The sequence below is a fragment of the Phascolarctos cinereus genome, unplaced genomic scaffold (assembly GCF_003287225.1).
Source record: "Phascolarctos cinereus isolate Bilbo 61053 unplaced genomic scaffold, phaCin_HiC Scaffold_5;HRSCAF=322, whole genome shotgun sequence".
NCBI classification, from domain to species: Eukaryota; Metazoa; Chordata; class Mammalia; order Diprotodontia; family Phascolarctidae; genus Phascolarctos; species Phascolarctos cinereus.
Window position 1 is genome coordinate 254,451,676 of NW_027555958.1, and position 121,896 is coordinate 254,573,571.

General features: G+C 39.9%; 3 protein-coding genes across 6 annotated transcripts; all 3 read right to left on the minus strand.

The window, feature by feature from the left end:
• Positions 1 to 23,500: 23,500 nt before the first annotated feature.
• LOC110194337 (uncharacterized) lies at positions 23,501 to 38,684 on the minus strand. Of its 2 annotated transcripts, none has more exons than XM_020966579.2 (4): positions 38,604 to 38,684; positions 37,744 to 37,910; positions 36,055 to 36,184; positions 23,501 to 27,659 (listed from the first exon to the last, which is right to left on the minus strand). In XM_020966579.2, the coding sequence occupies exons 2-4, from the start codon at positions 37,816 to 37,818 to the stop codon at positions 25,714 to 25,716; spliced, it is 2,151 nt and encodes a 716-aa protein (XP_020822238.1). In that variant the 5' UTR covers positions 37,819 to 37,910; positions 38,604 to 38,684; the 3' UTR covers positions 23,501 to 25,713. The 2 variants fall into 2 exon arrangements, with proteins under 2 accessions (XP_020822238.1, XP_020822239.1); XM_020966580.2 differs by lacking the exon at positions 38,604 to 38,684 and adding an exon at positions 38,104 to 38,504.
• A 25,152-nt stretch (positions 38,685 to 63,836) lies between these two features.
• LOC110194344 (uncharacterized) lies at positions 63,837 to 119,294 on the minus strand. The gene is given in 10 exon segments (XM_078155696.1): positions 63,837 to 64,856; positions 69,641 to 69,779; positions 70,590 to 71,077; positions 73,850 to 73,961; positions 98,524 to 98,829; positions 110,400 to 110,418; positions 111,721 to 111,746; positions 111,748 to 112,853; positions 117,388 to 117,535; positions 118,101 to 119,294. Coding segments are annotated over 10 exon segments (3,669 nt in total). The 5' UTR covers positions 118,518 to 119,294; the 3' UTR covers positions 63,837 to 63,948.
• On the minus strand, positions 84,052 to 99,023 carry SCAND3 (SCAN domain containing 3). Of its 3 annotated transcripts, none has more exons than XM_020966582.2 (4): positions 98,433 to 98,492; positions 97,355 to 97,869; positions 89,498 to 89,645; positions 84,052 to 87,063 (listed from the first exon to the last, which is right to left on the minus strand). In XM_020966582.2, exons 2-4 carry the CDS (start codon positions 97,772 to 97,774, stop codon positions 85,568 to 85,570), a joined length of 2,064 nt encoding a protein of 687 aa, XP_020822241.1. In that variant the 5' UTR covers positions 97,775 to 97,869; positions 98,433 to 98,492; the 3' UTR covers positions 84,052 to 85,567. The 3 variants fall into 3 exon arrangements, with proteins under 3 accessions (XP_020822241.1, XP_020822240.1, XP_020822242.1); XM_020966581.2 differs by lacking the exon at positions 98,433 to 98,492 and adding an exon at positions 98,745 to 99,023 and having other exon boundaries at positions 84,053 to 87,063; XM_020966583.2 differs by lacking the exon at positions 98,433 to 98,492 and adding an exon at positions 98,673 to 98,755 and having other exon boundaries at positions 84,053 to 87,063.
• Positions 119,295 to 121,896: the final 2,602 nt, after the last annotated feature.

Sequence of the window (121,896 nt, forward strand, 5' to 3'; positions counted from 1 at the left end):
GTCTTTATTCACAGACTGCAACACTAGAGACTTGAAGGAGTTTTCCTCTGGGTGAGATCTAGGACTTTCTATTTCTTTTTTTCTCTCTCTCTTTTTTTTTAGGCAGTTGGGGTTAAATGACTTGCCCAGGGTCACACAGCCAGTAAGTGTCAAGTGTTTGGTCTGAGGCCGGATTTGAATTCAGGTCCTCCTGACTTCAGGGCCGGTGCTCTATCCACTGCGCCACCTAGCTGCCCCTAGGACTTTCTATTTCTTGATTGAGCTGAGTTACCTCGCTCCCAATGGGAGAGCTCCTTCACTCTGTACTCTCTGGTATATAGTCTCATATGCATACTTTCTCTGATTTCTGTTTTGCTATCAACTTGGGTAAATAGATTTCTTTGCTACTTACTTTGGGTGATCACTGTGAAACTGGTATTTGGTGGGAAGGGAATCAAATCTTAGATATAAAGTTTAGGTCCTCCTTTCCCCATTAATAAACAGAAATCAAAAGTTTAGCATGAACCTGAAAACCATAACCCCTAGACAAATGATATTTAAGGATGCAGACGGGGCAGCTAGATGGCGCAGTGGATAGAGCACTGGCCCTGAAGTCAGAAGGACGTGAGTTCAAATCTGGCCTCAGACCAAACACTTGACGCTTACTAGCTGTGTGACCCTGGGCGAGTCACTTAACTCCAATTGCCAAAAAGCAAAACAAAACCAAAAAACAAACCAAAAAAAAGGTTACAGACAGATATAATTCTAGCCTGAAATCTCCTCTGTCTGAGGAAAATACAGTAGCTAAGCATTTGACCCCTAAGTCTGGTTTCCCTCCCTGGCAGGAATTAAAGCATCCCTTGGAAAAGGAGCCTAAAGATGTCTATTATGCCTCCCTTCCAGCTACAAAATGACATACCCATGCTACACGTGAGGGATAGCCTTGCTACACGTGAGACCTTGTCTAGGATAAAAATTGGGCCCTTTGCTTTTGTGGAGACCTCTGGAGAAATTCTCTGCCTGGAACTTTAGATTCTAGATATTCTAGATCTAGAGAGCCTAGAGAAATTTGGCAAATAAAATAAAAATTTAGGCTGTAAATGAATATCAATATTTACCCAGGATTCAAAAATAAAGAACATATCAGTGTATCAAACTTCATCCAGAATTCAAGAATACGAAAAGCATCTGTATTTAAACAGTCAAGCAATCAACAAATGAATATTTTGCAAAATCACATTACTAGAACTGACTTGTGAGGTGTTCAATTAATTATCTGAAATAAAAAGATTCTGAGGCACAACATTTCTGAATATAATAATTTAATTAGCAAAGCCAGCATTTGCTGGCTTTAAATCAGTTATTATTGATTACTTTGATTTATTTTTATTCTGATGAAAGGATTAAGTTCTCTTCTTTAGGAAAGCTAGCCCTAACAACTAAGCTAAGCCAACATAGACATTTCCTTTAGCCTGAATAATAGCTATAGATTTAGGGAATAGATAGTTTGATAAGACTTTAGCATTTAGTAGCAGATAATTTAATACTCATAAAACTTTTTTAAAGGTTAAGCTCCCTTTTCTGGCAGCTGGAGAAAGGAGGGTTGACTAAAGGTGAAGTTCCTCTTTCTAGTCTTAGTAGATGAGCTTCCCTTTTTTTTCTTGAACTAGAGGTTAAGCATAAGGTGAGTAGTGTGATCTTCTAAGGTTGGATTTCCCTTTCTGGTATCTGGAGAATGGGGGGTTACTGCTAACTTACCAACTAAACCACAAATTCCTCTTTCCTAGTCTTCGTTCCCCCTGTACCTAAACTCTCTGAAGTACAGGCCCCTCTAAAGTAACACTTTTTAAATTGTAAAACGCTACAACTATAGGACAGAGATTCCTAAAGCAATCTCTTTTTTAAAATATTTATTTTTAGTTTTAACATTCACTTCCATAAGATTTTGAGTTAAATTTTCTCCCTCTCCCTCAACTCCCTCCTCAAGATGGCATACAATCTGATATAGGCTCTACTTATACATTCATATTAAGCATATTTTCCCATTAGTCATGATGTAAAGAAGAATTAGAATTGTTGGGAGGAGCCACGAGAATGAAGCAATATAACAAAACAACAAAAGAAAAGGAGAGCAAATAATATGCTTCCATATGCATTCAGACTTCATCGTTCTTTCTCTGCATATGAATAGCATTTTCCATCATAAGTTCTTTTGAAGCTGTCTTAGATCCTTGCATTGCTGAGAAGAGCCAAGTCTATCAAAGTCAGTCATCGCACAGTGTGGCTATTACAGTGTACAATGTTCTCCTGGTTCTGCTCATTTTGCTCAGCATCAGTTCATCTAAGTCTTTCCAGGTCTAAGTCCACCTGCCCATCATTTCTTATATCACAACAGTATTCCATTACATTCATATACCACAACTTGCTCAGCCATTCCCCAACTGATGGGCATCCCCTCAATTTCCAGTTCTTTGCCACCACAAAAAGAGCTGCTATGAATATTTTTGTACATGTGGGTCCTTTTCTTGTTTTTATGATCTCTTTGGGATACAGAGCTAGAAGTGGTATTGCCGGGTCAAAGAGCAATCTCATTTTGACGGACAGGTTGATAGACACAGGCCTTAATCTAATAGAATATTAGATTTAACAGTTTCCCCACCCTAGAAACTCCCTGTTATGTTGCCAACATACCCGACAGCCAAATATTGCAAATCATCCTGTTCTTGTTATACTTCCCTATTTCTGTCAATCTTATGCCTCTTTCCTGTTTTTGTTACAAAAAAAAATCTGTAAAACACTCTTTTGTATCTCACTGTCAGATGACCTGGTTTGATTTGCAAATGCTGGCTTTGCTAATTAAATTATTATATTCAGAAATGTTGTGCCTCAGAATCTTTTTATTTCAGATAATTAATTGAACACCTCACAAGTCAGTTCTAGTAATGGCATTTTGCAAAATATTCATTTGTTAATTGCTTGACTGTTTAAATACAGATGCTTTTTGTATCCTTGAATTCTGGATGAAGTTTGATACACTGATATGTTCTTTATTTTTGAATCCTGGGTAAATATTGATATTAAGTTAATGTGAGAAATCTAGAATCACTAGCCCTGTCTAGTAGAAATGTTCATATTGCTCTTTTTGCATTTAAACAGATCTTTATTGCTTAGCTTTTGTGAAAGCAAAATGCCCTACAACCTTGTAGAGTGAGAATTTCTGTGCCTAAAATCCACAAGTAGCTAATATTAACTACATCTCTAAGCCTACATGTCCTCTTGTCCTGGTGGGTGAGTTTGTAATTCCATTTGGCTTACTCTGGCAGAAGCAAGCATCCATGGAAGAATTTTGGGTACTCTTTTTTTTTTTAAAGGCAGTTGGGGTTAAGTGACTTGCCCAGAGTCCCACAGCTAGTAAGTGTCAAGTGTTTGGTCTGAGGCCACATTTGAACTCAGGTCCTCCTGACTTCAGGGCCAGTGCTCTATCTACTATACCACCTAGCAGTCCTTGGGTACTCTTTAGAATAAGGGGCCCAGAGGAAATTGCCTAGACCTCTATGGGGGGTCACCTATGCTACAGGGACTCTTAGAGAATTTTAGTGTGCCCTATTGTAGAAAGGGACATTTTTTTGTGCACAGCTCAGTTAGACGGCCTTATGTACCGAGGGAATAATTGGAAGTTGCTACCTGGGATGGTTTTTCTCATTCGAGAAAGGGGCAACACCAAGTTGATCCCATGTCCCAAATCCCTATAAAGCGAGCTTTATGTAGCTTGGAAAGCTCAGTGTGGACCAGGTTTCTGTTCAAAGCAGAAGCCAATTTTCTGTCTTTTCTCTTTCTTTTGCTTGTGGATTGAGAAAGGCCCTATAAGGCTAATAAGGCTAAACAAACCAAAAGAGTTTGTCAAATTGGTAAAAATGCTGCTTATTTTGTTGGCTTACCTCCCTGATCATGGTACTCTTCAAGAACAAAGCAAGTTGGAGATCTTAGTGAAATGTTCCTTTTCTGTGAATCCATAAAGCTTTGTATTTAGAGATAATTGTGATTTTCATCTGTGCATGTGGGATTGCATATAATTTTGAGACTTTACTGTTGGACGTAAAGGAAGCAAGTGAAAGGACATGGCTTATGCCTCCCCAGAGACCACAGAAAACTGAACTGAATTTGGGATGAGGACTGTGCTTAAAAAAAAAACCACCTGCCTAGGACAGCAAATTTCAGTGGGGGGAGGTGAGGCTGGGCATGCCCAGGACTGACAACATGAAGGGGCCTTTGGAGCATGTACAAGATGGATAACAAGGAGGCTTCTTAGTTCTTAGTCACCTACCAAGCGGGGGGATACAGCCCCTGTTGATTAGCTACCGGCATCTTTAAAACTGGTGAGACTGAGGAGGTTGAGCTCTCTTCTGCCACATTCTTTTTCTGCTGCTCTTTCCTGCTTTGTTCAGATGCTGAAGCTCTCAGTTCATTCACAGTGCACCCATCGTGAACTGAACTGCTAAGAAGGGAAGGACCTCCTTTCCCTGCTGTCCCCCTTTTACTTAGAGAAGTGGGCCTGGGGATATCTGTTTTTATTTTGTGTTTATTTGTCTTCCTTAGTTTTAAGTATCTGAGGTGATCCCCAAGGGACCTGGAAGTTCAAGCCTGGACTTTGGAGGAAGGATGGGGCTGACCCCAGCCTGCCAGGCTTGGAAGCCCAGAGAATCCAGGGTGCCCGGGACTTGAGCCTGAGGGGACTTTTGCACTTGGAAATGGGACTCTGCCATATAGGAACTGAGCTAAACTATGAACCTAATCCACTTCCACTACCTTGAGACTAAGGTAGTACTAGGGGAGAGAAAAATTAAGCCTCATGGGTTGGATTACACCTTCCAAAGTAAATATTCCTTTGTTAAGGGAAACCCAACTTTTAGTGGCTAAATGGAACTTGGGTGCAATAAAGCAGCCCCCTACAACCAAGCGAACAACATAGTGGGGGCTGGAGCCATTGGCAGAGAGAGAACCTTGGGGAAAGATCAAAATCAGACCTAAATGGCCTTCTAGAGAGGAGGACCACCATAGTCAAAGACAGTGTTGCACTGTGTGTGTGTGTGTGTGTGTGTGTGTGTGTGTGTGTTTCCTTCCTCTCCAGAACCCAGTCTCCAGAAAAATGGCTGACCTTTAGTCAAGGAGAGACCCTCTTGGTACTTTCAGTTCTTGTTATTTAGTCGTTTTCAGTCATGTCTAGCTCTTTGTGATCCCTTTTGGAATTATCTTGGCAAAGATACTGGAGTAGTTCACCATTCCCTTCTCCAGCTCATTTTACAGATGAAGAAACTGAGACAAACAGGGTTAAGTGAACTAGCTATTAAGTGTCTAAGGTTGGATTTGAACTCAGGTTTTCCTAACTCCAGGCCTGGCACTCAATCCATCACTCCACCTAGCTGCCTTACAGTACTTCTGATGGAGTGATGGGACCTGGATCCCTAAAGGAAAAGACCATATCTCTGGAAGCAACCCAGTTATATACAGGCCTAACCCTGTAATTCCTCAGATAAAAGGTATCAGTGTAGGCACAGGGCACCAGGCAAACCTTTGTATAAACAGAACTATCTAGTCCCTTTAACAAAGCTATCTCTGTTGACTCCCTAAATTTTCCCATACATCCCAGCAGCCCAGATTACTGGTGCCTCCTCCAAAGGCACCTGACCCACCCCAGACTACCTGCATATACTGACTGACTCCTTAAACCCAGATCACCTACTCAATTAGCCTACTTGATATTACTTTCACTGTCCCTTTTGCATATAAGTGTCATCCTCATCCTCATTAGTTTGCAGGTTCCTATATGTATTGGATATCAGACCTTTATCAAGAAAATACTACAAAGATTTTTCTTGTTTGTTTCCCTTCTCATTTTAACTGCACTGATGTCATCTGTGTTAGTATTTTTCTTGACTATACTTATTTGTTATACAGGAGATTTAAAAAAAAAATCTGGAGAGGGAGAGGGAGCAATAAGATGCCAAAAAAAAAAAAGGAAGAGAAAGAAAATAAAATAATTGTAGCATTTTAAAGAGATGCAGAAAAGAGAACAAAAGAAGGCTGAGAGGGAGACACAGATGATCAGGACAGTTTTGAAACTAACGTGTTGAATTATATTCCTTTTAAAAAATGAGAGCTGGGACTAGTAGGCCAAGATAGCAGAGTAAAGGCAGGGAGTAAAGGCCTGAGCTCTCCCCCTGACCCCTCCAAATACCTTTTAAAAAATGACTCTAAACAAATTCTAGAGCAGCAGAATTTACAAAGAGATGGAGTGAAACAAATTTCCAGCCCAAGACAACTAGGAGGGTTGGCAGGAAAGGTGTGTTCAGGATGAGAGACGAGTACAGTCTAGCACAGACCAGGCCCCAGCAAAGCTGGAGCAGCCCTGGGGCAACTGAAACACTGGTAGCAGTGGTGGTTTCCAGACTTGTCATCCCACAGATGCCAGAGACAACTTAGAAGGTCAGAAGGAAGGGTCTGTCTCTCCTGGGTGAGAGGGAAGTGCAGTATAATGCAGGCAGTACCAGCACAGCCCCAGCCCTAAGAAATAAGGAGCAGGCCTTGGGAGTGACTGAATCAGCAGTGGCACTGGCTGCATCCAGGCTCTCAGCCCACAGATGGTAAGGGGGTTGAACAACTGATCAGAAGGAGATTACAGGGGGTCTCTTTGCTGGCACTGAGGCAGGACCCTGTTGCTTGGCCCATACTCAAATCCAGGTCACAGTCCTGGGTGGTAGTCCCTGGGTGAGAAGGAGCACTAGCACAGCAGAGCTTACAGCCATAGTGGAGGGGTGACCTTCCTCACAGTTCCAGGGCAGAAAAAAGTACTTGTGGTCCCTCACAGACCAGCGCACAGGCCATGAGAGTAGTAAACACCTCTCCTTAGATCATAACACCTTGGAACAACTGAAAACTAAAACTCCTGAAGTTTGGGATAGTGCACCCTCCACCCTAGAAGCACAGCCTTTACTTTACTTTAACAGTTAAAAGTCAAGTAGTAGGCTGGGAAAAGGAGCAATCAATGGAAAAAATTCTCTAGAAAGTTATTATGGTGACAAGGAAGATCAAAATATACCCTCAGAAGAAGATGGCAAGTCAAAGATCCTATATCCAAAGCCTCCAAAGAAAACATAAATTGATCTCAGGCCATGGAAGAGCTCAAAAAGGATTTTGAAAATCAAGTAAGAGAGGCAGAGGAAAAATTGGGAAAAGAAATAACAGTGATGCAAGAAAATCATGAGATATGAGTCAACAGCTTGGTAAAGGAGACAAAAAGATACTGAAGAAAATAACATCTTAAAAAGCAGAATTGGCCAAATGGAAAAGGAGGTCCAAAAGCTCAATGAAGAAAATAATTCCTTAAAAATCAGAATGGAGCAAATGGAAGCTAATGACTCATGACAAATCAAGAAGCAATAAAACAAAATCAAAAGAATGAAAAAAAAAGAAGACAATGTGAAACATTTCATTGGATAAACAACTGACCTGGAAAACAGATCCAGAAGAGATCATTTTAAAATTATTGGACTGCCTGAAAGACAAGATCAAAAAGAGCCTAGACACAATCTTTCAAGAAATTATCAAGGAAAACTGCCCTGATATTCTAGAACCTGAGAGTAAAATAGAAACTGAGAGAATCCACTAATCACGTCCTGAGATCCCAAAATGAAAATTGCCAGGAATATTATAGCCAAATTCCAGAGTTCCCAGGTCAAGGAGAAAATATTGCAAGCAGCCAGAAAGAAACAATTCAAGTATCATGGAGCTACAGTCAGGATAATAGAAGACCTAGTAGCTTCTACATTAATGGATCAGAGAGCTTGGAATAGGATATTCTGGGAGTCACACGAGCTAGGATTAAAACCAAGAATCACCTACTTAGCAAAGCTGAATATAATCCTTCAGGGGAAAAAATGAACATTCAGTGAGAGGGAGGACTTTCAAGCATTCTCAATGAAAAAACCAGAGGTGAATAGAAAATTTGACTTTCAAACACAAGACTCAAGAGAAGCATAAAAAGGTAAACAGGAAAGGGAAATCATAAGGGACTTAGTAAGGTCAAACTGTTTACATTCATACATGAGAAGATGATATTTATAACTCATAAGACCTTTCTCATTGTTAGGGTAGTTAGAAGGAATATATATAGACAGAGGGCATAGATGTGAGTTGAATATGAAGGGATGATATCTGAAAAATAAAATTAAGGGGTGAGAGAGGAATGTACTGGGGAAAAGAGAAAGGGAGAGGCAGAAGGGGGGTAAATCATCTCACATAAAAGAGGCAATAAAAAGCTTTTACAGTGCAGAGGAGGAGGGGGGAAATGAGGAGTGAGTGAACCTTACTGTCATCAGAACTGGCTCAAAGAGGAAATAATACACATTCAATGGGGTTTAGAAATCTATCTTACTGGGGCAGCTAGGTGGTGCAGTGGATAGAGCACCAGCCCTGGAGTCAGGAGGACCTGAGTTCAAATCCGGCCTTAGACATATGACACTTACTAGCTATGTGACCCTGGACAAGTCACTTAACCCAGATTGCCTCACCAAAAAGCAAAATAAAAATAAAAAAAGAGGATAAAAGAAGGGGTTGGTAGTGACAGAAGAGAGGGATGATTAGGGGAGGGGGTAGTCAGAAGCAAAACACTTTTGAGGAGGGACAGGGTGAATGGAGAGAGAGAAGAGAATAAACAGGAGGGGGATTAGGATGGCAGGAAATAGAGTTAGTCTTTCACAACATGACTATTACAGAAGTGTTTTGCATGACTACACATGTATAACCTATATAGAATTTCTTGCCTTCTCAATGAAGCATGGCATGGGGAGGGAGGAAGGGACAGAATTTGGAACTCAAAGTTTTAAAAACATATGTTAAAAATGGTTTTTACATGTAACTGGGGAAAAATAAAATACTAAATAAATACAGAAGGAAAAAAAATGAAAGCTGTATGTAACAGGGATTCATAGTACTGTGGACAATCTTTTTCTATCCTGTGTATATGAAATTTCTTATATTTGATGGTGTTTGTCAAGTACAGAATAACAAAAAAAATTAAATAATAAAATGATATAAAATATGAATGATATTTTTCTTTTAAAAAAAATAGCGGGGCAGCTAGGTGGTACAGTGGATAGAGGACTGGCCCTGAAGTCAGGAGGATCTGAGTTCAAATCTGGCCTCAGACCAAACACTTGACACTTAACTAGCTATGTGACCCTGGGCAAGTCACTTAACCCCAATTGCCTAAAAATTTTAAAAGTTTTTTTTAAAATAGCAAAGGTAGGGAAAGCATTACATACAGGGTGTTCACCAACTTAAAATAGAAATATAAAGGAAGAAGCAAATTCAAGCAACAACAACAAAAAAAAGATAAATGCATGAGTGTGGCTGGTCCTGTAAAAAATACTATTAACAATGCTAAAGCTTAAAATGAACAGAGGCTTTTGAGTGAATCTAAGTACAACAAAAAGGAGTCCTTTGTAAGCTATATCTGTAGAAAAAGAATGATCAAAGAAGGGATAGGATCTTTGATTGGGATTGAAAATAGGGACAAGGCAATGATGCTCAATCATTATTTTGCTTCAGTCTTCTCTGTCAAGGAGAATGACTTTGCACTGGAAATCAGAGACCAAAAATGACTAACAGAGAATTTACACCAAAGATAGATAATGAGAGCATCTAGTTACCTCTGATGAAGTGAAGCACCTGGTACAGTGGAAAGAGCACACTGGCTCTGAATTCAGAGGATGTGCATTTAAATTCTACCTTTAATACTTCTTACCTGTGTGACCTTGGTCAAGTCTCCTGACCTCTCAGGGCCTCAGTTTCTTCACCTAAAATGAGGTCACTTCCAGCTCTAGATCCAGGATCCTATAACCTGACCCAGATGAACCACAATCTTGAGGACTGAAAGAATGGGCAGATGTAATATCACTCATTGGTGAGCCACTGCCAGTACTATTTGAAAGATTATGGAAAAGAGGAGAGGTACCACAAAACTGCAGAAGGGAAAATGTCATTCCCAATTCCAAAAAATAAACAAATGAACAGATGAAAAATAACCAAGTATAAGAAATTAACAAACTGAATAGAAGAGAATATGCAAACACTAAACCAATGAGTTTGACATCAATTCCTGGGATAATTCTAGAATGAATCATTAAGAAAATAATTAGAAAAATGATTATAAAAAGCCAGAATGACTTTATCAAGAACAGATCACCTCAGATTAACTTTATTTCTTTTTGATAAAATTATTAAAACTGTAGATGAGAATACTGTAAATCAGACATTCTTAACCTTATTTGTATCATGTCTTGAGAAGACGCAGTACAGATACGATTCCCAGAATAATTTTTTTTTAATTTTAGATTTATAATTGAAGGAAATGATAAATTTCATTTAGAGATTAGTGAAAATAAAGTTGCTTCCCAACCAAGTTCATAGAGCTCCTGAAATCTATCCATGGACTGCTTGGGGACCTATGGACTCCAGGTTAAGAACCCCTGCTATAGACATAGTTTCTTTAGGTTTCTTTTAAAGTGTTTGATAAAGTGTCTCACACTTGTGTGGTTTGTCCTTTATTCTTGAAGAGGATTGTGACATCAGGGAGATGATGTCATGACTTGCAGTTGAATTGGATTTGAGTGAGGGAGGGCTGTGCAAAGTCACCAGTCTCACTTTCTCCTGCAGAGCCACCTGGGTCCAGCAACCAAATACAGATCAAGACGATTGGAAATGGTCTAGGATGCAGTGGGAGAGAGAGACCTTGGCCTTTTTAAACTAAGGTCTTTTCCAAGACCTCACTTTCAGTGAGCCCATTCAGTGAATAGGCTCCTTTGAGAAAAAAAAAAATCAAACCGGGATGGGGAGATTCTCAGGATTTCTGCCAAAGGAGATTTTCAATCTGAGCTGCTAACAGTAGAAGCATGATAGTCAATAAAGGCCCTGCAAGCACCAAAGAATATTTGAGCCTAAGGAGCAATGTATAGGGGTTGAGTGGCCGCTGCAGTTGCCTGTTTATTGGAGAGCTGGTACACAGCAATGGGTATGGATGCTCACCAGGGACTCCTGGGAGAGGAGGAAGTGATGAAGGACACCACAGACAGGATTTTTAACATTACTATGAACTCTTAAGAAAGTATAAGGTAACAGGAAAGGTAGTCACACACTAATATTTTTTAAAATTTTCTTTATTATAAAGTTAATAAACACAAAAACAGTTCAATATGCAAAAAACAGAAAGGAGAATTACATATGACACTTTAATTACAAGTTTAAATGCATATTAAATATATATGTGTGTATATATGGATACACACATACATATACATATTTAACAAACTACCCTGCTTATGTGCCCTCCTGAACTTCCTTCTGCTCCTCTTCCAGGTGTTTTAAAATGTTTCACTAATACTCTTTTTTTTTCTTTTGCATCATTATCTCTGCTTACCAACTCTCCACATACAACTCCTCTTTCCCAAATAGAAGCCCTCCCTTATAAAGCAAAAAGAATCCATACATTGGACAAGTCTGAAAATGCATGTCTCACTCCGCACCTCTCTGGTAAGAGAGGAAGGATATGTCATCATGAGTCTTCTGAAGTGATGGTTGGTTACTTCTGAAGTAAACAACTTTGAAAGAAAGTTGTTTTCCTTTATATTATTTTAGCTGTTGGTTCTACTCATGTTACCATTTATAACAGTTTTTATCTTGTGTGAACTACTTAAAACCCTAGTTCTTTCCCAAATTCCTAAAGTGATACCTGGAAAAATGCATGAACAAGTCACAGTCCAACAGAGAGAAAGTGGGGTATGTAAGAGGTTCCCAGGGAGTAAGGCACCCTTCTCAATTCCAAAAAGAGGAACGGGCCCTGAGGTTACATCACTTGAATGTTTATGGGCACTAGACAACTGCATCACTGAGTACAGAGGACATCCATTCAAAGTTCTTAACTGCACCCCAAGGAGATGGAGACAAAGGTGCCAGTCCTGTATGGTGGTTGTAGAGGTTGTTGCAGAAAGCAAAGATCAAGAGTGCAGTAGTTAAAGCAAGCATGAACAGCATAAAACTGACCTGGGCAATCGGGGAGACTATAAATGCACCATGCTAGGATTGCACCTATGGCTGTAAAGAGCAAAAGTCCTTACCTATTTAGAAGTGATCTGGTCAATCAGGGAGGTAGACAGAATATACAGATGGTGAGAGTATACAGAGGCAACAAAAGAGTCTTGTACGACCCTAGACAATCCACTCAGTTATGGGTCACCAAGACCAAAGCAGTCAGTCAGGCTAAACGCTAGGAATACAAATACAATCAAGCAAGACAGTCCCTGACCTTCAGGAGCTTACATTCTAAACAGGAAGACAACATATAAAAGGAAACTGAAAAGGGGGTGGGTGATTGATGGAGAAGTCACCCTCCTCAAATGCAGGTTCTGGGAGGAACCTCCCACCCCTCAATCAGAGGGAGGACCCCCAAGGGCAAAGTGTCCCTCTGAGGTGTGGATTCTCCATGATGAAGAGATCTCTGGGGCAGAGGCCATCCCCACACCATTCAGGCAGACCATACCTAAGAGGTTCAACCTGGGCTTGCTGGGACATAGGCTACTCCTCAGAGCAACAAACAAGAAGTTTGTGACCACAGGTCCAGACTGCCCACTTCGGGAATGACATCAAGAGTGCAACCAAAGAGAACAAAAAATATTTTAATACTGCTAGGAATAAAACAGGCACATGATTGCTAGATGCATTTGAAAGGGGGAATCCAGCACCTGGAAATAAACAAGAGCTGGGGACAGGATCCTCAAGAAGTTAATCTTTGCCTCACAAACCTTTCCTGGATTCTTACCACATGGACTTAATAGGACTGTGTAATAGTAACAACGAAGACAGAAGATGCAGAGACTCTGGATCGGTCACAGTCTGGATCCCAAGAGACAGTTATAATCTAATATTACGAAAAATTCTGGAGGTAGTTAGGTAGCTCAGTGGACAGAATGCTGAGCCTGCAGTCAGGATGAACCGAGTTCAAATCCAGCCTCAGAAACTTCCTTGCTGTGTGACCTTGGGCAAGTCACTGTTTGCCAGTGGAGAAGGAAATGGCAAACTACTCCTTTTGCCAAGAAAACTATATGGACAGAGGTCCATGGGGTCATGAAGAATTGGACACAACTGAACAACAATATCCCATGGGTCTCTGTGAACTGAATGACAGACTGTCTGTATCTGGGCTATATCACAGTATGTTTTGGGAGTCACAGAAAAGGCCGACGCCATAGCCATGTTACGTCCAAACCCAGCAAACATTTCTAGAGTACCGATATTAATTTGGGCTCAACTCAAGTGGCAGTAGCAATATTATCTACCAGTGTTACTGCCATGAAGGCTGAGCTAGTTTTTCCTGAGAACTTGCCCCCTGCACAATAGGCTAGTTTGCTTTTTTTTTTTTAAGGTACTGAAATTATCCTTTAGATTTGATTGGCTCAAGAGACTAAGGCTCAGGTCACTACATAGCTTCCTGGTCACCAAAAGGCACAAAAGAAGCCCACTCATGTTCAGTCAGGTTTGACTGGGAGTCACTACACCTGCCCTGAAAACCAAAGGGAAGCCTTGTCTATTTAGATAACCAGTATGTCCTTGTTGAGTATGCTTTCTATGATATGGCTAAATAAACCTTGTCTTGTTAATTGTTTACAAGTATCTTACTTCATTTTAATTGTGAACCCGAATACTATTATGTCCTATTAATTTATAGTACTGTAATAGAACCAAGACATCAAGTTGGTATTCAGCATCTGAATACCTCAACAATCTATGCATTATTCCTGTGCAGAAGCTTTGAAGATGACAGACCAAGAATCCTGGAAAAAACTGAAGCCTCAAGGTTGAGGGTAGATCCAGAAAAGTTCTAATCTGGTGACTCTCTGGTGCCCTAGACATGGAAGAAACTCAGCTCAAGGTCAAAGTTGTTTTCATCACAAAAATGCCCACGTTATGACACAAATGACCTACCTTCATGACTCCTACGTTTTTAAAAGGTCCCACAAAACTCTCAGAAATTGAGGAACTCAGGAACCACCTAAAGGAGATGTTATTTGATGGCGTCATTATAGAGTCCATATGTTTCACCCACACTAGTGCTATGAAAAGACTGGGGAGATTAGAATATTTGTGGACTTGGATAAAATTACTGTGGATCATCAGTACACTATGTCCTGGATTTCAAGAAGCCCTGCACTAACTGGAAGGCAGAAAGTTCTAGTGTTCAATCTCAGCAGTGAATGTCAACCATAACAGAGGATAACAGAAATACAGCTTTCATCTGACCAGCGGAATTCTATTGACTTGAGAACATAGTTTAGAGGACTGAAGTGGCTCCTGTCTCTTTTTAATGGCTCATACTTGGTGTTCATCTAGGAAGTAATTTACCTGATTTGCTCATCATACTTTAGAAGACAACGGAAGAGCATGAAGAAAGATTACTGACTTTGCCCACTTAAGGCCCTTCCTAAAGCTCTACTGGGTTATTCTTCTTATAGTAGACAAATCTACATGGCTTCCTAATGATGGGTGCATGTTAACACATGTGGCCATAACAAAGCCAAGTTTCTTTTCTTTCCTATAAGATGTGTTACTGAAGCATATGGCTGTAAGACGTTAACTTCAGAGAAACTTACTTTAAAAGATTATCTTGGGGCAGCTAGGCAGCGCAGTGGATAGAGTTCTAGCCTTGGAGTCAGGAGGACCTGAGTTCAAATCCAGCCTCAGACATTTGATACTTACTAGCTGTGTGACCCTGGGCAAGTCACTTAACCCCAATTGCCTTACCAAAAAAACAAAAACAAAAAGATTGTCTCAAACTCTTGCTAGAACAGAAACTGACAAAGATGCCCTGTAAATATGTAATCTACATCAGGGAGGAAATAAATACAATTGCCATTGATAGGGAAAAAAGATGACTAAATATGAGATGAACTATAAGCTGCTACTTATCTAAAGCTGTCAACTGAAAATGCGAGGTCTACTGAGCCTCCACCAGATACATGGTTCATATGGCATCTCATCATAAACACCAAACCTAAAGAATGTAGAAGCCCTCCTTGCCTGGTCAAGGCAGAGGGCTGCTCCAATGAATTGTAGCTACATTGGGACTTAAAGGCATCTACATAAGAGACAAGAACATCAGAAATGAAAAAACAGTAAGTAGGTCTTTATTATGAGCATTTTAACTCACACAAAGACAAAGAATGAGTCACATGAGAGACTTGGGCTTGATAGAAGCAAATGAGGTTTATTAGGGATGTTGCCAGAATCTCAGATAATATGATCTTGCAGAAACAGCTGGAGGAAAAAGGGAGTCACAATGGTCCTGCAAGAGGCCACCCTCTTGGTTATTATACTAAGCTCTCCCCATTCTTCCTTGCCTGATGGGATGTTTAAGTACCCATTCTCCTTATGCTTTGCACATGAGGGCAGCTTAGTGAAAGAGATAAGGGCCAGGGGATTTATAGGGAGGAGTAAAGTTTTGCTCAGACATGTCTGATTGGTTTTTCATTTCTCCTGATTTTTTTTTTATTGGTTTTTCATTTCTTACATCACAGACATGGAAGTGCCAAGGACTGGCAATCAAGGTCTAGTTGAGTACATCATGGGACTTTTAAGTTTCCAGCATGAAAGATTCCAAGATACGAGTGTTATAGCATTTTAAAAAGGGGTGGGAGGAGTAGGAAAGAGTAGGGAATTTATCTAAAATGGAAGCAGGCTACTTGAGGAAACTATCTCTTTCATACACACACACACACACACACATATACACATATGTGTGTTTTGTGTATGTGTGTGTTAAAGAGTTGAAGATGTTTCTGGGGCTTGATGAATACTATCACAGATGTCAACAATCTATCCATAGACACAATGCTGAGAACCAGAAGCATTAAGGCAAAAAGTAACACTCTAGTAGGCAGGATTCCAGGCATCTTTGGAAGTTACTGGGATGAGAATTGTAAGAAGGCCTTTAAGACCTTAGATTGCATCATATATGTAAAATTATTGGCCTTTGCTGATCCCAGCAAGCCCTCTGTTACACAGAGATGGCTTGGAGGCAGTTTTGTGTCAGAACAATGGCGACTAAAAACCCAGAGAATCATCTCTGATGGTGATGCCTATCATCCCATCCATAAGTGGAAAATAAAATTCAATTCAACAGAGCATTTACAAAGCATTTATTATATAAAGGCACTGTGTGCTAAGTGCTGGGAATATAAACGAAAATGCATGGACAGAAGAGAGACAATATTGACAACAGAGGGCTAACTACTGTATAATTTGAAAAGAAACCAAATGCTAACCACTGGGGGATTAGAATACTAAACACTAGGGGTTTCCTGGTCAAGGTGGCAACTCAATTAAATCTTAGAGGATTTGAAGAGCATCGGTGAAGAGGGAATCCACTTCAGGAACTCTAAACAGGTTATGCAAAAAGCATGGAGAAAGGAGATGAAATACTGAGTTCAGCTAAGAGCAGATAGGCTACCTAAGACTGGAAAGTGGGGTGTGAGAAGTTAAGGTGAAGTTCTATCTGGAATATAAGGTAGGCTACAGTCAGTCAGTTACTCATTAAACATTTAAGTGCATACTATGTGCTAGGTACTGGGGATACACATAAGAAAAAGAACAGCAACGGTTCACTTTAAAACACCAGACTGATATCAGTCATGATATCCCTGAGAAGGAGAACGACATTGATTGTCAACCTTATTAAGAAGAAGGCTTTGTCAGCTATAAGGAGAACAGATCAGACAAAGGAGAGACCAGATGCAGGTAGACGAGAATAAAGAGATTAAGGGCCTGAACTAGGATGATGTCTGTACGTTGAGTGAAAGGGATGAATATAAGTGATGTGGTTATAGAACTGATTGAAACAGGCAAGTGACTGAGTATGGGGGGGTGAGAAAGAGTGAGAAGTTGAGGATGACTTCAATGCTGGGAACTTACCTGAGTGACTGAAAGGATAGTGATACCCCTCAAAAGAAACAGGGAAATTAAAAGCAAGAGTGGATTTAAGAAAAAAGTTAACATGTTCTATTTAGGATAGACTGATTTTGAGGTGCCTATGGGACATCCAAGTGAAGATGCAGTGGGGTTGCAGGCATTTAAGGGACAGATTATAATGGGTTGGAGATATGTATGTGTGTGTGTGTGTGTGTGTGCGCGCGCGCATGCGCGCACATGTCCTCATTTGTGTGATACATATCCTCATTTGTGCATTGTATATTTGTAAATTTGTAAATTCACCTGTATTTATAATCCCAAGATCAATATTTGCAGTAATTTCACGGTCATTCACAAAAATGCCCAGAGTGGCAAAAAAGACTTGAGTCACTGATGCACTCGTTCCCAGCTGAGGTCAAACAAGAGGTTCTGACTTGTTTCAGTTCTCCTGCCGTAAACAAGTATCCTGTTTGCCATCTATTTAATGGCATGTTTTTCAAACTTTCGTGCTTCTTAATGGTGATCCTGCTGTTTAAAATGGCCCCCAAAAGGAATGCTGCAGTGTTATCTAGTGTTCTTTAGCACAAAAATGTTGTGATGTGCCTTACTGAGAAAATATGTGTGCTAGATAAGCTTCATTCTGGCGTGAGTTATAGGACTATGTGATGTGGATACAGCAAACAGTACCCCAGGAGTTAAAAAAAAAACAGCAAGGGTTATTTTTCCAGTACTTTACAAGGCCCCTCCTGGGAGAGGGCTCATTAGGTAGCTCATCCTGTAACTTGAGAGCATCCTGAAGTCCTTTCCCCCTTATTTTGAAATACCATAAAACTTCTCCTTAACGTGTACAAAAAGAATTGCTTCTGTCTCCCTTATCCTGCGTCCCCTCTGGCCTCCTTATCCTGTCCTTAATCTTTAATCACCAGAAAATCCTAAAAACCCTTATCCAGAACCATAAAGAATTGCCTTTGTCTCCCCCATCCTGTATCATAAAATTCCTTATCTTTAACCACCATAAAAAAAACTCTAAAACTACATCATCATCCTAAACATCTACAGGCTGTACAGATTTGTCCATATAAGCCTAGTTCCCCCAAATACCAGCACCTTTTACTCAGACCCATTGCTACAGTAAAGGTCCATGTGCTTTCATGTTAATAAACTCCCAATGGCTAAAAGAGAATATCTAAGTGAATTCTTTCACACTCAAACCACTCTCCCAATTCTGACCTCAATACTATTGGCTTTGAGGTCAATGTTAGTGAAGCAACAATATAGTACATCCAGAAAAAAGAAGAGGAAATTCACCAATTTGGAGCTATACATGAGGTTGCTCCAGAAAGTGTTAAAATAAATGTGACTAGTGGCTCACAGGAACCTAACCCTCTATCTTCCCTTGGAGCAACTGTTCAGTCTTCACTAATTCAGAATTCACAGTGACTTTATAAAACATAACTACCAGAAGAGATAAGAATCAACTGTAAATACCATAATATTCCTCCTCACAGTTCTGATATCATTGAGAAAGGGTGTGGAGAGAGAAAAGGAGAAGATGGGCTTAATGAGTACCCAGCAAATGAATGATGATCCAAAAAAAAAAAAAGCCTGAAATGTAGTCAGAAAGTAAGAGAACCAAGAGTAATGTCATGAAAGCCAAGGGTGGAGAAAATACACTGGAGGGTGTGGTCAGTAGTGTGAAAAGCTGCGGAGGTTCAAGGTTGAATGAAAAAAGATATAGTATTCACCAGTTAAGAGATCATTAGTCAAGCAGCTAGGTGGTGCAGTGAATAGAGCACTGGCCCTGGATGCAGGAGGACCTGAGTTCAAATCTGGTCTCAGACATATCACACTTATTAGCTGTGTGACCCTGGGCAAATCACTTCACCCCACTGCCTAGCCCCCCCCAAAAAAGGGAGAGAGATTATCAGTAACCTTTGTTGGAAATAGATATTGCAAAGTGTTGAGAAGTGATAGATATGAAGAAGTAAAGATAACAAACTTAAATGGCCTTTATTAGGAGTTTGGACATGAAAGGAAGGAAAGGTAAAGGACCATATCTTAAGGGTTTTTAAGGACAGAGTGGACCTGGGCATATTGGTAGGTAGAAGGGAATGAAGTCAGTACATTTCTACAACAGGTAGAAGTTGCAAAGAGGCAAATTTAAGCTTGATGTCAGAAATAATTTCCTTACAACTAGCAGTCCAGAAGTGGAATGGGCCACCAGGAGAGGTGATGGGTTCCCCTTCCTTTGAGGTCTTCGAGCAAAGACTGGATGGCCACTTGTCAATTATGAAATTCCTTTCATAAGGGGGTGGACTAAACAACTGCTGGGACCCTTTCCAAACCTCAAATTCTGTGACAGACTGAAAAGGAAAGATAGTTGGGATAGGACAGGGGGAGGGTGATGATGGAAGGCACAAGCTCCCAGAGGAGATGGGAGGGCATGGAAGTCAAGTACAAGTAGAGTAACTGGCCTGGGAAAGAAAAAGAATTGCACCCCTTCATCAGGGACTGAAGCAAAGGAAAAGAATGGTGGGTGCCATATAGTAGACTGAAGGTACAGAATAGAGGAGAAAAGAGAAACTGGTGACTTTCTCAGGAGTAGTAGCAAAGTCCTATACTGACAGAAAGCAAGAGCTGGTGTAGAAGGCTTGAGGAAAGAAGAGGGTCTGAAACATTTGTGGTGTGATTTTCAATCAGGAAGCATGAAAGGACAACCATGCAGTATGAGAGGTTCAGGTGGGATCAGACACATTTGTAGTGAACTCAGTACAGCGATGTGACTTGTGTTCAATGACTTCAGTTATGTACTACTCAGTGTTAAGCTATATCTGAATAGAAGTGGAAAATGAAGATAGTGAGAATAACCCAAAGTGGTGGTTAGCAAAATATCAACAGCAAAAGGAGCAAAAAGAAAACATTCTATGTTGTTTGAACATATACTGTTATACCAAGAAATGAGCGAGTTGACCACCCAAGCTAATTTTAAATTGTGGACTTTATTAGTGCGCGGCTGCCCGGGATATTCACATCCAAATCAAGCAGCACCCATCAGGGGTCGAGCTAGGGTTTATATAGGGAGTATACAGGACAGGGAGGGGGATGGATCTTTGAAGTCTGGCAAGAGGAAGAGGTTTTTTGGGGAGCTGGTCAAGGACACCCTTCTCCCTCTGTGTAGATATGATAATGCTCTGCAAACTTTCTCACAATGGAGGCTTCCAGAGATATGATCTGAGGGCTGTGGCCTAAGCAGCTAGATAAGGGTCTTGCTAAGGAATTTGGAGGTTTCCAGAGATATGATCTGAGGGCTGGAGCCTGAGCAGCCAGATAAGGGTCTTGCAAAGGAATTTGGAGTTTTCCATGGCCTAAAGGGTTCTACTACCTAAATGGTAAAATAATGTTCTGCATTACAATACTAGACATGCTAGTTATCTGGAGGGTTGCAAAAGGACAGAGTTGAGAGCAGGGATGTCAGAGTAGGAAAGCTTCGAAGTATAGAAGCTGGAAGTTTCAGTGAGGATGAAGCATAGATTTAGGAGTATAAGAAGAAATCAAAACCTAGAACAGGGGTGGGAAACCTGCTGCCTCAAGGCCACATGTGGCCCTCTAGGTCCCCAAGTACAGCCCTTGGACTGAATCTAAACTTCAAAGAACAAATCTCCTTAAAAGTATTTGTTCTGTAAAACTTGTGACTCAGTCAAAAGGCTGCACCAAAGGATCTAGAGGGCTACATGTGGCCTTGAGGCCGAAGGCTCCCACCCTTGGCCTAGAAGGTTGAAATTTGAGAGGAATTCCATAGTTCTGGATTGCAGAGATAAAAAAATTTGTTGGAATGGTGAGATCAAGGGTATGGACCTTTGCCCCTTGCCCCAAAAACAATCTGGGTCCCATTTGTCTACAGGCCCCAGAAAACTCTTAACTTCACTCTGGTCTCAAACAGTTACCTGAGGCAATATTCCACTTTTCCTTGTAGACTCTCCCTATCTCCCTTTGAAAACCTAATGAAGCTCTAGTATATTTCCCACCTTTGATCTTATCCAGACCCCATTCAAACCTCTTCCTTCCAGTTCCCTTCATTATCTATTCCTATTGTCTGTTCAACCTCCCAAACACTGAATTCTTGACTCACCCCAGCTTCATTATCTATTCCCATTGTCTATTCCCAGACATTTCAATTGGAATTCTCACTAAACTCACCCCAGCTTCTGGATCTTTCTCCCAGCCCCTCTTCCAAACACTCAAAATTATTTGAATGTATATAAGAGCCACCCTAGCCCTCATTTAAATCCTGAGATTTCCTCTTGCTGGTTGGTCTTCATGGGCGTCACTAATGTTCAGATTCCTTAAGAGTCTGGCCTGTATGATTTATTTCTAATAAACTCTTTCTCTGGCTGAACCAAGATTTGGGTAGAATTCTTTCGGACAGGACTCGCCACTTGTCAGTGTAATGCAGAACATTATTTTACCATTTAGGTAGTAGAACCCTTTAGGCCATGGAAAACTCCAAATTCCTTAGCAAGACCCTTATCTGGTTGCTCAGGCCACAGCCCTCAGATCATATCTCTGGAAACCTCCAAACTCCTTAGCCAGACCCTTATCTGGTTGCTCAGGCCACAGCCCTCAGTCATATCTCTGGAAGCCTCCATTATGCGAAAGTTTGCAGAGCATTATCATATCTAGATAGGGAGAGGGGTGTCCTTGACCAGCTCAAAAAAAAAAAACTCTTTCTCTTGCCTGACTTCTAGGATCCATCCCCCTCCCTGTCCTGTATACTCCCTATATAAACCCTGGCTCGACCCCTGATGGGGGCTGCTTGATTTGGATGTGAATATTCCTGGCAGCCGTGCGCTAATATAATAAAGTCCACAATTTAAAATTAGTCTGGGTGGTCAACTCGCTAATTTCTCGGTATAACATCAGGATCTCAGGGTTCCGGCACCCCTAAACCTTTAGACCTCATCAGTTATCCCCTGTGTATAGCTGGGATGGAACAAAGTTGTAGATCATGGGAATTCAGGTTGATAAAATTTAGCAGGCTGGGTGTTTTTGAGGATGTCTACTTGCCGAAGTTTCCCAAATCTGAGAGTGAAGGTTACAGAAGAGTAGAAGATTTTAAGGTACAGAACTTCTTCAGAAAGAAGGGGATTAACTACAACCAAGATTTGGATAGGATGCTATACACGGATGGAGTCCACTTCAAAAGAGAAATGGTTACTGAGTGATAATGAAAGAGAAAAGGTCTCGAAGTGGTAATAAGGAATAAGATGGACCAAGATTCTGGTCCAGTGTGTTGGAGGCTATAAGAGATGCCCCTAGTACTTGATGGGTGATTCAATGTCTTCTAGGGAAAGCCAGACTTTTACTACTACTAAAAGATAGAAGAAAGGAAGAAGAGGTCTAAGACAAAGGAAAGTTTAACAAGAGGACTTAAGTTCCAGAGGGCTCAATTTAAGACGACCAAGAAGGATAAGTGGGAACTAGGGTTCTCACAGTACATCAATGTCAAACGAATTCTTATAAGGAAACAATCAGTGTGGGCTAAGAAAGTTTCATGATAGAGAAGAGAGGTAAGATTTGACTAAGACAGAATAAAGGCATTGAAGGGAAAGAAGGTATAAAGCAAGTACATGAAAACAAGAAAAGCAAAACATATGTTCAGATGTGATAAAGTAGATCAACATGCCTTGAATAAAAAGCTAGAAATGCCTCACATGAGTTAAGCCCACAAAAGGACAATACAGCCAAATTTTCAAATATACAATAAAGCCTGGCTGAGGAGTTTAGACTTCATCTTCTAGGTAATGGGATAATAAAATCTGATCTGGAAAGTACTTCAGAAGTAATAAAATCCTATTCATATGTGAAGCAGAACTATCCTATATAGAATTCCCAAAAAGTGGTCATTCCTCAAAGACCTCTAGAGATGTAGAGCTATCTCTTGAGGCAGCTCATTCCAACTTTTGGATAACTATATTTTTGATTAAGTTTTTCCTTATATCGAACCAAAATCTGGCTCTGTTACTTATCACCAATTGGACCTGTTGCGGAACGTGAGGCCAAGTGCAACCCTCATCCTAACCCTCTTCTATGTAATGGCCATTTAAGTATTTGAAGATTAGTATCCTACACTTAAGTTGGGGGTCTGTGAGATTTTGGTTTGTCTTTTAATGTTTATATCTATTTCAATATAATTGGTTTCCACTGTAATCATACGTATTTTATAATTTTTAAAATATTATTCCAAAGGATCCATAGACTTCACCAGATTGCCAAAGGGGTCCACAACACATAAAAGATTAAGAACCCCTATCCTTAGTATTTTCTCCATGATAAACACTCCCAGTTTCTTGAAATGATCATCATATGGCATGTTTTCCAGAACTCTCACCATCTAGATCATATTTCTCTATATGAACTTGTTTTCCAACACCCTTCCCAAACTCTGGCAACCAGAAATGAATATGGTAGAGTCTAACCAGTGAAGAGAACAGTATAATAAATAACTTCCTCATTCTAGATGCCATACTTTTATTATGTGAATGCCATACACTTATTAAGATTACATTAGCTTTTTTGTCTGTTATATTGTTCATTCATATTGATTTTGCAGTCCATCAAAAGGTGCACAGATAGTACTCTCCATGTTGAGGGTCTTTTTTTACATGCACTTTTCTAAGAATGCATAATCTATTCCTTGGTGGTTGAATTTTTCAACCCAAGTGAAAGATTTTACATTTGCCCCTACTATACTTCACCCTATTAGATTTATTTTGACCTACTGTTCATATCTGTAGTCTTTTGAATCCCAGTTCCCCGTTCAAAAATAAACCAAAGACGGTCGGCAAAGGCTAGATGTTTGTGTAACTTTCACCCTACATATGACCTGGTACTCTAACAGCCTCCAAAGGTGAGTCACTTCCCCTCTGTGGATCCCAGTTTTCTCATCTGTAAAATGAAGGGGCCACATTAGATTCCTTTTAGAGCTCTAAGATTCTATGAAAAAGTGGGCAGGAAGTTGGAGCTACTGAATCCCAGGGTGCCACTTATATCACTTCTAAATAGGGATCTTCTTGCCTGCTCTTTGGTTAGTATTTATGTTTCTGGCTTAGAGGTCATAGAGAAAAATTATTAACAAAAACCGGGATGGAAGCCAATACTTATGATTTCCCTTCATCCTCATCTCTTTCCACTGTGAACATTCAGAACTGTGTGAAAAGTATTGGACTCTCCTTACTCTCAACAGTCCCAGAAGCATTTGCTGATTCTTCTTGAAAAGGGGGTACCCATCCATAGGTTTGTGTTCTTGCTCCACAGACCTAGGAAAGAGTCACTGGTGACATTACAATTTGAGATCTTATGTCAGTCCTACTTTTCTTTGGAGTTATTTCCTTTGTACAGTGAAGAAACCCTCCTGACAAGGGGAGGAGAATAACTAACAAATGGTGGAAAATTCCTACATCATTCAGCATCAAAAAAAACCCAAAAAACCAAACCTGGCTTGATATTCAATCTCTATTTCCTCTCCTTGAATTCTATCTGCTTTTTTGACAACTGTTCTCTTCAAAGATACTGAGGCAGTATCTCTTGTATGACAGTTTTTTTATTAAGCTATATACTACTCCAAGTACCATTACTTCCACTATCCTACATTAATATAATAACTTCTATTAAATAACTTCAGACTACTTGGCATAAAAAAAACAATGGAGTAAAATGCTTTCCAGGAAGGATAGCCTACTCTACAGCTTACTTCTAATTTGAGTATACTTTTTCCTTCACTGACAAAGCTTACAGTTGGCCCAATTCAATTCAATTCAACAAATATTCATCAAGTGCCTAGTATGTGCAAAATATGCCAGGCACTAGGGAAACAAACAGAAAAATAAAACAGTTTCAGCCCTCAAGGAACTTACATTGTTCTGGGAGTGATGACACATACAAAGACAGTAAATACAATTTATAAACAAAGTAAATACCAACCAATTTCAAGAGGGAGAGAACACTAACTGGGGGAGAATAGAAAAGGCCTTGTCTTCTAAAGAACCTAAATTGAGCCTTGAAGGAAACTAGAAAATCTAAGAGGCAAGAGATGAAGAGGAATCATGGTAGGGATTTAGGGGACCTGCAAAAAGGCAAGGAAAGAGACAAAATGTCATGCATAAGAAGCAGCCAGTAGCTGGCTTGACAGTAACAGAGAGTACGTGAGGGGAGTAATTTGAAATAAGACTAGAAAGACTAGTCAGATTATGTTGGACTTTAAATGCTGAGCAAATAATTTTCTATTTTATTCTACAGGCAATAGGGAAGATTTTTGAATAGAAGAATGAAATAGTCAGATATGTATTTTAGGAATATCAATCTGGCAGAAATGTTGAGGTCAGATTTGAAAGAGAAGAGAGACTAGAAGCAGGAAGCCCAATTAAAAGCCACCACAATAGTTTAGACAAGAAGCAACGAGGGACTGACCTTTAAGGATACAGTTCCCTATCTTTGAGTCTATGGAGATGAGTGACACTATCCAATCAATACCTTTTTTAATATGAAATATTGCTTGAGACAGGACTGAAATTTCCATTTCTTAAAATAACTGTTTCGTATCACGTAAATCACGTGAGCTCCTATTGAAGGCTTTCTCCACATTCATTTTTTTTTCCAGGTAGAAATTCTTCAATATTCAACAAAGTATGGTATTAAACTAAAAGCTTTCCCATATTAATTACGTTAATCTAGTTTCTCTTTAGTATGAATTTTCTGGTGCTTAATAAAGACTGAGCTTCGACTAAAAGATTTCCCACATTCATTACACTCATAAGGTTTTTCTTTAGTATGAGTTCGTTGATGTTCAATAAGGTGAAAGATCCGATTGAAAGATTTCCCACATTCATTACATTTACAGGGTTTATCTCCAGTGTGTGTTTTCTGATGGTCATGAAATGTTGACTTGTGCCTGAAGGCCTTCCCACATTCATTGCATTTGAAAGGTTTCTCTTCAGTATGGATTCTCTGATGTTGAACAAGATGTTTTCTCAGACTAAATGCTTTGCCACATTGATCACATATATAGGGTTTCTCTTTGGTATGAATTATCTGATGTTTAATAAAAAGTGCACTTCGACTAAAAGCTTTCCCACATTCACTACATTCATAGGGTTTCTCTCCAGTATGAATTCTCTGATGTTCAACAAGACGGAAACGTCGACTGTACGATTTCCCACATTCATTACATTTGTAGGGTTTCTCTTTAGAGTGAATTACCTGATGTCCAGTGAGGTATGATTTCTTACAGAAAGCTTTCCCACATTCATTACATTTGTAAGGTTTCTCTGTAGTATGTATTCTCTCATGCTCAATGAGGCATGAGCTATTGCTAAATGCTTTCCCACACTGATTACATTCATATGGTTTTTCTCCAGTGTGTATTTTCTGGTGACGTAAAAGGCCTGAATTTCTAGTAAAGGATTTTCCACACTGATTACATTCATAGTGCTTTTCCCCAGTGTGAGTTCTCATGTGTTCAAGAAGTTGTGAACGGTGACTAAAACTCTTCATACATTTGTCACATTCATATGGTTTTTCTCCAGTATGAATTCTTTGATGGTCAATAAGGCGTGATTTGCGCCTGAAAGTCATACCACATTCATTACAGTCAAAAGGTTTCCCTCCACTATGGATTCTTTGATGATGAAAAAGACTAGAGCTATTCTTGAAAGCTTTTCCACACTCATTACACCTATAGGATTTCTCTGAGTTATGACTTCTCTGATGCTCAGTAAGGTTCCAGGACCTCCTGAAAGCTTTCCCACATTCTTTACACACATATGGTCTCTCTCCAGTATGAATTCTTTTATGTTCAACAAGGTATGAATTACATATAAAACCTTTCCCACAATCATTACATTTATATGGTTTCTCTCCAGTATGAATTTTCAAATGCTGAAAAAAGCTCAAACTGTTACTCAAAGTTTTCCCACATTCCTCACATTTATAGAGTTTTCCTCCTTTGTGAATGTTATGATGTCGAAGGAGACTTGAGCTATTTATGAAAGCTTTTCCACATTCATCACATTTGTAGGGCTTTTCTCCAGTATGTGCAATCTGATGCTGAAGAAGGCTTGAACTATTACTGAAAGCCTTTTCACATTCATTACATTTGTAGGGTTTCTCAATGGTGTGAATCTTCTGATGTTCAATTAGGCCAGTGTTCTGTCGGAAGGCTCTTCCACATTTGTTACATCTATAAGGTTTCTCTCCAGTATGAATATTCTGGTGTTCAATAAGTGTTGATTTTCGCTTAAAGGTTTTCCCACATTCATTACAGGAAAATGGTCTCTCTCCAGTATGAATAACTTGATGTCGAATCAGATCATAACTCCGGTTAAACCTTTTCCCACATTCATAACATTCATAGCGACCTGGTCCAGTGTGAAGGTTCTGGTGTTGAGTAAGATGTGTCATAGAAATAAAGCTTTCTCCACACTTCTGACAATCATAAGCTTCTTCTTTAGTTTGGAATACTTTAAGTCCAACTATGGCTGAGTTCTGACTGAAAGAATTCCCATATTCATTAAATAAGGGTGATTGTTCTTCTGTGTGTAATAATTGATAATTATTATCTAAAATTTCCTGCTTCAAAGTTGTCTCTTCATATGTGGTCCTGGTCTCACCACCTGACATAATAAACAGAAAATGCAAATGTCACCTAATTCTTGTGCTAAAGTGAAGGAAACTAAAGAAGGATCAAGAGTACAATTCACATATAAATGTGAATAGGACCCAAACCAATTCATAATTTGTATGGATAGCCAAAGATGTCTTTTCAATCTTAACCTTGATCCAGTTCTACTTCAATATATTAGTTTGTCCATCAGTGGTCACAGAAGTCATAGCTTTCACCTTCATAGCAGCCACATATAAACAAGGCTACTTAAAGTAGCTATAATCACACCCATCATCCAAAATTTCTTCAAGATCCCTATAGAACTTCCCACACCACCTTCCCAATCTACTTTTCCATGCTACCACTGGCTCTATCAAATACAAAATAATAGATGTATAATTAGAAGGTCTTTAGAGGTCATCTAGCCCACCCTCATTATTTTATAGAAGAAGAAACTAAGGTCCAGAGATATTAAATGCCTTTCCCAAAACTATACAGGGAAAAAGTGGCAGAGTCAAGATTAAAGACAGCTATACTCCCCTACCTCTTCTCCAGGCTAAACACCCCAAGTTTCTTCAACTCATCTCCAGTCTTCACCAACCTGGTTGGCTTCCTCTGGACAGCTTGCCAACATTCTCCCTAAAATATGGTGCCAGAACTGAATAATATAATAAATATGCCTTCCTGTATAGATCTTTGTTTCAGGTAGAAGAATACCTGAGGACAAAGGATGGTAATGGTAATCTATCTGAGTCTAAGGAATATGCTGTGTTCCAATTCAACAAAAGATAAAGGAACCCCAAGCATCTTGATGGGTAGCAGAGAATAGTGAGTAAAAGGGGAAAGTGAGTTAGTTGAAACACTTCTCTAGGAGTTGGGGACAAAGTTAGACCTGCTGCTCAGAAACTCAGAACAAAACTGGTAGTAAGAGCTAAAGAACCAGATGAGAGCTCCTGCTTCCTCATGGACCTGAAAATGTTAGAAAAAATTTAGTTTGAATTGGGGCATAAGCAAAGGGACACTAGAAAGAGAAGATAAACACTTCTAGGAATAGTAGGGGAAAGGCTGTAGTCCAGGAATATGCTGAATTCATGTAGACGGATTATGATATTGTTAAAACTTCCTCAACTGGACAAAGCTCTACTCTATTTACTCCATATGCTTATGACTGCCAACCTGTATGTAGCTGCAATACTTAAATGTCTCTGATCAGCTGGCAATGACTAAAATTATTCCTTCCTCTCCCTCCTTACTCAGTTCACTAAAACTAGGCCTACTTCTCCATCTACAATCCAAGCACTGGACCGTCTAGTATTCTTTCACAGTTCCAACAGGGAAGGGGGATAAGGGAGTGTTATGGAGGAGCAAAGGTGGAAGAGATCAATGACAGTACATCGAAAATATCATAAAAGAAACTAAAAATGTGAGAAAGAAGGTAAAATGCAAAGAATTTAGAAATCACATAAAAATGAAAGTGAAAAGACAACATTTTGAGGTACAAATAAATGAACTAGTGGGAAACTGTTCTAATAAATGAACTGGTTGAAAGAAAGCCTAAATCTTAATATCTTCCATTCCCCATTGAGAATTTTAGAAGCCTGAGAGAGAGAAATATGACATAGACAACTGGCTTGGAAATCATCCAGGTAAGATGTCAAAATCTACTGGTAGATACCGATCTAGTAGTTTAGGAGTTCTCCTTTGTACTGGCAGTATCTGATCAGAAGCAATTTGTATGCTAAGTAGGACAGGAGAGAAAAAAGCTCAGCTGAGCTATGACTCATCACTTGTACTTCAAACCCTATATCAAAAACATGAATTACCCATCCCCCCAAAACCCACTTAAACCTCCAAAAATTCCACTGAAGTTAAACATATACATATTTAGAAAAGTCAAGGAAAAAGGGGGGGGTGGAGGAAGACGAATAGTATTTACCTGACATCTCCCTCTCTCCTCATTTCATGATTCAAAGCATTTTTAAAATATGATAAACCACTAGCCCCAGCACTGTAGAGCAAAACATGTACAGCAAAGCACACATGAGAAACCCCAGCATTTTGGATTCTGATGCAAGAGACTTCCACAGCAAATGGTCCAACTGATTCTGCAAATTCTATAAATCAATATTAAATTATGCCCAAAAGTCAAAATCTCCTCATTCCTACCAACTTATCTCATTATGAGGCATAAACCCCCAGTCAAATGACAGAAAGGTCTTCCTTGTTTATGTGTATATGTTTATACCTAAACCATACACACATACATGCACACCCACACACACATACTCATATCCACAAACCACACACACAGCATTCATAATAGCACTACTACAAAGCGCTATAAAAGCTACTATAAAGTTAAACCTGGAAACAAAACAGGTATCCATCACCTGGGAAATGGCTTAACAAATTGTGGTACATGAATATGTGGTAAATTGTGCAATGAGAAATAAAAAAAGTCCAGAATTACAGGAAGACTTGTATGAAGTAATGGGACAAAGTGAAGAGAGCAGAACCAAAGAGACACAGTGATGACAAAAAAGTACATGATGACCCTCCAAAGCAGTCAAACACTGATGAATTTTAAAGAACAGTATCAGTCCTCAGAGAAAGGAAAAGGCAACACTTCCCTGCTTCCAATAAACAACTTGGGACTACAGATATGGGATGCAGTACATACAGTCAGATGAAGTCATTATGGCTTTGCTTAGATGCTTTTCTTTGTTACTTTTACTACCCAGCCTTACTACTCACCCCAGTCAAAGTGAGCCCTGTTAAAGACCTTAGCTTAAAAAGGCCAAGGTCTCCCACTGCATCCAAGGCCATTCCTGTCGTCCAGATCTATATCTGGCCACTGGACCCAGATGGCTCTGGAAGAGAAAGTGAGGCTGGTGACTTTGCACAGCCCCCCTCACTTAAATCCAATTCACTTGCAGTCATGGCATCACCTCTCTGATGACATTGTCCTCTTCCAGAACAATAACTTTCAGGGTTACAAGGAAGGATTTAATGGAGGGAGGAGGTTTAAAGGGGAGATAACTGTGGTAAAAGTCCAAAAATAATCAGTTAGGGTCCTAGAATAGGGATAATGCAATATATCTCCTCCCTCAAGGCAAGACACATAAGGAACCTGTAGGGCATGTATTGTACAATACCTGTATTGTATGCAATGTAGGACACTGTCTTTGTATTAGATGTTTTTATTTAACCATTCTTGTTGCAAGCAAGGGTTTAATGAGTGTAAATCAAAAAACAAAACCTGAATCAACAAAACCTTTTTAACGCAACAATAAAAGTTATTTTAGGGGCAGCTAGGTGCAGTGAATACAGCAAGGCCCTGGAGTCAGGAGGACCTGAGTTCAAATCTGACCTTAGACACTCACTGCTAAGCTGTGTGACTCCGGGCAAGTCACTTAACCCCAACTGCCTCACCAAAAAAAAAAAAAAGCTATTTTAATAGTGTAGATGGGTGGTAAAGAAGACTAAGGAATGAGGGGAGGGGAAAGAACAGATATCAGAGAATATATAATGCTAAAGACAGTAGGCTTTGATAACTGATAACTGGGGAAGAAGAGAAGGAATTTCAGGTTTCAGACACATCCTAGGACACTAACTGTTTTTAGATTTACAGTCAAATATAAAAACACATGCAGAATTCATAAGAAAAAAAAAAAGAAATATTCACAGGGCAAGGTCAATTGACTGAAATTGACTGTAGTTCTCCCAGGGTTCCAGTGGGCAAGGTCTTTAGGGCAAACAATGCTGCTGAAGGGATGTCATCAGCAGAGGAAACTAACAGTGTGAGAACCTTTCCACTTAACAGAGAGCAACCGTTTTAAGACTTAGTATAAGTCCTAAGGAATTACCCAGGCACAAAGAGTAACTTGTACAGGGTCACACAAGTAGCAAATTTCACAGCACAGGTTTAAACCCAGTTCTCCCTGACTCAAAGCCCAGAATTCACTGCACAATGCCGCTGTGTTGTAGACAAAACTGACCATTCCATTCTGCTGCCTTTTTAAAAGATATTGTGCATGAAGGTAGCTAAAGTACAGAGATGCAGTCACATCTAAGGACCTGGTTATATGATTGATTGACCATCCTTTGGGACTAGAATCAGAGGAGCTGCAGTATCTTCTATGTCTGTCTGTGCTTATACTATCCGGAAGGGTTGTTTGTCTTTCATTCTCAACGAGGACTGCTGCATCAGAAAGGTGACACCATGATTTGCAAGTGAATTAGATTTAAGTGAGAGGAGGACTGTGCAAAGTCAACAGCCTATCAGTGGGAACTCTCATATTATATTTTTTAAAAGTCACTACCTATGGGATACTCTAGAACCCAGGGTAGCACCTATCTTCATGGGACCCAAATGAAAACTGAGGAAGTCAGGTTGCAGGGAGCAGACTGGTACCTCATCAACATTACAATTCCTGCCTCTCTGAAACACTACTAGAATACCTTCCCTTTTCATCAGGACTACATTACATATATTTTTATTTTTAAAACCTTATTGTATTTGCTTACGTTAATATTAAAACAAGCTTGTTTTCTAGCTAGGAGAATCACTAGGTGTGTGATTAATCCCTCAGCCTCTCAGAATCTCAGCACCCCAAGGTAAGCACACTAGTGAAACCCAAGGAAGTTGAGCCTGAACTACCACTGCAGGGCCAGGAGCCAAACATTGCCCAAGGAGCCCCCAGTACTTAACCAGTGAAAATGAACAGCTAGAGGTCCACTTAACAGAATGGATTTGGAAGCCTGGCCTCACTTCCCCTTCTTCCCTGGTACTTGACAGAAAACTGACACCACTCTATCATCACAGGTCCCTTGAAGGTGGGACCCCCAAATAGTACAATTTCTCTGTTCTCTGGCTAGCAAACTCTATTTTCCTTCTCTATGAACAGCAGTGATTCAAAGTCACCAACTGCCTATGGAAAAAACACCCTCATTTTCTACTATCACTTTTTTCTTTCTCATCTCCATCCTTGGCACCCTCCTGTCACCATCCTATCCTCCTGGATAGGATCTTCATTCTGCTCTGCCCTTCCTTTCTGTTTACCTCTGGAATCCCCATTCTATTGTTAAATTTCCATTTCTTCAACCTCAATGACTCTGACCCACAGCCAAACAGACTAACCATAATTTTGATCTTACCATCCCCCATGAGATATCTACCTCCACAATCCAGAACACTGGAATTCCACTCTCACGTTAGTTTCCTATCCTTCTATCACTCTCTGTCTCACTCTTCCTAAACCTGTTTTCATTTCATTAAAAGGGATTTAATCAAAACAGGATAGCAAGGTATATCACAGACATTTAATTAAGCTGCTACACTCTTGGAACCCATACCACATAGAGACAGACAGACAGAGACAGACAGACATACACACACAGACACACACACACTACCACCACCACCACCACCACAGCCTCCATTACCTCATTTCCTATCACATTAAAAATTCACTCGTGTATGCCAAAACAATTATTAAGAGCCTACTATGTGCAAGCACTGAGGTTACAAAGATGAAAAACAATTCAATCCAAAACAGACAGTGGTTTCTATTTAAAGACAATATTGCTTGAGGTATTATTTCCTACTCTAAAATTACTTTTTTCTGTTATTTCCCAATGATACTTCCCAATAACAGAAGATCCCTCCCTTGCAAACAATAGTTAAGCAAAATAAATCAATCGATATATGCTTTATTCCACATCTCTATACAACCACCTCTCTGGTAAGAGGCAATAGGTAAATTTCACTGACAGCTGTCTGAAGTCATGATTGGTCAGTGCATTGATCACAGATCTGAAGTCTTTCACCATTGTTTTCCTTTATATTAGTGTTGCCACTCATTTCTCAATCCCTTTCAGTCTGGTTTCTGACTCTTACCACTTGACTGAAACTGTTTTCTCCAAAATTACCAGCAACCTCTTTTAACTGCTAAGTTTGAGGGCCTTTGCTTTGTCTTCAGGCAGCTAAGTGGCATAGTCCATAGAGCACTGGGCCTGACGTCGAGAAGACCTGAGTTCAAATCTAGCTATAGACACTTAGCAGCTGTGTGACCCTGGGCAAGTCACTTAATCTGTCTGCCTCAGTTTTCTTAACTGTAAAATGGGGATAACAATAGCACCTACCTCCCAGGGAGAGGTGAGAATCAAATGCAATAAAATTTGTATAACATTTAGCAGAATTCTTGGCAAATGGTAGGCATTTAATAAATGCTTATTTCTTTCCTTTTTCCTTTGGTCTTTCTCCTTTTTTTTTTGTCCTTATCCTTAAGCATTGTGAAGTGGAGGGCAAGAAGTCTCATTGAAATGGTACTAGTTTTCTCTGCAGCTTTTGACCCTTTTGATCATTCCTAAATACTCTTTCTTTCAAGGGTCTTTTTCTAGTTCTCTTCCTACCTGTCTATGACTAGCCCTCAGGATATTTTGCTGTCAACTAGATGCATCCCTACCCATCAAGGTTCCATCCTGAGACTACTTCTCTCGATCACACCATCTCAGCAATCTCATCCATTCCCAAAGGTCCAATTATTATCTCTATGTAGATGTTTCCTCAAAACTGAATGAGCTCCAGTCACCACCAATGAACTTCTGGACATCTCCATCTGGATGCCTTGTGGGTATCTCAAATCCAACATGTTTTCTTCCCCCCTCTAAACTCTCCCTGCTTCCAAAGCTCTATTTTTGTTGAAAAACACCACCATCCTTCCAGTCACCCATGTTTGAAACCTAGGAGTCATCTTTGACTCTTTCCTATCCTGATTACCCACTTCCAATAGCTAATCAACTGTAAAATCTTGTTGATTCTAACTCCACAACATCTCTTACTTCCATCTCCTCCTTTCCACTCACCAAGCTACCATCCATTTTGGGCCTTCATCACCTCTTGCCTGGACTACTGAAATAGCCTCCTTATTGGTCTCTATACCTCTAGCCTCTCCCCTTTCTAATCCACCCTCCACAGAGCTGCCAAAATCATCTTCTTAAAGCACAAGTATGACCATATCATTCCCTGCTCAAGAATCTCCAATGGCTCTCTATTGCCTCTAGAATAAAACAACAGTTTGGCATTCAAAGCTCTTCACAATCTGTCTCCAGTCTAACTTTTCATACGTATATTTCATATAATTCCCTTGCTCACGTGCTACATTATAGACAAACTGGCCTATTTGCCAGTTTGCTCCTAAGTCCATCTCCTACTTCTACAGCTTTGCACAGGCTATTCCACATGCGTGTCCTCTTTCCCTTTCTTATTCTTTGCCTCTCAGGAAGCTTGAGCATTGTTCAATAATAACAATAACTGACACTTATGCAGTGTTTTAAAGTGTGCAAAGCACATTACAAAGATTTCATCTGAGCCTCTAAACACCACTGTTATCACCCCCATTTTATAGATTAGAAAACTGAAACTCAGATGCTAAGTGACTCACCCATGGTCATACAGATGAAAAAAATTCAGCGTCAGGATTTGAGGCCCTTTTCCTGATCTTCCTGACCCCTTCTCCAGGACTTTAAGCTCCCACTGCCTCACCTCCTCTATGAAGCCTTTCCCAATTCCCCACATTGTTAGAATTCTCTCCTCCTGTACTGATCAATCTGTGTACTTATTGTATCTTTGTATCCCCATCACCTAGCACAATGCTTGCACACACAAGCCACTTAATAAATGCTTGATGAATTAATATGTAAAAAAAAGAATACTATTTTTTTCACAGCTTTCTTGAGAAGAAAGCAATCTGTAAACTCTAAACTGCTATATAAATGTGAGCTATTATTTCTAAATAACATACTGGCTGGAAAGTGGAGTGGAATGATCCAGAATTTAAAACCATGTAAGAACATTAATTTTAGTTTAAATTGTAAACTTTCACCCAAGAATTTATGGTTTAGTTGGCCTTGGTGGAGGCATGCATACCCTACACAAAACCTTTGATTTCACCAGTACAGGGAGCTGCCAGTGAGGAAATTCTCTCTACAAATACATGTCAGCAAATGTTTTGAAATGTATAGTCTACAAGAGTTGCCTGGGACACTGAGAAACTAAATGCTTTGCCCAAAGTCACAAAGCCAGTATGTATCAGAGGCAACATTATAAAGGCCAGGTCTCTACTCACTACCCAGGCAGCCTCTCCTTAGCCAAAATAAATAAAACCTCAAATATTACCTTATTTCTCAAAACAAATATGTTATGAGGAACAATGATAAATAACTCCTAATTAGTATTATAAAAATTTTAAGTTAAAGGTTAATATTGCCTTAATGTCAACTACAATGTTGTTTACACCAAGGTAAGATATATGCTAAAGGCTATGTGATCTAGGCTAAAACCTATCTATAAAGAGACACAGACAGGAGGGAAAAAAAACAACAGAATAGGTTCTACTTCTTACCATTCTGTAGAAGCAGGTGGGGCTCTAGGGTCACACATTCAGACTCATCTGTCACAGGCTGAAGCTGAAATCTCTTTGACTCCCATTCTGTCTGAATCAAAATCTCTTGTCCAGGTGCCAGATCCATGGCCTGTGGACAATTACATTATAGCAAAATTAAGTTGAGTTCAGTAGGCATTTACTATGGAAGCTTAAAATTAAAAAACATCAACAGGATTCAAAATATTCTACCCCCTTGGAACTTTCATAATAATCTTACGTACTTGGGATGTGGTGGACTTGTCACCAGAAGGCCTGCGATCAAATCCCAGCTAGGCCACTCTTTACCTTTATGATCCTAAGCAAGCCATTTTACCTCTAAAACAATGGAGTTGAACAAGATGACCTGAGGAACTCTCCAGCTCTAAATCCTACAATCCAACAGATTTTACCCTAATGTTGTATGTGTCTCTCATCTCCAGTAGATCATGAACTCCTTGAAAGCATGGATTATGTCTGAATTATCTCCTTCCTGGTTCCCTTCAGAATTCTTGATTTGTTTGTTGAATTTGTTTTTTGAAGACCGGATCAAGAACCTGAAGTTTGGTCTGTTTTCCAAGGCTAACAGGAAGATGAAATAATATAAAAATCCCTAGACCCTCTCTAACCAGGTACTGATTAATGTCTGGAATGATGGAAGAAAAAAATGAATTACTTATCATAAGGGCAAGAAAAAAACTTGAAATTCCCAGTCCTACTTAGTGATTCCTGATCAATACATAAAGCATAAGGTGCACTGATACCTTGAAATCAACTTTCATTTCACCTCTTTATCTCCTTCATTCTCTGGGCTTTGTTCAGCAAAGCTCTCTCCTCTATGTTCCTTCTTCCATTTCTACTGCCATCATTCTAGTCCAGTTCTTTATCATCTCATTCTTGGATTACCTTTTTGTATCCTAACCAGGCTGCCTGCCTCCTATACCTAATCCACTGGATATTCTACCACTGCTTTCACATCATTCGATACAAACTTTTAACGGCTCCCAAAATACTTACACAATGTTTAAACTCCTCAGTTTGGGGCCCTAAAAAAAAATCTGGCTTCATTGTATATAGGCCACCTTATCATTACTCAACAGAACCCTCAGTTCCATTCGAGGCCTGTTAACAGTCATTGTACAACAAAATCACCATGATTATAGCTGCTTCTGTTATTGTGCTTATCCATATTTTACTTTTTATTCTCTATCCACCTCCTCCAAGAAGCATACACCAGTTCACAATATTTTCTCCATTCTCCCGGTGGCCTTTATTGTGTGTTACTCAATTTGGCAAAGGATTATGTAAAATACTGCATCTGTTTCATGTGTTGTGTCTTGTTTCATTAATAGAAATTATTAATAATATAATTCTCCCCCCCCCCAGTTCTTAGCATGGCACTTAACAAAGGGTGTGCACTCTCTATTATAATTTTTTGGACTTCCTTATAAATTAAAATTTGATACTCGCAAGCCCATGCACATACACTCAACAAATTCACCTATGATGCTAGATTTCATTTGGAGTCCCGTATCCTCCATGAACATTTTCCCTATCCACCTGAGCTTTTATTCCCCGAAAAGGGAGGGTGCAGAGGGGGTGAAGAACCCTAAAGAAAAAAATGGCTTAAACAGCAAGAGCCATACCACACCAGCTAACCCAGGACCACACCTGATGGACTCCTTCCTTCTCGGGATCCAGGGTTTGGGGAACTAGGGCCGCCACCTCCCTTGAATTTGCTGCCATCAAGCCTGCTCTGGCTTGGAGTTTGTGCGCTGTGAAATCAAACTGAAGTCTCCCCACTATCTTATCCTGGAGTTTCCAAGTGTGCCAGAGATCTGAGAGAGATAAGTGTATCAACAAAACCGTGTCACACAGACACACAGACACACACGTACGTCTCCATTCCTCTAACCACCACCACCACCACAACTCCCCCCTCATTAACCCCATTAGGGTAAGCACAGGGCTTTTTAGTAGAGGCTCAAGACCGATACCCCAAATTGCCCCTTAGGGACTTAAGAACCGTACCCCGAATTGCCAGGGAGTCATGGCTTAAGAACTGTATGCACCCCGCTTTGCCAGGACGACCAAAGAACTACAGCTGCCCAAGGCAGGGATGGCGGATTAAGGGTGACCCCGGCTGGACGCCGGAGGAGGGAATTAGGAATTTGAGGGTGTGGTCCCGTAGGAAAAGCCATCCTTGATTTGGAGAGGCAGATTTAGGTTTCCATTCCAAGGAGGAACGCGCCGGCCAGGAGCCGGGTCAGAAGCGCTCCTCTCAGCCGCAGGCTCCTCCCTGCCTTCCGAGGGCTTTAAGTCTCGTGCCCCGCCCTCTCCCGCTCCCCCCTCGCAGCTCCCGCCTGCAGTGACCCGGGAAAGCTTCCCCCCTCAGGTCGGGGGCTCCTCTCCCTCGCGCTCCGGGGGTCCCCAGGGCCAAGGCACCGCCACCCCCAACTCCCGCCCCCGAGGCTTGCAACCACAGCATCCGCCCCCAGGCCCGCCCCCAGCGGCTACAGTTTCCTCCCTACTTGGACCCCGCAAGCGGACTCAATCCGTAATTCTGGACACAGCCCACGTGCACCGAGAAAGGCACATAGGCCGGAAGTGTGTGTAGGGTGGGGGGGGGGTTTGTCACTATTTGTGTTCCAACTGCTGAAAGGGGCCATCTCCTAGCTGCACTTCCGGTGCCTCTCTGGGAATTTGGGAGGCCTCCGCGTATCGTTGGTTTAAGTAGCGAATCAAAGAGAAAAGCGGGAGATTGCTTTAAATGACTAGCCCGGGGTTACATAGTAGAAGCAGAGCCTCAGTTAAAACACAAGTCATTTCACCAAACTTGGGCATTTTCCCAGTATCTCATGCGGTCGTCCCCTCTTTGACCTTTGCTCTAGCAACTTTGTGTTGCAACTGTAGAGACCTCTGACTCACGAATAAAGATTACGAAGTCAGTAACAAAATGCTTGCTACCTTACATATGATCAATTTCATTTTAAAAAAAATTATTCAGCGGGGGGCAGCTAGGTGGCGCAGTGGATAGAGCACTGGCCCTGGAGTCAGGAGGACCTGAGTACAAATGTGGCCTCAGATCAAGCAATTGACACTTACTAGTTGTGTGACCCTGGGCAAGTCACTTAACCCCAATTGCCTAAAAAAAAATTATTCAGAACAAACCATGTCTAGCATGGTTTCATGCTTGATTCATTTTGCAGATTTTTAAAATATTCTCATGAATTTGGCAAACATCAACATGAACATTTCCCCATACAAAAACCAGAAAGATGTAGTAGTAGCAGCAGCAGCAGCAGCAACAGCAGTAGTAGTAGTAGTAGTAGTTAACATTTATATATTGCCTACTATGTGCCTAGGACAGTGCTAAGTGCTTTACAAATTCATTTGATCCTCACAGTGACTCTGGGAATAGGTACCATTGTTATCTCCATTTTACAGTTGGGAAACTGAGGCAAACAGAGGTTGAGTGAATGAATTAAGTAACTATTACAATTCACAACACTGTTCTGCTTCTGTGTCTCCTTCTGAGCATCCTGCTTTTTTGTGTTTTTAAAAGTTATTTTCATTGCTTCTCTTTTCCTTTTCTTCATCTTCTTTTTTAATATTACTATCATTACTCCACCACTTCCTCCCTACCCACATAAAAACCCACCCTTTTAATAAGTTCAGTAAATCACAGCAAATCCATGTGATGTTGAGGTATGAAAACGTATGTCTCATTCTGTCTCTAGTCCATTTCCTCTTTGCCAAGAGAAGGATGTATAATCATCAGTCTTCTGGAGTAATGATTAATTATTGCTTTAATCATAATTCTTGCTTCACTTCTGTTAGGGCCCACCATTCTGGGCTGGTCACAAATATGTCCATGATATGATACTCGTCCTCCTAACGGAATGAGAGTTACATACGTAAGGGTTGAGCTGATGTGGTTGAGGCGGCAGACTACTGGACTCTTACCACGTCTCCATCCACAAGCCCACTCAGTGTCCCTTGAGGCGGTTAGACCTATGGGTTCTAGCCAAGTCTCCGTCATCGGCCAGCTGTGCATTGTGATTGTTCTTCATGAGTGTGGAGGCGGGATTGGATTGCGGAGTATAAGTGGCTTGGTCTGGTGACGGGAGGGGCTCTTTCTACTCTTTCCTTGGCTCACACGATTTACCCTCCCTGTTCCTCCCACTTGCTCCCTCTCTCTGGCTCTGGCTTTTTGCTTCTCTGTCTGCTGATTTCTCTCTCTCTCTTCCTTATGGCTTTTTTGTAATAAAAAGTTAAACACCTCCCCATCGACTTGTCCTTTCGTGTATCCGGGTAGGCTCTGAAGACTCGTGGTGAGTATGACCCTGGCTGCCTGATCTCACTAGGAGATAAAGCACGGCCACCCCTGCCGGTGCAACTTCACTCTGCATCAGTTCATGCAAATCCTCCCAGGTGTCTCTGAATCTTTCCCTTTCATAGATTCTTGTGCTCAATAAGATTCCAATACATTCATATACTATAATTTGTTCAGACATTCCCCATCTACATATAGCTTGTTCGTACATAGTTGTTTACATGTTATCGTCCCCATTAGACTGGAGCTCCTTGAGAGTAGAGACCATCTTACCTTTCTATTATCAGCACTTACTTAAAACACAGTACCTGGTGCATGGTAGGATGCCTTATAAAAGTTTATTGATTAACTAATGCAAAACCACTTTGTTTCCAATACTTTGCTACTACAAAACAAAAAGTATCACCTTTTTTAATATATATTTCCCTCATTCTTTGATCCTTTTAGGGGATATGCACAGTTTGGTGAATTTTAGATTGCAGTTCCAAATTGCTTCCCAGAATGACTGGACCAATGGACAGTTCCACCATGAATGCATTAGTGTGCTTTTCCTTCCACAAGCTCTGCAATACATGTCTTTTACCTTCTTTGTTATCTTTGCTAAGCTAATGAGTGTAAGATAGGACCCTCAAAGTTATGTTAGTTTGCATTTCTTTTATTAGTAGTAATTGGGGTGTTTTTACATATAGCTAGTGAAATCTAGTCTTTCTTCTTTTGAGAAATGCCTGTTCATATCCTTGACCTTTTCATTTATTGGGAAATGGTTCTTGTTCTAATAATATTTGTATCAATCCCTTATACATCTTGGATATCAGAACTTTATCACAAAAATTTGCTTCAAAGACTTTTTTTGCCACTTAACTGTTTTCCTTTTAATTCTTCCTTTTTGTTCTTAGATTTTGTTTATGCAAAACCTTTTCAGTTTTATATGATCAAAATTTATATCCTGTGATCTTCTATATTTCTTATTTGGTCAATATTTCTTCTATCAATAGTTATAAAAGATAACTCTTTTATTGCTCCTCTATTTTGTTTATGATACAGTTTTTATACCTAAGTCCTATATATATATATGTATATATATATATATATGTATTACATTATAGTTAAGTCCTATATATATGTATATATATATATATATATATATATATATATATATATATATATTTGGCATATATGAGTGTTCAAGGAGGACGAGCACCTTTGGTGTAATGGTTTGCCAAGCCTTTGGTATCCACCTGATTCACAAGACCTCACTTGTGGCTCCAAGAAGCTGTAGCATATACAGCAGCTACACCTCAGTGAACCATCTTGGCAGACAAGCTAAACTAGGTTGAGGGGCCTCAAACCTGTCGGTGAGTTAAGGGAGTGTCTACCCCAAGCTTGTGAAGATTTCCTCTCAGTGGAAAGGGAAGATGAGAACAATTTGTTCTAATAGTCACGAAGGTGGCTAAAGCAGGTGCTGTGGAGCACTCTGAGCTTAGTCAGGCATTGAAGATGTAAGTGCCATGTACTGCTGAGAAAATGGTATGTTTCTTTCTATTCCCATCCAATTTTCTCCAGAGATCTAACCTGTTTAACCTTTCTAGAATTCTATTCACCTCCTTAACTTCTTTCTTGTTTATTTTTTAGTTAGATTTATCTGGTTCTAAGAGGGAAAGTCATATTTCTTTAATGTAAGAAAATTTACTCCATCATACCTCTCCCTTAGCTCTTCTCCCAGTGCAATTTTCTTTCTCAATCCTTAATTTTGTTTTTTTGGATATCATCCCATCATAGTCAACTCACCCATGCCTTCTGTCTATGTATACTTCCTTCTAATTGCCCTAATACTGATAAAGTTCTTAAGAGTTATGAATATCTTCTTGACATGTAGGAATAAAAGCAATTTAACCTTATTGAATTCCATATGTTTTCTCTTTACATTTTTTATGCTTCTCTTGAGTATTGCATTTGAAGATCAAATTTTTTATTCAGCTCAGGTCTTTTAATTAGAAATTCTTTTTTTTATATTATAACATCATTTTTAAAACAATCAATTTAAAAATACTTAGTCTTTGATCAACAAAATGATCATTCATGATTCCAGAAGACTGATAATAAAAGATGCTATCGTATTCCTAACTGAGAACTGAGAAATGAATATTCAGGATGAGATACACTTTTTTTTTTTGGTGAGGCAGTTGGGGTTAAGTGACTTGCCCAGAGTCACACAGCTAGTGAGTGAGATACATTTTTTTTGGATGTGCCCAACATATGAATTTGTTTTGCCTAAATTTTTTTTATGTCTCTCAAGCTTTTTATTAGTTTATTTTTAGTTTTCAACATTCACTTCTATAAACTTTTGAGTTTTTAATTTCCCCCCTCCCTCCCCAAGAAGGCTTGCAATCTTATATGGGCTCTACATATACATTCCTATTAAACATATTTTCACATTAGTCATGTTGTAAAGAAGAATTAGAACTAATAGAAAGAATCACAAGAAAGAAGAAACAAAACAAAACAGAAGAAAAAAAAGAGCAGATATTATACTTCAATCTGCATTCAAACTCCATAGTTCTTTCTCTGGATGTGGATAATATTTTCCATCATGAGACTTTTGGAGATGTCTTAGATCGTTGTATTGCTGAGAAGGGTTAAGTCTCTCAAAGTTAGTCATCATACAATGTGGCTATTTCTCCCAGTTCTGCTCATTTTACTTTGCATCAGTCCATACAACTCTTTCCAGGTTTTTCTGAAGTCCACCTGCTCATCATAGTATTCCATTACATTTATATACCACAACTTGTTCAGCCATTTCCCAATTGATGGGCATCCCCTCAATTTCCAATTCTTTGCCACCACAAAAAGAGCTGCTATAAATATTTTTGTACATGTGGGTCCTTTTCCCATTTTTATGATCTCTTTGGGACACAGCCCTAGAAGTGCTTTAATTAGGAATTCTTGAAAGTTATCTATTTCATTAAAAATCCTTTTTTTTTCTCCCTGAAGGATTATCATCAGTTTTGCTGGATAGATGGCTCTAATCCTAATTCTTTTGCCTTCCAGAATATCATTTTCTAAGCCCTCTGGTCCTTTAATATAGAAGCTGCTAAATCCTTTGTAATTCTGTCTGTGGCTCCATGATATTTGAATTATTTCTTTCTTGTTGTTTGCAGTATTTTCTCTTTGGCCTGGGAGTTCTGTAATCTGGCAATAATATTGCTTGGAGTTTTCATTTTGGGATGTCTTTCAGGTGATGATTGTTGGATTCTTTTCATTTCTATTTTGCCCTCTGATTCTAGGATATCAGGACAGGTTCTTTTTTTGATCATGACTTTCAGGTAGTTCAATAATTCTTAAATTATCTCTCTTGGATCAGGTCAGTTGTTTTTCCAATGAGATATTCTGCATTTTCTTCTATTTTTTCATTTTTTAAAAAATTTTGTTTTTGTCATTTCTTGATATCTTATGGAGTTATTTAGCTTTAATTTGAAGAAGTGTGTGACTTGGAATTTTAAACAAAAAAGTTAGTAAATAATACATGCCCTTTGATTAAGCTATAAAACTGCTAAGTCTATATACTCTTAAAGAGATCAAAGAGGAAAAGTTTCTATATGTGCACACACACACACACACACACACACAATTACATATACATTACATATATATCAGCTTTTTTTTGTGGTTGCAAAAATTTGGAAACTAAATGGATGGCCATTAATTGAGGAATGGCTGAACAAATTATGGCATACAAATGTTCTGGAATACTATTGTAGAATGAGAAAAAGATGATTTCAAAGAGACATGGAAAGATTTGTAAGTATTAATACAGAGCAAAACCAAAAGAATGATTTATACTACAACATCAATATTATAAAAATGAATAATTTTGAAAGACTTAAGAACTGTCAACCATTATTCCTTAGTATTGATAAAGAATACTACCTATGACGTGACTGGGATAATAGACTAATTTGCAGAATGAGAAATTCATTTTTAGACATAATAAGTATGGAAATATGTATTGCTTGACTGTGCTTATATAATACAGGGATTGACCATCCTTCATTTCTAAGAGGATCAATGACATTACAGGGTGATTCACTTGCTTGTGAATTGGATTTAAGTGAGGCAGAATTGCACAAAATTATCAGCCTCACTCTCTCTTCCAGAGTCATCAAAGTCTCGTGGCAAAGCAAAAGTCAAGACCACTAGCTATGGCCTGGGATGCAGTCGGTGACTTCAATGTGTTCCACAGTGCCTGCCTCAGCCACCTTCATGGCTGTTGGAACAAATTGTTTTCATCCACTCATTCCACTGGGAAGCCTTCACGTGCTTGGTGTATGCATTCCCCTAACTTACTGATGGGTTTGAGGCCTGTTGATTACTCTCAACCCAGTTTATCCCGTTTGCCAGGTGGTTTCACCAGGGTATGGCCGCTGCCCATGCTACAGCTTCTTGGAGCCACAGGTGAGAGTTGGGTGACAGATGGACACCAAAGGTGGATAAGCAGCCCTGGAAAGGGCTCAGCAAGCCTCACACCAGAGGGACTAGTCCTCCCTGAACACCCCATGTACTCCAGGGATAATGTATTACTGTATAGGACAAGACCCCTAATGCTAAGGGTCTTGTCTTTCTCTCTTACTTTATCCCATTTAAAGGGATCAAGCTAGATTAGGAGTGGGTTTCAGTCCTCTACCCCCACGGGACTAAAAGCCTTATGTCCTGGTGACTATAAGGTGACTATAATGGAAGAACTCACTATTATTTGCAACTGGAGTTCAAGTCACCTGGTTTTGAGCTGCTGCTGTATCTTACTGTCTGGGTTTGGAAATGGTGACATCATATGGGGAGCTGAGGTCACAGCACATATTATTGTTGGCCCTTTGCAAGACAGACAGGATCCACAGACTATAGGAATTGACTTACTGACCCACTTACTGGCTTAGATCTGTGAGAAATAATTATTAATAACCAATATCTTGAGGAGATTCAGAGGTTCTCCCCTTTTTCTAAATTCCTCATTTTAAAAAGTTAAGTTTTTCTTGAAAGACATTACTGATATTGAGATTGTATTAACTCTCCTCGTTCTTGGTCAGACTCCACCCAACTTTGTAAGGAATTTAATCTAGGATGGGGAAGACCATTGTGTTCTAACTCAAGCTTGGGTGCAAACAAATCCTTTTGTCTAGATAGCCCAAGGCTAGGAATGGTCTGGTATAGCTGGGAATGATCTGGTATAAAAATATTTTCTCTGTCCAAGATTGACATGATGATGGGGTGACATCAGCCCTAATTGGAAGGGTATATAAACTATGAGCTCACTGCCATGATTATCTTTGGTCTAAGAGAGACAGCCAAATGACCATCCTTTTATTAATAACCTGCTGGCCTTATTAATAAAATAATTAAATTACCCAGAAACTATGTCTCTCAAACCTTTTTAAATATCACGTGCTCCTATAATGCTACCTACATCCTTGTCCTAATGTTTGCCTATGACTCCCTTCTCCTCATGTTGTCTTCTTCCCCCACCCCAAAGACAGTCCTACCCTCAAGGAGTTTACAGTCTAACTGTGGAGACAATATGCAACCAAATATATACAAAGTAAGCTATATATAAGAGAAATAGGAAATAATTAACAGAGGGAAGTCACAGAAATAAACAGGGGTTGGGGAAGGCTCCCATCAGAAAATAGAATTTTAGTTGGAACTTAAAGGAAGCCAGGGTAGTTGGAGCAGAGGAGGAAGAGAAGCATTCCAGGCATGGGGGACAGCCAGAGAGAATTCCTGCAGCTGAGAAACGGAAGTCAGAGGAAGAGGAGTCATATTGGAGAGATATAACAAAGATAGAAATAAAAGGGCCTTGGCAATAGATTATATATGGAAGATATATAAAAAGAATGAGGAGTCAAGGATGACAGATGGTGAAGTTGAGGCTGTATTGAATGGGATGAAAGAGGAAGGAGGTATTACAGCTTCTCTGTAATAATTACAATGTCAGGGACAACTAGAGCCACTGAGTTAACTTTTTGTTCAAGCTCTGATAATCTCATGGTCAGTTGCCAAGTCCCATTGGTCTTGTGCACTGTTCAGAAAGAGTTGAACTAAGAGATGGTTTGCCTGAAGACTTGGCATCCAGCAATTTCTGTATCATTCCTGGAGATTGGTATGCAGTTGGTTTAATATTCGGTTTAATATTTGGTTTATAACCGAAACAACAAAAATAATATGATTATATGAATAGAGACCAAAAAAGCTATTAAAAATTTTCTATTAAAAATAAACATTGGAAAATATAGAATAAATGGATTGTTCCTTAACATTACAAATAGTGTATATCTTAAAACCAAGAGAGAGCCCTGTATGTAATAGGAATAAACTAGAATCCTTACCAACAAAATCAAGGGTTAAAAAAAGGATGAGTCCATTGTCGCCACATCTATTTGACATAGAACTAGGACTGCTAGCTATAGTAATAATACAGGGAAGAGAAATTGAGAGAATAAACATAGGTAAAGAAGAAACAAATAAACACTTTTTTTGGAGGGGTGGTTAGGCAATGAGGTTAAATGACTTGCCGAGGGTCACACAGCTAATAAGTATTATATGTCTGGGGCCGGATTTGAACTCAGGTCCTCCTAACTCCAGGGCTTGCGCTCTATCCACTGTGCCACCTGTCTACCCCCTAAATAAACACTTTTTGCAGAAGATGTGTAACAGACCAACCACAAGTCCAGGTACTGGGTGACCAGTGCCTGCCTGAACAAAGGTGGTGGCAGTGTCAATCAGTCAATCAACTGATAAAGATTTGTTAAGCATCCTACTATATGCCAGGCACTGTGCTAAGTGCTAGGGATACAGAAAGAGGGAAAAGATGGTCCTTGCCCTCAGGATCCTTATATTCTAACTGGGGAGACAATATGCAAACAAATACATACAAAGCAAGCTATATACAGAATAAGTAGGAAATAATTAACAGAGGGAAGGCACAGAAATAAACAGGGGTTGGGGAACACTTCCATTAGAAAGTAGAATTTTAGTTGGGACTTAAGGAAGCCAGGGAGGTCAGTAGGGGGAGCAGAGGAGTGAGAGAGAGCATTCCAGGCATGGGGAACAGACAGCCAGAAAGAATGCCCAGAGCTGAAAAATGGAGATCAGAGGAAGAGGAGTCATTAGAGAGATATAACAAAGATAGAAATAATCACTAATAAATAGGCAATAGATTAGATATGGAAGGTGAAAGAAAATGAGGAATCAAGGATGACATTTAGGTTGTGAATTATTAAATGTTTATTGTGTCAGGTACTATGTTCACCACTGAGGATGCAAACACATTCAAATGGATACCAGGTAACTTTTGTGAAGAAGGCTCTAGTAGCTTAAGAGCTACAGAGAAAGCCTCATAAGGAAGGTGGCATTTGAGCTGAATATTTTAGAGAAAACCTGGGAGAGTTAACTCTGTTAAAAATATAGTTTCTTAGGGAAGGAGGGGGAAATTTTTGAACTCAAAATCTTATAAAAGTAAATGCTGAAAACTAAAAATAATAAATAAATAAAATGTAAATTTTTTTTAAAAGGATGGTTTCCACTTAACCCATTGCTTTAAAAAAGGCCTGTTATTTTTGGCTAACTACATCTTCAAACCAGAAAAGTCTTGGAAAGGTTTCTTAAGCTAGAGAAGTATTTCTTAATATTTCTAGAGTAACTAAAAGGAAGTTTTTAATGCCACTAGACAAGATGTGATAAGAACCTAAATAGTAGCAGTGAATATGTTAAGTGGAGAGTAGCTGATAAGGTAAGTGTTATTGTAGACATATACATGATAAGATTTGACAACTGATTTGGGGAATCAAGTTAAGAGAGCCTAATCAAAGATAATGCCAAGGTTTAAGAGCATGGGTGACTAAGGATATTGGTGTCTTCAACCATAATAGGGAAGTTTGGAAGAAGAATGGGTTGGGGATGAGGGTGAAGATTTAATTCCTCTCAAATTATTTGCTTTTATTTCTGTAAAGAGTGCTTTGGTTTGTTTGTTGGTTTGTTTTGTTTTGTTTTGTTTGTTTGTTTTTGGCTAGGCAATGGGGTTAAGTGACTTGCCCAGGGTCACACACCTAGTAAGTGTTATGTGTCTGAGGCTGGATTTGAACTCAGGTCCTCCTGACTCCAGGGCCAGTGCTCTATCAGCCACCTAGCTGCCCCTTAAGGAGTGCTTTGTATATGTCATCATATAATTTCAGTGTTTTGGTAAGTGGATTTTGTACATATACATCACACATGGCTGGTTGGTTGGTGGGTTGTTGTCCTTTGTTCTCAGAGGACCAAAATGACACCACTATGTTAGAGTCAAAATACAGTGTGCCGACTGTGGTTGATCAGACCAATACAAGCTTGGGATGCTCTAACACAGGTCAGGCACAAATAGTTCCATGAGCATTTGGAATGGAGATGTGGCTAAATTTGCATTCCTCATATTTCTTTTAAGCTACTATAATTCTGCTTTGCTCATATAGCACAAGCATCTTCTTTGAGGTGGGCATGCCGTGCTGGCCAGTCCTTTGCCAGTGTCTCCCACCTGTCTCACAATCGATTCCAATGTTCTTCAGCGGGACCTTGAGAGTGTCCTTGTATCACTTCTTCTGACCATCGTGTGAGCATTTGCTTTGTGTGAGTTCTCTGGAAAATAGTTTTTTAGGCAAATGTACATTAGGCATTTGAAACATGGCCAGCCCATCAGAGTTGTGCTCTGTGTAGTAGAGTTTGAATGCTTGGCAGTTTAGCTTGAGAAAAGACCTCGGTGCCCCACATCTTATTTTGCCAGGTGATCTTTAGAATCTTCCTGGAACAATTCAAAATGGAAGCAATTCAGTTTCCTGGCATAGTGCTGGTGTACTGTCCAGGTTTCATAGGCATACAAAAAAGGACGTCAGCACAACAGCTCTGTAGACCTTCAGTTTGGTAGGCAGCCTAATACCTCTTCTCTCACACACTGTCCTTCAGAGACCCCCCAAATACTGAGCTAGCTCTGGCAATGCATGCATCAACCTCCTCATCAATGTGTACATCCCTGGAAAGCATACTGACAAGTATACTTTATAAGTAAACTCATCCACAGCATTCAAAATTTCTCTATTTGCTGTAACTGATGGTTCCACATATGGATGGTGTGGTGCTGGCTGGCAGAGAACCTGTGTTGTCTTCGTGTTAACTGTCAGACCAAAATTAGCACAAACAGCATTCTTTGTTGCATCTCAGCCACAGAGGCTGCATTGAGTGCACAATCATCTGTAAACAAAAAGTCACACACCAACTCTCCCTCCACTTTAGTCTTGGCTTGTAGCCTTTTCAAGTTAAATAATTTACCATGAGTATAGTAGCTGATTTTGATGCCATTTTCATCCTCATTGAAGTCGTCTGACAATACTGCTGAAAACATCATGCTAAAAAGTATAGAAGCCAGCACACAGCCCTGCTTCACTCCACTGGTGACTAGGAAAGTATGAGAGCATCATCTATTATCCACAACCTGGGCAAGCATGCCATCATGGAACTGGCATACAATACTGATGAACTTCTCTGGGCAACCAAGTTTTGCTACAATCTTCCACAAACCTTCATGACTAACAGTATCAAAGGTCTTGGTCAGATCGATGAATGTTGTGTATATACCTCTGTTATGTTCCTGGCATTTCTCCTGGAGTTGTTGGGCAGCAAGCACCATATCAAATGTTCCTGAACCCTTTCTGACGCCACACTGGCTCTTGGTTAGATGCCTGTCTTTCAGGAGAAGGATTAGTCTATTAAGGAGGACTCTGGCAAGAATCTTGCCAGCTGTGACTAAGAGGATCCATTTCCTTTAACTTTATAGAGATGGACAATGGAGGGATTCTTGAACTTGCCATATAACCCAGAAACATTTTAGTCAGCTCTTGCATGAGCAGTGGACCCCCTGCCTTGTAAATATTAGCTGGAATAGAAATAAGCACCAGGCTCTTTGCCACATAAAAGGAGACTACTGACATTCAAAACCTCTTCTTCAGTTGGAAGTTTGACTAGAGAGGGATTGAGCTCAACCTGAGTATATGGTCAAAGGCGTCAGCACTGGTTTAATGATGGTCTGTTGAGAATGCTATGGAATGTTCAGCCCATCTCTCCAGGATCATGTCCTTATCACTAATAAATGTGGCTCCATCAACACTGAGTAGTGTTGTCTTTGGCCCATAAATAGCCTTCAGGGTGTCATAAAGTGCTTTGGATTGTTACCATCAGTGTAAAACTGAATTTCATTTGCCTTCTAAGAAACAGATGAACTATCCTGCTGGTGAACCCTGTGGAGTTTTCATTTTTTTACTTAGCAGCTTCTAAACTTCCTCATCATTTTAATCAAACCAGTCTTGGTATTTGTGAGTGTTCTGGCCCAGATGAGTAAATGTGGTACTGCACACCAAATCTCTGAAAGCTGCCCACTTCTTTTCTGATCCACTATGGCCCACTGTATGTTGGCTCAGCTTTACCTCCAAGTTAGCAATGAACTTTTCTCTCCCTGAGAAGTGTTCTAATCTGTTAATATTAAGTCTTCTGGCAGTTGTGTTGCCTTAGTGCTTCTGTTTTTGTTGATGATAAAGTCTATGATTGGTCCAGCACTCTGCACCACATATTGCCTTCATCACTTTCACATCCTGTCTGTCTCTTCTTTTTACAATGACACAATCTATTAAACGCCAGTGTTTGTTGTGAGGATGCATCCACAAAGTTTCATTCCATTTAGGTAAATAGAAGACAGTATGGGTGATGAGAAGATCATAAAATGCACAAGTCTTCAGTAGTAAGTGACCATTGCTGTTGCTGTTTTTGACTCCATGCCTCCCAAGAACTCCCTGCCATGTCTAGTAGTCTGTGCCTACTCTCACATTAAAGTCACCCAGAATTATAAGCTTGTCCTCTTTCAGCACATTGATGATGAGGGTCTCCAGGTCTTCATAAAATTGTTCTTTGACCTCATCAGGGTTCATCATACTGGGACATAGGCACTGATGTTGGTGGCATGGTGCTTTCTTGCAAGTGGCAATTGCATTTTCATGAGCGTGTCTTTCAATCCATTTGGTAGGCATACAAGCCTGTTGATTGCAAAACTTATGCCAGCTTCACAGCACTCCTCTTCACTATGGTTAATCAAGAAAATTCGGTAAACTGGCCTTCATTTGCCAGCTGTTTCACTCAGGGCTGCCATTTAGATGTAATACCTTCTGAGTTCTCTCACAACAAGAGCTGTTCATCTTTTAGGTCTACTGGACATTGTACATAGGCATTTGTACATTCCATGTACCAATGGTAAGTGTTATCATCTTTGCAAAGGTTTTTGTACTTTTTTGTGTGTTTTGACCATAGGGTGGGATCCTCATCTGCTGTGGTAAGCAGACCAGGGTGAGGTGAAGCAGATAATTTTTAGGGCACCTTTTCTAGCCCCTTCCTCACTCCAGGAGATGAACAGTGCAATCTCTAAAAAAGGATGCTCAGACACATAGGGGGTTACTGAACCCACTGCTGCTTCATTCTAGTAAGAATGTAGTAAGAACTACATCTCCCTGTGTATCCGCACCTGCTGCTTCATCACTTGCTTGTTGCCAGAGGACTTTGAGGTAAGTAAAAATGGTAAAAAATGGTGGGTATAACTTACCTGGAACAGCATACCTAGCAAAACTGAGTATCATCCTTTGGTGTGTGTGTGGAGGGAGGAGGATGGATATTTAATGAAATAGAGAACTTTCAAACATTCCTGATGAAAAGACCAAAGCTGAATAGAAAATATGACATTTAAGCACAAGACTTAAGAAAAGCATTAAAAGACAAACATGAAAAAGAAATCATAAGGGACTTAATAAGGTTAAACTGTTTATATTCCTGCATGAGAAAATGATACATGTAACTCCTAAGAACTTTATCATTATTAGAGCACTAATGACTCAGATTGAGCTTGAAGTCTAGTAAAACCCCTCAGATATTTTTCAGAAATGCTGTCTAACCATCTTATATTGGTGAAAGTGATTTTTACTACCCAAGTGCAAGACTTTACATTTGTCCCTTTTGAATTTTATCTTATTATATTAAGCCCTTTGCTAGAGCATTTGAGGATCCTTTTGGACCAATTTAACTTGATTCTGAACTTGGATTGTACTCCAATCGATCATGGCATGTGCTTCTACTTCAAGACGCAATTATTCTCATCCCTCCCAACACTGTATTCTCCAAGATACAGAAGGTTGAGAACACACTCAAGAGTTGAGAACTTCAAGTTCTTCAAGAATTGAGCCTGTAAAAGGCTCAATTCTTGACCATGAGAAAAGATCTAGCTTGTTTTTTAAAATTTATTTATTTTTAGTTTTAAACATTCACTTCCATCAGCTTTTGAGTTTTAAATTTCCTCTGTCTTCCTCCCCTCCCCCCACCACAAGACAGGGTGCAATTTGTTATAGGCTCTACATAGACATTCATATTAAACCTATTTTCACTTTAGTCATGTTGTAAAGAAGAACTAGAACCAATGGGAGGAACCACAAGAAAGAAGAAACAAAAAAAAAAGAGAGAGCAAATAATATACTTCAATCTGCATTCAGATTCCATAGTTCTTTTTCTGGATGTGTATAGCATTTTCTATCATGAGTCTTTCAGAGTTCTCTTAGATCTTTGCATTGCTAAGAAGAGATAAGTCGATCAAAGTTAGTCATCATATAATGTGGCTGTTTCTGTGTACAATGTTCTCCTGGTTCTGCTCGTTTTTTACTCAGCATCAGTTCATATAGGTCATTCCAGTCTTTTCTGAAGTCTGCCTGCTCATCATTTCTTATAGCACAATAGTATTCATTACATTCATATGCCACTACTTGATTAGCCATTCCCCAGTTGATGGGCATCCCTTCAATTTCCAATTTTTTGCCACCACAGAAAGAGCTGCTGTAAATATTTTTGTAGATGTGGGTCCTTTTCCCATCTGTGTGATCTCTTTGGGATACAGACCTAGAAGTGGTATTGCTGGGTCAAAGAGTATGCACAGTTTTATAGCCCTTTGGGCATAGTTCCAAATTGCTCTCCAGAATAGTTGGATCAGTTCACAGCTCCACCAGTAATGCATTAGTGTTCCAATTTTCCCACATCTTCTCCAGCATTTATAATTTTCCTGTTTTGTCATGTTAGCCAATCTGATAGGTGTGATGTGGTACCTCAGAGTGGTTTTGATTTGCATTTCTCTAATCAATAGTGATTTAGAGCATTTTTTCATATGACTATAGATAGCTTTAATTTCTTCATCTGAAAATTGCCTGTTTATATCCTTTGAACATTTATCAATTGGGGAATGACTTGTATTCTTATAAATTTGACTCAGTTCTCTATATATTTTCGAAATGAAACCTTTATCAGAGACACTGGTTGAAAAAATTCTTTCCTAGCTTTCTGCTTCCCTTCTAATCTTGGTAATTTAACATAATCAAAATTATCCATTTTGCATTTCATAATGTTTTCTATCTCTTGTTTGGTCATAAATTCTTCTATTCTCCATAAATCTGACAGGCAAACTATTCCTTGTTCTCCCAGTTTGCTTATAGTATCAGCCTTTATATCTAAATCATATACTCATTTTGACTTTATCTTGGTATATGATGTAAGATGTTGGTCTATGCCTAGTTCCTGCCATACTATGTTCCAGTTTCCCCAGCAGTTTTTTTCAAAAAGTGATTACTTATCCCAGAAGCTGGGGTCTTTGGGTTTATCAGATTACTGTAATCATTGACTACTGTATCTTGTGCACCTAACCTATTCCACTGATCCTCCACTCTATTTCTTAGCCAGTACCAAGTAGTTTTGATGATTGCTGCTTTATAATACAATTTAAGATCTGGTATGGCTAGGCCATCTTCCCTAGCATTTCTTTTCATTAATTCTCTTGATATTCAGGACCTTTTGTTCTTCCAGATGAATTTTGTTATTATTTTTTCTAGCTCTATAAAACAATTTTTTGGTGGTTTGGTATGGCACTGAGTAAGTAAATCTTTGTGTTGTTGTGTTCGTCCTTCATTCTCGAAGAGGACCATGACATCAGGGAAATGCCGACATGACTTGCAATGGATTTTGTTTTCAGTGAGGGAGGGCTGTGCAAGGTCACCAGCCTCACTTTCTCCTCCAGAGCTATCTGGGTCCAGTGGCCAGATATTCATCAGGACAAGTGGAGATAGTTCAGGATGCAGTGGGAGACCTTGGCCCTTTTAAGCTCCTCCACAGTCATCTGAATCCAGTGACAAGACATAGGTCAAGACAACTGGAGATGGCCCTGGATGCAGGGGGAGACCTTGGCCTTTTTGAGCTAATTCTTTTTTAGGTCTCAGTTTAGTAAGTGAATGTCCCTTGCTCTAGATACTGTGCTTCTCATGAAGCACCCTAGATAGCATTGTTCTTTGGATGCTATGTGATACTTCTGATTCATCAGTCACCAACACTCATTTATTAAGCACCTTTTATGTGCCAGTCACTATGCTAGGCATTGGAAATATAACAAAAAAAGTGAGTTAGTCCCTGCTCCACAAAGAGCTTATTCTACGAGGGGGAATACATCATGTATAAATAAATACAGTGTATTGACTGTGTATCTGTATCCATTGGAGGAAATGTAGTTATACTTTCTTTTCCCCAAGAGTAATTGGTCAGTTTCTGTTGTGCCTTCTTTTCAAATCACATCAGTTGTTTAAAATAGCTTTTATGTGGTTGAATGCTTAAGTATATTTGTTGTATTATGGTGTCCATTAGGAGTATGGAGGCTGGTAAGAGCAGTACAGATATTATATTCTTATAATACTGGCTCCTAGAAATGCACCTAGAACCACAGAAAGAACTCCTAGTCAAAGGATTGCCTCTAAGACCCTTATTGTCACAGGATAAAGTTTGTCTGGTGGCCTAGAAAATCATAAAAAGAGTTTGTATTCTTACCTAAAAGTGAGTGACTCCCCAATCCTTACTAGGGGAGCCCCACATGTTTCTAGAGCTCATTTAGGACCAGAATTTCCCTCTGAGAAGGAAAGCTCATTGATTTTTCTCTTTTCTTAATTATTTTTGGGTTCAGGCAGGCCTCCAATACACACCAAGACAGGAATTAACTTAGAATTTTGTAAAATATTTGATTTAATTCATATTATCATGTATTTGGGGGTGAATGTAATCTCTAAGCCCACCAGCTGTGGTAGGCCTATATTTTCACACATGACTAACTTATCAGATGTGCCACATAGAACTTACTGAATCTCGTTAGAGCAAGCCACTGGGGGAAACACTTGAGAAGACAATTCTTGAGCCTTCCTGAGTCTCCAGAGAAATATTCAGAATTGGGGATGTGGATAAATATACCAAGAGCACCACAAACAATTTATCAAAATTCTCTTCCGGGGAAGAGAATAAGGGAGGTGGTTTCAGAGAAAATCTGATAAAATTAGGCAGTCTTCTGAATTAACCCAATAAAGAGGTATAAAAGAATTTCCTTAACAACTTAATAAAGTGTAAATGGATTGATAATATTATATAACCTTGGCCATTGGATAAAGGTGACAGACTCATCCATGCCCTTAGCAGCATTTACCTCCAAGTCAGTAAAGAAACCTAGCCATGGAAGAAGAAGCTAGGAAGAATCTAAGAAGGATTTAGAGGACTCAAACATTTTAGAGAATACAGGAAGGAGATAGGAAGTTTCTACTCTTCTCTGATCTCCCCCTTGTTGCTCCAGCCCCCCAGCAATGGTGTATCAAAGCAGAAGCAGTATCTAGCAGAACATGGGCCAGCTGCAGAACGGAGTTGGGTCAGTGAGAGAAGTCAAAAGTCTGACATCAGGAATTGGAATACTACTCAGAAGCTAGCAGACCCTAGAGCTAAGACTCTCAATGGTCCTAGCATCTTGAAGGAATTGAGGAGATCAAGACAGCAAGTGATTAATTGTGGGAATTGAGTGAACCACACTGACTCCAGCTTGTGACTCAATTCTGGAGCTAGCTTAGTTTCTATTTAATTATGGATCTAGTCCAGTTACTGTCCTGTGAGAAAACTTTATTGCATTGTTTAAACTTAGTCCTGTGTGGCTGGAAAGCTGGACCACTTCTACTTGCTACTTAGAGATTCTTAACTAAGTGCCTAGATTATGCTAAGCAGAAACCCAGTCAGATCCTAAAACCGATGTAAGGGGTTTTCCCCCAATTATACATTTCTATCAACCCATATGTTTTATCTGAAAACTGGTTCCATACTGACTAATCAGTTATTGTTTCCATGTTCTTTGATTGTTTATAGATACTTGGAGAGAATGGGACACCTCTTTCTAATTTCAGGGAATTGCACCTGTTTACTCTCCCTCTCCCAACTTGGAAAGTCCCTAATCTTTCCTCCAATTAGAAATCAGATTACCTAATGTTCTATTGTTTCCTTATAGTCAATTGACCTTATTTGATTGTTTTTAAATGTATAAAAATCTGTCTTCCGCTGTACTTGGGTCCAACCCTCAGCTGAGGAAGGAGACTGGTTCGGATTTGTTAGACAATTGGCATGCATTGCTTAATAAATCAAAATGCTTGGAAGCTTGAACCTTTGTTTCCTCAGTCATTTCATCTCTCACCTGCTATAGTGTAGGCTCCAGTTTTCTGTGCCTGTTCTTCCCACTGACTATGTATTTATAGAATAGTGTATCACAGATTAATGAGAAAGACATGTTGTTACTATTATTCTTAGGATGTTCCTTTTTACTCCTTTGCTTTGAGCTATGTGATGATGCAAAGGCACAGGCACCTTGCTGGGCTCTGAGAAAGAAAGACACAAGGTGGTGGTTTTGGAGCCAAAGTTTTTTGGAATATGGATCCACAGAGTAAGTCCTGTTAACCTAGGGAGTACAGTACAAGTTGCACATGGAGGCGCTATACACAAAAGAAATACACTTTGATCTGGGGAAAACTAACAGCACTTAATATGGGCTTTGAAGGGATCTTGAGGTTCCAAGAGATGGAGGTGAGAAACTATTTCAGGCATGATAGCTTGGACAAAGGCACAGAGATAAGAAATGGAATACCACGTGTGGTATTACTGTTGTAAGGACCATTCGGCTGGGCTACAGTGCATGAAGTGATGTATAATCATTCTGAAAAACAAAGACTGGAACTAGTTTATGTGAAGGGCTTTAAATGCCAAACAGAAGATTTTGTATTAAAAGGCAAAGGGAAGCTACTGAAACTTCTTGAAGAGTTGCATGGATAGACCTGCACGTTAGCAATATCAATTTGGAAGCTATGTGAAGGATGGATTGTAGAGGGGAGAAACTGGATTCAGGGAAATCAATTAAGACATCTATTGTAACTGATCAGGTGGGAGGTAATGAAAGTCTAGCCTAGCACACACAAGGCATTTAATAAATGCTTGTAGACTTCTGACTGACTAGACTAGAGTTGTTAGAGTGTAATGGAGAAAAAAGGCAGGTGAGAGTGATGTCAAGGAGGTATAAACAACCAGATTGATTGGATCTGGGTATTGAGGGAGAATGAAGATTTGAGGGTGACTACTAGCTTGTGAGACTGGGTGACTAGAAGAATGCTGTGCTTTTGAAAAAAATAGGAAAGTTAGGAAGGATGGTTTTAGAGAGAAAGATAACTTCTGTTATGGATATATTTGCGTTTGAGATGCCTATGGAACATCCAGGTGGAGACGACTAAAGCTCAAGAGAGGGATCAGAACGAGATATATAGATTGTATCATCTACATAGAATGAGGATAGCTGAATCCATAGAATCATCAAGAGAGTGTATAGAAAGAAAAAATGTCAAGGATGGACCTTTAGGGCATACCTATGCATAGATGATGATGCTGCTTTGGAGACTGAGAAGGATCAGTCTGACACGTAGGAAATAAGCCATGACAGAATAGTGTCAGAAAAACCATGGAGGATAGAATATTTGGAAGAAAGAGCATAGTACGTGTAAAATGTTGCAGAGAAATCAAGAAGCATGGGGACTGGGAAAAGGTATCTTTGAAAAAAACCTTCACTTGATCCTATTTCCTTCCACAGAATAGAAAAAGCTTTCTACATTTGGTTTTCTATATCTTCTCACATCACACACCTTTAACCCTTTTAAACTGACTTTTGTTACCACCCCAACATTAATTGTTCTTACTAAGGAAAACAATGACCTTTCTATAGAGCAATCCACTGCAAGTACCTAGCACCATGAACGGGAGTACAAAGACCCACTTCAAGACAAGATGCAACTTTTTTTTTACTCCTTAATTCTAGGAACTTGGAGATTTGAAAGGAAATGACATCCTGGAGTTATATTTGACAAGGTACATTTAGTTCTGCCCTCCACTCTCCCTGCTTCTAAATTTTATCCATTTCCTCATGACTTAATCAAGGTCATATGGTTTAGTGGCAGAACTGAGGTCTCCTGACTTCCAGTCTAGGGTTCCTTTCTGCTATACCATTCATTCTTCCATCTTCTGTCGTACACATCAGTATTTGAGGGTTGCTGAGGAATGCCTGGTCCATCTGATGAGGTGCAGACATCCTTCTATTCACATTACTAATAAAGGTGAGCCTTTGTTTGGAACTTACAGCTAGGAAGGATGTGGACATGCCTATTTACACCTCTTTGATAGACTAAGGATATTTCCTGAGACTGGATGCTTGATGACCTATTCACTTCTCATTGAGGATGGTCCCTCTATGATCATAATTTGACTGACTCTGGTATGGATCTGAATTGTATACCGGACCTATAAAATTTAAGAGACTGACCTATGTAGCTCTGTTTGGATATCTAGAAAGAGTCAATACCAGAAATGCAGACTTTTATCTGAGGAATGGTGTGAAGCCTGTGCATTGTCCAGTCTACTCATAGAATGACCATCTCTGCCCATTAAGCCTTAGAGATGGCAACCCATGGAGAGAGGAACCACATGGCCAAGTGCTGAGTGTTTTTGAAACTCTAGATCTCCACTAAAGGGTTTCTGAGGATTATCACATGGCCCCAGAATTGGCAGTATAGCAAGTGACTAAGCCACAATGTAAAAAACAAAACCTGGAAGTTATCCTTTATTGATTTATTCAGATGGTTCATCTTCAATGGAAAGATCCTTTCTCTTTCTGGGGGGGACACCAAATCCATAATACCATAAGGTTAGAGGCTTATGTAGGTCCCTAGAGTAGAAGATGAGATTTACTGAAAAGAGAACTAAAAGACTACTGTAAGTCTAGCTTTGCTTTGCATTTTTTTTGCATGTAAGATGAAATAAAAGCTGTATCAAATCCAATACGCATTGTTGCCTTTAGTGCTTGCCAAGGCAGCTGGGATGCTTTTACTTATCTAAGTTGAATTGTATATAGGAGCTTAATTTTGAGGTTCCCAAAGTTCTCTAGTTAGGAGCAAAAGAAACCAAAGAGGCATGATTTGAAGGTAGTATCCCAAAATCAAATCCAGTCCATGTTAGCACAAAACTTAAGGTATTGGGCCTTAGTTACAAATATTGAAAAGATAATTGTTATTCAAATTCATATGGCTATTTCTAAATTTTATTACTGTATTCAGGCTTGGTGCTTTTCATCTTCTGTGTTACCTACCTCCGTTAAGTGTGAACTCTCTGAGACAGGGAACAAGTCTTTTGTTGGTTCCTAGATCCCTTTCCTAAGTTCTTGATCTTGAGAAGTAAGAAGCAATTATATTTCTATATATGGAAAATGAGACAAAAGTAGCTCTGGGTCAGGAGTTTCAAGAATCAGCTAAAAGTGGGTGAAACTGGTTGTTTGATTAAAGTGGCTGGAAGTAGGACAAAGGTTAAAGCTTTGCGCATATACCAAGGGGAACATGTGATGGGTGTTTCAGGAAGTCTGTGACCTGTGCTGACTCCTACCAATGAAAGTCAGCTAGGAGAGACTTGTGGCCAGGAATGGGGATATAAGGATTGCTTCTGTAGTCTATGTATGCTCATCTCGAGTTCCACACCCACTTCCTACAGGAGGCGTATTAAAGGTTTCACTGCTTCACTTATCCTGAGTCTGTCTAACTTACTGTGCCTATTTGGGTACCAGAGGTTATTTCCGACAGGGCCATCTCCAGTCATTCTCATCGATATAAGGCCACTGGACCCAGATTACTCTGGAGGAGAAAGTGAGGCTGGTTACTTTGCACAGCCCTCCCTCACTCAAATCAAAGTAAATTGCAAGCCATGTCATCATCTCCCTAATGTCATGGTCCTCTTCAAGAAGGAAGGACAAACCACAACTTGTGAATAGTCTGAGCTGCCTGAATGACAACCCAGCTGGCCAGTTCCAGTTGGGCAGCTCAGCTCGTACTCTCCTCTCCTCCAAAAGAGGGTAAATTTTGATGTCTGAAAGCTACCTAGTTAACATGGCTAGATTTCTTTTTCAAAGACCAAACCTAAAACCCAATTTACTCTGTATCTCATGAATTGGACAACAATAGGTCCCTGCCCAAGCACCACTTAATGGTTATTTTTTGGTCCCTCCTGGCTCAGAGTGAATATAAATATTAACTGTTTCTCTTTTGGTCAGCAACCCTGAGGGGGTCTTCCCTTCCCAGTTTTCATTAAAGGGGCCATCTCTTGACTCACTTCTTTTTTTTTTTAAGGCAATTGGGGTTAAGTTACTTGCTCAGGGTCACACAGCTAGTAAGTGTCAAGTGGTTGGTCTGAGATGGGATTTGAACTCAGGTCCTCCTGACTTCAGGGCTGGTGCTCTATCCACTGTGCCACCCAGCTGCCCCTTGACTCACTTCTTAAAGAGGCCTATTCATTGAATGGGCATTGCCTCACTCAAAGTGAGAACCTGGAAAGATCTTAGCTTAAAAGGGCCAAGGTTTCCCACTGCATCCTGGGCCATCTCGTCCTGATCAACTGGACCCAGATGACTCTGGAGGAGAAAGTGAGGCTGGTGTCTTTGCACAGCCCTCCCTCACTCAGACTGAAGTCAATTACAAGTCATGGCATTATCTCCCTGATGTCATGGTCTTCTTCAAGAACGAAGGACAAACCACACACTATGGTATTTCATAGCCATTGAACCATTGAGAATCAATACTGAGAAGCCTGAGACCAAGACTGGTCTGAGACAGACAAGTCAGCATTTTGTAACAAGCTCAAAAGCAAGAATCCCTGACCCTTCTTCATATCTAGGGAGACATCTGCCCCATAAACCAGGCCAATTCATCACATAGTCCTGAGGTAAAATAGAGAGGAACAGCTAAGTGGCACAGGGGGTAGAGTGCCAGGCCCAGAGCCAGGAAGACTCATATTCTCGAGTTCAAATCTGGCCTCAGACACTTAGTAGCTGTATAACCCTGGGAAAGTCACTTAACCTTTCTTGCCTCAGTCTCTTAAAATGAGGTAGAGAAGGAAATGGCAAACCATTCCAGTATCTTTGCCAATAAAAGCCAAAATAGGGTCACAAAGAATTGGAAACAATTGAAAAACAACTGAACAGCAAAAATGGAGAGGCTTCCTGCTACTCTAACCTCAAAAGGATTTGTTAAAAGGATTGTTACTCATGGTCACTGTTGACAAATGAGGAGTAAACTGATGAGCTTCTTAGAAATGCCTTAAATTTGGTAATAGTTCATGTATTTTTTCTTTTCGGTTACAGAAGGAAAGATAGAACAAAGAAAAAACTGAGGAGGGCTCAGTGACAGGGACTAGAGCCATATCTTATGGTGCCCAACTCCCTCCATCGAGTTTGGATTTCATCTTCCTCACAGGGTGAAAAGAAAGCAAGGATATTTTCATGAAGAAATCAGAGAGCAGGTTAGATTTCTCTAAACCTTTTATGGGAAAGCAGCTACCAACTCTCAAGTTCAGTTTTAGTTCCTTCAGAGGAAATCTCTATCGCTATGGTTTCTACCTTACAACCTCACAGGGGATCATGAAGAATATCTAACCTGTGAATTCAATGCACAGAGGAAATCCATTCTTTTACAGGAAGCATCACTTGGTACTACAGTCAGAAACACAATTATGGTCTATGGATCTGGCCCCATATTACAATTCTTGTTCTCTTAGGTTAACACAAAGACAAATCTCTTACATTTCCTATGAGCCAACATGCACATAGCAATGGAATACTTACTACAAAGAAAGTTACTGTAGAAGCACATTAAAAACTTCTTTCTTAGTTAACTGAAATATCAAATAATTATTTCTCCAATTTAAAGTTTTTTCCAGATTAACCTGAGGGAAGGGAAGTCAATACACTGCTTAAAACTTCTCAGAAAACAATGCCCTCCACTAAAATCTTTCCCCTTGGTTCTAACTCCTCTCTTAGGAAAGTGTATAAAAAGGTCAAGAACAATGGATCAAGGGAGGTAACCAAACTTAGAATGAAAAAAATTTTTCATAAAAGATTACTGCCTTCCCCTAAGGTATTAGGGTATTGATCAGAGGGAAGAAGTCCCTTTAATTGCTTAAGATCCCCTCTGACCAGCTGAGAGAAGAGCTCTTGAGTGGTCAAAAAGGATGAGTAGTTTTAGAAGGGATATTGTCCAGGGCCTCCCAGAAAGATTAAGTGACTATTGTTTTATTAGATGGAACACACTATAAATACAAAACTGTGTTTTATCAAACTGTAACATTTTCCTTGTTCAAGATACTTCAAAATGTCGTGTTAAAAAGATGCCTGAAGGCACTGAGAGGAATCTGCTAGTTTTGATATTTCTCTCCAGGAAGAACAACACTTGAATTTAGGATGTTAATAAAAATTGTTTTTGGAATACATGAAGAAGCATGTAAAAAAACCCTTCCCTTTCAGTTTCTCTAAAAATATTAAGAAATACTTCTCTAACTTCTGTAACCTAAAAACACTTTCCAGACTTGTCCCACTTGGAATGTGGGTTAGGTCAAGAACAAAAAAGGCCTTTCCTAAGGAAATCAGATAAGAGTAGAAACCCAGTTTGGAACAGAAATTCTTCTTGACTAGTTAGTTCATTGCTTTTCCCATCCCCTGAAAGTGACTGGCCTGGCCAAGGGCAACACCCTCTTCTTCATTCAGAAAAGATTATGATATTGATGCACAGGGAGATCCATTCAGTCCTTAGGGGGAGTGGTAAAGCAAGAAATGGAGTAGTTCCTATAGAAGATTAAATGGCTCATTTTCAAACAAGAATATTACCTCTGATCTAGATTTGAACATACTGTGACATTTTCCTTGTTCAAGATTCCTATAAATTATATCTCAAATTTTCTTGGGTTAGAGACATATCTGAAAACATGTTCAAGGGAGGGGTGGGGATGTCAGTTTGTCAAACTATGTCAGTTTGAACATTTCTGTAAACTAGAAATGCTTATATATTAAACTTTAATTTTTTTTGGACAGACTTGTGCCTAAAATGCAGAGTATAGTATTAATATTTTTTCTTCAACACAGACATGGAGCTGCAGGCAAAAAGTTTATCTTTAATTAAGTTTGGACTCAGCATATCTCCTCTGGGATTAACCAAAGTATAAATCTGCCACCAAAAATTCCTATATTCACTACATTCAAAGGGTTACTTTCTGGTGTGAATTCTCTGGTGTTGAATAAGGCCTGACCTATGCCTAAAGGTTTTCCTACATTCATTACATTCATAGGGCTTCTCACCAGTGTGAATTCTCTGGTGCTGAGTAAGGGCTGAGCTCTGATTGAAAGCTTTCCCACACTCATTACATTCATAGGGATTTTCTCCTGTGTGTATTCTCTGATGCCTAATAAGCACTGAGATTTGACTGAAAGATTTCCCACATTCATTACATTCGTAAGGTTTCTCTCCACTGTGAATTCTCTGATGTCTAATAAGCTTTGAACTCTGGCTGAAAGCCTTCCCACATTCATTGCATTCATAAGGTTTCTCTCCAGTGTGAATTCTCCGATGCTGAATAAGATCTGAGCTCCCCCTGAAGGCTTTCCCACATTCATTACATCCATAAGGTTTCTCTCCAGTGTGAATCCTCTGATGTTGAACAAGATGTGAGCTCCACCGGAAGGCTTTTCCACATTCATGACATTCAAAGGATTTTCTTCCATTGTGAATTCTCTGGTGCTGAATAAGGGCTGAATTTTGTTTGAAGGTTTGACCACACGTATTGCATCTATGAAGTCTTTCTCTTTGATGTATAACAAGTGTTGAGCCTGAACTACAGCTTCTTTCCTCCAAATCTCTCTTGACTGGGGGGATAATGCTGTGAGTGACTGTCCCTTGCATGAAATCTTGCTCCTGCGAATCAGAACCATTCAGTCTCTCCCCTGTGGCATTTCTATGATGCTTTTCTAAGGTACCTTCACATTCACAGTCTTTTTCAAAATCCAATCCCTGGGTTATGCATCCTTGGGATATTTCTGATGTCACCCTCAGGGATTCCACTTCAGATATTTTCTGTTTATGAGTCGGCCACTTGCTCTTAGTTTTACTCTTATAACCTAAATAGAAAATGAAAGATGTTATTTGTTTCTTATGTTGAAGACAAAAAAAAATCTCTGTTCTCAAACACTGTAATCTCATTTTGAGATTAATACCTCCTGGGAATAATGAAAAGAGGTAAGAATAAGGGAGGAATAGTACTTCCAGACCTTAAACTATTATAAGCAACAGTCATCAAAATCATCTGGTACTGGTTAAAAAACAGGTAAATCAATAGAACAGATTAGGCAAGGGAAAATCAGAAACAATGTGACTTAATAATCTAGTGATCAATAAACCAACAAACAAAATATTTAGGAAAGAAGTCACTATTTGATCAAACATGCTAGGAAAACTGGGAAACAACGTGACAGAAATTAGAACACCTTTCAACTTCTTCCACAGTGGATTCTGAATGGATATGCAACATTAATATCAGAGATCATAACCATAAAAAATATATAGTTTTCTTGGCTATACATATATTCTTATGATATATTCTTAACCAAACAAGGAATAGAAGCAACTATGGAAAATAAAATAGATAAATTGATTACATGAAACTGAAAAGTTTCCATACAAACAAAATTAATGCCACTAGGATAAGAAGGGAGGCAGTGAATGAGAGGGGAAAAAAAGCTTTTTATCAAATTTCTCTGATAAATGTCTGGTATTCAAGATATATAAACCATACATACACACACACACACACACACACATACATATATATACACATACATTATACATATACACACACACATATATCAACAAATACCATTCCCCAAAAGATAAATGGTCAAAGGGTATGAACAAACAGTTCTCAAAAGAATTGTGAACTGTTAAGAACCATATGGAAGAATGCTCCCAATCGTTAATAATAAGAGAACTCACATCCAGCAAGTTTGCAAAGATGCCAAAAATGAATCCTGGAGGAGCTGTAGGAAGACATACAACCTGCAAAGCAAACTCTGCAGACCTGGAAGTCATTGAAAAGAGCTCCCCCTTCCAAACATCAAAGTTGGCCACCATTGTTAGTCAGAGGACTGTTCTCCTCTGACTCTTCTCTGTTGTACAGCTCAAGCAGGCAGTAAGAAAAGCCGTTACATGCCCTTACATGTAAGAAGTCTTAAGGTCCTCTGCAACACATTTGGTGGCTGCCATTTTGATGGCAAAAGGAACATAGGACTAGAATGGTGAAGGAGGGTAGGTAATAAACTATGGACATAGACAAATAGAACATGCACTCAGGCAAGGTGAGAGAAGGTGGTGACAGAAAATCACAGAATCCTTGAGCTAAAAAGGATCTCAAGAGATCATTTGATTCAGCCTTTTGCCTTGAAGTAAATGAATACTGAAATCATTCTGAAGAATTTTTTAAAAAATTTATTTGTCAAGTTATCCAGAGATTGAGATGCCACAAACAGCTCCCTCTAAACAATAAGAAGGATATTTTGGTCCAACTGAAAATTCTCCTACAAATTAAACCTCTGGCATCCTCAAAGAGGGGAAAGTAGATTAACATTTTCCTCATAAAAATTCTTCATATACTTTACTATACTGTCATGCCTTACTGTATTCTAAATCAATTCCTCTGGACTTTCCTCACAGATTTATCTTCTATCCCCATAATAATTTCAGTCACTCTTTTCTGAGCTTACTCTAGTTTCTTTGTGAAGTACATGGATTCAGTGCTCCTTATTAAGGGGCTGACTGAGCCAAGTGGAGAATTAATTACCAAATTGTAAATGTCTTCCTGCTTTTAATATATTTCAGCATCAGGCTGACTTTTCCCCTCAGTGGTGCTACATTGCTAACTTTTTTTTCTTAAGGCAATTAGGGTTAAGTGACTTGCCCAGGGTCACACAGCTAGTAAGTGTCAAGTGTTTGGTCTGAGGTCAGATTTGAACTCAGGTCCTCCTGACTTCAGGGCCAGTGCTCTATCCACTGCGCCACCAAGCTGCCCCTACACTGCTAACTCACTAAGGTTGTAGTCTACCATGACCTACCCTCCCCATTCCCACCCTATAGGGCTTTTCTTCTGTGCTTGTGCCTAGTCATTTTCCCATCATGTATGTGTTTTATCGGATATTTTTCTCTGTAAATATGGAACCTTATCCTTATTGAATTTCATTGCTTTTTTTTTGGTCAAAATAATTTTAAAATTCACTCCAGTTTTCTGAAGTATGAACAGTTTTTATTATCATCTTTGTTATCATCTGGAGACATGCTTTGATTCCTCAACATTATAGAACCTAAATGTACAGGCACACAGGAATGTTGTGCAGGGTCTTCCAGCTATTTGTTTACATACCTAGCAATTCTATCAAAACAATATTCAAGATATCAATTCTCCCTTGTCTACAAGCTCCATCACAACAGTGAATTAAATTGATACAGCATAATTTGCTCTTCCCAAAACCAGGTCATCTCATCTATGAAACCTTCCTAGATTTCCCTGGTTATTAATGACTTCTCCTCTTCCCCTATTCCCAAGACCCCAACCAGAGGTCACTTAGGAGGTAATACTGGACGTTGGAGCTGGTTGTATTGGTATTTTATCCCCCTACTGTTGTTGTTGGGTTTTTTTAAGGCAATTGGGGTTAAGTGACTTGCCCAGGGTCACACAGCTAGTAAGTATCAAGTGTTTGGTCTGAGGCTGGATTTGAACTCAGGTCCTCCTGACTTCAGGGCTGATGCTCTATCCACAGTGCCACCTAGTTGCCCCTCCCCCTACTATTCTTAAAAGCCCTCCCCCCAGGGCCTAATGTGGTGTTCTCTATCAGTAAGCATTGAATAAATGTGTAGTGTCTTACGATCCGTGTAGCTGCAAATTTATGTATGATTTGCTCTTAATACCTTTGCATGTCTCATTGTTAAAATTCAGGAATTTCCAGAATTATCCTCTTGTCCTCCATGACATCTCAAAAAGTAATGGTTAGAAATCCGGCAGAACTTGTCAAATATCCTAAAGTTCATGGTCAGCAATCCCTGTTGATATAAATATATCCAGGTTTTCAGGGTACTCTTTATTTCTCTCCCTATTTTTGTACTACTATTAGTTTGTCAGCTCAGCTGATTCAAACATTGTAGTACTAATGATGGCAAGGCAAGGTTCAATTCACATATAGGCCAGAAAGTACTGCACATCTAACCCCAGGTTTACTGAAAATATAAATTGTTAGTCCCATAGAAGACCAAGGACGAAAATACAAAACAACCAGAAAAACCCATCCCTAAAACTGGAAAAGCAAGAGGCTATTGGTAGTGAATTGGCAGTATTCCATGCCAAAAATGGCATTATTTTAGTTTGAGTTTTCTTCCTTTATTGTATCTGCGACATTTCAGTGAACTATTCACATCTGAAAAGCCTCTAATAATAATTATCACTGACATTTCTATAGTATTTGAAGGTTTGCAGAGCATTTTATATATATAATTTCATTTGATCCTCCCAATAACCCTATGAGGTTTATTACAAGTATTATTATCTACATGCTACATATCATGACATTCTAGCTCAGAAAGATGAAGTGAGGTGGTCAAAGCCAGTGTCAGAGGGAGGATTTGAGCATGGTGTTCTTTCCACTATATTCTGCTGTCTTTCTACCCTGTTATCATCTACCTTACTATCATTAAGCTTCCTTCCCTATATCTTTCCTCTCTTCAGGGAAAGATCTCTTTTGATGAATATATTCAGTGGAAACTACTTGAATATTTACCTTCTTAGCCTTACATGGGAGTCAAGTTTGCCTAATCCTTCGGGAATATCTTTTTAAGCAACCATTACTTCTTAGATTCTTTTGGATTTTATTTTTACTATCTATTAATGTCCTTAGTACAATCTGCTTTTTTAAAGTTCATGATTTTTATCTTACTTCTCTTAGAATTTGGTAGGACCTTGTATCTAACCATTTAACAAGGATTTCCCTTCAAGTATCCCACCTACCTTTAGCTCCTCAATTAATCCTCCCTAATGGCAAGAATTAAATCAATCTCTTCTGTAGGTGATTATTCTGCACTAACACAGTGTTCCCAACACAATTCCAAAATCCACTTGCAAATTTGCCTGAGAAGCAATCCACTGGATCATACTTTTCCCAGTAGTGAAAGTCTTCCATTACTACCAGATCCTAGTCTCAAGCTAATTACCAAAGGCAGTTTTTACCCAACTTTTTCACCTGATTTGAAGGACCAATGGATAATAGATACTTATCATTTTATCATCCTTGTTTTTTATCCCCTTTCCTTTTAACCCAAATAAGTTGTTGGCCTCTTTCTGATTCCTGAGCCTCTGACATTACATATTTATTTCTGATATACAATGCAACAACACCCCCTATTTTATCTCATCTTTCCTAAATGAACTTTACCTTTCTAGTCTAATTCTCCATCACTCCTAAAGAGGGAAAAAAAAGAAGAGACAGAAGGCAAACAGGCAGAAGCAAACGGGGTGAAAGAAGAGATGCATGGGGTTATGAACAGAGTAGATATCAATAAATCTTGGTTAGAAAATGGGGAATCACTGAAAACACAAGTTTTTAAAAGTACATTACATTTCATTCCGCTGCTTCCACTGCAGACTTAGGTCTCAAGCACCCGTGTTTGGCTTGTGTCTGAGAGCTGCTAGCAAAAAAGTACCACATCTTTCTAAGTATTAGGAAGGATGCTGTCAGGTAGAGAATTTGAGACAATAACAGAAGAGAGAAGTAAAAAGAGCTCCTGGACAAAAAGAGGGAACTTCTAATGCTTCTAATAACATTTTTCTCCCTTCTCCGTTCCTCCCAGATAGAATGCTACTCCTTACCATTTTGTAGGGGATAAGACTCCTTAGATTCACATTTGAACTGGGTTTCAATGGGTTGCATATTCAGTGATTCCTTTGATATTCTTGGAGGCATCATCTCCGTCCAGACCACTCCTGGCCCATGTCCATGGGTCTGAACCTGGAAATAATAAAGTTGGATTAATTATGGGAAGTGAAACTAAAATCTCTTTGAATGGAGTGCAAGGAACATTCACCCAAAGGCCAGAGAACAGATGAACGAAACAAGAGTATTTTTTTCCTTAAGCATGGTGGGGAGACAGGATAGAGGAAAAACTAGAGAGAAAACCAACACAGTAATTAATAACTCTAGGTTATATCTTTTGTTGTTTAGTTGTTTCAGTCATGTCTGATTCTTTGTGACCCCATTTGGGTTTTTCTTAGCAAAGATACTCGAGTGGTTTGTGATTTCCTTCTCCAGCTCATTTTACAGTTGAGGAAAAACAGGGTTAAATGATGTGCCCGAGGTCACACAGTTAGTATCTGAGGCCAGATTTGAACTCAGGTCCTCCTGACTTCAAGACAGGCCCTCTATCCACAGCACCACCTAACTGCCTTAGCTATGTCTAGTACAGGATTAAAATGCATAACTCTCTTCTCATTACCATGAACATATTCTCTTGCTCTGGTCCAGGATTCCATGGTCTTGCTTTCTTATTTTTCTTTTCCTTTTTTAAAAAAGTTTTATTTATATCTTTTGTTTCTTATACTAGTCATCCTCCAATAATCACTCCTTCCCCTCCTTCCCCTTCAACAGCAAACAAAACAGGTAAGCAAAACTGATGGACCAAGCAAATTTATCTGATAGCATATATAACCCTCCATGTCCATAGTGTCCCACTTTTCTTCTAAAAAGAGTAAAGTGTGTTTCATTATCTACTCTTTTGTGTCCTCACTTTCTCACAACAGATCACACCAATTTCCCTCTTACCTGCCGGCCTGGTTCATCAAGTTCTTTCTCCAAATCCTCGAGCACAGTCACTGCTTCTTCTCCACTCTCTGGACGACGTTCCTGCACCCAAGTCTGGAGTTCTTCAGGAAGGATGGTCAGGAACTGTTCCAGAACCAACAGCTCTAAGATTTGTTCCTTTGTGTGCATTTCTGGCCTCAGCCATTGATGACAGAGTTCCCGGAGTCTACTTAGAGCCTCACGAGGCCCAGGGGTATGGTGGTAGGCAAACTGCCTAAAACGTTGGCGGAAGATCTCTTGACAGGGTGGGTTATTTCCTTGTAAGCAGGATTCTTGTTCCCAAACATGGTCCTCCTGATCTTCTACCTTCACTATCCAAAGTCCCTCTTGTTCCTGCAGAGGAAGAGTCCTGCTATATTCTGCTGACATCCTGTAATGGAATAGGTCAGAAGAAGCCTCACTCCAGCTGGGGTCCAGGTGTTGGGAAGAGATTATCTCCAAGGGTCTTTCTAAGGTATAAGAAATGATCATTAATGTTCAGAAAAGTGAGCAGCTAAATCAGGAAATGTTATTATAATACTTTTCTTAACCTAGTCAGGATTCCTGCAGGTTTCCTAGAGAGATTAGCAGAACTCCAACCTCCAAAAGGCAGCTTTATAAGCAAGACACACACAGTATCAATATTTTGCCATGATTTTGCTCTATGGGTAAACAAGTATTCTGCTTCTAGACCATTTTACAGGCCTCAGGGCTCAGTCTGGCTCCCTAGGTACCCATTCCCTTCTCATTATAAATTAATGGTATCTCTATCATGAGTGGGTAAAGTAATAATTTACTATCTAAGTCTGTTAAACTGAGTAATTTGGTCTTGAAACAGACTACCTAAGACATCCAATCCTGCCCAACCACTAGAGCTATAATTTGTAATGATCCTACCAGTCCTCACTACTATGCATGAAAAAGGAAAGAGTAGATAGCATCTCACAGGTAAGAAACCTGATTCCACAAGGATTAAATGACCTGAACCTATGATTTCATTAGTACAGAGAACTACCAGGTGAGGGAACTCCTTCTACCAATGAAGGTTGTCACCTACTCTGCAGGTCTTGGGGAGTTGTCTAAGGCAACAAGAGATCATCACTTGTCCAGGGTGACAAAGCCAGTACATGTCAGAAGTGTGACTTGAAGCCTGGTATTCCTGACTTCCAATATGGTAGGATGCATCTCAAGTTAAATACACTCAAAACATAATTTCCTTTTTCTAGTGTCTGTCTCTTACAACTTATCTAGTCACCCAGGTGCAAAAACTTTGATGTTATCTAAAACTTGCTTTCACGCGTTTGTTCCATGCCATTCTCTATTCCTATATGCCTTTTCCCCCTAAGACCCTTATTTCAGTTCCTAAGTCCTCTTGATGAAGGATATTTTTATCTGCCCTTCCTTTATATTCCCACTCCCATCATCTTAGTAAAGGACCCAATATATTGGTCCAATTAACTAGGTTTTTTTCTGGGTTCAGGGAAAGGAACTATTCAGCACATTCATCACAAAGGCTAAATCAAACTGGATGTTCCATAGACACAACATGTTCGAAACTGACCTCATTATTTTTCTCCCCAAACCCTCCTCTCTTCCCAACTTCCTTATGATTCTGAGTGCACCATTATCTACCCAGTTATCCAGGCTCACAATCCCAAACCCAATCTGTTACTGAGGTCTGTTGATTTTATCTTTGTAACATCTCTCATATATGCCCCGTTCTCTCACGTGAAACTGTCACTAACCTGGTACAGGCCTTCATTACCTTACACTTTTTTTTTTTTGCAACAGCCTGCTAGTTGATCTCCCTGCAATAATTCTTTGCTCTTTCTAGTCCATCCCCTACTCAGCTGCCATAGTGATCTTCCGAAAGTGTATCTGACCATGTCACTCTCTTTGTGATAAACTTATCAGTAGTTTTCTATCACCTCCAGGATCATATATGAAATCTTTTGCTTGGCATTTGAAGCCTATAACCTGCCCCACCCCCCAGCCCTCACCTTTCCAATATTCTTATACCTTACAAACCTCTTCCCTATCTCTCCCACCTTGGTCTTCAAGCCAGTGACACTGGCCTCCTTTTTGTTTCTTTCACAAGACACTCCCTCTCTCATGCTGGGAATGCTCTCCCTTTTCACCCTTGCCTCCTGGGTTCAAGTCCCAGTAAAATCCTGAGATTCATTGGAGAGAACACTGGGCCTGAGTTCAAATATGCCTTAGACACTTACTTGCAGTGTGACCCTGGATAAGTCACTAAACCTGTTTGCCTCAGCTTCCTCCTCTGCAAAATGGGTATAATAACAGCACCTACCTGGCAGGATTGTTGTAAGGCTCATATAAACGGTTTGCTATTACTATTTATTATACAGGAAGCCTTTTCCTGATCTTCTTTAATGCTAGTGACTTCTCTCCGTTAATTATTCCTATTTATCCTGTACACAGCTTCATTGTGCACAGTTTGCTTGTTGCCTCCCCCTGACAGGTCCTCTGAGCTCCTTGAGAGCAGGGGCTGTGTTTTGCCTTTCTTTATATCTCCAGGCTTAGCACAGTGCCTGGCACATAGATAGTGCTGAGCAGCCCAATCACCTTTCCTCAAAAACTTTTTGTTTTCTCCCAAATAATCAGGGGCTGTACTTAGCAATGGGGATGAAGACAAAAAAATGAAAAAAGTCTCTGCCTTCAAGAAGCTTATGTTCTATTGGCAGATTTCATATTTTATGGCAGTAGAGAGTTTTTCATTTCTTAGATACTTTCAAATTAAAAAGTTGATCTGCCACAAATGAAAGAGATGGGGGCACGGTGGAGGGAGACTACCTGTTGGGTCAAGGGTGGATAATTCCTTTTCAGAGAGAAGCAGCTTTCAAAGAAACTGGCTCACCTTTGTGAGGCATAGGGAGATAACGCACCGCTAATGACCGACCTCTCATTAGGGATGACAGCAGGGTCTTACAGTGCTTCTCTCCCCTTCCCCCCACCTCCAAACCCATCTGCTCCAGTCGGTCTCCTCCTCATCCCTGCTCAGCCAAACACAGCCCAAGGAAAGACGTCACGGGCAAAAAGCTGTTACCATGGTGACAGGGGAACACCCCCCCACACACACACACTTTACATCAAAAGTGAGGACCCAAGCCCCTCCCTGGGTCTTCCTGCAACCCAGAATGGCCGCCGTGACTGGAGGTGGGGACGGGATGGGCTGTGGTGCCTAATACACTGGACCCCTGGGTCCGCTAACACGGACTCACCTCTCCAGTTCTCTAGATTCCGGTGCTGGGACTGGGGCGGCCAGCAAGTCTGCAGGCTCTGAAAAGTAGTGCGCTTGCGCCAACATCTCTGGACTACGTTTCCCAGAGGCCTCTGGGCTTCCCAAACTCAGTCTTTCAGAGGTCTCTCCTACGCTGTGGTCTCCTTGAGTTTAGAGAGAGCTTAACCCCCTCAGTAGGTACAAGCATCTAATGCCTCTCTCCCCAGCCCTTGTATGCATTCTTACTTCTGTCTGCATGACCGTACTGAGCATGTGCAGGGTGAGAGTCTATTGATCAAGGGAGGAGAAGCAGATACCAGGCTACTGATTAATTAAAGCCATGGCAACCACTTCAGCATCCTACTCTTTTCTCTCTCCCCTTCTTTCTCTCCTCTTCTCCTGAGATTCTTTCGGGTCATATCTCTGTGTTTCGTCAATAAAATGCGAGTCATGCCTGGGGGTTGTGTGATAATGTTTGAGTAAAGGCTTTGAAAAGTATAAAGCGGTCTAAAAATGGAGCGGGAGTATTATTAACACTGTTAGTACTGGTGACTTTTCAGTTAACATGTCTAATATTAATTGGAAACTCCGCGCAAGTTTGTAATTGTTGGGATGTAAAAATTAGGAGGCAAACGTTGTGCGATGACTAATATTGATAAACTTAACCCTTCCCAGTAGTACAAGGATCTAAGACATCTCCAGAGGCCTTGTGATGGAAAATGCTATCCACATTCAAAGAAAGAACTATGAAAGTTGAATTGCTATTTTTTTTCTCTTGAGTTTTGTTTTCTCTTTCTGATGGTTCCTCCTATTGGTTTTAATTTTTATTTACAACACCACTAATGTGAAAATTTAAAAGAAAATTAGGAGGCAAAAATTATGTCCAGTTAGTGAGTTTATTGATTGTAACAAGTAGTAGCCAGAATGCATATATGTGTAGGCTGAATACACGCATGCAAGTAGCTAGCCAGAGAAACTACAGAATTCCCCTAAATGGCCCCAATTTTTATACTCTTGTACAAACAACTCTCTTTTCTTCTCTTTACTAAGCATCTTCCCCAGTTGACATAATATTGATAGTCCTTTTTCTTATCCTGAAGACATTCTCAGAGGTCTCCTATATAAACTACAGTCCTGCAGTTTATCAGAAACTCCATTGCCTCTTCTTTGTGTTTTGCAATCTGATGGGTCAGCACGAATTATTTTCTGTTATTTCAGCATTCTATTATAGTCACTCACAAAATTTAACCCTTCATAACTTTTATCAGGAGCAAAGGAAATACGCTGGATTTTTCCCACACAAGTTTTAGATCAAAGAATCTCACAGTTAGAATCTCAAGAGCCACTTCGTCTAATATTGCCCTTAAAAAAAAATTCACTTACCCTCATACTTGACAAGTGGTCATCCAAAGTTTGTTTGAAGACTTCTAGTGAGAGGGAAGCTGTTACCTTTGGAAACATCCCATTCCCCTTTAGGATTTAGGTCTATAGGGGTGTGAAATGTTTAGACTTGTAAAGCTGAAGGTCATAAGTGATAAAGAGAGACAATGAAATGTAAGGGTCAGGAACTCAGGTGTAAATGTTTATTCCATTCATTGATTTTTTTAACCTTCTCCACCCCACACATACACCAAAATATAACAGCAAAAAACTGGTGGCAAAAAACTGGAAACAAAATAGGCACCTTATTGATTGGAGAAGAGAACAAATTGTGTTATGTGAATATGATGGAACATTTCTATGATGTAAGAAATGATGACTATGATAAATACAGAGAAACAGGGGAAGATTTATATGAACCCATGTAAACTAAACAGCCAAGACAACAACATATAAGATGACTACAATGATGCAGATGGAAATAACCAGAACTAGTATAAGATGAAATGTTGCAAAATTACAAAGAAAAACATGGTCCCAAGAAGACATACAGGAAATACAACTCCCCCCAATCTTTTGCTGAAGTAGGAGGTCCACAGACATGAAACATTGCATATATTTTCATATTTTTGATATATAGATTTATTTTGATGATCTTTTCACTTTGCTTTTTTCTTTAAAAAAGTCTTTGTTTATTTGATTCGGAAAGGGGAAAGGGAAGGGGAAAAAATACAGGGAAAAATTTAGGTAAAGAAAAACAAAAGATATCAAAATGTTTTTAATGTTTATTCCATACTCTAAAGGGATTCTGAGGTTTTGAGCAACTTAATTGTATACGAAAAAGCCAGCAGAGGCAATTACCTCATGTAAGGATATAGAATGTCTTAGTACCTTTTCCCCTAGCCACTCATTTTGCATAAGAACCAACAGGAAGCTGGTAAATGTACTGGGGTGGTCACCATAAGTTAGGATGAGATCCTTTACTGCAGGACTCCAACTCTGAACCAGCAAGTTTGGTTAAATAACTAAAGGCTAACATTTCTTACTCTGAGGGAGTAGAACTAGAGAGGTTTGTGTCAATGTAGGCTAAAGATTTTGCTTTTTCTGAAAGAGTACAGTAACAATTTAGCTAAAAAAAAAAAAGCAGAGCAACATATAGCTGATTCTGAGGGGAGGCAATGGCATTGCAGCTGCCTGTCTAAGAGTGAGCCAAGGTAGTACCTGTCAGGATAGATGTGTCTAGCACAGATAATGGGTTCTGCGAAAAGCCAGCCGTGTAGCCAAGTAACTTTTCTGATGGAGCATAGCCAAGAGAGACACCATGTCCTTCATGAGCAAGCCCTACTGAGCCACCTGTCCAGCTGACTTGCCTCTATGCTCTGTAGGAAACCACCCTAGTATAGCAGTGGAGAGACTTACCCATCATGGATATAAACACTGTAATCCACAGTTAACTTCATAAGGATTTTCTGAAGAAAGCTGTACATTAATTTAGATAGTGTTACCATTTTTATTATATTGGCATGCCCCAGACATGAGCACTAAAGAGTCTTCCAAATATTTACTTGTTCTTTATTTCTTTACAGAGGGTTTTATAATTATAGCAATAAATGTATTTATTATGTTTTGGTATATTGACTCCTGAAAACTTTAAGCATTTTGTGGTTATTTTGAATGACATCCTTTCTATTATTGTTTCCTGTATATTGCTATTACTAAATACAGCTACTGTTCATTTTTGTGGATTTATTTTGTAGCCTGCAGATTTACAGAAGAGAATACTTTTCTTCTTCATGGAGGTAGAGCTTCTGGAGTACCAAATTTGAGCTTCCTATTGTATCTAATTTCAGTTATTACATTCTTTTTAATTTTTATTTTGGGTAGGGCTTTTTTCTGCTGTGGTTTACTTTTTGAAATTCAGTTCATGGACAGCAGTGTCCTGTAGTAGGAGTTATAAAGCCTGGTCTTGTCCTCTCCCCTTAACTATAATCACTTTCTGGATTTTTTTGATAACTCTTAATAAATTACATAGTCCTTAACAACATCAGATCCTTTAATTTCACAGTATGATGATTTTGAAAAGGAAGAAGCTATCACATGAGAGAAGAGATTTCCCTAGGTTACTCTGGGGGTGAAGAGGCCACACCAATTAGAGAGTTTCTGTAATTTAGTAATTCCTGAGAATATTAGCATACCCACTAGATTGCCTGTGAACCCTGGAGAAAAGCTAGCAGTGGGGGGGGGGGACTGGTACGGCTAGCCCTGACTGTACTCTACATGAGATGGAATCATAAAATCATAAACCTAGGACTGCAAGGGGCCTCAGACACCATCTAGTCCAACCTTCCTTATTTTATTACTGAGGCCCAGAGAGATTCAGTTACTTACTCAAGGCTATACAAGTAGTAACTCTTCAGAGGTGGAATTTGAACCTAAGTCTTCTGACTCTAGATTCTGCACTCCTTCCACGATACCATACTACCTCAAGAGAAGACAAAGGACTGTTGTACTAAAAAAGTTGCAATAAAGAGAAACTGAGGCACAAGACTCCAAGCATGATCAATTTACTAGTAAGGCTAGCGACTGCCAATGAAAGGAGGTTCTTCAGTAGCCAAATACACATCTGACAGAGCAGTTTTTTATATAGTTGGTAACATAAGGTCAGTGATGCAAACTAAACTAAGACTGTGACTGGTCTATAAGAAAGGTTGAAAGGTGGGCTATACATTTCGTTTAATCATGCTGACCTGCAAGAGAGCGTCTCCAGAACTTCTAGCAACAGGGATAGCACAGAGTTGAACATCTTCTGGAAAGTCCTGTGCCAGATACCATTTAACAACAGAGAGACCCAGTGCTAGACAAAACATCATCTGACCAGGTTAACTCATCTTCCACTTATCTTTCTTATATCCTTCATGAGACAGGACCAGATGGTAGCTCTTAAAATTAGGTAACCTAAACTCTTACAAACTCTACTATTGAGACCTATTCAATTAAATCTAAATCTGATCCATAGATAGTAGTTCTAGTAATTAACCCCAACTCTTAATCATTAATCAATCAATAATCAATAATCTAAATTTCACAGGACTAACCTATTTCCTGAGAGATTAATTTTAACTCTTATCTTGAGGAGAAATATGGAGTGAATGGAATGATAAAGGTATGCTTCTAGGCATGTGAAGAAAATCATCTGTTATGTTTAAGGTTTGAAGTGATTTTGGCTGTGAATTTTGCATAGCCAAAATCACTTCAAACCTTAAACATAACAGATGATTTCTCTTCACATGCCTAGAAACGTATCTATTTTATTATTGTTTCCATTTGTTAATAAATTGTTTGAGTGGGAAATGAGGTTTCTGGTATTTAATGAACTGGTATAGGGGCTCAAGCTAATTAATTAATAAGAAAGTGATAGTAACTTTATTAGTTAGAAAATCTTCAGTCATGCCCCTGGATTGCAATAGAGCTCAGGATGAGAAAATTAAATATTTAGGCACAAGTCAAGTAGAGGTTAAAAGGTGACCGAGTATGGATTCAGACCTGATCCAGATGTTACTACCCATAGTGATTCCTCATCAACCTACTATGTTAGTTTAGGTGGTAGCATCATAATAATGGCTCCCTTCATATCCAGACTATTGCAATAGCCTTCTGGTTGGTATCTCTACCTCAAGTTTCTCTTGATGCTAATATGAAGGAAGGTGGCTTGGCTGTACCAGATCTCAAACTGTATTATAAAGTGATAATTATTAAAACAATCTGTTACTGGCTAAGAAATAGAGTGGTAGATCAGTGGAACAGATTAGGTACAAAGTACATTGGAGTAAATGGCTGTATTAATTTAGTGTTTGATAAAGCCAAAGATCCAAGCTTTTGGGACAAAAATTCATTATTAGACAAAAACTGCTAGGAAAACTTGAAAACAGTGTGGTAGAAACTAGGTATAGACCAACATCTCACTGTTATACCAAGATAAAGTCAAAATGTATACATGATTTAGACATAAAGGGTGATACCATAAGCAAATTAGGAGAATATGGGATGGTTTATGGTCTATGGATAAGGGAAGAATTTAGGACCAAACAAGATATAGAGAGCATTTATGAAATATAAAATGGATAATTTTGATTATATAAAATTTAAAAAGTTTTTGCACAAACAAAACCAATGCAACCAAAATTAGATGGAAAGTAGAAAAGGGGGGGAAGAAATGTACAGCAAGTATCTTTGATAAAAGTCTCATTTCTCAAGTATATAGAGAACGGAACCAAATTTATAAGAATACAAGTCATTTCCCAGTTGATAAATAGTCAAAGGATATGAACACATAGTTTTCAAAGAAATCAAAGCTATCTAAAACAAACAAAAAATGCTCTAAATCAATCTTGATTCAAAAAAGCAAATTAAAACAACTCTGAGGTACCACTTCACACCTATCAGATTGGCTAACATGACCTCTCTAGTCGTTCCATATGTTTACCTGTGGTATTGACTAGATTAGGGGCAGCTAGGTGGCACCATGGACAGAACATTGGGCTTGGAATCAGGAAGACTTATATTCATGAGTTCAAATCTGGCCTCAGATGCTGACCCTGGACAAGTCAATTAATCCCATTTGCTGCAGTTTCCTCATCTGTAAAATTATTTGGAGAAGGAAATGGCAAACCACTCCAGTATCTTTGCCAAGAAATGCACCACCCCACCCCCACCAAGTGGAGGTCATGAAAAGTTGGATATGACTGAAACACCAACAGCTTGACCAGATTATAAACTCCTTGTAGGCAGGTGCTATGTCATACAATTCTTTGTATCAGTCACTGGCACAGTAATGGGCACATCATAGTAGAGAGTCAATAAGTACCTGTTGATTGACACAAAGAACAGAGCTCAGCCAAACCCAGTGAACACAGAGACATTCTACAAGTTTCTCTTTTATTGTTGACTCTGCAACTTATTCTAGGTTTGGGACCATAATTTTATTTTCCCACAGCAGGTCACATTTCCCACTCCAACCTGAGTCTGGGTTCATTAGTACCTTTCCATATTCTCCTCAAATTCCACAGGGTTCTCTATCTCATCAGTGTTCAATCATTTTTCCTTTACTTTGCAGTGTTTATTCATAGATGCTTGAATTCTTTAACTAGGTCTGGAAGCCATATTTCCTTTTGTTGTTATTGTTTTTCCTGCTGACTTATCTGTTTATGTTTTTGAGATTTCTTCTTAATGAAATCTTTGGCACTATCAATCTCCCCCCATCCCACCGTATTATTCCTATCACTCACTTCTTGACTTCCTCCTCTATAATTGTGGTTTCCTTGGGAGATGGATCTCAAAATGTCTCAATTAACAGTTCACAGGTCTAGGTCTCTGCCCTACCTGACTCCTGGATGATCAGAACTGGCCCCAAATGGATGCTGTGCTCTTCCTTCAGGCTTGGTGGAGTACTACACAGCCCCTTTCCCCACCCCCATCATGTGCATGGTGTCCTGTCCTGGTGACCTGTCCGATTCCCCGTGTTCCTCAGTTCTCTGACCTGGCACTGGCAGTTCAGAGCCTGTTTTCCCCAGCATCAACAGTTCAGAACTTTGCAGTGCTGATACTTCTAGATTACAGCCCTCAGCAAACTACTGTTCCTGTAGGGATATAGCAAAGCTGACTTTTGAGCCCCAAACAAACTTCCACAGCCTGGAGTCAGGATCTTCAAAGCACTGAAAAAAGGGAGGGGAGATGAGGTGAAGGGTAAGTTTTGATGTAAGCCTGTGTCATGTCCTTGGGTCTGCTAGTGCAGCCTTGCTGCAGATAGCATAGGAGATGGGAAAGGGGTGCTAAGTGAACTCAAGGTCCATAAGCATCAGTTTCTGGATTTTTTTTTATAACCTTCTTTTGGAAGTTTGTGTATAACCTTTGCGAGCTCTTTGGTATTTTCAGAGTTAACAGTTGTTGCATAACCTCTATGACTTTTTTGTCACTTTCTGGGTTTGACATTTGCCATTTCCTTCTCCAGCTTATATTACAGATGAGGAAACGGAGGCAAACAGGGTTAAATGACTTGCCCAGGGTCACACAGCTAGTAAGCATCTGAAGGCCGGATTTGAACTCAGGGAGATGAGTCTTCCTGACTCTAGGACAGGCACTTCTATCCACCATGCCACCAGTGGTGCTTCACTCTCTCCCCTTGCTCTCTTACAAAATCCTTGCATTCTAGCCATTCTGGACTACTCACTGTTCCAAATTCAATTTGCCTTTCCCACTTCTAGAACTTAGAAATCCTATTTCCTCAAATTGGGAAATCCCTACATACTGTCTGTGGATTTCCTATTCTTCAAGGCCCTGCACAAAATTCATTCCCTAAGTAAAACCTTCCATGATCAAACTAATCGGTTCCTTCTCTAGAATTCTACAGCACATTCTTTTTGCTTTTGCCTACTCATATGATATAGGATCATAAATTCAGAGATGGAATGAAGTTTAGAAATCATCTATTCCAACCTCCCTATTTTATAGATAAACTGAGGTCAGTAGAGAGTAAATGACTCACCTGAAGTCACACGGATAGCCAGTAGCAGAGCTGGGATTTGAACCCTGGTCCTTTGACTCCAAATTATTTGTAGAGAAATTAGCAGTTTGAGTGCTCTTTTTTGAGGGCACAGGAAGGCCATCTCTCAAAATACTTCTTTGGGGATAGTATATTGACTATAATTCTACCACTCAACATAGATAATTCAAGTTCACCAGCTTCTTTAAAAATTCAAATGCTCCTTGGCAAATGCATGTGAAAAAATAACACATTAAGTTACATTAAGGGGTTAGGAACTCCTCACCTCTTCACCGGACTAATGTAAATAGCCTTCTACTCGGTCTCCCTGACCCAAGTCTCTCCCTGCTCTAATTCAACCCCCACACAGCTGTGAAAGAGACAGTCTCAAAGCAGAGGTCTGACTGTATCATTACACTGCTCAGAAAACTTCAGTGACTTCTTGCTCTATGACAAAATACAAATTCTGTCTGGCATTTAAAATCATTCACTAACTAGTTCCAGCCTCCATTTCCAGATATGTTAAAAATTACTTCCCTTCACATACTCCATGGTCCAGCTAAACTGACCTATTTCTTCTTCACACACAATATTTCACTTCTTGTCTCCATGCCTTTGCAAGGCTTTCTCCTTTGGGCTCCGAATGTACTCCCCCTTTTCCCTTCTGTGTCTTAGAACCCTTAATTTCTACAAATCGTGGGTCAAGTACCAACTCCAAAGTAAGGCCCTCTAGCTGTTAGTGCTTCTCTCTTTCCAGTTCAAATGAAATCTTTATAAAGTGCTTAGCACAGTGCCTAAGACAAGGCAGGTACTTAATAAATGCTTGTTTGCTTCTCTTTCTGCAAGTTGCTTTGTATTTATTATGTGTACATGTTTTTTCCCTTGAATATAATATAAACTCCTAGAGGGTAGGGGCTGTTTTGTTTATGTAGCCCCAGCCTGACACATAGGCAGTGCTAATCAAATAATAATGATGATATTTATACAACATTACTGTGCTAGGCACTGTACTAAGCACTTTACTACTATCTCATTTGATTCTTGTAACAACCTTGGGAGGTAGGTGCTATTATTATCTTCATTTTATAGATGAAGAAACTGAGGCAGAGGCTGTGACTTGCCTAGGGTCTGAGGCCAAATTTAACTCATTCTCCTGACTTCAGGCCAGGCACTCTGTCCACTGTGCCACCTAGCTACCTCTAGAATATTAGTTTTGATTGGTTGATATTATTCTCCCTGATTCCTCAGATCCTCTAGATTTAGAACGCTAAGTAACAGGATATGAGGAAGGTATTGTTCCTGAAAACTAAGGAAAATGGCAAAGGCTAGAGAATTAAGGAGGAAGAAAAGAAAAACCACCTATTATACAGTCTTACCCAGGGTTCTTCTAATAAATGCTTAAGTTTGGTATCTTGAAGACCTACTATTTGGAGGCTATTTGAATGAGACCAAGGCCCTTGTGTAATAACAATTAAATGAGACCAGGGTCACTGTATGGAGAAAAAATGGAACTTCTAAGTTCTCTCATAAGACAATATCAATTGCCTTTTGGGAAGTCACAAATCCTGGCTAAGCCAAGTAACACTGAGGAATTAGGTTATATGCTCACCCTGTCATATCCAATCACTTCCCAAGTCCTGTTGAGCTCATGTTAATAACAGCTCTTGTATACACCCCTTCTCAAACAAGACATTCCTATCTCCTGACTGGGCATTTTGACTGGCTGCCCCAGGTATGGCATGTTATCTATCCTCATCTACTCTTCAGCTTCCTTCAAGTCCTAGCTAAAATCTGACCTTTTACAAGAAGCTTTTTCCTGACCCTCAATGCTAGCACCTTTCCTCAATTTATTATGTCTACCTGGTCCTTTATCCAGCTTTTCTCTGTCATCAAGGCCTGGCATATAGTAGATACTTAATCAGTGCTTATTGACTTGACTTTGCAGTTACTTGAAAGGATTAGGAGAGAGGGGAAAGTGAGATTTTTCTATCAAAGACCCACAGAAAAACAACCCCAAAAATCCCCAATTTGAACATCAGAGTTGAAAGTAGCCTTTGTCAATCATCTAGTGTAAACTTTCTCATTTTAACAATGAAGAAAATGGGTCCCAACAAGATTAAATGGTTTGCCCCAAGCCACTCAGCTATAAAGTCTGCAGAACCCAGGCTAGAGACAAGGTTCCATGTCTGCCAGGCTGACATTCTGTTTGACCAGTTTGAGAGAATATACATGTATATACTTAGAAACACATGTTAATCTCCATGCTTATAAAAATTTTTTTAAATAAAGAACATAAACCTTTATTCAATGAATACAAGATTTTAAAAAAACATAGACTTCAGTTCCGTATTATGACCAGTTAAAAGGAGATGGCAAAGTAAAAGAACAAGAAGAAAGTCACCTTAAATCCCGCCCAAACAGAATTTTGTAAAGGCTATCAGGTTTTATTAAAAATCAAAATACAGCAAAGCATATAACACAACGGAGGTTGCAGAGCTGGGTTAGAAAATCTTTTCTTTCCCCAGTTCCTCAGTTTGGGAAGCCAGCCCATTGTCAGTTTTCACATTTCTGTTAAAAAAAAATCTGAAGTATTAGTGGCATTTTGAATTTTAAAAAATCTTTAGTTTTACCTAGGCATCTTTCAGCATCACACTGCCTGGATCTCACTTTCTATAATGATTTTGGTATGTTCCATATGTATTCTTACAAACACCTAAATCCTCAGTCCCTCACTGGACCTCCAGTGCCCCGTTTGACCTGACATCCTGCTCATTCACTGGTCTGTAACACTTTATTGATCTTTTCCACAAAAATAACAAAGGCTCAGTCTGGATGCCAGGGATGCAATATAAAAACTATTCCTCTGCTCTCAACTCATTACATTTGCCCAGATACTGACCCAAACACCTGAAACACTGTGCTCAAATTCATTTTACTACCACAATCATCCATCCTGCTTCATTTCAAAGCGCCCAACTCCTAGGATAAACTGTCCTTATTCCTCCAATTTAAACTCCCTAGCCCATCTCCCAAATCCCCTGCTTAAACTCACCTCCTACCAGCTAAACTCACTATTTCCACTCCACTGCACTTTCCACCCTAAAATAATCCACCCTCCTGTCTGAATTCAGCCCCTTCCTCCAATTTGGCCAAGCTTACCTTTCTACCTCAAAAATCCTGAATTGAGCACATACCCCTTAATCTCAAAACCACTGTCTGACTTCAATTCTCCTCTACCTAACTTCATCCCTGGAACATAAATCTGAAATGTTATGTCCTTGCTGAATTCAACTCTTTCCCAAATAAACCAACCTGGAGCCTCCACACTCAAATTTCCACCACAAGTCAATACCATGTCTCAACTGACTTCCCCACCCAAATTCACTTTCATTTCCCTACATAACATAAAATCTTTCCCAAATCTTACCTTCATACCCTACATACTGACACACACACACACACAGATACACACAGACACACACACACACACCCTACACTCATCTCTGGACCCTTACTTCTTAGCTATTCCCAGTGCTCTCCACTGAAAAAGAACTAAAGATCTAAAATCCACAAGGACAGGCCAATAATAGAGATGTGACTGAAAGTTATAGCTCCTAACCTTCTTCCTTAGAAACATCATTCAGAATCATTAGCCCTTCTATAGAAAAATTGACTTCACAATGGCCATAACTTCAAAGAACTTTGTTTCGGTCAAACGTGCTTCATATCATATTTATACCCTTATCACTCATCAAGATCAGAGCTTCTAGGTTTCCTTCAGTCTCAGCCTATATTCGACATTCAAACTCTCACCCAGTCTCCTACTTTGGCTGTTGAAAACTTGGACTCTGATTGTTTCAGCATTTTTGATGCCTGGGTAGGCAAACTTCCATGGGTACTGGTATGCTTCCTTTTCATTGTTTGAGTCCCACAGCAAAAACTGCATGTGACTTTTGGGCTACATCCTTCCACTTCATCCCAGGAGGAAATGCCACAGATTGCATGGACATCCCTATTACACAGTTTACAACAAGCACCAGTCCATTCTTTTTCACAAACCACACAGGATGAAAAATTTAAGCTGCCCTGAGGGGTAGAAGTGAGTTCAGCTACTTTAGGAGTTGTTATATTAAGGTTCTCTTCCATGTCACTACTATCAGTTCCAGCCTCATTAACTTTCAGGCTACTTCCTGCTTTTTTTTCAGATTGTTCTAAATGACCCTCTGTGTTCAGATGGTCAATGTCTTCAGCTAAGTTAGAAATAGACAGCTCAACTTTGTTTCCTGAGTCAAATACAATTTCAGACGGAGTGTGCTGCATGTTTCTGTGAAAGGGTCGATTTTTCATCATTTGAATGAACCAAAGACCTTCCGACCAGTGCAAGGAGTTGTTCTTTTGCATCCAGGAGATCATCATACTCTGGATGTCGTCCTTAGGTTGTACCACAGAACTATGGTCCTGACAGGGCCGAGGCTTTCCATGGACAATTTTTAGTTTTGACCACATCACGCTCAGTTCATTGACGATCTGGCTAGAAAAATCTCTTCCGTGTTCAGACTGTAAAACGCTGGGTGCTCCAATAATTGCAAAAACATCCAACAAAGCATGTGCCACTTCCTCAGACCTTCTTGATTTTAATGGCCGCAAAAAACTTAATTTTGTTTGGTGATCCTGATAACTCATAATAAACTTGTATTCACCATCAGGATTTAACTGCATGTCAATGAGTTCAACTTGGCATCTTGAATTGACTTCCTTTATGGGCTTAGACACAATACATTTTTTTGGTGGCTTTGAATTCTTTTGTTGACAAGGCTTGCAAAGAGTTAAGTATAACATTATAACCTCTTTTGTGATATTTTTGTATTTTGGTTGCAACTCTTTTTCCATACGGGTACGCCCACCATGTCCAATACTGAGATGTGTATCATGCAAGATGTCAAATAAATCTTCACTGTGTAAATAATATCGTATTTTTTCTGTTTCTCCATTAACAGCCTCAATCAGTTTCTCACTTCCTTGTATAAGGATCACATCAAATCTGGCCAAACGGCGATAATCAATGGATTCCTTTTTTGCCTTTGCTTTAGCTTCTTTTACTTCCTTTATGAGTTGACAGTATTTCTCTTTAGAAAATATCTTTGTGTTATTACTTTTGCTTTTCAGTAGACTTGCAAGATCTCTAAGGAACTTTTCTCTCATGCTTTTTGGCTGTATTTCTACTTCATTTCCATTTGAACTAACAATGTTTTCATCTCCTGCATGTTGAGACATCATGGAGAACCACAGAAATGATCCTAAAAACACAAAGCAACCATTCAGAACTTTGAGGTGTGTAATAAGGAAGGTAAATACTGCCCCATGAAGCTCCTAGAGCCTGATGGGAGGTAGAGGACAAAAGGGAAATACAAAACCTTAGCTCAAGAAGGCCAAACCTGAAAATATGAACAGTGAATGAAAGGAAGATTAAAGTGGGAAGAGAATCAAAGAATGGTAGAATTTGAAGGGACCTTATAAATCAACTACTTTATCCTCCTCATCTCAAGGATATGGAAACTGATACTCAGGAGGGCCATGACAATAATCCAGGTTACCTGAAGCCAGTCTGGCACTTTTCCCATGACTTTTAGTTGCTAAGGGAGACCTGATATTAGAGAGTGATGATAAAAGAGGGAAAAAAGGATTTTCCTGGGAAGTATTGTGGACTAGCTTTAAACAAAACCTCTTCTATGTGAAATGGAAAAATTAGTATTATTATTACTAATAATAATTACTACATAGGGAAAAGTCTTTGGCCAGAGGAGCTTGGACAAAGAACAGTAATTAATGTCTACTAGTTAGTGTCCAAAATTAATCTTTATTTCAGGTTTGAGACAGTCAAGTTGTCTGTTCTGCCCACATCTGGGGTCTGTGACATAATTTTGATGTCTTGGTTTCACAGCTTGTTTCATTCATAAAGACACAACTTATAAATAATGAACCAATGGGAAGGTATGGGAAGTCAGTACAAACTAGTGGAAGGTCTGAATTATGGTCCACTGGCTTATTATTTTCAAGTATATAGAGAAATTAAAACTAGAAATATAAAGCACTTGTTAAGTAAAGGTCCTTTGGAAGATTTTTTTTAATGATGAGATAAGACTAATTCATAATTATCAAATAAAGTCTACTTGTAAGTACCTGAAAGGAGCTAGCTAATAGTCATTTCAATTTTTAAAAAATATTATAATCACTATTATTTTACATACTAAGCCCTTCTAAAGTTACATTTTTTTACTGAGCCTCTGATCCAATGTTCATAAATTAATAGTCAACTGTAATACATGAGTCTCAACTTTTCCAAAAAGCCTTCTCTTGATGACTCCAATGCAGAGATCTGTCTTCTCTGAATTCCTTTGGCACAGTGCCTTTATCACACAATTTTTGTTTTCTATAATATTTTATTATTTGTGAGTTGACTCCCCCAAAACAGTGCAAGCTTCTTGGGGGAATGGATCCTACTTTATATTTCTCACAGAACTTAGCACAGACTCAGCAAGACACAGCTGTTCAAATGATGTTGACTCACTTTGAAATGGAAGACTAATAGTTAATGGTGATTTTTCCTACATATGTAAATGTAAACCTACACTTAAGCTGCAGTTTAAGTATTGGCTTTCCAGTGCTGAGCCACTATGTGATGAATTCTGTTGTAATTTATTGTCTATATATTATACCCATAGTGTCTAACATAGATTAAAAGCTAATACAGTGTGACTGTATAAAGTGTTTAACACAGAGTCATGTGCAAATCAGGTATTTAATAAATGCTTTTTGATGACAAGATAAAGGAAATGAACTATAAAAAGTAGGATCTTAATTACAAGTACCTAGACAGGATGATGAGCACTATAAAAGCATGGAGACAGATGATGAAGAGGTTGGAAAATAATGACTGCAAAGATACCAGTTGAGAATCAAAAGAAAGTTGGAAATGGATGGATTCAGAAATAAATGGACTCAGCATCAAAGGGCAGGGTTGTAAACAGAGGACTAGTTGAGAATAAATGACAAGGAAAAGAAGAGGCCTACTTTATTACAATTTTTGGTACCCAAATAAGAAATAAATGGCTAAGAAAAAAATGATTGTTCTAAAGATTCTCTTCTGTACTCAAATGTATGGCATTTGTCATGCTAAGAGATCTAACAGGTTATCAAGTCAGTTGGGGATATTAATGTGCCAGAACTTTAAAATGGCTGCCACTTCATTTAAACAGTACCTAGAAGGGCGAAAGATTATTGGTTGGGTTTTGCATGTATATGCTTTAGTCCAGGGGTTTTCAAACTTTTTGGCCTTAGTATCTCTTTATACTCTTAAAAATTGAGGACCTCCCCCACCAAAGAGCTTTTGTTTATGTGGGTTATATCTATCAATATTTACTGCATTAGAAATTAAGAAATTATAGAATTATAAAAATGGCTTTGACCTTGTAGACCCCAGAAACTATCTCACTTTGAGAACTACTGTTCTGGATCAATTCACAGGTAGATTACCCATAATACAGATGGACATATAAGTTAACAGTAAAAAAATCTTGTTGATTTACCACTTGATTTGCTGACTTCTTTTGCTAACATTATCATTACTTCCAGAAGAAATAGAAGGAATGGAGGTCTGACATTCTCTCCCTGACTGAGCATTTCCCCCAACCAACTTCCATTCTTTTCCCCAGAAGAAATCCTATTCCTCACCATTGTCTTGTAGGGTGTGCGGTTCTGGAGATTCACATTCCAGATTGGCCTCCACGGATCTGAGCTGGGCACCTGAAGACTCCTGGCCTCCTTCCAGGGGTACTATTTCCTCCAAGACCACTTCCTGTTCAAGAGCACCTGATGGGACCTAAGGATAATTAGGCACACTTGGGCTTGTGAAGGAATTTCTAGAGTAACTGGAGTTAAAAGCTCAGAAGAGACCCCAAGAAATATTCCTCAGAGAACAGTTTTCAGTAAATCCTCAAGGGTACTGGAGAGCAGGACAAGAGAACAATAAATTCTGCCAAAGGCAGACTAATATAATAGAAGAGGAGGGGATGTATAGCTTTTTGGTACTAGGGGCATAAAGTGAATGAAAACAATGTCAGTTTACAGATCCAGCTACATGAGTCCTTCTTAACTTTTATCTGAAAATCTTAATCTGATCACTATCATAGACAAAATCAAAATGGAAGTGGCTAAACTCTGATGAGCTTTTATTAGCCAAAACCAAATTAGCAAATAAAAAATCAGTGACATAAATAAATCAATGAATAAAAAATTCACACTGAATTACTGAACTGAAAAGTATCTTAGAGTTCATATAAGCCAAACTTCTCATTCAAAAAAATTTATGGGTGCTTTTTCTCTATCAGCCATTTTCCATCCCTTCTCCAGGCTGAACCCTCCCTTTATGATAAAGAAAAACTAGTAAGCAAAAAAGTCCAAAACAAAGACCATGTCTGACAACATATGAAATATTTTGTCCCAATAGTTTTCCACCTCTCTACTCTGAGGGAGGAGATGTATTTCATTCTTTTTGGGGGGACCTTAGTTGCCACCTCATTTTACAGATGAAGAAAGTGGGGCCCAGAGAGCTTGAGTGACATGCCCAGTAATCAAGCTGGTAGAATCTTCCATGGAGAGTGCAAAGTGTAACCTATTAGGAAGAAGACAAAATAGTTTCTGAAAAGGAATAACTTACTAACGGCGCAAATGTATTTGTGGACCATCTGTTCAGAATTTCAAAAGACCTTTGCTCAGGTTGCATACCAAAGACCAGACAAAAGAAAGTTTTGGGTCAGCTAAGTGGTGAAATGGATAAAGTGTTAGACCTGGAGTCAGGAAAACTCCTTTGCGAATTCAAATCCGGGCGCAAACACTTACTATATATGTGACCCTGGGCAAGTTCCTTAATCTTCTTTGTCTCAGTTTCTCATTTGTAAAATGAGCTAGAGAAGGAAATGGCAAACCATTCCAGTATCTTTGCCAAGAAAATCCGAAATGGGGTCATGAAGAGTCAGACACAACTGAAACAACCAAACAACAAGTGAATGTTTTGTCATGAATACAGAAATGACTGTGATTCAATAGGAAACAGGTTAGATGTAAATGTGCTTTGGAAATTATTATTATGCTCTCTATAATTGAAGGACGGTAATGATTATAATTTTCCTTATGATAATAAACATGCAAGTATTTCCTAGGACAGAGATATATTCATTCATCCCTCTAGGGATCTATGCTTAGCTTTGTAATTTAAAATTTTGCAAATGTTCTGGAAGGAGTACACAATAAATCTCCAAGTTTGGAAATGACACTAAAATCTTCCATTCAGTGAAATAATAGATAGAAATAAACTAAAGGAATTCCTCACAAAGTCCAAAGAAAAATGATAGTAAAGCTTCAGTATAGGTAAAGGGAAGCAAACCTATTGAGGGAAAAAAAATAATCAAAATGACATCTGTAAAATAATTAGCTCTCAGTTATCTCAGTTATTGCTGATTATATGCCAAAGACATCAGACCAAAGGTTACAGAAGTCAAAAAAATGTCAACAAAGTGACATACTTGAAATGGCCAGAAAGTATTACTCTGCACTTTTACAAAAATATGGCATGGTCCTACCAGTTATTCAGTGTAAATTTTAGTCATTCCACTTTTAGAAAAACACAAAGTTGAAGAATGAGCGAAGAAAGGTGTTTAAAATGATCAGGAAGTGTCCGTGTGAAGGCCAACTAAAAAAGTTAGGGCTTTTCATTTCAGAAAGATGGATGCTTACAAGGCATATGCTCAAATTTTGTAAAATTCATAAAGAATAAACAAAGATTCATTTGTCAAATCTCATACCAAAACTGTCTCAATCAAAAATGAGTTCAGGAACATTGCAGGACTCAAAATTAACCCTTAGTCAGTGCTTATTTACTAGTAATAAAAAGAGGGGAAAAAACCCAGCATAAAAAGAAACTATTTAAAATAATAACAAAAAATAAATACAAAGCATTAGCCTAACTAGAAATACATGAGTTCATATGAAAAGTGCTTTGTAAATATCGAAAAGTATTATGATTATTAAGAACCATAAGTGTAATGTTTGAAACAAAAGAAAGACCTATAGTTAAGCCTAAAGGGTTAACCTGAAGAACTGTTATTTAATTATTTTGATAACCGTATTTCAATATAATCGGTTTCCTTTGAAAAGCTATATATTTTACTTTATGCATTTAAACACACTATTTGGAAAAGGGACTAAAAGGGATCACGAGATTGCCAAAGAGGTCTATAAAGCAAAAAAGGTAAAAACCCCTGAGATAGAGAAATAGCCCATGTTCATTGATAGATCAGATTATTAGGAGGAAAATGACAATAGTCTCCAAATTAATTTACACATCTAGTGCAATAACAATAAAAAAACTGAGGGGCTATTTCAAATTAGAGAAAACTATATGTGTGTGTATTTTTATACATACGTAATTATATATGGAAAAACAAACAAGCAAGAATAAGATACAAACTGGAGGTGAATGCCAATAGTTTTATACTCCTAGACTTCAACATGTATTACAAACTGGTTACCCTCAAAACTATAAGGCACAGGGCAAAATAATAATAATAAATTAATGGTATGGAACAGAGATATCAGATTATACAAATGCTTACAAAAGATTACTGTTTGATAAACTTTCAAGTGGCAAGAGTGAGGGATAACTGATGGCATGTTATGAAACAAACTATGTGCTCCACTGCTATCCATTCTATGTCACAAGAACTAGATGAAGGCTTGCATGTTGAGTAGATCCCCTATGGAAAATTTAAAAGAAGATATAGACAAGAGCTGCCTAGGATAACATGGGATAGGCAATCTACATTACTGGAGAAAAATATCCACATCAAGGAGTTAGTTCAGAGATCCACTGTAGTAGCAAAATACTATGAAGAAACGTCCTTGGAAAAATTGGATAACCATAGGGCAGGAAGTGGAATTAGACCACCACTGTATACCACGAAGTATCTCAGTGAATTCCAATTCAATGATTTCTAATTTTAGATGGAAAAAAAAGAGAACTACTAGAAAATGGAAGAATGTGATAGAACATGGCATATTTATCTCAATTATGGAAAAATAGTTCTTTCTATTAAACAACTAGAACAAGAAGTTGCTAAGGAAAGATAAATTTGCATGATTATATTTCAATAAAAAATTTTTGCACAAACAAAACAGTATAATCAAAAGAAAAATGATGGATTGCAAAAATATTTATGGTAAACATAGTAGATATAATGACATTTAAAACATAAGAAAATGTTAAAAGTATACAAAGATGAGTCAATGATCAAAGAACAGTTTTCAAAAGCGGAAACAAATTGTTAGCAATCACTTGAAAAATACTAATAATGAAGGATATAAATTAAACCAACATTGAGTTACTATCTCTTACTGATCAAACCGGCAAAAATAATTAAAGGCTGGCCCTCATTCACGACTGATACAATTGCAAACTATTAGAATCTTTTTGGGAAGCAATCTAGCACATTACAATTGAAGTTACAAAAATTGTTATATTCTTTTGACTCAATAATTCCATTATTGAGAATATGCCCTAACTGTTCATAATACTTGTAACAAAAAGAGAATGATCTGTAAAGAGAATGATCTGTTTAAAGAGTTTAAAGCTACATTACTTGCAATGACAAAAAACCTGGAAAGAACCTAAAAGTCTAAAAATAGAGGAAAGGTCTGTTAAAATGTGGTACATCACATGGGAAGACTTAGACCTATGAAGGAAGATGCTATCCACCCTAAGAGAAACATGACAGGTGGAAATAAGTGTAGTATGGTCTCACATATATGTGTATGAATGTATATGTATATGTATGTAAATTTTTATAGATATCTATGTTTATGTGTATATACATCCATACTTAATTGTAGCCTTCTGTAGGGTGGAGGAGGGGGAGAGGGACGGGAAAAAAATAAAGTAAAAAGTGCACAGGAGAGAACAAAAGAAAACCAACAGGGAAGCAAAGAAAAGCTGGGCAGCTCTGAAAACATTATGTAGTATTTATTATATAGGTTTTCTCGAAATGGAAATATACTGTTTTATAACTGAATCTTCTCCTATGGTCTGCTGTGTACATGACAGTGTTATCTTTTCTCATTTTGTATTTAAATTTAAAATAAACAATTTTTTATATAAAAAATAAATAAAGTCATATAGTAATGTCATAGAAACTTACAATGCAATTAAGATTCTAAAAATATGAAGAATGTAAATACAGAACACCTTTATGAAGTAATGCAAAATGAAGGGCCAAGAGATCTTTACTTCTGATTTGCAGCTGAAACCTCTTCTGTGTTGTCTTCCCCATTAGAAAATAAGCTCCTTGAGGAAACAGGGACTGTCTTTCTCTCCTATTTATCCCCAGCACTTAGTTCATAGTAAGCACTTAAAAATGATTTTTTCATTCATAACTAGGTTCAAAACTATGGTAGACAAATAATATATATGAGGATACTTTAGAGACACACACATTGGGGAAGGCAACTATACTTTCCTACAAAACATCCTTTGGTCCTCTAGTCAGAAATAGGAGAGTTTACTAGATGGACCATTTGTCTAATTTAATAATTCATCTCTTATGTTCTAAAGTTGATTTAACACATTAAAACTATATGGGGGGGCAGCTAGGTGGCACAGTAGATAGAATAGCACATCGGATAAAACTCAGGAGGACTTGACACCATTGGAAAACTTCCACTTCCAAATATTTAACTTACAAATGAACTTTTTAACCTAATGACTTATTAAGTGTGAGTACTTTATCCACTGATGAAGGCTGCAACTTCTCCATGTCATAAGATGCTGTGGCTAAACAATCTGCCATCCTAGAGCCAACCTGGTGATAAGCCTCTCCATATTTAGCTAAGTTGATCTTCAGATGACAGACAGCTAAATCAATGGTGTCAGACTCAAATTGAAAGGGAGGCCACTAAAGTGTACATGAGTTCAAATCCAGCCTTAGACACTTACTAGCTGTGTGACCCTGGGCAAATCACTTAACCCTGATTGCCTCCCCAAACTCTCCCCCCAAAAAATAAAGTATATGGGACTGGGCATGGTGATGCACTCCTATAATACCTGATACTGGAGAGGCTGAGGCTGGTGAGTTCTCAGGAGTTCTCAGCTGTAGGAGGGCTAATGCCAATTAGGTATTCACACTAAGTCTAGCATCAATAGAGTGAACTCCTTGGAGCAACAGATGAACAGGCTACCTAAGCAGAGGCAGATTGACCCAAATAAGAAATGGAGCAGGTCAAAGTTTCCAAGCTGATCAGTAGTAGGATAGGGTCTAGAGTGGCCTTGCAGTCTAGTCTAAGCAAGACACGGAGACCCAGTCTCCTAAAAAAATATATAGGACTCACCGAAGTGGAAACATACATAATTAGGTTAGAGATTTCATATAAAAATTTCCAATTTACAAATGGCAACCCTCATCTAGTGACTTACTTCCCCACAGGCACAGGAGGAGGAACGCTCTTCCTTCTTTGATACCTTCCTGAGGCAGTGATACTGCTTGAGATTCCCTTCAAGTTCCTCTTTTTCTCTCTTGTTCTTCAACCACTACTCTTGTCACCAAATGCCCAGACCCTTATGTTCCTCAAAAGTCACCCTTCAAGACCTAGATCCCCTCTCTACTGCTACAGATCCCTAACTGCTGTGGCTGGTATACAAAGAGGAAGAAGAATGCCTAGGGGGACTAGGAGCCTGCGTTGCAACTCTATAAATGGTTATCTCTTTTTGGACTGGACCTGTGATTTCACTGATACGGAGCTGCTAATAAAAGATTTTCTTTTTCAATGCAGAATGGTACCTTCTCTACAACTTCAAATCTTAAATAATTCCCTAGAGGCACTGAGCAGTTAAGTGCCTGGTGACACACAATTTGTATGTGGCAGAGGTGAAACTTGAACCCAGATTCCACTGACTTATCAGTATGGTGATTAAGTTATATAACAATATTAGTCCAGTTCAGCTTCATTAAGGGCTAAGTAAGGTTTTACATGGTGCAGTGGGATTACAATGACCCTTAAAGTTTCCATTGGGAAATTCTTTTCCACTTCCAAATGAACCTTTTAACCTAATGACTTTTTAAATGTGAAAACTTTTAACCTCTCTGTGTCATAAGCTGCTGTGGCTAAACAATTTGCCATCCTAGCGCCAACCTGGTGATAAGCCTCTCTGTATTTAGCTAAGTTGATCTTCAGATGACAGACAGCTAAATCAATGATGTCAGGCTCAAATCGAAAGGGAAGCCACTAAAGTGTACATAAAGATCCCTGCAGCCACATATTTATTTGAAAACCACACATTAGGAACCTTATATATGTTTTACTGTACATTTATTTTGTTAAATATTTCCCAGTTACATTTTAAACTGTTTCAGGCCCACTCTGGACTGATGCTGACAGCATGGAGGCCTAAATAACTTGTCTATTAGCCCAATAAAATAGACTTCTAGTGGCAGAACATCTGCATTTAGTTAAAATCTTCATTTGATATATCAGCTGTTGTATTCAGCCACTGACAGCTATTTGCTCAATATAAAGTTATCGATAAAACCAGAAATAAAGTAACTAAAATTCTTTATCTTTCACTTTGGAACTACTATTTCATTGATCTCATAGAATCTCAGTTAGATAAGACTTTAGAGGCTACCTAATTAAACCCATACTCCAATCCATGCCCCCAAATCTCGCATAAGGAATCAGACCTTTGAAGATAGACTGTTAAGAGAGCTGTGAATTGGTGCAACCATTCTGGAAAGCAATTTGGAATTATGTGAAGAAAGTAATTAAAATGTCCTTACCTTCTGACCCAGAGATTGTACTACTAGGCATATACCCCGAGGAAATAAAGGATTTTTTAAAAAGACCTCATACCCTCCAAAATACTGACAGCAGCACTTTTTTTGTAGTAGCAAAAAACATTAAACAAAAAAGATGCCCATTGATTGGGGGATGGCTAAGCAAGGGTCAAAGATGAATGTAACAGAATATTACCACATATTATGAATGCAGAGAAGCATGAGAATTCACATAAACTGATGCACAGTAATTAGAATCAGGAAAACAATACAATCACTACAACAATGTAAATGTAAGAAACAACAAAAACAACAGAAATTGAATGCTGTGATATTAGATCAAGCTTGGCTTCAAATGTGGGTGTGTCACATGTGAGACTTTTTTGATGTGAAGTTTTTGCTGAACTGTTTTTCTTTTTCTTGTGGAAGACACAGAAAAGGGATATATTGGGAGAATGTAATTTATGTAAAAACAAAATACACTGATAAAATTTATTTTTAAAAAACAAATAGTTGAATATAGGAGTGGAACGAGGTCACACTGTCAAACATGGCCAATATATTGATTTGTTTACGTAAGTGTGCTTTGTTACAAGTGAGAGTTCTCTGGGACAGGGATGAGGCAAGGGGGAAACATTGGGAAGTGACAGTGATATCATTTTTTAGAAGAGGCTGTGATAAAACATTTTTAAAAATCATCCCTTCTTCCCACCTGCTGTCTTGGTTCATCAAGTTCTCTTTCCAAATCCTCCAGCACAGTCACGGCTTCCTCTCCATTCTCTGGATGATGCTGCTGTACCCAGGTCTGGAGCTCCTCAGGCAAGATCGCCAGAAACTGCTCCAGCACTAGCAGTTCCAAGATTTGCTCCTTGGTGTGGATCTCTGGCCTAAGCCACTGATGGCAAAGTTGCTGAAGGCAGCTTAGGGCCTCGCGTGGCCCAGGAGTCTCTTGGTAGCAAAACTGTCTGAATCGTTGTCTGAAAATGTCTCTGGTGTGTGGAAGGGGATCTTGAAGTCTGGATCCCTTCCACCCCCATGCGTGGTCTTCCTCTGCCTTCACTTTTAGAATTCTCTCCTGGTCCTCTGGGAGGTGGGGGCCCAGAGCTATGAGCCTCTTGGATGCTTCAGTCATCCTGGGCCTGGGTAACTGGGGGAAGGCTCTCTAGCAGGGGTCTACGTCTGAGGGAGATTTCCCTCCAGATTTTTTTCTTTTCTTCAGGCAAACCCCTGACACATGGAAAATCATTGTTACCACAGAGAAATGGCGAACTTTGCCAATCAACTCAATGAAAGAAAAGCAAGGTTGCAACAGAAGGGCAGAGAAGACGGGACACAAGGCTTCCCCAATGGGAAGCTCACTCCCAAATAGCGGGAGCAGATGGGGAAGGGGAAGGCTGGCTACGATATCTCTTTCCAGGGGTCTCTTCCCTTTCTTTCCTGAGGTCTCTGTCTCCTCCCCACCTTATCCCTCAGTTGTGGGGTCTCTGCCTCTCCCCTCCATTTCTTGTCCTGGGGGCTCTATCGCTTCTCTCCCCCCAGTCTCTTTTCTCCCCGGGGTCCCCTCTGTCAGTCTTGTCTCTCTCTCCCCCGCCCCCTCCCTGTCTCTGTTTTTTCTTCCCGGAGGTCTCTCTCCCTTTTCTGGTCTCTCTTCCCCGAGATCTCGGTCTCTTCCCCCACCGCGTCTCTGCGCTCTCCCCACTACGGGTCTGTCTATCCGCTTCGCCCCCTCCCGTCTCGGTCTCTCTCCCCTCCCCGTCGCCTCTCCCCATTCCCCCCTCCCAGGCTCTCACTCTCCCCAAGTCTCGATCTCTCCAACCCCCCCGGCCCCAGCTCTGCGTCGCGCCTCCCCCCCCAACCCCCCCCCCCCGAGTTCTGCCTCGCTCTGGCCCAGGGGCGGGGGCCGCTCAGCTTCCGCAGAGCCTGGGCTGGGGAGAGGGAAGGGGCGGAGTGCACAGGGACTCCTCCGCGAGCTCCGCACCGCGGCCGCACAGTGCCCCCCGTCCCCGCGGCAGCTCTTGCCCCAAACAGACCAGTCAACCGCCAGAGTGCCCCGGGAGGGCGGGGCGGGGACGGAGAGCAAGCCTCTCGGACACCACACCCACCCACTGCGGAGGCTGCGACGGCGGCAGCCACATGCGCTCTGGTTCCAGTACCATAGAGTGAGCCGCTTTCACTTCCGGGTCCCTTCTAGGAACACCGGAGGCTTTCCCTTCTCTATGGTTGAAGAGTTCGTTTTCTCTCCCTAATCTATCATTTTGCCCTATCCACTCCTGTTCGCCTCCCCACCACAGGCAACCGTCCTTAGCCTGTCTTTGCTCTTGCCCTTTCGAGGTACGTTATCTGTTGGTTAATGTCGTTACTTATATGACAGCGCCTGGCAAATCAGCAAGTCGACATCTATTAAGCACCTACTGTATACCAGCCACCATGCTAAGTATAGGTTAAACAAAGAAAATCAAAATTAGTCCCCGCTCTCTGGGAGCTCACAGTCTAATGGTGGAGACTACGTGCAAACAATCCAGGTGCAAACAATAGACAGGATCCTTTGGAGATAATCTCAGCAGGAAGGCACTAAAATTAAAAAGGCTGGGAAAGTCTTAGGGAAGGTGGGGCTTTACCTGAGACTTGAAGCAAACCACGGGGCCGGGAAGAGCAGGGAGAGAGTTCCAGGTTTCGGGGACAGCCAGTGAAATTGCACAGTGGGTGAGTGGTATGAAGTGTAAGAAGACTGGAAAGCCGGGAAGAGACTAGATTCTGAAAGGCTTTGGATGCCGAACAGAGAGTTTTATATATGATACTGGAGATGCTGGGGGCTATAGGGCATTTATCGAAGCGGGGAAGGGGTGACATGGCCGATCAGTTTGAGAGTACAAAATCTTCTGAACTCTTAAAAATTCACATAGCCCTCACGGTCCCGCTCTGGCCAAGAGTGGAGAGGAGAAAGACTGAAACAGTGACCCAGATCAAAGCTGGGACTAGGGCTCTTCTTCCCCCAGGTGATTCCTTCTCAGGGCTTTGGTTGGAAGGCTTCCACCATTACCTGCCAGACACTTGAATCCCTGGGTACTGAACGGGTATGCTAGTTTATAGGTGACCCAGAGAATGTGACCAAAATTCCTCAATCGATCTGAATACACTGCTTATATTCACTCTAATTAATCCAGTAGTTTTCAAAGATATCTAAATTAAACAAGGACTTTTTCACATTTAGTCCAAAACCTATGATTGCCTGGTTAAGGTTATCTGGCTAGCATCTAGTCACTTATTTACTTTAAGTGGGGTGGGGTAATTGTTCTAGATTCCCTTCCCCTAGTTTGTGGCAGGAGACCATGACTGCTTCTAAAACTGGTTTTTAGAAAACTGTTATTTTAAGAATTTGCTCAGTGTGTGGGTGCCTACTCATAAAAATCCAGATGGCCCCTTGAATATGCTTCAGTTCTGTTCATTTGAATGCTAACAGTGATATTAGGAAATGAATAAGAATAAAACCCCCAAAGGGAAGATTTAAAGTATTAGGGTTTTTTTCCCCATATACAATCCAAGTTAATACTGCAATAGTGAGATTTCTGGCTGGGGTATCATGGGGCTAAGTATTAAGAGGAGCACATTTGAGAAAGGGAATGATCCTGAATGGGATGTCCCAGTGAAGACTTCTCAGTGTAATTAAGGTAATGAATTCAGAAGGTAGGACAGGGTTAAGAATAGATTTCTGTAAGTTATTTTTTTTAGTACAATATATCAGTAGTTAAAATTTGTCTAGTGGTTAAGCCTTAACCTACTTTTTAATCTTATTCAAATGTGTCTTTGCCCCTAAAAGAATCTGGCTCCAGAAAACCCTTAAAAGGTTCCTTATCTACTCCCCTTATCTCCCTTTGACAGGACCTTACTCTGATGTCTTCCAATTCTCTTCATTGTCTCTTCAATCTCTAAGACTTCCCAAAACAATTGTAAATTATCTTTTGTGGTAAACTGGTTCCACAGTACAAAGTCTAGCCTAACTGCACATTTTTCTTTGCTCCTTTGACATTATCTCAACAAACTAAGAAATCTAGAGATGTATGCTATGTCCTTTGTCTTATGTTAAGAGTCCCGCATGTGAGATTGTGAGCTGAATTAACAGACAGTCTCCTTTAGGGATATATAAACTGACTTCTGCTTTTGTGTCTTGTCTCCTCTCATCAGAGCCATTGGTGTGAGGACACCCAAATCTCGAGATCTGAAATAATAATAATAATTATAGCTATAATAAATTAACTTTCTCTTTCTCCTTGGACACCTCTGTGTTTTGTTTTATTTTTAATTTGAGTAGCATCCCACACAATCCTCACAATTATAGGAGAAGGTACAGCTAGATACAGCTTTCCTTTCCTTAAAGACAGCAGGGTGGCCAGTCTCTGTCCCCAGACTCCTGATTTAAATCCTGGCGGGGATCAAAGTCTTCCTTGGAGAAGGTTGGGTGGAGGAGACACTAGAGATGTCTATCCATGCCTCTCAGTGAGCCAAATCTAGACAGGTATCCATATGGACACATATAACCTATATAAGCAACAAAACACAAGGGGGAGAGACTTACCGAAGTAGCAGTGCAAAGCAAGGAGGATTCTGACTCCGCTAACATGATAAATGAGTCAGGGAGTATGGATGACAGCACACCCAGTACTGAGGGATCCAGGTTTTGGTGAGAGCAAGAAGGAAGAGTGGGAAAGGAAAAGGTTTAACTGAGGGAAAGTAAGTTTAACCATGGAGCAGGCATTCTAGAAAACCTAGAGGAAAGGGAAGGAAGATCTGAAGTGGGACACCCATATACCATCTGATTTTGGGCAAATCAGTAAACATCTCTGGACATCCATTTTCTAATCTATAAAATAAGGCTTGGATCAAGTCAGTCACCAGACAGTGAGAGTTTTGCTTTTTACCATATGTGGAATGCTGGGTGTTTGTTAGTGACAGTGGCATTGACGGGGTGCTTGTGTTTGGGTGCTTGTACTTGGACCCCCAATTTCTCCCTAGCCTCAGAAACACTGTCCCTTGATAATCACTTTGAGCCCCAATAAGGGCCAAAAAACCTAAATTAATCTTTTTCTCTCTGAGTGAACTAAAAACACCCCTTCCTGTGACAGCAAATTCCAGGACCAGATAGAGCTGATCAGTATTTTTCCTGTTTGCTATCACTGGGCCCAGGATGTCTGGGACCAGATACTCTCTTGAATAATGGGATTTTTCTTATCTTGAGTTTCAATTGAGAACTGACCACTCCTTGACCACTCCTTAACCACTCCCTAATCCCACCCTGAATCACCTAGTTAGCATATTTGACATATGTTTTATTGCATTTTATCCTATATAAACTTTACCTGTACCTCTCTAAGGTTGCAGGATCCTTTAAGAATCCTTGCCCACTGAAAAGCGTAGCAATAAATCTTTGCCACCTTGAATTAAAGAATGCTTGAGTCTGGGGCAGCTAGGTGGCACAGTGGATAGAGCACTGGCCCTGAAGTCAGGAGTACCTGAGTTCAAATCTGGTCTCAGACCAAACATTTGACATTTACCAGCTGTGTGACCCTGGGCAAGTCACTTAACCCCAACTGCCTTAAAAAAAAAGGGGGGGAGAAAAAAAAAAGAATGCTTGAGTCTGTGAATTCATTCCAGATGATCTGTTCTGTACTCCTGTCTTTGAGGGGTCACAATCTCTCAACCTCTCAGCCCGAAACAGCATGAGTTCCAAAGTCAGGTTGTTCCCTGGGTTTTGCTGAGTTCCTGAAAGTCCAGCCCTTTTCCTGTTTCAGGAAAGAGAGGCCTTTCTTCCCTTCTATCTAAGTGTAGTTTTTAATCAGCAGAGGAGGAAAAACTCAATGAGGCAGAGATTTGGGGTCTAGAAGAGAATGGTAAATTGAGGGAACTTTAGCAGGGTTGTAGTAGAAGATGTGGGTTGAGTTGATCAATAGGCAAACTAAGAAATATTTTTCATCATGGGGGAAGTTACAAGGTCAGAAAGTGTTCATAAATTGTGCAGTTTCCATGCTGTCTCTTGCTCAATTATGTCAGGATCCCCAGGCCAAGACCACCTCTCCTTTTACTCTTTTTACTCCTCTCTTTTTACTATTAGGAGACACCCTGTTTTCCATAGCTAAGGCCCAGCAAACAAGCTGTGTGCTGAGCTTGGCACAACAACAACCCTTTACACTTACCCTCTGGATGAACTCAGCCAGAGCAAAATCCCAGAATTGTTTCACACCAGCACCTAGTGGTCGCTGAGTTTGGACAAGCCCTTGTAGTAACTGTGTTCTTGTCACAAAGTCCTGCTATGAATCAAACTTGCCTCATTGTTGCTGTTACCCCTCATTGTCAGGGCTATAGCTCACTGCATAGCCACTAGTATATGTATTGAGATTTGCCCACACTAAAGCAGGTCTCCTACTAGAGGGGGCCCTGGCACATGTATCTAGTTTCCCTCCTCCAACAAATAAAGAAAGCTTTTTGCTTAAAACCACTGTTAGCTCTTTGGTTTTGTTAGAAAAATCTGAAACAAAAATCTACTACAAAATCCAGCCTCAGACCAAACACTTGATGCTCACTAGCTGTGTGACCCTGGGCAAGACACTTAACCCTCATTGCCTAAAAAAAAAACCCAAACAAAAAAACCACTACTATAGGAATGAGTGAAGGAAAGCCTTTAATTACACTTCTTGAGAGAGAAGCGGGCACAACTCACTTTAGTAGCAAGTGGACATTGGTTCAGTGGTACAATCAACTTTTAAACAGTTGGTAAGATCCATACTCCACCCACCAGGGCTGCGACTGGTCCAGTTAATCTGAGTTACACTCTTCCTGGACAGCCTATCCCATGTTCAAAAATGGCAACTATCTCCACCCTCAGGGTGTGTCAGTTAATATTCAATAAGCTTATTAAGCAAGCACAGTGGAGAAAAGCCTTTGCTCAGTAGAGGTCCCATCCTTGAACCCGAGGGGCTGCAGCTGGGTTAGCCTCCAGGGCTCTGTCTTAAGGAACTAGTCATTTGAGGAATGTCTGGGGCACTTTCTGATTGGTTGAGGGACTATCCACAAGATTCTGGAAGTCCTCAGAATCCCCTTGTTCTTTTCTGGAAACCTAACTCCTTAATCCTTTCTTACAGGTTTTACTTTATTTTGTTGTATTTGATTTTTAAGAGTTAACCGTTGTTTTGGTAACCTGTGAGTTCTCTGGTTTTTTTTTTTTTAGAGTTAATAGCAATTGCAGAGCTGCTGTGGCTCTTTGGTCATTTGTTATCAGGGTTGACAGTTACATGTGATTTAACTTCTCCAAAATGGAATTATATACCATTGAAAGGCATTGAGAAACTAGAGAGCATCCAGAGGGTAGGCAGGATGGTGAGAGACCTTGAGACTGCTGTATATGAGGATCTTTCTATTTAAGATTTTAGCCTGGTTAAAAGTTAGTGGATAGGGACAGCTGGGTGGCACAGCAGATACAGCACTGGCCCTGGAGTCAGGAGGACCTGAGTTCAAATGTGCCCTCGGACACGTAACACTCAGTAGCTGTGTGACTCTGGGCAAGTCACTTAACCCCAATTGCTTCACTTAAAAAAAAGAGACTACAATAGTAGTCTTCAAGCACTTGATGAATTATCATGTGAAGGAAGGATTAGATATTTTCTGTTTTGCCCAAGGGGACAGAACTAGAAGCAATGAGAGGAAGTTGCAGAGGCAAACTTAAGCCCAATGTAAGAAAATACCCCCACTAACAATTAGAAAAGTTCAAAAAAGGAGTGGGCTTCCTTGGTAGGTGATGGCACTGTGCTAAGCACTGAGGATACAAAAGAAAGGCAAAAAACACTCCCTGCTCTCAAGGAGTTCACAGTCAAATGGGGGAACAACATGAAAACAACTATCTATAAACAAGATAAACTGGAGGCCATTTCAGAGAGAAGGCTTCTTGCAGAAGGTGGCCTTTTAGCTGGACTTGAAAAAGCCATGCAATCTAGGAGGCATAGATGAGAAGGGAGAGAATTCTAGGCATAGGGAAACATTTGAAGTTGGTAAATGGAGCATCTTATTGAGGAACAGCAAGGAGGCCAGTATCACTGGATCATTGAGTACATGGAAGAGAGTAAGGTATAAGAAGACTGGAAAGGTAGAAGAGGCCTGGTTACAAAGGTCTTTAAAAGCCAAACAGAAGATTTTGTATTTGAGTTGATGGAATAGGGAGGTAAAAACGTGGTCAGACCCTGAGTTTTAGGAAGATCAATTTGACAGATCAGTTGGATGATGGATTGAAATGAAGACAGAATTGAGGTAGAAGGATCAACCAGCAGACCACTGCAATAATCCAGGTGTGAGGTGATGAGGACCTGCACCGGGGTACTGTCAAAAGAGATGTTATAAAGGTAGAAATGAGATGGCTTGACCACAGATTGGATATGGGGTATAAGAGTAAATTGAGGATGACACCCAGACTGTGAGCCTGAGTGACTAGAAGGTTAGTGGTACCCTGGACAGTGATAGGGAAGTTAGGAAGAGGGAAAAGTGTTTTGGGAAAGATAACGAATTCAGTTTTGGACATGTTGAGTTTAAGATGTTTATGGGACATCCAGTTTGAGATGTCTAAAATCCACTTCTAAATGTGAGCCTGGAGGTTAAGAGAGAGGTTTTCCAAGTCATTTGCATAGATATGATAATGGAAGCCTGAGGAGTGGTCAGAAAGGTAGAAAAGAGAGTATCTTGGAGACAGGGTGATCCACAATTTCAAAAGCTGAAGAGAGGTCTGGAGGATTAAGAAAAGGTCATTAGAACTGACAATTAGAGCAATTTTGGTTGAATAATGTAGTCAGAATCCAAATTGCAAAGAATCATTAAGATAGTGAAAGGAAAGGAAGTAGAGGCACCCGTTGTAGACAGCCTTCTCAAGGAGTTCAGCCATTAAAGGGAAGCAAGATTTAGGACAATAACTAGCTGAGACAGAGCAAGTGAGAATGTTTTGAGGATGGGAGAAGACATGGGCATGTTTATGGGCAGTAGGGAAGCCACCAGTAGGGGAAGGGGGAAAGGTAATAAGTCTTTATATAGCACCTTCTATGTGCTAAGCACTTTTAAAAATATATCTCCTTTAATCTTTTTAACAACCTTGAGAGGTAGGCATTTTATAGGAGATGAAACTAAGGCAAACCAAGGTTAAGTGACTTGCCCAGGGTCACAACACTAGTAAATATCTGAGGCCACATTTAAACTCGGGACTTCCTGGCTCCAGGCCCAGGTATCTATCTACTGGGCCACCAGAAAATTACTGACAGAGTAGGGATGATGGGGGGGGGGGGAACACGACAATCTGCTGGAGAAGATAGTATGGAATGAGATTAACTTGTACAGGTAGAGAGGTTAACCTTGTCAACCAGGGAGACCACCCCTTCATGTGAAATGGGTAAAGGAGGAAGTGGCACAAGATATCTGAATGATGTAAGACGAAGAACAGAGAAGAGGGAGCTCTCATAAAATGGCCTCACTTTTTTCAATAAAATATGAGGCATGAATCTCAACTGAGAATATATAGAGGGAGAACTGTAGGAAGTTTAAGGAGGGAAGAAAAAGTTTGGAAAAGCCACAGTGATAAGTGAGATAGTGAATCAGTTAGGGACAAGCTTATTACTGTGAGGGCTCTGTTGAGATTATAGAATATAAAGTTGTAATGGTATGTTTATGTAGTCAGCATAGTTTTGTGATTTTTCTCCAGCTTCATTAAGCAGTAAATGAGAGGAGCAAAGGCAGCAGATGGTGGGAGTAATACAAGGCTGATGTATGGAAGGGCAAGATCTTTGATAGGATAAAGGAGCAAGGAACTCAAGAGAAGAGTACAGTATACAGTTGAACTTGATCATCTGGGTCATAAAGGGAAAGGGAAGAGGGTTGAAGTGATGGCCTGGGAAAGAATTGAGGGGTGGAGAGATTAAAGGTTATAGTGAATTGGAGTGGCAAGACAGGGGGGTGGGGAATAAAAACAGATTATGATCAGATTAAGGAATTTCAGATTTCTTGAACATGGATGTGGAAGATTTGTGGGTGATGGCAATATCTGTGGGGGGGATGTAGGAGTAGGTCATGGGAAATGAATAAATTGAGGAACTGGGAGATTAGGATTTTTGAGGGAGCATCAGTATGTATTCGTGAGGGCATGGGTTGGGGAGAAGAGGAAGATTATGAGCCAGGCACTGCACTCATTGGGAAAGAAAGTGTCTTGGAAGTCAGGTCTCAGAATCTTGATTGGGTGATGAATATGCATTGAGTGAACTTCAAAGAAGAAGAAGTAGTGATGGAACTAGAGGGAGAATCTGGATGTTAATGGAGTAAGGAATATTCCGCCTCCCCCACCTGACCAATGAATTGGGGGGAATGAGTGAAAGTACAACAGTGCTGGAAAGTGAATGCAAGAAGATGAAAGGACTATCTTGGAAAAGCTTAAAGATGAAATCCAGTCTGCTATTTATGGAGAAAGCATTTCAGAAAGGGTAAACAGGATGTGTTGGGTAGAGTTAAAAGGGATTGAGGAGGGTCGGTCAAGAGGAATGGGAATAAGGGAGTGGTCAGTGGAGGATAGAGAATGGAGTTTGTGCAAGGGCAACTGGGGGTTCAGAACCACTGGGTTAGGAAGGGTATGTTGGGATGGAAGTATGTTACTCATTGAGGAGTTCCAGTAGTAATCACTGTCCACAGGGGTTCTTCCTATGGTTGGCTGTCCAGAGCATCAGGCAGTTGTATGTGGATAGAAGAGGTTGGAAGCATTGGATGAAGGATACCCAGGTAGCACCAAAAAGCTCCTCTAGAGCTGTGGGTGAAGACTGGAAGACCACTTGTTGGAGATGATGTGGAACAGACGGCTCCTGGGGTCCCTTCCATATGTGATATATGGTTCTCATTCAAGTCTCATTCAAATTGAATTTGGTGGGTCCATGTGTGGCTGCTAAGATCTAAGCAGAATAAGTAATATGAGATCAAATAACAACTCTGTTTTTTATATATCTGAGGTGGTTCAAAAAAGCCAGAGTATTTTAAATTGTATACTCATTCTCCTTTCAAATGCCTTTAAACTAGTCTTTTCCCTTGTTTAATAAACCACTGTATATACACATACAAAATTCCACTGTGCCTGTTTGACTATAAAAATCTTTTAATTCATAGGCCCCCAAATCATGGTATGGGTTCTCTGTAGAAGATTTCTGTATGTGATCAAGAGTTGCATAGGATCAGAAGAAATTAATAACTTGTGAGCTATACTAATTAGAAAGAGCACCCACATCAGTGAGACCACAGACCTATCAAAGTACAGTCCTCCCTCAACATTCATGGGTGTCAGGGGCATAGGATCCCCATGAATATGAAAAACCCTGAATAACTCTAGGCCCCACTTTGAACTTTTATTTTTAATAATTCTAGTCACATTTATTTAACACAAAAAGCAAGTAAACAACACACTGCACCTATAACAAATGCAGTTTCTATGGGAAAGAGATTAGTATCTCACATACCATGCAGAATTTTTCAGCCTGCCAATGTAGTTGAAGCAACCACTTTACGGATTTCCTTCTCCTACGAAAAGCTGACTGACTGAATCTGGACAGATGGTAGGTAAAGAGGAGGCATTCCCAAAGACAGTGCATAGCCAGTGGTTCTTTAGTGCAAACTTTTGACAAAATTTAACTGTTTATTATAAATTTATACTACTACTCTGATTGCAGAAAGTGAAGAGGAATTAAGAACATTCTTGTTGAGGGTAAAAGAGGAGAGTATAAAAGCTTAACATCAAAAAAAATAAGATCTTGGTAATTGGTCCCATCACTACCTGGCAAACAAAGGGAGAAGAAATGGAAGCAGTGCCAGATTTTATATTCTTGGGCAAAAAGATCACTGCAGATGGTGACTGCAACCATGAAGTTAAAAGATGCTTGTTCCTTGGAAATCTGGACAGCGATGCTAAAAAGCAGAGATAGCACCTTTCCAGTAAAGGTCTGTATAGTCAAAGCTTTGTTTTCCAGTACCAATGCATGGAGTATAAGGAACACTGAATGCTGCAGAATCAACGCCTCTGAATTATGGTGCTGGAGAAGACTTTTGTGAGCAAGGTCAAATCAGTCAATACTTAGATTAATTCAGGCTGTTCATTGGAAGGCCAAATACTAAAGCTGAATACTCTGGCCACATAATGAGAAGGTGGGACTCACTACTGGGATGTTGGGAAAGATTGAAGGCAAAAGGAAAAGGAGATGGCAGAGGATGGGATGGATAGATAGTATCATGGAAATAACAAACATGAACTTGGGCAGACTTCAAGAGATAGTGGAGGTTAGAAAGTCCTGCTGTGCTATTATAGTCCATGGAGTCACAAAGAATTGGACATGACTGAACATACACACAAACACTTACAGTAGTAAATGATAAAATACATTAATGATATACAGCATTTATTCATTTACGACATTAAACTTTTTAAAGTTTTCTTTACATAACTGTGTCATGTGTCGCCTTCAATTTTCCCAAGTACTGCCACAGATCTCCAAAAATTCCCATTTAAATAACCATGGCCAGCCCATGAATAACTGTGAACGTGAAACCCATGAATGTTGAGGAATTATTTTTGTATTTCCCCAAGCACTTACTCTAGTGGAAAGAGTACTAGCTTAATATATGTTGAATCAATTAATGAAGAACAGAGAAAGGATCCTTGTGAGGAGTAAGAAAAGAGTGCTGGAGGCACTTGGAGCAAAGGGACAAGAGATAGGAGATAAGATGCAGGATGTGACCAGCCAGAAAAGTGATCCAAGAAGACTATGCATTGAAGTCCCCACCAGGAACTTCTGTGTGCTTTCACAAAGTACCCTCAATTCCAGAACTCTTCCCCTCCCCTTTCCTGTTCTCTTTGCTTATCATGTCCAGACTACCTGATATCTCAGGCATTTTGGAGCCATGCTTGCTCCTCCCATTCCGGTCCCCTTCTTCTTATTCCATAAAATTGTATTTAAATCATACCTTTGATCTAGCTAACCATCTTTGCCTCCTACAGGAAGTAGGGGTCACTCTGCTCCCTTAGGGGAGCAGGGCCTGCGGCCTATGCTTTGCCTCCCACATGGAGTAGAACCTGCTGGGGCAGAGAGCAGGCCCACTTGGGTACATCACCCCAATAAATGCCCTTCTTTAACTTGGAGACTGTCCTACTGAATTCTTTTAGGATGCTAGGAACCACACCTCTATTCATCATTTCAGGTAGCACCCCAACATTCTTAGGGTCCACCCTGTACTCATCACCAATGGCTAGAAAGTCTAAGTGAATTCTTTCACATCTGAACCAGCTTTCCCAACTCTGACCTCAACAATCCTATTCACAGTTTTGTAGAACCGATTTGATTGACACCTATTTCTTTTTTTCCAGAAGAGTTCTAGTCTTTTGGGTCTAGCGTTTCTAGTCATTTGACAGCCAATGTCTATTTCTTTTTCTTGCTTATACCTTCTTCAAATCCACTGTATCTTTTTTAAGATTTGGCAATCAGAAATGGAAATAGTATTCCAGGTTCTGAACCAAACCAGGATATCTTATCTTGTAATGCCATTTCTATCCCCAGATACTCAATTAGCTTAGCTCTCTGCAGTTCAGAACTCCTGAGCTCAAGATATCCACCAGCTTCAGCCTAACTCATTAGCAGGGATTAATTACAGGCATGAACCACCAGACAGGCTCTCTAAGCCTTTTTGACTGAAGTAAACAAAGAAGTGCTTACAATAATTCCCGGGTCTGACCTGGGAGACAAAGAATTGGGAACATAAATACAAAAGAGGGCATTGTTTACAAAGGTTAGGCCCGCAGGGAATGAATACTTAAGACACTGCTAACTGAAAAAATTCCCAAGTTCTTCCAGACCCCAGAATAACTTTTTTCAAATTAAATTTTTTCAGCTAACAAAAATTATTTTCTCTCCTTCCCACCTCTCCACAATTGGGGGAAGGGGGCAGAAAAGCAAAAGGCTTTTTAACAAATATGCATAGTCAAGCAAAACAATTCCCCCCATTGGCCATGTCCAAAACATATGCATCATTCTGTACCCTGAGTCTACATTACCTCTGTTAGGAGGTGGTCAGCATGCTTCATTATCAGTCTTCTAAAATCATGATTGGTTATTGTAATGATCAGAGGTCTAAGGCTTTCAAAGTTGTTTTTACAATGCCGCTGTTATTGAATAAAGTGTTTTCCTTGTTTGCTTGTTTCCTTGTTTCATTTTGCATCAGTTCATACAAAGCTTCTCCGGCTTCACTGAAACTGTCTTTGTCATTTCTCATGGCACAGTGATTCCATTACAATTGTATAGCATAATTTGGTCAGCCAGTCCCCAACTGATGGGGGTCATCCCACACAATCTCCAGCTCTTTGCTAATACAAAACAGGCTGTATAGATGTTTTTGTACATTTGGGTCCTTTTCTTCTTTGTTTGATCTTTTTGTGATACAGTAATATGGCTAGGTTGCAGGTAACTTTTGAGGCATAGTTCCAAATTTTTTCTTGAGTGCCGATTAACTTTTGAACCCTACTTAGTGACAGTTCTTGAAACACAGAATTAGTTCCTTGGCTGTCAAGAGCTTTTTATAAGGAGCTCAGTGATAGGAGTATTAAGTTTCCAAAAAATGGCCTAGATGTCCTACTTTGGGCTTTAACCAAGTCCCTAATGTTTTAAGGGAAGAGCTGCAACTGAAACACTTCAAAAGTATTGCATTGCAATTATGGTGCCTCTCCTCAAGTGTCCACTCTCTGATGGCTACACAGGAGTATACTCTATAAAAGCTTTTAGGGACTTGGTTAAAGCCTAAAGTAGGACACTTAATACTAACACTTAGTATTCTTATCACTGAGCTCCTTATAAAAACTACTAAAAAGCCTACTTACTAAGTACCAATAGCTTTTAGGTGGCACAGTAGATAGAGCACAGGCCCTGAAGTCAGGAGGACCCGAGTTCAAATCCAGCCTCAGACACATAATACTCACTAGCTGTATGACTCTGGGCAAGTCACTTAACCCCAACTGTCTCACCAAAAAAAAAAAAGTTTTACCCACATTTGTTAGCTTTATAAGGTTTTCCTCTCTCTAATGTGAATTTTCTTATGTCTAGAAAGGTTTGAACTATTATGGAAGGTTTTCTCACATTCATCACATTTGTAGGGTTTCTCCCCAGTGTGGATTCTCTGATGTGAAATAAGACCTTCATTTTGACTAAACCTTTTCCCACATTTGGTACACTGATAAAGTTTTTCCCCTGTGTGAGTTCTGTGATGTTTAATGAGGTGTGAACTCTCACTGAAAGCTTTTCCACACTCACTACATTCATAAGGTTTTTCTCCTGTATGGAGTCTCAGATGTGATATAAGACCTGCATTTTGACTAAAGCTTTTCCCACATTCATTACAATGGAATGGCTTCTCCCCAGTGTGAATTCTCTGATGTTTAATAAGGAGTGAGCTTTGATTGAAGGCTTTCCCACACTCACTGCAATTGTAGGGCTTCTCCCCAGTGTGGATTCTTTGATGTTTAATAAGGTCAGAGCTCTGATTGAAAGCTTTCCCACACTCATCACATTCATAGGGCTTCTCCCCAGTGTGGATTCTTTGATGTTTAATAAGGTCTGAACTCCAATTGAAAGCTTTACCACACTCATCACATTCATAAGGTCTATCTAATGTGTGGATTCTGTAATGAAGAATCAGATTGGAACTCACACTAAAGGCTTTCCCACATTCATCACATTTATAAGGTTTCTCCCCAGTATGGATTCTCCGATGCAGACAAAGGCTGGTACTTCCACTAAAAGCCTTCCCACATTCTTTACATTTATAAGGTTTTTCTCCAGTGTGGATTCTTTGATGTCGAATAAGATTTGAGCTCTTAGTAAAGAATTTTCCACATTCATCACATTTGTGGTCTTTCTGTCCTCCTATGGGAAACTTTTTATGAATGATCTCTCTGATTTCCCTGGAAATTTTCTCCTGGGAAGGAGATTTCTTCCTTCTCTCCACTGTGGGGGTTTCTTGATGCCCTTTTAACCTGCTCTCAGTTTCAAAAGCTTGTCCAGATTCAGGTTGCTGGGGAGCATCCACTATGACTCTTCTTAAAAGCAATGAGTGAGGTTCTACTAAAGAAATTTCCTGCTTTAGACTCAACTTCTCATTCTCAGGCCTAGACTCATCATCTGAAACAACAAACAGAATACAAATGTCACTAGGTACTTATGCTACAAATAAAGAAACTGCTAAGAAACCTGATTCAATTTAGCATTCATTAAATACTAACTACATGTAAAAGACCGTGCTTAGTGCTGGGAACACAAGCTCACATTCTACTGGTGGGGGGGAAAGGAGAGAGAGGGAATTTAAGAGGTAAACATATTTAAGTAAGATTAGGTGAGGAGGGAAGGAACACTAAAAAACTAGGAGGATTAGGTTTACCTTTGTGTAGGAGGTGGCACCTAAACTGAAGAAAATTGAAGGAAATTAAAGAGTCTAGATGAGAGAGAAGAAGAAAGAGGATATTCCAGGCTAGCCTGAGGGATAGTCTGTGCAAAAGAAAAAGTGGGAGATGGAATGCTGAGAAAAGTGACTTACTGGACCCCTATTTTATTCCAATCAGTATTAATCAGTTCAGTGTGATTCCATAGGGGTAATGATTGTTAGCAATTATAAGTGATATATTCACCTAGTAATATACATTTAGTCAGTTTAGTCAACTAATCATACATGAATAACATATATATTAATGCATATTTTACATATATAGGGATAATTAGATAAGATTTTCTTATTATAGGCCCCAAACTTTATAAACTATAAATTCACTGTTCACTACTTATTTATCAGTTAATAAAGTTCACTTGTGTAACCACAAGAATGCTGAGGAGGGGCTCTCCACTCTGTTTTGCTCAATTATATCTGCCAAGCCCAGCATGGGATGCTTTGGTGTAATACTGAAAGTCCTCCAACTTGTTTCTGTATCTCCAGACCACCCTTTCTCGCCCAGTATGAGGAGCTCATCTTATGATCACTTAATGGAAATGATCCCTGCTTTACCCATCTTGTGAGCCCCATGTTGTTACATAATTTTTGACCCTCTTAGAGGGTGAAGAGCAAGGTCTATCAACCAATGAGATTTTGTATTTTACTTTGCCTCTTCCATATGTCTGAGTACCAAGCCCTATGAAAGTAAGGCCCTGGGGACCAGGGGGCATCTTAGATCGTGAGGAAGATTGGAGATCCATTTTGGACCCAACAATACGGACTTGCAGGAACTTGGCTTGGTTGGAATATAATCTACAGCTAGTCTAGGAAGGGTTGTAAATACCAGAATGCAAAGTCTGTATTAGATGGCATCACGGATACAGCATTGAACTGATTTCAAATAGTCCATCAGAAACTAACTTGCTGTGTGATCTTGGGCTTAACCTCTCTCAGTCTCAGTTTTCTCATGTACAAAATTATTAATATAAAATATTAACATTAATAAACATGTTAATAGAATCTACCAAGTTTGATGTGAAAGTCAAATGAGATAAAATGTGAAACGCTTTGCAAATCTCAAATTATGATGATGATGACCATCATCATTTCTATCACTTGACTCTCAAAGACTTTGTCTTCTCAGATTTCTGATATTCAGGACCAGCAGAGCAGGTGGGAAGAACTTGGGATGATTTCTATACAGTTGCATGGAACTGTTCACAAAAATAATCTCAACCATCATGTCTGTTATGTTCAGTAAGAAAGAAAAGCAAAGTTGTCTATAGACATTATGTCAGGAATAACTAAAGGGGCATGCACAAGTCTTACAGTAGATGAAGAAGACACAGGTCTTTGTATTTCTTCAGCACTTCATGTTTATTTAGTTTAACGGAACTGAATAAGGGGAATCACAGACTGGTTTCCAGGACAGCTGGTCCAGCAACAGAGATTGGATGTTAGCTAAAGTCCTTTTCTTATTAAATTTATTTCCTCAGCATCTGAATTTCCATTAACTTTTTTTTTTTTAGGCAACTGGGGATAAGTGAATTGCCCAGGGCCACATAGCTAGTAAGTGTCAAGTGTTTGGTCTGAGGCCGCATTTGAATTCAGGTCCTCCTGACTTCAGGGTCAGTACTCTATCTACTGCGCCACCTACCTGCCCCTCCATTAACCTTCAGTAGCTACTGCTGCCTACTCTACATTAACAATCTCCCATAGGTATTATGCTCCTCTAGTTTATCTCCAGATCCTTGCTCTGTTATCCTGTATTGCCCCACCTCAAACCAGGTTCCTTCCCCAATTCTCTCTTCCCTATCCAGTTTAGTCTTGTCCCTTCCCAAATCAAATCTACCCCTGCCCACAACCTCAGCCTCCTACTGAGCCTTCTTCAATCTTCAATCTATTTATTGTAAATAAACTTGCCCCAAATCCTTAATCTCTCCTAGAAGGTCTGGCTTACAACTCTACTAATTAAAGCTAATCCCACCAAATTGTGTTCTTCATCCTACCTCATCCTATTTCACAGGTTTTAGGGACCTTACTGCACCAATTACTTTCTTTGTCACTCATCTAGCTCCTTTCCTCTGGCCAACAAAACTACTCAAATCTCCTTAAACTCATAACAATTCAGTCTTCCTCCAGCAAGTCTCTCCTCTCCTTACCTCCAAACTCCTAAAGAATGGTCTACATCTGTTGCCTATGGTTCCTTACCAACACTAATTTCTTAAAACTGCAAAGTGGCTTCTGTTGCCATATATTGAATTTGCTCTCTCAAAGAACAAAAATGACAATCTATTAATTGCAAAATCCAACAGACTTTCTCAATTCTTGTTGTCCTTGCTTACTCCATGCATGAAGCACTGTGAAGAATTTAGGGTGAAATGAGGTCTATTTTGGGTGTGTTGAGTTGGAAATGCCTACAAGACATAATTCAAAATGTACAAAAAGCAGTTTATGATTTAGGACTGTAGCTCAGGAGAAAAGACTAGGGCTGGATTTATAAGTTTATAAATAGGGATAATAACTGAACCCAAGGGTAGCTGATATCACAAAGTGAGGATAGTTAGTGTAGGGGACCATGATTAGTCATCCTGACGTGGATGAAGGACAAGCAAAGGAGACTGAAGAGTGATCAAACAGGATGAGAGCCAGGAGAGCCAGCAATGGGCTTTTTTAGGTATTAGGTATTTTGCAGCTGTGTGGTGGGTAGATCAGAAAGAGAGGCTGGAAGCAGGGAGACTGATCAACTAGGAGACTTTCAATCAGTAGTCCAAACTAGAGGTGATCAGGACCAGAACTGGGATATTATCTATGTAAGTGGAGGGAGGGGGACATAAGTGAGAGACCTAGTGGTAGAATAAACAAGGTTTGTCAGCTGATTAGATATGGGGGTAAGGAGGAATTGGTCAAGGATGACTCTGAGATTGTAAACCTCAGTGACTTAAAGGATGGCGATGCCTTCAACTCTGGGGGAAAAACGTTGCTTTCAATTTCTTGTTGGTAGTGCCCTAGACTGAATGAATGAAAAGCATTGATTAAGCACCTGACTGCCAAATTTCATTCTTTTGACCGCTCTGAAGCATTTGACAGTGTTGGACATGACCTCCCCTCTTGATTTTTATGAAATCGCTCTCTCCTGGTTCTCCTCCTGTTTGATCACTCTTTAGTCTCCTTTGCTGGCTCTTCATCCACATCATAACCACGAATCATGGGTGTTGCCCAAGCTGACAGTGTGGCTTCCCTGCTCAAAACCTTTACTGGCTCCCTAATACCTCTAATACAAAGTATGAAATCCTCAACCTGGCATTTAAAGTCCACTACAATCAGGCTCTCATGCACCTTTCCAATCTTATTTCATACACTATGTATTCCATCTAAACTGCCTATTAGCTATTAACATCGCCTTTGTGTATAAGTATATCACATGCCTGAAATGTACTACCCTTTTCATCTCTGCCTCTTAGAATCCCTGTATTTAAAAGACTCAGATGAAACCTCTTATACAAGGCTTTTCCCAATTTCTCCAGTTGTTAGTGTACTCTCTTTCTCTCCTGAAATTATTTTGTATTTATTTATCTACATACTAGATCCCTTCCAGTAGAATGTAAATTAGTAGAGGGCAGAGACCGTTCTTGTTTGCTTTTGTACCTTCATTCTTGTGTACAGTTAAACTGCTAATAATAATTTGTGGTGGTTGTTCAGACATTCAGTCATATCCAACTCTTTCTTCATGACCCCATGGACCATAGCACACCAGGCCCTTTTATCCTCCATTCTCTCTCAAAGTCTGTCCAAGTTTATGTTCTTTGTTTCCATTAACATTTGTAGAGCGCTTTACATGCATTATATGATTTGATCCTCACAACAGTGCTGTGAGGTAGGTGCTGTTATTATCACCATTTTACAGAGGAGGAAACTGAGGTCCAGAAAGGTTAAGTGATTTGCCAAATGTCACAACTGGTAAGTGTTTGAAGCAGGATTTGAACCCACATCTTCCTGATCATAATTCCAGCACCCTACCCACAAAATCATGCTGCCTTGTCTTGATCATACCTTCCCTGGCATAGCTATATAAGTGCAAGCCTGACTCTCTTGTGTAAAAAATACCAGTCCTTGAAATGATTAGCATACTGCAATTCACATTCCTATTTCTTAAAATAAGAAACTCATTGCTACCTTCAGAGGAGACACCTATCCTCCACCTGCTTTCTCAGATTATTTTCAACTCCTCACCTATTTCTTGTAAGCGGTGGAGTACTGAGGATTCACATTTGAGCTGAGTCTCCATAAGCTGCAGTTGAATGCTCACTAACTCTTGTGTTGCTTCCAAAGGTACCACCTCCTTCAACGACCCTTTCAATCCTTCTGCATGGACTGAAACCTAAGGAAAATTAGACAGAGTTGTACTTCTGAAAAGTCACTATCTGTATTATAATTCAAACTTCAGAGAAGAGACCACGGAGAATACAGAATTAGAGAATGGGACAAGGAAAGTTAGAATTAGAGTTTCATTTCATACCCCAAAGGCAAATGATAACTGGCTGACTACTGACCTTCCTGGTTTCCTTTAAGTAAGTCCCAACTAAAACCTGACTTTCTACAGAAAGCATTCTCCAACCCCTCTTCATTCTAGGGCTTTCCCTCTGTTAATTATTTCCTATTTATCATGTCCATAGGTTGCTCTGTATATATTTGTTTGCATGCTGTCTCTTATTAGATTGTAAGTTCCTTGAGGACAGGGACTTTTTGCCTCATTTTGTATCCCCAGCACTAATCCCAGCACATACTAGTCTATTAATAAATGTTAATTAATTGAATAACCAATGAAGCCTATAGAAATGAAAGAAACCCAATTCTTCTCTTCTAGTGCTGCTTGCTAAAATTCCGTAGGTTCTCCTATAGTAGCTCCCTCTTGTTTTATAATAGATTACACTTCTCATTCTCACCTGTTGTCCTGGTTCATCAAGTTCTCTCTCCAAACCCTCCAACATGGTCACAATCTCTTCTCCACTCAAAGGATGGTATTCTTTCACCCAAGACTGGAGCTCCTCTGGCAAGATGGCCAGGAACTGCTCCAGCACCAGCAGATCCAGGATTTGTTCCTTTGTGTGTATTTCTGGTCTCAGCCACTGATGGCAAAGTTCCCGTAGTTGGCTCAGAGCTTCCCGAGGTCCAGGGGCCTCGTGGTATCGGAACTGCCTGAAACGTGGGCAGATTTCTTGGCCAGAGAAGTTGTCTTTTCCAAGCTGAAATTCCTGGTTAAAGGTAAGGTCTTTTTTCTCCTCCACTTTCACTATCAAAAGATTTTCCTGCTCCTCAGAAGCCTGGAAAACTAGGGTTACAGCTTCCCTCAGGTGAGCCATTCTGACGACAGCATTGAAGGCTCATTCTGCCTAGGATGCCCTGGAGTGTTTCTTCTTTCAGGGGTGGTCCTAAAGCATTTACTATTAACTTAAGACGAATTATCAGTGCTTCTAAGAATTTGGAATCCCAGCACTTAGCCTGGCACGTAGTAGGCACTTAAAAATGCATAATGATTTAGATGAAGGCTAGGAAAATGATGAAATTTAGTGAAAATAAAGCAAAACTGTGATAAGAGTCAAGAAGCCTGAACAAAATACTAATTCAAATTCCAAAATTTTTCCACTTTAGAACAGAAGAGCAAGGTTGGGCACTCCCTATTCTTTACCCTCACTAAGTTTTTAGGTTTGCAAAAAATGATCTGGATCGTTTTAGAATCCTGAACACTAAGATGTGCACTTAGTGCACTTGTGTGTGTCAGGTCAACCCTTTGTTTTCCAAAATTAGACACAAGGGTGACAGGTGAAAACAAAACAAACCAGGTCACACCGGCTCAGAATCCATCAGTCCCAACAGTCCAGAGGCTCTGGAAAAGGAACAAGCAAAACATGTCCCAGATTTTGGACGTGGTCGTCGGGACTGGATTCCTCGGAGGCTCCGCAAAATCCCAAAGAGTTCCCCGGGAGAGCGGGGGCCCTGATCCCGGGCCAACACGGCTCCCCCTCCTCACACACCCGCACTCTTCTGGGTCTCCCGGCGTCCCACTCCGGGGCTCCTCCGCCCCCCCGCCCACCTCCTAGGAGCTTCAGGTGCCCAGAGCCCCTTCCCACAGTCCAGGAGCCGGCCTCGCCCCCGCCCCCGGCACGTGACCCCGCCCTCTCTGTCTCCAGCGCTACCGAGGCCGGAAGTGTGTCATCCAATTCTCGCCTCTCTAGCAGACGTAGGAGACCGGTCACCTCGGTGATTTGGCTTGTTCGCTCTCCTTACGGATCCCGGGAGCCGGCCCTTGGGCTGGGCAGGGAGAAGGGGCGGGGTCGAGAGAACGCGGGGCTCCGAGGCTGGACGCTCCTCTCGGCATCCGGGCGCCGCGCTGCCGGAGGAGCCGCCGGCCGGGTAGGCCACGTGGTCCAGGCCTCGCTCCCCGATTGCATCCCGGGTAGAGCGTGCCTACCCAGGGAGGCTTGACGACTGCTGTTTGTCGTAGATTCAAATCCCACCTTGGGCAAATCACTTAGCCTTTCTTCCTCATCTATAAAATGAAGCGATTGGCCTACATGGCCGCTAAGGTATTTAATAGCTGTAAAGCCACTATCCTTTTGTAGCACCCCCTCTTTAAACACTTCCCAGCTCTCCCTGGAACTAACAACTTGGGGCCTGTCACAGTTCTCAGGGGAAACCTGAGGAATTAGTATTCCTACTCCTGTATCCGCCATCTAGCGTGTTCCTCATTATCAATCAACCAGTGCAACTGTATTTCCCTTTAGAAATTTACTAAGAAGTATAGCAAGAACAGTAGTTAACAAAAACATTGATACACCAAGGGGCACGCTCTCTCCTTGCACGGTCAGGATTCTTGGGGAGAGTGGGCTCAAACTTAGGGTGCAATGAGAGTAAAGCATGTGTGTAGAATATGTAGGGTGGAAGGGTACCTCTAAACTCCTAGCCTGGTGAATCCTTTCTCCCTTTGTAGAGTCCTCATTTGGTTTCCCCTTAGGCTTAGGTTGTCACTCTTGGGTCTAAGTGTAGGTCTAGGGGTAGGATTCTGGCTTTGGGTGGGAGAGGTCCTCGATTCATATCCCAGGAGCCCTAACGCTTTGGACAGCTGGGTGGCACAGTGGATAGAGCCAGGCTTAGAATCAGAAAGACCTGAGTTCAGATGTGACCTAGCTCTGTGACCATGGGCAAGTCATTTAACTACATTTGCCTGGAAAACCCCTCTACTATCTTTGCCAAGAAAAGTCCAAAAGGGGTCATGGAGAGTTGGAAGTGACTGAAAGGACAAAGGCTTAAATCTCTGCTGGGTTCTGAAGATCTAGAGCCTCAGCCAGTATCTCTGTAACTGGCTTTGGGGGTTGGGGGAAGGTAAGAAAATGTCCACATGACACACTTAAAGGTTCAATTAGCATTAAGACTTTTTTTTCCAGCATTTCCTTAAGAGTAGACAATTGGCAAAACAATAAATCAAGTCCTGATTTGTAGCATTTGCTGATATCAAAGGTGTAAATGTACACCCTCTCTGTCTCCAGGGCTACCGAGGCCGGAAGTGTGTCATCCAATTCTGGCCTGAAAATGTAAACAGCTGGTTTTTAGAGCCAATCAATATGAGCTGGTTACCAGCTCACTCCTGCCCTTTCTCTGGAGCTGGCCGCTACCACATTAGTAGACTCTGCTACCAACGCTGATCGCCAGTGGGAACTCTTATGGCTTTAAAGGATTCCCGCAGGTTCCTGGGCACTCCACTTTTGGAACACTCCTTCATCTTGGATCAGGAAAGAATAAACACAAAAGAAACAGAGGTCCCACTGGCCAGAGGGGGCCAGAGGGCCACATAAAGTAACGCCCTTCCTCTTACTTGGCAGTTCACAGCAGTGAACCTCACTGGTTTACTGGAAAGGACAAGAAACAGAAAGGCCATAGAGGGCCCAAGTCACTTATATGTACATTTAGTTCCAGAGTGAACAGATTATTCCTTTTTTGTATGTACATTTATTAGCTCTGGAATCCAAAAGGTTTCAGTAATACACAGAATCAGCCAGTATTGTCTAGAATTAGATTTATTGGAGCCAGGCAGGGAATATCTTTATATGCTCATTATAATCCATTAAGAAGGGCAGATCTCAGCATGCTCTAAGGAGTAGGCCTTCATTGGTCAGCCCTCACCCTCAGCCCCAAACTTGACGCATCTGCTTCTTGGGATTAGAGGAGTAAGTGCTGCACAGAGTAGGATGGATTGCCAAAAACAGCATGGTGCCAATGATTTTGAGTCCGGCAATCTGAGTTCAAATTCTAGCACTTCTTCCTACTAGCTGTGTGTGGCTTTGGGCAAGTTGGCCTCCCAGTTTCTGGGATAAGAACTCACTATTTTACAAAAACTGCCAAGAAAACTGGAAAACAACATGGCAGAAACTAGGTATAGATGAATATCTTACACCGTATACCAAGATAAGGTCAAAATGGGTACAAGATTTATACATAAAGGGTGATACATAAAAGGTAAAATATAAAGCAAATTAGTAGAGCAAGGAATATCTATATTCCTTGTCATATCTATAGAGAAGGGAAGTATTCATGACCAAACAAGAAATAGAGAGCATTACAAAATATAAAAACCTATATTAGATTGCTTACCGTTTTAGGAAGAGGAGAGAGAGGTAGAAAATTTTGGAACTCAAAATTTTGTAAAAATGAATGTTAAAAATTGTCTTTACATATAATTTGAAA

Bases quoted from the DNA above. Each gene is read 5' to 3' on its own strand.
- LOC110194337 (XM_020966579.2), bottom strand. From the start codon at position 37,818: ATGGCAGCAAATTCAAGGGAGGTGGCGGCCCTAGTTCCCCAAACCCTG. The intron at 36,185-37,743 runs GTGTGGTCCTGG...AATTGTCCACAG, and splicing joins AGAAGGAAGGAGTCCATCAG to GCCATGGATCTGGCACCTGG. The intron at 27,660-36,054 runs GTAAGAAGTAGA...TTATTATGTCAG, and splicing joins CCACCTGCTTCTACAGAATG to GTGGTGAGACCAGGACCACA.
- SCAND3 (XM_020966582.2), bottom strand. From the start codon at position 97,774: ATGACTGAAGCATCCAAGAGGCTCATAGCTCTGGGCCCCCACCTCCCA. The intron at 89,646-97,354 runs GTGGGAAGAAGG...AATTATCCTTAG, and splicing joins TTGATGAACCAAGACAGCAG to GTCCCATCAGGTGCTCTTGA. The intron at 87,064-89,497 runs GTGAGGAATAGG...TTGTGTTTTTAG, and splicing joins GCACACCCTACAAGACAATG to GATCATTTCTGTGGTTCTCC.